This window comes from Macaca mulatta, chromosome X (genome assembly GCF_049350105.2).
Source record: "Macaca mulatta isolate MMU2019108-1 chromosome X, T2T-MMU8v2.0, whole genome shotgun sequence".
Taxonomy (NCBI): Eukaryota; Metazoa; Chordata; class Mammalia; order Primates; family Cercopithecidae; genus Macaca; species Macaca mulatta.
Window position 1 is genome coordinate 37,382,662 of NC_133426.1, and position 120,683 is coordinate 37,503,344.

The 120,683-nt window shown below is 38.9% G+C and overlaps 1 protein-coding gene across 1 annotated transcript; it reads left to right on the forward strand.

The window, feature by feature from the left end:
- Positions 1-18,945: 18,945 nt before the first annotated feature.
- On the forward strand, positions 18,946-115,607 carry LANCL3 (LanC like family member 3). The gene is made up of 5 exons (XM_015127169.3): positions 18,946-20,008; positions 93,228-93,351; positions 96,998-97,195; positions 105,111-105,318; positions 113,779-115,607. The coding sequence occupies exons 1-5, from the start codon at positions 19,436-19,438 to the stop codon at positions 113,936-113,938; spliced, it is 1,263 nt and encodes a 420-aa protein (XP_014982655.1). The 5' UTR covers positions 18,946-19,435; the 3' UTR covers positions 113,939-115,607.
- The last annotated feature ends 5,076 nt before the right edge of the window (positions 115,608-120,683 follow it).

Consider the following 120,683-nt stretch of genomic DNA (forward strand, 5'->3'; position numbering starts at 1 on the left):
GCTGTCAGTAGCCTTGAATTCCCTAGACCTCATTTATGCCATGGATACTAATGTGGCCTTTATCCATGAGACAGGAAGCTTGGGCTTGGCTTAATCAGCAGGAATTGGCCACACTCACATGCACTATGCCTTTTAACCTCTGTTGTCATCTGCCTCTGGATCCCTTAGATCCAGTTTTCTTTCCTAGGGCTTTGACTCAAAACTTGAAATTAGTTTGGGATAAAAATGTATCTCATGGGGGTGTTGCACGGACTCCTTATCATAAGCTGAATGCTAAGGTGAAACTGTGGAACTGAGTCCTCCTCCAACAAGGGAGAGAGAAAAGGATGTCCTGTGACACACCCAAACACCTGGTGGCTATAGTTATGCTTGTTAGGATTTGGGTGCATGGTGCTTGTCTTTTGTTAGCTGGCTTGTTCTTACTTTCCCAAAAGGAAATCTCTGAGTGATGAACATCCTATTGACTCCAGTCCCCTGGCAGGATTTGCAGGATAATTGCTCAGAATTAGAATACTGATCCAGATTTTTACATTATCCATCCCTCTTGTTCTTTCTGAGCTGCAGCCAGAGATTGCTGGTTGGTTCACAGGAACAAGCAGGGTTAGTCTAAAAGGCAAGTGAAAACTTAAAAGCTAGTGAGTTTAGAATTTAATGACAAATGTATGATAAGTTTTGGAACATAATTTCTCTCTCTCCAGTCCTCATGCTTGTTTAAAAAAAAGCAAATCATCATAGGACTGGTGGTTTTTAAAATAGACCTTAGTCTTATGCTTGGCCTGATTATTTGCATAAAGTGCAGCAAGAATAATTCTTTCTACATAGGCCTTTTGGATTGGCTTTGATGGAGCTCTGTTCCCCAAGGGATCTCAGATAAGACCTTTTAAAGCTGAGTCCAGCCATGGGTTTATCCTCAAATACCTGTGAGATATGGTATATAATTGTTCACAGTAGTCTCTTATAATCCTTTTTTGCCATGGCATCAGTTGTAGCACCATCTCATCGTTTTCTGATTTTATTTATTTGAATCTTGTGTCTTTTTTCACTTAGTCTAGTTAAAGGTTTGTCAATTTTCTTGATCTTTTAAAAACACCAAATCTTTTTTTATTGATATTTTCTATTGTTTTTATTCTCTATTTTATGTATTCCTGGTCTGTTATTTCCTTCTTTATGCTAACTTTGGGCTTAGTTTGTCCTTCTTTTTCTAATCCCTTTAGGTGTAGAGTGATATTGCTTATTTGAGATATTTCTTCATTTTTAATGCAGGCATGTATTGTTATCAACTTGTCTCTATTAACTCAAGTTTATCCTAAAGCTGCCTCCTTATATATTTTAAGTTCAGCCTAAAGGTTTCTCTGTACATCATAAAGTATAGCCTAAATGGAGTTGTGTACAGACCGTAGCCTACTTTTCTGCTGATCACCAAGTTTTGGCCAGTCAAACCTGGCCAACTGTTCAAATCATGTTCAAATAAGGCAAACTATGAGCTGTAACCAATCTGATTGTTTCTGTACCTCACTTTGGTTTTCTGTATGTCACTTTCCTTTCTCTGTCCATAAATCTTCTTCTACCACCTGGCTGTGCTGGAGTCTCTGAACCTACTCTGGCTTAGGAGACTGCCCAATTTGCAAATAGTTCTTTGCTCAATTAAACTCTTTTAAATTTAATTCAGCTATAGTTTTTCTTTTAGCATCTCTTAGTATTGCTTTTGCTGCATCCCGTAAGTTTTGGTATGTTGTGTTTTCATTTTTATAATATTTTGTATGAAATATCTTTTCTCCATCCTTTCACTTTCAGCCTATGTGGGTCTTTAAATATAAAGTAGGTCTCTTGTAGAAAGCATATAGTTGAATCTTATTTTGTTTAAATATTTTTATTCATTAATGTATTTTATAGTTATAGTTATTTTTATACTTTGTTACTTCTGTCTTCCAATTAAAAGTGATTTGTGCACCACCAATACAGTATTATAATATTCTGTATTTATCTATATTCACCTGTACCAGACAGCTTTATACTTTTATATGCTTTCATTTTGCTGCTTGGCATTTTTTATTTCAACTTTAATGAATCCATTTAGCATTTCTTGTAAGGCAGGTATAGTGGGGATGAACTCTCTCAGCTTTTGTTTATTTTGGAATGTCTTTAGCTCTCCTTCATTTTTGAAGAAACGTTTTGCTAAGTATAGTATTTTGGTTGGCAAGGTTTTTTGTTTTTTTTTTTCCCCATTCAGCACTTTGTACGTATATCATCCGACTCCTTCTGGTCAGCAAGGTTTCTACTGAGAAATCCTCTGAGTCTTATTGAGGTTCACTTATGTGGGACAAACCGCTTTTCTCTTGCTTTAAAAATTCTCTGTCTTTGACATTGACAATTTAATTATAATGTATCTTACATGGATTTCTTTGTATTCATCTTTTTTGGGATCCATTGGCTTCTAGAATCTAGATGTCTTTTTTCTTCCCCAGATTTGGGAAGTTTGGGGCAATTAATTTTTAAATAAATTGTTTTTTTTTCTCTTTCTCTTTCCCCTCTGCAACTTCCATAATGCATACAGTGGTCTGTTTGATAGTGCCCCATAAGACCCTTAGATATTGTTCATTCTTTTTCATTCATTTTTCTTTTTGTTCCTCTTATTGCATAATTTTAGATTACCCATTTTTGAGTGCACTGATTCTTTTTTTCTGCCTGATCAAGTCAGCTGTTGAGCCCTTCTAGTGACTTTTTTCTATCATTGTAGTTATTGCATTCTTTAGCTCCAGAAATTTCTGCTTCATTCTTTTTTTTTTTTTTTAATTCTCTCTACTTTGAAATGTCATTTTGTTCATGCATCATTTTCCTGAGCTCATTAAAAATCTTCATGACAGGTATTTTGAATTCACTTTTAGGTAATTCATATCTCTCTGTTTCTTTAAGGTCAATTTCTGGAGATTTATTTTGTTCTTTTTTTTTTTTTTTCCATTGGGCCATTTTTCCTTGTGTCTTGTACTTTTTGTGATTTTGTGTTGGTATCTGGGTATTTGAAAAATCAGCCACCTCTCCCAGTCTTTAAGGATTAGCTTTATACATGGAAAGATCTTAACTAATAAGCCTGGCTAGAGATTCTGGGGGCCTCTCAAGTCTTTTCTTTGAATGTGTCTTCTCTAGACATGTGCGCAGATTCCTAATTAGAGGGATTTGCCAGTTTCTTGTTTTGAGGAGCTTGTAATCTCTTGCTCCTTCTGTGTCTTTTTGTTTCACCATGGGTCATCTGAAGCAGAAACATGACCATACAGCCTAGCCCTTTTTCACTTTTAGTGGAACCCCAGGTATCTAAAGTATGCTGGGTTCTATCAGCTCCCCACATCAAGCTAGACAGAAACCGGTACCTCAGGCAGCCCCACAAAAAACCAGATGTTGAACACATGCTCTACTACTGTTCTATTTCTCCCTGAAGAAGAAACTGCCAACCTCTATTGACCTCTGTCTGCTGTACCATGAGTCCTGGGTAGCAGCAGCACGATGCACAGCTCTCTTTTGTTATCAGGGCCCCCCAGGTATCTAGAATGTGCCTGCTCCTGTTAGTGCTCCCAGACAGGTGGGCAAAAGTCAGTTCCTCATCCAGCCCCTGGAAAGTAAAAACATTAGAAGTACAGCCCAGTCTTTTATTTCCCTTTCCAGAAACTAGAAGCTAGAAACTAGAAGCTGGGCGTTTTCTCCCAAGCATATGGCACTCTATTGGGGGAGAGATTATAGCATGAGTGCCATGAATTTTCATATAGGCCTGGATGTGACTGGCTTTGTACTTGTCTGGCATGCAAAAGCCCCTTAACTAGTGTTTGGATTTCTCACAGAGGGAGTTAGTCCATGTTTTATTGCCAAATCTGTCTCCATGGGAGGAAAGAGGATCTAATGCTTCCCATTTTGCCATTTTATTATGTCACTCTCTGTACCTTGGGCTTTTTTAATAGGAGAGAGAAATAAACTTCTATCGTGCTTACAATTTTTTTGCATTTTTATTTTTGATGCAGCTAAATCTAATCCTAATGGATACAAAGAGATCCATGCTTTGAGTGGTAGATAATATGATACTTTAAAACTTTACAAATCTAGGAGTATATAAATCTAAGATTCAGCGCATTTTTTCTCCCAAATATGTTATATAAAAGAGGAACTTTAAAATAATAATGAGAATATATACAAATATAATTCCCAGGAAAGAAAATCCTCCTCTTTATTTTTTGTTTCACCCATAGGAAAATAATGGGCCTCATGCTGTTTTGGTTAATAGGGAAAAACAGAGGAGATGTCTGAATAGTAACCTGTTAGCTAGCCTCACACTCCACATCTCTCTTTTTTGGGTTGTGTACTTAGCCTGTATCAGAAACAAGAATCGGCTTGTATTAAATAAATGGTCTCACTTTATTTATATTTAATCATTTGGATTATATCTAATCATTTGGGAAATGAAATAAAACCATTAGAAGAGATAATAGACCTCAGTTTTAAAAATAAATATTGAGACAAAATAAATTTATTTACTCTTCCATGACATTTTTCTGGAAGCAGGAGCCTATTAGACTGTTACGATGTTCTATTCCATTGACTTATCTCCAGGTTCCCTTTTTTAAAAGACTCGATCTTTTGAATGCCTTTACAATCACCATTTACATGTACTGACCTACTTACCACTTCTGCATCACTAGTACTCTGATGTTTGAATTCAAATGTTGTATGTCTCATGCAAAACTCAAAATCTAACTGTGCAGTTTCTTGACCAAAAAAGGTGGGGGGAGTGCTGAATGTCACTATCTAAATAAAAACCAATTTTACTGAGTAGTGGTGGCCTGGAGATTGAGTTATATGGAGGTTCTAATTGTGAATTTCAAGTAAATATGAGTAAGCCACCCATTTGGATGACACACAGAAATATACTATTAATAATTTTCTGGAATATCTTAATTGAAAGAGAAAATATAATTAGAAACTGAATTCACTCATTTTCTTTTTAAACTAAGCTTGGTTTGTATACCTTCTAGCCAAAAATAAACCAAATTTCTTGTTCAGTCTTTCCAGAAGCAGCTCAAATAACTAAATATCCAAGGACACCTTGCAGAGGTTTTTTCCCCCAAAGTTGTGAGAGCTTGGTAAAGATAAACTATGGGAAACTTCTGTGGAACTTAAAAGATTGAAAACAACTAAGAGTCCCCCCTCAGATGTTGTCTGCTTATCCTCTCTTTGCAGATCTGCTTACCCACATAGCTTTCTGTCACATGCTTTTGCTTTCCTGTTTACTTTTACTGCCGCAGAACAAGATAGCCTTGAAAAGATTAACTTTATTCTGTCTCATGCATCAGCAACAGAATTTGTCAACTTGAATCTTTATTACCAGTGATCACATAAAAGCTGAAAAATACAACATGATTTCTTTTTTCACCTTAGAAGTTGAATTTGTCACCCTAAAAAAAATTGCTAGGCTTGTAAACGGAACACATTTTATTTAGGAATCATTGAGAAAGAATAAGCAAAACAAACAAACCAAAAACCTGTGAATCTTTTCTATGGAGAACCAACTTAGAAAAAGAGGAAGATGCAAGAGGTTAGGCGGCAAGCAGGCAGTGATAATCCACTTCTCAAAGCAACTCCACACAGAATAATGATGATTTTGGACAAATGCTAACATTTATTCAGAGCTAGACATCAAGTTAAACCCTTTATAGGCATTATCCTAACCATGCTTTGAGAAAGATTCCATTGTCTTTAGCAATTTAGAGATGAGAGAACCAAGGCTTAGGAAGGTTAAATAACTTTCCCGAGGTCACACAGTGAGGTTTGGTGGAGCAGGAATTTGACATCAAGTCTCATTTCAATACCTCCACTCGTTCCTTGCTTACAGGCTCATAGAATTCTCTGTTGTCAACAATCCTCTCAAATGTGACTTCAGCAAATATTTTTTCTTGCTCCCATCCATGCCTACCTAGCTTCTCTAATGGAATCACAGCAAACTACTTCAAATGGACAAAAAAACCCTGAATTATTCCAGGTCTCCTTCTTTTGCAAGTGACAGAGCCCCATTTAAGTAAAATAAGGAATGTACTGGGTTCCATAGTTGAAGAGTCTTTCAGGTAAGGCCAGATGCAGGCATTTTAATAATGTCATGGGTCACACTTTTTGTCATACTTTTTTTTCCTTTTTTTATTATAATTTTTGTTTTATTGGTTTATTATTTTATTTTTCTTTTTTATTCTAAGACATCTTGTTATAGCATGTCATACTTTTTTTTATTACTCAGTTCTGCTTTCCTGTGTGTGGTTTTATCCTCAGTGTGCTTTCTCCTTGCAGTCATAAGAGGGCCAGCAGTAGCTGTAGGTTTAATCCTACATTAGCAATCTTAGCTTTCCCAATGGTTTTAGCCAAGAAAGCTCAAGATTGTTTCTCCTTGGGCAGACCTGGGATATATGCTCCCGCTTGGGGACGTGGAATGGTGTAGCTTCTTTTAAAGCACATGTTCTAGGAATGGGGAATGGTGGTTTCTCCAAATAAACTCAAGATGTTGCTGATAGTAGAAGGCCATTAAAGCTGGGTGGTCAAGCTTCCTCATTCTGAAGTCTAGCTACATGCCTTTATCCGTACTATCCCTATATTAACCAATTTCCAAAGCTCACCTCTATCAACCGCCTTTAATTAGTTGTACTGAATTTTTAACCTTCAGGACATATTGTTAACATTTTATTGCCTTATTGTTTCTCTTTTTACATCTTGAGACTGTAAAGCCACACTCAGGTTTTAAAACTGAATTAGCTATTTTCCTTCTTCTTTATGCCTCATATCTATTCCACTGAATGTATTCTTTGGCATGGTGGATAGTACTTTTGTTGGCCCAATTGTCCAGAGAAGAAACCAGCCATAATCTTTGACTTTTATCCTCCTTTACTCCCACAGCCAGTTGCTCATAAAACCCTGTAAACCTGCTCGCTTCAGATCTCTTGACTTCTTTCAAGTCTCGCCACCCTTCCTGCTATTGCCCTAGTTCAGATTTCCTCATTTCTTGATTATTCTACTTACCACTTTGACATATTATCCTCCTTTCAAATATGTTCTCTAATTTTCAAGAAAACTGATCTTTTTAAAGCACAGATGTGATCCCATGACTCTCCTTTTAACAACCTTTCAGCGATTCCCTGTTGTATGATTTCCATGGACCTTGGTTTCCTTATTGTTAAAGGAAAGGCATAAACAGATGATCTCTTGGAGATGATCTCCAGCTCCATGATTCTGTTAATCCTTGCCATCCTAAAGCAGTTAGCTCCGTTTAATCATTTGGTAATTGGTTTGTCTACCTTTTGGATTATGGACTGAGACCCTGTGTTTTTCTGGTTATCGCCTCTTACTGTATCTCATGAGAATGCTGGGTCAAGTCCTGTTGAGCAGTCATGTCATATTGAGAACAGCTCGCTAAGCGTGACCATGGCCATTCCAGACTCAAAATCTATATGAATTATTTGGAACATATCTGCTCTTTAAATACCACCATTTGCATTCATGCAAATGTCTAAAAATTGTATATGAGAATTACTTCTACCTTATGTTGTTGACATTGGAACTTCTTACAATAAGGAGAACTGTGAATGTACAAGTGAAAAATATTAGTGTACCATAAGACAAAAAGCAGATGTGTTAATGCATTATCAACACTAGGCTATTGTTGGGTTATTTAATAGCCATTGAACTATACCACCATAGGAATTTAAAATCACTCTTTTCCTCCTATTCTTCTGAATGCTGGTGAAAACCTTAGAAATGACCACATGTAGGAAGCTGTTAAACGTTTCCAGTTAAATAATTCACTCTACCTAAAGGAACACATACATCCCCACTTGCCAATTTAATGTACCTTACACAGATGCATTACTTTACAAGGGAGGAATACCTGTTTTAGCAGTGTCCCATACAGCAATGTTTTATTATAAGTCATTCAAATCACTCATCCATACACACACATTGTAATACCCAAAGGTATAATTGACATATACTTTCTTCATATCCAGGAAGCTCGGGTGTGGGCCATTGCTCATTCTTGGCCAATGTGACCTAATCAAACTTGGCTGCCCCTCCTTCAGGTGGAGTGGCGAGGGCCAATTTGCTTGCTTATTTCAGATGGCTTTTAATTCTGGGATTACACATGTACTGGCGATCATGATTAGCCTGTAATGGCTAACGAAGTGCCCTAAATTGATAAAACTGGAAGTAGAGGGAAAAAAAGACAATAAAGAGAATCAAATCCTATGTTAGAATGCACATTTCTGTGGCTGCTTTTGGCAGAGGTGTATAATCAAGCAACTGGTCAGGAAATTATTCTAGTGGAGTAATGAGATTAAAATAAATAATGCTGCATGCAAATTAAGTATAAGACAATTAGCGGTGGGGCTTCAAAGAACCCTAATACTTCACCCTATCCTGTATTCATACCCGTTGTCATGCAACTTTGACATTCAACAAAAACACCTTATATTTCCTCATGTGATTTGCTAATAGACTAAGGCAGAAAAGAGTGTGCAGTCCTGAGACTAGACCCTCAGAAGTCTTGCATGTCTCTGCTTTTGCTTTAGCCCCTCTGCCATTGCCATGCAAGCATGCTGGGGTTAGCCAGCTAAAAGACAGCAAAACTCAGCCATGGATGGATAGAAAATTTTGACATTATGAAGAGCATCACAGACATCAATAAATATCAACTGAGCACATATCATGTGTCAGGCATTGATCTAGATGCTGAGCATACAAGAGGAAACAACACAGACAAAATTTCCTGTTCTTCTGGGGGTTAAATTTTAGTGGAGAGAGATAGATGGGAAACAAAATAAATAAGTAAAATATATAGTCGTTAGATATTAATGGTTGGTGGAAGGGTAATAACTTTAAAATAATAAGTTGGAGACAACCTCATTGAGAGAGAGGTGAAGAGGCAAGCCATGAGGTAACTTTTTGAAGAGGATTTCAAGGAGAGAAAACTGCAAAGCAAAGAGCAGAATTAGGGAAAATTTCCAATTATGTTGTAAATCTAATAAAGTAGGGATGAGTCTCCACAGAGGATACACTATAAGGAATGAACAAAGCACTATTCAGTTATCTCAAGCATTTCTAGGATGCACCCTTTGAGCAAAACTTTGGAAAATCTTTTGAAAGCATTTCTAGGATGCATTACCCACAAAATGTATTAAACCTTAATTGGTAAGGTTTGACAGTTATACAATTACTGATTTTTTTCATATTCACCCATAGAGAGTAATAATTTGCATAAGAGAAACCCTGATTTTAATACTCTCTTTTCTGGATAGTTTTGCATAATTTTTATGCGATTTCCTTGATGAACCCACTAATACTCTCTTCCATCCATAGTTTTGCATAATCTGCATAATAAGGACATACTGAAGAAGAACTGGGAACTGAGCAATTCAGCAAGATCTCAGAAACATGTGTTGGGAGCTGCCTGTCAGCAAATGCTGCTAGAAATTCTGTGACTATCAGGACAAATCTTGCAGATAATGGTAAAATAAATGGCCTTGGCAAGATTTTGTATAGACTGCATATTTCTTGTGGGGTCATCACTACTTTTAAAGAATCCAACTGGAATTGTTATTTCAGAACACATCTTTTCGGGTGCCTGCATACTTCTCTGTCTTCCAGATTTCTCTGAAATATTTATCTTCCTAACTGCTCATTGCCCTGTTGAGTGTAGACTGTTGATTAGAGGGGACTTCCATAGCATCGGATTATGGGAAGCTAGCAGGACATTCCAGTTACCTTGCTCCATAACACATTATCCTAAAACTTAGAGGCTTATAACAACTATATTTTTGTTTGTAATTTTTTGGGTCAGGAATTCTGGAAGAGTTTGGGATGGTGGTAATCTGAAGGCTTGACTGGACTTGATATATCCAAAGTGGTTCACTCACATAGCTGTCAGTTGATGCTGTCCTCGGCCTGTCAATCCAAGCACTTCCAAGTGACCTCTTCATGTTGTCTGGGCTTCCTCCCGATAAGGCAGCTTCAGGGTAGTCAGATTCTTACAAGGTAGCCCAAGGCTCCAAATGTGAGTGCTGCAACATTTAAGATGGAAGCTGCATGACTTTTTATAATTTAGCCTTGGATGCCATACCATGTTATTTCCATCACATTCTATTTGTTACAAATGAGATATCAGCCCACCCAGAGTTCAGAAGAGGTTACATGTACCTCCCTCCTGATGAGAGGAATGTCAAGGTCACATGGATTGTAGAGGAACATGTGGCCTAGGAGATATTGTTGTGGCCATATTGGAAAAATATAAGCTGCCACAGAGGGTTAGTTAGCAAAAGTAGAATGTGTGAAGGCCCTGAACTCAAGATAAAGTATAGAGGTCACCATATCTTGTAGAGAAACAGACAAGAGCAGAAACTGCAGAATGTTTACATTTTGTGCTCACAATAGGAAAAGGATCCAAGAATATAGGAGGAGTTTAGACATGTCAGGTTAAGGTTTGAAAAAAGGCCTCACTCTGTATTCTATACTTCAGGGTACCTTAAGTCTCTCATGGCACTCTCATGGTAATTCATTCATTATTTCATAAACGTTTAGTAAATATCTACTACAGGTAGTAGTGATAGTAGTAGTAGTAGTTGTAGTATAGTCAGAGAGTATTCTAGGCTCTTGCATATCAGTAAATAAATGCAAGAAAAAGCCCTACCCTCACGGAGAGTATATTCTAGTGGAGTAATGGTATTAAAATAAATAACGCTGCATGCAAATTAAGTATAGGACAATTAGAGGTGGGGTTTCAAAGAACACTAATACTTCACCCTACCCTGTATCCATACTCTTTGTCATGCAACTTTGAAGTTCAACAAAAACACCTTATATTTCCTCATGTGATTTGCCAATAGACGAAGGCAGAAAAGAGTGTGTGGTCCTGAGACTAGACCCTCAGAAGTCTTGCATGTCTCTGCTTTTGCTTTAGCCCCTCTGCCATTGCCATGCAAGCATGCTGTGTTGGTCAGCTAAAAGACAAGAGACATGGGTCGCAGCCCAGTCACCTCAGTCTCCCCAAGCATGACCCAACCGACCTCCAGACACCTGAATGAGCCCAGCCAAGATCCCAAATGCATGAACAGTAAACTTACTGTCATGTGCTATAAGATTTTGTGATTGCTGGGGGCGGAGCAAGATGGCCGAATAGGAACAGCTCCAGTCTCCAACTCCCAGTGCGAGCGACACAGAAGACCGGTGATTTCTGCATTTTCAACTGAGGTACTGGGTTCATCTCACTGGGGAGTGCCGGACGATTGGTGCTGGTCAGCTGCTGCAGCCCGACCAGCGAGAGCTGAAGCAGGGCGAGGCATTGCCTCACCTGGGAAGCCCAAGGGGGAAGGGAATCCCTTTTCCTAGCCAGGGGAACTGAGACACACAACACCTGGGAAATCAGGTAACTCCCACCCCAATACTGCGCTTTAAGCAAACAGGCACACCAGGAGATCATATCCCACACCTGGCTGGGAGGGTCCCATACCCACGGAGCCTCCCTCATTGCTAGCACAGCAGTCTGTGATCTACCAGCAAGGCAGCAGCCAGGCTGGGGGAGGGGCGCCCGCCATTGCTGAGGCTTAAGTAGGTAAACAAAGCTGCTGGGAAGCTCGAACTGGGTGGAGCTCACAGCAGCTCAAGGAAACCTGCCTGTCTCTGTAGACTCCACCTCTGGGGACAGGGCAATAACAAACGCAGCAGACGCAAACCTCTGCAGACGCAAACGACTCTGTCTGACAGCTTTGAAGAGAGCAGTGGATCTCCCAACACGGAGGTTGAGATCTGAGAAGGGACAGACTCCCTGCTCAAGTGGGTCCCTGACCCCCGAGTAGCCTAACTGGGAGACATCCCCCACTAGGGGCAGTCTGACACCCCACACCTCACAGGGTGGAGTACACCCCTGAGAGGAAGCTTCCAAAGCAAGAATCAGACAGGTACACTCGCTGTTCAGAAATATTCTATCTTCTGCAGCCTCTGCTGCTGATACCCAGGCAAACAGGGTCTGGAGTGGACCTCAAGCAATCTCCAACAGACCTACAGCTGAGGGTCCTGACTGTTAGAAGGAAAACTATCAAACAGGAAGGACACCTACACCAAAACCCCATCAGTACATCACCATCATCAAAGACCAGAGGCAGATAAAACCACAAAGATGGGGAAAAAGCAGGGCAGAAAAGCTGGAAATTCAAAAAATAAGAGCGCATCTCCCCTGGCAAAGGAGCGCAGCTCATCGCCAGCAATGGATCAAAGCTGGACGGAGAATGACTTTGACGAGATGAGAGAAGAAGGCTTCAGTCCATCAGATTTCTCAGAGCTAAAGGAGGAATTACGTACCCAGCGCAAAGAAACTAAAAATCTTGAAAAAAAAGTGGAAGAATTGATGGCTAGAGTAATTAATGCAGAGAAGGTCATAAACGAAATGAAAGAGATGAAAACCATGACATGAGAAATACGTGACAAATGCACAAGCTTCAGTAACCGACTCGATCAACTGGAAGAAAGAGTATCTGCGATTGAGGATCAAATGAATGAAATGAAGCGAGAAGAGAAACCAAAAGAAAAAAGAAGAAAAAGAAATGAACAAAGCCTGCAAGAAGTATGGGATTATGTAAAAAGACCAAATCTACGTCTGATTGGGGTGCCTGAAAGTGAGGGGGAAAATGGAACCAAGTTGGAAAACACTCTTCAGGATATCATCCAGGAGAACTTCCCCAACCTAGTAGGCCAGGCCAACATTCAAATTCAGGAAATACAGAGAACGCCACAAAGATACTCCTCGAGAAGAGCAACTCCAAGACACATAATTGCCAGATTCACCAAAGTTGAAATGAAGGAAAAAATCTTAAGGGCAGCCAGAGAGAAAGGTCGGGTTACCCACAAAGGGAAGCCCATCAGACTAACAGCAGATCTCTCGGCAGAAACTCTCCAAGCCAGAAGAGAGTGGGGGCCAATATTCAACATTCTTAAAGAAAAGAATTTTCAACCCAGAATTTCATATCCAGCCAAACTAAGTTTCATAAGTGAAGGAGAAATAAAATCCTTTACAGATAAGCAAATGCTTAGAGATTTTGTCACCACTAGGCCTGCCTTACAAGAGACCCTGAAGGAAGCACTAAACATGGAAAGGAACAACCGGTACCAGCCATTGCAAAAACATGCCAAAATGTAAAGACCATCGAGGCTAGGAAGAAACTGCATGAACTAACGAGCAAAATAACCAGTTAATATCATAATGGCAGGATCAAGTTCACACATAACAATCTTAACCTTAAATGTAAATGGACTAAATGCTCCAATTAAAAGACACAGACTGGCAAACTGGATAAAGAGTCAAGACCCATCAGTCTGCTGTATTCAGGAGACCCATCTCACATGCAGAGACATACATAGGCTCAAAATAAAGGGATGGAGGAAGATTTACCAAGCAAATGGAGAACAAAAAAAAGTGGGGGTTGCAATACTAGTCTCTGATAAAACAGACTTTAAACCATCAAAGATCAAAAGAGACAAAGAAGGCCATTACATAATGGTAAAGGGATCAATTCAACAGGAAGAGCTAACTATCCTAAATATATATGCACCCAATACAGGAGCACCCAGATTCATAAAGCAAATCCTTAGAGACTTACAAAGAGACTTAGACTCCCATACAATAATAATGGGAGACTTCAACACTCCACTGTCAACATTAGACAGATCAACGAGACAGAAAGTTAACAAGGATATCCAGGAATTGAACTCATCTCTGCAGCAAGCAGACCTAATAGACATCTATAGAACTCTCCACCCCAAATCAACAGAATATACATTCTTCTCAGCACCACATCGTACTTACTCCAAAATCGACCACATAATTGGAAGTAAAGCACTCCTCAGCAAATGTACAAGAACAGAAATTATAACAAACTGTCTCTCAGACCACAGTGCAATCAAACTAGAACTCAGGACTAAGAAACTCAATCAAAACCACTCAACTACATGGAAACTGAACAACCTGCTCCTGAATGACTACTGGGTACATAATGAAATGAAGGCAGAAATAAAGATGTTCTTTGAAACCAATGAGAACAAAGAGACAACATACCAGAATCTCTGGGACACATTTAAAGCAGTGTGTAGAGGGAAATTTATAGCACTAAATGCCCACAAGAGAAAGCAGGAAAGATCTAAAATTGACACTCTAACATCGCAATTAAAAGAACTAGAGGAGCAAGAGCAAACACATTCGAAAGCTAGCAGAAGGCAAGAAATAACTAAGATCAGAGCAGAACTGAAGGAGATAGAGACACAAAAAACTCTCCAAAAAATCAATGAATCCAGGAGTTGGTTTTTTGAAAAGATCAACAAAATTGACAGACCACTAGCAAGACTAATAAAGAAGAAAAGAGAGAAGAATCAAATCGACGCAATTAAAAATGATAAAGGGGATATCACCACCGACCCCACAGAAATACAAACTACCATCAGAGAATACTATAAACACCTCTACGCAAATAAACTGGAAAATCTAGAAGAAATGGATAATTTCCTGGACACTTACACTCTTCCAAGACTAAACCAGGAAGAAGTTGAATCCCTGAATAGACCAATAGCAGGCTCTGAAATTGAGGCAATAATTAATAGCCTACCAACCAAAAAAAGTCCAAGACCAGATGGATTCACAGCTGAATTCTACCAGAGGTACAAGGAGGAGTTGGTACCATTCCTTCTGAAACTATTCCAATCAATAGAAAAAGAGGGAATCCTCCCTAACTCATTTTATGAGGCCAACATCATCCTGATACCAAAGCCTGGCAGAGACACAACAAAAAAAGAGAATTTTAGACCAATATCCCTGATGAACATCGATGCAAAAATCCTCAATAAAATACTGGCAAACCGGATTCAGCACACATCAAAAAGCTTATCCACCATGATCAAGTGGGCTTCATCCCTGGGATGCAAGGCTGGTTCAACATTCGCAAATCAATAAACATAATCCAGCATATAAACAGAACCAAAGACAAGAACCACATGATTATCTCAATAGATGCAGAAAAGGCTTTTGACAAAATTCAACAGCCCTTCATGCTAAAAACGCTCAATAAATTTGGTATTGATGGAACGTACCTCAAAATAATAAGAGCTATTTATGACAAACCCACAGCCAATATCATACTGAATGGGCAAAAACTGGAAGCATTCCCTTTGAAAACTGGCACAAGACAGGGATGCCCTCTCTCACCACTCCTATTCAACATAGTGTTGGAAGTTCTGGCTAGGGCAATTAGGCAAGAGAAAGAAATCAAGGGTATTCAGTTAGGAAAAGAAGAAGTCAAACTGTCCCTGTTTGCAGATGACATGATTGTATATTTAGAAAACCCCATTGTCTCAGCCCAAAATCTCCTTAAGCTGATAAGCAACTTCAGCAAAGTCTCAGGATACAAAATTAATGTGCAAAAATCACAAGCATTCTTATACACCAGTAACAGACAAACAGAGAGCCAAATCTGGAATGAACTTCCATTCACAATTGCTTCAAAGAGAATAAAATACCTAGGAATCCAACTTACAAGGGATGTAAAGGACCTCTTCAAGGAGAACTACAAACCACTGCTCAGTGAAACAAAAGAGGACACAAACAAATGGAAGAACATACCATGCTCATGGATAGGAAGAATCAATATCGTGAAAATGGCCATACTGCCCAAGGTAATTTATAGATTCAATGCCATCCCCATCAAGCTACCAACGAGTTTCTTCACAGAATTGGAAAAAACTGCTTTAAAGTTCATATGGAACCAAAAAAGAGCCTGCATCTCCAAGACAATCCTAAGTCAAAAGAACAAAGCTGGAGGCATCACACTACCTGACTTCAAACTATACTACAAGGCTACAGTAACCAAAACAGCATGGTACTGGTACCAAAACAGAGATATAGACCAATGGAACAGAACAGAGTCCTCAGAAATAATACCACAGATCTACAGCCATCTGATCTTTGACAAACGTGAGAGAAACAAGAAATGGGGAAAGGATTCCCTATTTAATAAATGGTGCTGGGAAAATTGGCTAGCCATAAGTAGAAAGCTTAAACTGGATCCTTTCCTTACTCCTTATACGAAAATTAATTCAAGATGGATTAGAGACTTAAATGTGAGACCTAATACCATAAAAATCCTAGAGGAAAACCTAGGTAGTACCATTCAGGACATAGGCATGGGCAAAGACTTCATGTCTAAAACACCAAAAGCAACGGCAGCAAAAGCCAAAATTGACAAATGGGATCTCATTAAACTAAAGAGCTTCTGCACAGCTAAAGAAACTACCATCAGAGTGAACAGGCAACCTACAGAATGGGAGAAAATTTTTGCAATCTACTCATCTGACAAAGGGCTAATATCCAGAACCTACAAAGAACTCAAACAAATTTACAAGAAAAAAACAAACAACCCCATCAAAAAGTGGGCAAAGGATATGAACAGACATTTCTCAAAAGAAGACATTCATACAGCCAACAGACACATGAAAAAATGCTCATCATCACTGGCCATCAGAGAAATGCAAATCAAAACCACAATGAGATACCATCTCACACCAGTTAGAATGGCAATCATTAAAAAGTCAGGAAACAACAGGTGCTGGAGAGGATGTGGAGAAATAGGAACACTTTTACACTGTTGGTGGGATTGTAAACTAGTTCAACCATTATGGAAAACAGTATGGCGATTCCTCAAGGATCTAGAACTAGATGTGCCATATGACCCAGCCATCCCATTACTGGGTATATACCCAAAGGATTATAAATTATGCTGCTATAAAGACACATGCATACGTATGTTTATTGCAGCACTATTCACAATAGCAAAGACTTGGAATCAACCCAAATGTCCATCAGTGACAGATTGGATTAAGAAAATGTGGCACATATACACCATGGAATACTATGCAGCCATAAAAAAGGATGAGTTTGTGTCCTTTGTAGGGACATGGATGCAGCTGGAAACCATCATTCTTAGCAAACTATCACAAGAACAGAAAACCAAACACCGCATGTTCTCACTCATAGGTGGGAACTGAACAATGAGATCACTTGGACTCAGGAAGGGGAACATCACACACAGGGGCCTATCATGGGGAGGGGGGAGGGGGGAGGGATTGCATTGGGAGTTATACCTGATGCAAATGACGAGTTGATGGGTGCAGCACACCAACATGGCACAAGTATACATATGTAACAAACCTGCACGTTATGCACATGTACCCTACAACTTAAAGTATAATAATAATAAATAAATTTTAAAAAAAAGATTTTGTGATTGCTTTTTATACAGCATTTTGGGGCAATGGACAGATGACACAACTGGGAAAAAGCAGAAGAGCTCCTTTTCTCGGAGATGCGTTTACATACAGTTCTATTTTGAAGCCAGTTAGCAGATCCCTGTTGTTGCTGCCGCTACCTCTGGGATGGAGTGTTTGGAAGAATAATCAGAGTCAGAGTTAAGAGTTGCCTTTAGATTCATGACAAGGGTGAGTGGGGTGTGGAGGAATGAAGTGAAATAAGGCTTCATTTCTGCTGGTAAAGGCTTTATTTTATGTTTCCTTGTCTGAGGGGACAAAAATCACCTCTAATGCCTGTTGTGGTTGAGGGATGAGGAAGGACGTCTCAAGGAGAAACTCAACATCCCTCTTGGTTCTTTGATGCCTTTCCTTCCTTTAACATATGAAGCTCCCTGCCTAAAAGTGGACTTTTATTATTATTATTATTATTAAAAATAAATCCGTTTTGGCAGCATCAAAGGGGGACAATGGCCATACTGTCGTTGAACTATGTGGATGTGTCCCTCCTGGCAGTCATGTTGGCAAACTAAGGTTCTTTCCCAGACTACATTAAGTAAGGGTGGAGGGGCAGGGTATTTAATTTCTGCTTCCCAATCATGGTGACATTTAACACTTCTGAGGAAAAAAAAAAAAATTGCGTCCAAACTGGCCTTTCAAGTAAGTGGAATAGTTACTCTCCCCACAAAGTATCAGAAACTGTTCTATGAGCCACTTACTCCTTTGTGTCTTGCATAGTCCCTGTCAAAATACAAATACTTCTGGGAAACGTGACCTCTTTAGTCTTCAAGAGTCAACACTTTGGGAAAGGCAGAATTATTTCAAACAGCTGAGCACAAGAAAGGCCACTAGCTTTTGTAATTGTTCATTTTCTCTTTTTTCCTACTGAATTGTAAGCTCCAAGAGGTCTAGGATCATGCCCCTCTTATTCATCCATCTATTTCCAGGTTTCAGGTTTCAGGACATATAGGAGAACCTCCATAATACCCTTGGGAAGAAAGCAGAAGAGAACAAACATGGGAAAGAAGGGAGGGAAGGGGGAGATAAAAAGCCTAATTAAATTATCACAGAGCGTTTATCCTAATATTAACTAGTTAATGACTTCAAGATATGTATTGAGCTTTTACTATGCACGCATGGCAGGAGGGGAGTGCCCCTTCCTTGCCTTAACCTGGTGTGGTTCTTTGAGTTTTTACTCCTGTATACTCGAAGAAAACAATACAAAAACCAAAACTGGGAAAAAAGTTCCCGTATGGGGTATTTCACCGTTTTAATGCATTAAACATGATGTGCTCAAATACCCCAGCCTTTGGGATTGAAACATTCATAATGAGAACTCCGAAGCGACCAAGATGAAATACAAACGTCAAAGAAGGCGCCTAGTTTTGTCTTGGTACTCTTGGTACTTTTGTCTTGGTACTCTAGCCTAATTCAGTGGCTCCTCAAACTTTAATGTGCACGCGAATCACCTGGGGATCTTGCTGAATATTCAGATTTGGATTCAATAGGTCTGGAGCGAAGCCTGAGATGCTGCGTTTTTAACATGCTCCTGGGTGATGTTGATGCTTCTAACCCAAGGACCACACTTTGAGTATACAAAGGACTGGAGACTGTCACCTCTACCGCCAGGTGTGTCTATGCTGAGTCCCAGAGTCCCAGATCAGTGTCCCGCACGTCCTCGGCCTTCCGCCAGGAGGGGAGGAGCCGGGGGCGGAGCGGGAGGAGTGGCGCGGGCCCCGCGTGGGTCCTGCCAGATATCACCTCGGCCCCTTGGAGAGGCAGCCGAGCTGCGGCGGCGCAGGAGGGGGCGGGTTCGGCGAGGGCGCGGCCTCTGAGAGGGGAGCGCACGATACGCATCCCCGGGATCGCCCGGGCCACTCGGGAGCCTCGCGGCAGCCCGGCGCCCCACTTGGCCATCCGCTCCTTGCCCGCCTCCTCTTGTTACCTCCCGTCTCATCCTTCTCGCTCCTTCCCCGCCGCATACACCGCCATCCGAGTGCCTCAGAGAGCCGGAGGTGGTGTGCGGGGCTGCAGGGCACGACTTCAAGCGGTCCTCAGCTCCGCACTAGCGGGCACGGGTAACAGCATGGACACCAAGCGCTGCTTCGCCAATCGCTTCGATGACTACCAGGGCAGCCTGCTGGCGGGCCAGTGTGAGGAGGCGGTGGCGCCCTTGGTCACCGCCACCATCGAGCGCATCCTCCAGGAGCTTCCCCCACTCGGGGGCGACGCGGAGGCCCGAGGGGCGACGGCCGGGGCTAGCGGCTGCCAAGGGGGGCTTTATGGCGGCGTGGCCGGAGTGGCCTACATGCTCTACCACGTCTCGCAGAGCCCGCTCTTCTCCACCGCCCGGGAACGCTATCTGCGCTCGGCTAAGCGCCTCATCGACGCGTGCGCCCGCGCTGAGGAGTGGGGCGAGCCGGACGCCGACACCCGCGCTGCCTTCCTGCTCGGGGGCGCGGGCGTGTACGCCGTGGCCACGCTCGTGTACCACGCCCTGGGCCGGTCCGACTACGTGCAGCCGCTGGGCAAGTTCCGGGCTCTGTGTGCCGTCTGCGCGCCGGTCTCCTTCCTGGAGTGCGGCTCCGACGAGCTGTTCGTGGGCCGCGCAGGCTACCTGTGTGCCGCGCTGGTGCTCAAGCAGAAACTCGCCCAGGAGGTAAGAGGTAGCCCCGGCCGCGGGAGGGCGCTCGCCGCTTGCCCGGCCTCCCTTCCCCGGACTCCTTGGCTCCGGCAGCACTGCCCCGGGTTGCTCTCTATCTCTTTGTTACTCTTCGTGTGGTGCTAGCATTTCGTCAGTCTCTTGAGGTCTGTCTCCTGCTTTTGTCCGTCTTCTTTCCTGTCTTTTTCAGTCTCTCATTTGTTGAGATTCGGCGTCTGTGCGCTTTGTCCGTGTTTTTACGCTGAACGTGGCATCACTCCAGATGCCTGTTAGCTTTCTGGGGGATGACAGTGTGGCCCTTTCAAGTAAGATGAAAACCTCAGAAATGGAAGGGATTTCCTTTCCTTTGACTCTGCTGTCAAAAGCTGAGGCATCCTCGGATGTTAGAGTGCTAGAAAGTAATGGAACTTTTCGGGGCCGATGTGGAGGTAAGTTGCTTCTGGAGCCCTGGGTCTGTAACCAAGAATAACTACTCAGCCGTGGGTCTGATGTGTTTACTGTCTTGCTTACTATTCAGTTCAACCCATGGCTCTTATTAAATGCATATCTGATAGGAGTGTCCCCTTTAAAAATACATAAAGGTAGACGGAAATGTACCCGGAAATGTACCCCATTGTGGTTGCATGTGCATTATTTCACTTAAACATATTTGCTTAGGATGGGCAAGACCACAGCTTTCTTGACAGGCAGCTTTTCTTGATGAATAACTTTACAGTGGCTCCTAAAAGTGAATTGGTTTTCACATACGTATTTTTTCCTGGACTCACTTTGAAATCAGCATGTGGTTATTAGAAGAGAATATGCCAGTTCCTGTGGAGTAGGAAAAAGAACAAAACTCTGAAGGATCATAGTGACTAGAACTGAGAGGCACTTTCATTCATAATCCACTGGAGCCAGGTATTGTTCTAGGGAGGAAGTGACACATTTAACTTGGCTTTATTTAGGTGAGAAAGGCGTTTGAAGAAAAATTAAAGGTATATAGTGTTTTAAAAGAGTAATCAACTTAGATCACCTCTACAGAGGCGGACAGGTTTTTTTTTTAATAGCAGGTGAGGTTGATTCAAGTGAGAAAAAAGATGATTAAAGAAAGTGCACTGTGTTAGCTGGGCAGCAAAGATCTATGTTACAAAGTTGTCTTGAAATCGTTTACTCTGCTTCTGAGTCACTGTTGCTGCCAGCAGTTATTCAAATGCCCTTCCAGTTGTAGAAAACCTTTTAGCAGGCCACAGAGATATTTACATATCATTTGCATGCATTTGCATCTGCTCCCCTCACCTTGTAGTCTGGCAGCAGGCGATTTTCAAAAATTTTTTTCCAATTGTTTTCCTTAATCTTGCCTCTTCCCCTTTCCATGCCTTGAGGCCTTTTCTCCAGAATGGAGTGGGAAGAGTGTGTGACCACCAGGTCACACAGGTGGAAGCAGACCAGAAGGACTCTGCCCAAAAACTGGTGGTTTGGGCCAATCTGCAACACTGAGCCACAAAGACATTTATTAAGACCTCTCTTCTGCCCTCCTGCCAAACCAGATCTTCTTTTTTGTGCTAATCGAGTTGAGGTGCTTTGGCCCCTGCTCCCAGGAGATGGAACAAGCTTCAAGGATAAGGAAAAAAAAAAAAAAAAAAAAAACCCAGCTCTTAACCTGAGCAAACCAGTTAGTTCCAGTGCCAGCTGCAGCTGTGGCAATTCAGGACTTTCTGGCTTGAAAGGTGTAGGGCAGGGGCTAAGTACGCCAGGCTGGAAGCCCTTTGAGGGGAAAGTACAAGTTTTACACACCATCCCCAACCCGCAAGTCCTAGCCAGCACAGGACTTTGCCCTCAGTAGGTGATCCATAAACCTTGATTAAATTGAATTGCGAATTTGTGTCATTTCTTTATAAATAATCTGTCAGTATGACCTGGGTTTCTTCCCCTCCGATGTCATTTATATTCACATTCCTCTGGCAGTTCCCTCAGTTAACACTCTAATTTAGATCCTCCCCACATTACTTGGCACATCTTTGCCACCTAATAAAGAGTTGAATGAATGAATCACCATATATTGGGACTGGTGCAATATACTTTGAGCTAGAATCTCCCACTCGAGCCGTTCCATCTACCGCTAAGAAACAAATATTTCAAAAGACACTTTTCATCATGTTATTTCCCTGCTCAGCATACTGCAGTGGCTCCCTATTACTTTTTCTCCAGTGGCTTGTCATTTCACAGTTAAAGTTATGATTCTGAAAAATCCTGAGAAGGCCCCACATGATCTAGCCTCCTACACACGTACTCTACTCCTTGCTCATTCTTCTTCAACCACACTGGCCGTGTTACTGTTTTAGTTACTTTCCTGTCTCAGGCTGTTTGTTCTTACGGTTCTTTCTACTTGGAACACTCCCTCTAAGTATTTATAGCTAGATTTCTGACCTTGTATAGGTGTGTATGTGTGTATATATATACACACACACATAAAAATATTTTTTTTTTTTGAGACAGGGTCTCAGTCTGTCACCCAGGCTGCAGTGCAGTGGTGCAACCATGGCTTACTGTAGCCTCGACCTCCTGGGCTCAGGTGATCCTCCTACCTCAGCCTCCCAAGTAGGTGACACCACAGGCATGCGCCACCACACCCGGCTAATTTTTTGTATTTTTTGTAGAGACAGAGTTTTACTATATTGCCTATGCTGTTCTGGAACTCCTGGGCTCAAGTGATCTGCCCGCCTCAGTCTCTTAAAGTGCTGGGATGACAGTCATGAGCCACTGTGCCTGGCCTTGTATAGGTCTTTACTTCCTCGCTGAGGCCTTTCCTGACTACCCTATTTAAAATTGCAACCCGATCCTCAACTTATCCCCCTTTAGTGATTTGTTTTACTTAAATTGTTTATTTATGTCTTTGCCAATTAGAATGTAAGCTCCATAAGGGTAGACATTTTTGGTTTCATTGATGTTCATTGCCAAGACTGCCTGGCACATTTTTAGATACCCAGCTTTGTGTGTGTTTGCAAATATCACTCAGTTTTAGTGGTGTCCCATTTATCAATATTTTCCTTTATGATGGTAGTTTTGGTGTCATGTCTAAAGAAATCTTTTCCCATTGCCAAAGTTTCAGTAAATATTTGTTAAATGAATGAATGAATGAATTATAGTTTCTTTCCATTATTTTTCTTGGCTTAAGCTCAACCAATAAAGCAGTGCTTATTAAACTTTAATGTGCTTAGAAATCACCTGCAGATCTTATAGAGCTGCAAGTTCCTGGGTGATGCTGATATTGCGGGTCCATAGAGCATGCTTTGAATAGCAAGGCAATACTGTGCTGCATAGATTTTAGCATTATAACTGCCACCTCTATTAAGGCATACTGTAAGACATCATTCTATGAAGCTTGATAGGTTTATTTAAAACGTCTGTAGTTTAGAATGCTGATTACTATATCCTACCTTTCACTCTAAAGACCCACAAGAGGAATTGCTCTCAGATTGTAGAGACAGTAATAGTTGTGTGACTCCTGGCAATTGATTGAATTGTAAAAATCTTCAAAATATGTCATGTAACTGATTCTGTTTGTCACTTTGTGTTGGCTACTAGGGAGTGTATGGCTAGAATTGTGGTCCCTATAAGCTAGCATACAGTACCTTAGCAGATCTGTATTTATGTGTAGACGTTTCTCCTGGGTTTATCTAATTTGTTTCTTCCTTAGTTTACCCTTTTCTAGGTTCTTTTCTTTTGATTTGATTTTGTTGTTTGTATTTATGCTTACAAGGTTCAGATATAAGAAAAAAATGTATATGTATGTGGCAAGATACATACACATGTATTTTCACTTAACTTGGCCTGTATTTTCACTTAACTTGGCCTTCCTGGAATAGCTCCAAGGATTTCTTAGGCAGATATCCTTGAGCAACGGGGCATTGAAGTCTCCAGAAATCATGCCAGATAAACTTATATTGGGTCCATTCGACTTTCCACTGATTGGTGGAAATGGAGCGGACAATGGCAGAGGGATTATGGGGAGACCTGGGATCTCAGTTAAAATAATAACTCTGCCACTGAATGATCTTGGAAAAATATTTTAACATCGTTGAGCCTTAATTTCCTCACCTGTAAATTGATTAATAAGAGCTTCTTCATTGACTCGTTCTGGTTTTCATTCATTCATTCCGTGAACGTCAGGTTTCTACATGGTGTGAGGCAATTTACTAGATGCTTCGATTCAGTAGTGAACAAAAAATACAAGTCTGTTGGTGAAGAAAAAAATAACATCAGTCCTTTTAGTTAAGTGCTCTTAAGGATGTAATCAGGAACTAATTGAGGACAGGTGGGAAACGGGAGGGCTGCTGTTTGGTAGGAAAGCTTCTCTGTGGAGGCAACGTCCTGGCTTATCACTAGAGCATGGGAACCAAGTGGCTGCGCTAAGAACAGGCATTCCAGGCAGAGGGCAAGAGCCCCTAAGGTAGGAAATGACTTGGACATTTCAAAGAAATAGAAGGAGGCTAGCATGGCTGGAGGAGAGAGAGAGCAGGGCATAGAGGAGTTTGAAACCATGGAAGGAGACATGAGCAGGGTAAAATCAGATCCTGGAGACCCAAGTTAGTCAAAGTTAGGAGTCTGCATTTGTTTCGTGTTTAAAGGAGGAAATATCTTGATCTAACTTACCTTTTAGAAAGATCGCCCTGGTTTTTTGCATTAAGAGTGGATTGACAATATTAAGAATGATAACAAGGGGGACTGGTTATGGGGGGGTGTAAACCCCTTTTGTGCCAAGGACTCCTTGTCAGTCTGGTGAAACCTATAGGACCTCTTCTTAGGATAATATTTTTAAATGCATAAAAGAAAACACACAGAATTACAAAGGGAGTCAAGTATATTGCAGCCCCGTTACCAAAACATTTTTAAAATGTGTGAGCAGTAGCGTATGTGCTCCTTTACTAACACATTAAATAAGATTTTACGGCAGGTCTAATGATGATGATACTTTTGAAACAGTGATGAGAGTCAATGATATTTTGAGATACCTTCCACAGCTGCAGCGTGGCATGCATATATCTGTGATTTCTATAGGTGACAAAGTCACAAGTACAACTAGTGGTTTGTGGTTTACATTTGTAAGGAAATGCTAAGTTGTTTAAGTAAGGCGGGAAACATGTAGATGTGATTTTATTTCCCCAGCCAAAGGAGACTGGTTTGGAAGTTGCTGTGATGACCAGTCCTAGATAAAGTACCTAGCACAGTGCTTGGCACATAGTAGCTGCTAAATGGAATCAATGGTAGCCTTTTTCGCTACTACTAACAGAAAACCTAAGGTAATTCTGAATATCAGATAGAAAATGATACTCAATATGACGTACCTATCTTCCTGCTGTGATTTGAAAACAACAACAACAACAACAGCAAATTACTGCAAAGTTGTTAATTGGGTCTTTGGCTCATTTCTAAGGCAGGTGGTTGGCAGCTGTATAAGGGGCAATGCTTTTAGCTGTAAATAACAAAATGTCTAATAAAAAGTCATCTAAATAATGAGAACATTTATTATGTGGAAGTGGAAAACTAGGCCACTCCAGGATTGTTTCAGCAACTCAGGAGGGTTATCCAAATCCAAGCTCTTTCCAGCTGTTTTCTCTGCTGTTCTCAGTGTTTGAGCTGTTTCACCTTTCAATGTTGTAACATGGCTGCTGTCATTGCAAACATTGTGTTCCCCTAACTGCAGTAGTGAGGAAAGGTCTGAGGCTTTTTTTCCCCTGCATCTTTTTCTAAAGTCATGTAGAACATTCTATCCTAGAAGAATTTCCCTTCTGACTCATTGCGCAGCGCTTGGTCATTAGCCAGTTCTAGTTTCAGGGAGGCTGGGAAGGCCGGTGTTTTTATTTTTAACCTCCATCATTGACAGGTACCGACACGAAAACAGGGAGAAGGAAATGGTTGTTTGTTGGTTACCAAAGCATCTGCCCTTTGGCGTCCCTTGGCAAGGTCTGTCTTGTGACCTCCTTTATCCGTTCGCTTTTCCTCCCTTTGGTGTTTCTCTTGCCTTTTCCACGTCATCTCCATGTGTCATGACACCTGTAAGGCATCTTGTTTTTGCTGTCAGCTAGCTGCCAATTAAATAAAAGCTAAGATATTAACTGTTAATCAAAATTTAAACTAGTAAAGTTTGGGGAATATATTTTATGGCAGCAACTGCATTTTTCCTACCTTTTCTTAAAAAGTATTTCTCTCACCAAAGATATAAAACAAAATGAGTCTTTAAATTGTTTAAAATTTGTTTTAGGCCTGGCACGGTGGCTCATGCCTCTAATCCCAGCACTTTGGGAGGCCGAGGTGGGCAGATCACATGAGGTCAGGAGTTCGAGACCAGCCTGGACAACATAGTGAAACCCTGTCTCTACTAAAAATACAAAAATTAGCTGGGCATGTGGTAGGTGCCTGTAATCCTAGCTACTCAGGAGACTGAGGCAGGAGAATTGGTTGAACCTGGGAGGCGGAGGTTGCAGTGAGCCGAGACTGCACCACTATACTCCAGCCTGGGTGACAGAGTGAGACTCCATCTCCAAAAAAAAAAAAAAAAAAAATTTGTTTTAAAAGTTAACATTTAAAAAAATTTTTTAGAAGTCTATTCCATAAAATACCTGTATTTTATCCACTTATACAAATTATCATATTATACATATATTATACAACTTGCTTTCTTGCTTAATGTACATTGGACATCTTTGCATATTGTATACAGAGATGTAACATTCTTTATACTGGTTTAATAGTTATACTATAATTTAACCCTTATTGATGGACATTAGGTTGATTCCAGTTTTTTCTCCTTTTTTTGCTATCACAAATAGTGCCATAAATAATATACATGCATATACATATACAGTAGTCCTGCCGTATCTGCCAGGGATATGTTCCAAGACCGCCAGTGGATGCCTGGAACCATGGATAGTACCAAATGCTATATATACTGCTTTTCTGATCTGATACCCAAGACTCCTAGAGACACCTACTAAGTGACCAAGGGGCAGGTGGTTTACAGAGTGGATATGCTGGAAAAAGGGATGATTCATGTCCCAGGTGGGAAGGAGCAGGATGTCCCCAAATTTTATCACACTACTCAGAATGGCATGAAATTTAAAACTTATGAATTGTTTATTTCTGGAATTTTCCACATAGTATTTTTGGACCCCGGATGTCTGCTGGTAACTGAAACCACAGAAAGCAAAACCTTGGATAAAAGAGGATTGCTGTAAAATGCATATATATATATAATGTATACATGTAATATATGTGTGTGTATATATATCTTTTCATATATGTATTTTTACCAACTTTTGCAAGTATCTATGTAGGGTAAATTTTTAAAACACAATTGCTGGGTCAAAATTGACATATATTTTTTATTTGATAGAGGATTATCAAATTGCCCTCCAAAAATGTTCTACCAATTTCTATTCCCTCCACCAGCATTTGGGAGTACCTGTGTTCTCACTGGGTTTCATCAGAAGTTTTAGTATATGCCAAACTGACAAGTAGAAAATTAGGATGGAGATTTCCAGGGTAGAAACTGAGTCCCCTCATTGTTTCTTTCAACTTTTACCAAACAAAATGCGTGTGAGGAATTTCATTCAGTCTTTGGATTTGAGCGGTTCCCATTTTTTAGGCAGGTGTGTGTTGCATACGCCTAAGTAAACTCTGAAGTGTGGCTTGAAATGACGGCAGGGTTGGGCAAGCTGGATTTTTGTAGGCTGGGTCCAATTCCTAATTGGCTGATTACAGATCCACCAGGAAGCAGGCACTTCTATGGGCTACAGCTTAGACCCTTTGTTATCCATGACCCAGAACCCAGTGAGTGCTAAAATGTCGTGATGTAATAAGGATTAACAATGATTGATCACTTATTTCCACACACTATTGTAAGTTTTTTTCATGTATTATGTCACTTTTCAAAATGTACCTAAGTGTAATTTTGTTTGTTAAAATTTTTTTATTTTTAATTCCTAATCATTGTATGTATTTATGGGGTACAATGTGATGTTTTGATACATGTGTACATTGTGGAATGAGCAAATCAGGCTAATTAACATCTCCATCACCTGACATACTTATTATCATTTCTTTGTGGTAAGAACATTTAAAATCCACTTTTAGCAACTTTGAAGTATAGAATACATTATTATTAACTACAGCAGAAGATCATTGAAACTTACTCCTCCTGTGTAATTAAAACTTCATACCCTTTTACCAACTTCTCCCCTTTCCCTCCCCATCTCTCCCCACCCACCTCCAGCTTCTGGCAATTACCATTCTACTCTCACCTTCTATGAGTTTCACTTTTTGAGATTCTACATAGATGTCACTTAATACTACCAACAACCTTATAACATGGGCACCGTTATTATCTCGATCATATCCAGTAGGGAAACTGAGGCACAGAGAGGTTGAGAAACTTGTTCCAGATCACACGGCAAGTCAGTGGCAGAGATGGGGTTCCATCTTCCCCAGGCTGGTTGCCAAATCTGTGATTTCAATTGGTGATCCTCATATTTTAATGTGCATGCAAACCCCAGGGATCTTGTTAAAAATCAGCTTTTAGCTCAGTGAGTCTGGAGTGTGGCTCATGATTCTGCATCTCTACTGAGCTTCAGGTGATGCCGCTCTTGCTGGTATATGGAACAAACTTGAGCACAACACTCTGAATTACATTTTCCCCCCAATGTTATGGGGTTGCCTGTCAACAAATGTAACTGCTCCTGCAAACTTCGTGATTTTTCATCATTTTCTCTTGTACTGAGGATGACTTCTTCCATAGGTGCAAGAATACCAGCTCTCTGGTTTGTGGGTTATACTGAAGGAAAGAGTCACTTCCTGGTGCATCTCCTTGTAGGTTTAAGGGATATGTTGACATCTATTGAATGAAAGAGCAAATGCAAGGATTTCTTTTTCCTAATAGGTGTAATTTTTCACTGTATACAGCAAGTTTTTAGAATTCCTTTAAAGGCCCAAACAAACCATATCCCAGCAGTTTTAAATTATTTCATGATAATTCAAGAGACACCTTATTATGACATTCCCAAACAGAAGACATGAGCCTGATAATCATGATACCAAGCCTATTTTAGTCATTCCATTGTACCTGTTTGATGTAAAGTAGTGCTTCTCTCCAACTCTAAATTAATTTAAACTTAAAATGATCAGACATCTTCCTTTTTATTTTCTAATCACAATGATTTAACAGACCTACTCAAAATAATGTAGAAAGCTTTAGATACAGTTTATTTATATCTTTTCATCTGTTAATATACATTCCACTAAAACCCAAACTTATTATTTGTATTATAATTATTTAAAGAGAACATAGTTCATAATTTTTTGTTACAGAGTAAATGGAAAAATAAACACAGTAAAACTTGTTTTAAATGAACTTAATTATTTATTTTGCCAATAACTAAACTCACAGTGCTCTATAAGGATATTGTTTTAATGGAATTTTATTACATGTATTGGCCTTTGAATGTGAAAATGATAGATTATATTAATTTCTTACTAACTTCTTCTCTAATTACACTTTTGCTGGTTAATTTAGTAAATGATGTTTGTCGTGTGATTGGCTGCAACACAATATGCAATGGATTTCCTCCAAGTGACAGGGCAGTTCTGTAGTTTCCCCACATGGTGATGGTCTCTAGGTAAACTGGTCCAACAGTTCATGATGTGTCCAAGTCTTTTTCTTCATGATTCAACTTTACAAGTTCATCTCTGACCACCAGTCAAGTACCATGTCTTGATTAGTTTGTCTCATAAAAAAACGAGTTGTTCTTATTATACACACACACGCACACAGATATATATATATATATATATATATATATATATATATATATATATATGCATGTGTATATAAGATACACACGCACCATCACTAAATGCTTCCTAATTATTTTCTTTATGGTTTTACTTACTAGGGAAACCTACCAAGATAACAGGCCCATTATTCTTGGGGTGCTAGCCACTTGATCAAACTGAATTCTCAAGAAGTATTTGATCTTTCTTTTTGCAAGCTGAATAAAGGAGTGTTTTGTGTAAGATCAGATTTTCCTTTCTGAATAGCCTTAACCATTCAACGAACCAGAGAAATGAACGACTTTGGCCTGTTAAAGTGTGAGTATGGCTATCTGGGTCATAAAGAAGCTGTTTTTCAGATGAGAGACAAAGTCTTACAGACTTCATTGGTAAAAACATCTAAATGAGAGGTGGCAAAACAAATATTTGTCATGGCATTATGTGCTGTTAGCTGTTCCTGTGCCCATCTGCTGGCCCCATTGCTTTGCGTGGAATGGATTCCCTGTGCTCAGTGGTGTGTTGAAATCTGGTGTCTATGGCAACAAAAGCATCACCAATCTCAAAGCAAGCACTGTCGGGACCAGCTGAATCTCCCCACTCACACAACGACTTTAGGAAAGGAGACACATTCTAACAGACTTTACAGCTATCCAAGGCCAAAGAGATCCAGTGTCCAACCAGAAAGGACGTATTGTCCTTATGCATATATCATTAACATAATCTTGCTTTTTAAAATGTTTTTTTTTTCTTGTGAGGCAAAGAGAATTGCACATTTATTACAAATTGCAATTGTTGAAATAGGCTGGACTCTCAATGAAGACATTAAAGCATGATAGTTAAGAACAGTCTTTTCAGATTCAGGTAGCCTTGGGATTGTCAGACTCCATTGCAATATCTGATTGATTTTAAGCAAGTTATTTAGCATCTCTGAGGCTTAATTTCTTCACCAACAAAATGCAATTCAAGCAGCACCTACCTCATAGGTGTGCTATGACGGGCCACTGAGAATGTGTGGTAATGTGCTTGGCAGAGGATGCTCCCAAGCATAGACTAAGAATTCCCTGTGTCAGCCATGATTTTGAGTATTGGTGGGCTTCAGCATAGGGTGATGAGACAGTGTAACTGCATTTTCACTGAGATGGAGTACTCCTCCAAATGTCAGTATGTGTGGTTTTTTCTTTTCTTTTCTTTTTTTTTCCTTGAATCTATCTGACAGCTATAAACCCTCCTTCAACCTACTACTTGGTGAAGACAGTGGCTGCCAGTGTTCTGGATGTTGATTCTGAGTATTGTTGGGCTTTAGCATAGGGTGCTAAAACACTCTGCATTGATTAAATAGCATATGTATTCTTTTGGATGTTCAGCCAGTCTGTCTAATATTCCCTGTGGTGGCATTCAGAGCTGCTGTGTCCCGGATGGCAACAGCAAAGCTTTGAGATTTTCACACAGAGGTCATAAAGGGCTGGGGGGAAGCCCTCTGCTCTGCCATGCAGGAGATTAAGCTGAGCTGCTCAGGCAGATTATATGTCAAAGGAAATTGAGTGGGTGGGCATCACCCCTAAACAAGGACTTGTGTGAATTACTCTGCACTTCCTCCAGGGAAAGGGCTCTTTTCTCTTTTAAAAACTGTAGGATCTTTGCAGTGTTATAAGAATTGGCTTTCCTGTCTCTCTGATATGTGCTCCTTGGAGTAAATCACCTGATTGGCTTGAAGATACTGTAAATTGCCATACAGGTGATGTTGGAATATTTGCTTCTTACTGTTCCCCACTCCAACCTCCTATTCTGAGTGGTGGATTCAATGAGCTATTTTTTGCTCTCAAGTTCTCTTCTTTGTTTCTAGAGATAATTTGCTTCCATGGCACTAATTCAGAATTTCAGAGGAATTTCAATAGTAGTGACACTGTCAAAGTGACAACTTCAAATGAGTTTTCCTCAGCAAATGTTCCAGGTCGTGTACATTTATTAGCTTGTTTCAGAAAAGGGTTAATACAATCAAGGATTCTTTCAAGTGTTTCTTCAGCTTCTGGGCTCAGAAAGTATTTTTTTCTTGCATTAATGGACTTCTCTATTAGTATTTGAAAGCTATGTGATATAAAGCTATGTGACTCACTGTCAGTTTTACAAACTTAAATCTGCACTTCACTCTTTCATTCGTAGCTCCTATTTATATTCATTTATCACATAATGCTCTTGATATTAACAACTACACTACTCTAATAATAAAGCTATAATTATGACTTTTCCCTATCCCTAATTGGGGATAGGGGTGCCATGTGTATTGATTAGCTCTGCTTATGATCTTCAGTACCACACCAACTGGGTTCTAAGTCTTGGCTTTAATCTCCATGTGGGTCTATTTTTTTTTTTCCTGACACAAGAGTTTCTTACACTTGAACATGCATTAGAATCCCTCGAGGGTTTGTTAAAACACACATTGCTGGGCTGTACTCCCTAAGTTTCTGGAGATGGGCCTGAAAATTTTCACTTTTAACAAGTTCCCAGTGATACTGCTGCAGCTGCTGCTGGTCTGGGGAATACATTTCGAGAACAAATTTCCTGAGTAGCTAGGATTACAGGCACCTACAACCACCCTTAACCTTGGCCAAACATCTCTGAAATGTGGGAACTAGGTGAGGGCATATGGCAGCAGTACCATAAACTTATCACCCCCAGAAAATAAATCAAAGGATAAGACTTACTATGTGACAGGCACTATGATAAGCATATTTTCTTCATTTTACAGGTGAGAAAATTGTGACTTAGAGAGGTTTAGTAACTTGCCTAATATCACACAGCTAGTAAAGTAGTAGAACCCACGTTTGTCTGACCATATAACTTCTTAATTTCTATAGATTTAAGTCAGGTAAACCCTCTGCATGTTTTTCTACTAAAGCACACACTTCCAAGAGGATCTTGGGCTTGCACCACAAGATGTTTGGAAGAATAGCCTGAACTCAACTCAACACTAGAAAGGTTCAGCAATTGGAGGTTCTAGGCATCTCTGGTGGTAGTGGGAGTGTGGGTCAGGTATGAAAACAGAATTAGTTGCAAGTTTGATAAACAGTGGTTAGACTCCCAGATACTTTCCCAAATCTGAGCAACCAGATGATGGTCTTAGGCCAGGTTTCCCAAAGTTGACCTTGAGATGTGGATTCATATGGAATTGTTTATTAAGGAAGTGTTCCAAGGAGAAAGCAGTATGAGAATGGGGAAAGTAGGAAGCAGTGAATGGAAGGAAACGAAGCAAGAGTGTGATCTTAGGCTAAATTCCAGTCTCTGTCTCATCTTGTAGGGAAGCTCTGGAGTGTATATTACACTCTAGACTGGAGGTACACTCTTGTACCAGTAATGAGCTCCAGCTGGCGGTGGGGGTATGTAAATTTTCAGGTACTACCGACTCTCTTGGCATGCTGCTGAAGTTGCCCTTGTAGCCCAAAAGTAGGGCTCTGAAGAAGCCTGCAGGTGAGAGTTGTTAGAAGCAAAGTATATGGACATAGGGGGATGGCTTCAAAGAACTGATAAAGAAGCATCTGAGAAGGTTTGGTAGGGAAACCTGCAGTTCCTCCACCTGGGCCCTCCACACCTTAGTAGAAGCCTTGAGATTCACTTTTTTGACAGATTGAATTAGAGAAACTCAGCTTTGAGGCCCAAGGCACAGTCAAGGGCAGAGATGTGGTACTTCACTGAAAGCAGAATGACATGAAAGTTTACATGCTGAATTGTGGGCACCTCCCTCCTGCACACACATTTAGTTAACCTCTTCCTCAAATCCACATTCAGAACATTGGCAGCCACTGCCTCCAACAAGCAGTTGGTTGAAGGACGACATATGGTTGTCAGATACATTCATGAAGAAAGAACCACAGATACAGACATTTGGAGGATTACTCCATCCCAGTGTGAATGCAGGTACACTGTCTCATCGCACTATGCTAAAGCCAGCCAACTGGCTAGCCCTTTCCCGTACCCAGAGTTGCCAGTGAGCTTCTTAGGATGAAACTGTTAAATAGGGACTGTCATTCAAAAGACATTTGAGGAATGTGTCTGATTTAAAAGGCAGCGATGGTAACAAAATATACAAATAGGAAAGCCAATCTTGGAGGAAACAGATAATACTGCATAAGAAAATTTCCAAATGCCCAAACCTATAATTAATATTGTCAGAGAGGAAAGTAAACATGACTGAAATGAAAGTAGGATATTATTGAAAGGAATATTGAGAGAACAGAAAAGAACGCTTAGAAATAAAAAAAAAAGCAGAAATAAAAATAATTCGATGCAAAAATTAGAATATTAAGTTGAATAAATGTCCCTGAAAGTTCAACCAAAAGACAATGAGATTGATAATAAGAAAAAAGATTAGAGAAGTCCAACCTCTGTCTAATAGTCAGTCCCAATTAAAAGAGAATTAAGTGAAAGAGGAAAATTATGAGAAAAAGCAAGAATATTTTTATAAGTGAAATACATGAGTTGCCAGATTTAAGAGACCCACCAGCATATTGGATGGAAAAACAATAAAGAAGAGACTCTAAAAATTTCCAAAAAGGAAAAAACCTGGTTCCAAACAAGGATTAGCATTGGAATTGTCATAGCAACTTAGAAATTTAAAAAACAGTGAAGCAAGGTCTCCAAAATTCATAGAGAAAATTCTAAACTAGAATTCTGTAGCAGCCAAAATTATCAATCAAGTATGGAAGTAGAAAACATATCTTTAGCTATGCAAGGTCTCCAAAAAGATACCTTTTTATAGTTTGTCAAAAACTACAGAGGGAATGAACCAAAACGTTGGCAAATATGGAATCACAAAACCTGAGGCCCCAATACCAGGGGGTCACAGGGAACATCCAGGGTAGTAGTAAAAGGACAGTCCAGGATCACGGCTGGGTAGTAATACCAAGGGAAGAAAAAGGAGACAAAAGTAGTCCTAATTGCACATGATATTGCTTAATGAATATTGATTTAGCCAAATAATGTGATACTATTATTTTGGGTAGGTAAGAAAGGAGAAGTATGTATGGAGATATTATAAAAAAGCTAAAGTTTCATTTTCCATGTTAGCAGATTAATATAGAATGCCTAAATGAACACCTAAAAACATGGTTGTATAAGGATGTCATTTAAAAAATATGGAGATAAGTTTCTAGAAAAATATACAGATAAATGTGTTTTGATTTTTTGCCTCAAAGGAGTTGATATATGGGTGGGAATAGGTGGGGGCAGGAGCCTGCTATTATTTTGAAGAACTCTTGACTTTTAAAACAATGCACATATATTTCTTTGAGAAATATAAACATCAAGAAAATAGATGAGGACTCCTTAACTGACTTTACCTGTGCTTTTGGGCCATTATTTATACACACTCTGTTTTGTTCTTCACATTTACCCTCTTCCAGCTTAATGATTAAACAGCGTTGTTGGAGAACATTTATAGAATGCCATCTAATAACAGAAATGATGTGGTCATTTATGGATAAAGTTTGTCAACAAACATTTCCCCATCAAAAATATGGCTTGATATATCCGTTATATCCTTATAAGCCATACTAGATTAAGATTTAATGCTGATGTTTTATTAGTAGAATAAAGAGTTGAATACCTCTCTGTTGATTCAAATCTTCATGTGATTTTATTTACACAGTTGTGCCTTCCCTAGTAAAGTATTGAGTTAAAAATGAGGACTGGACCTATATTAAGCTTCTACCCAGCGAGAAGGGGTATGGGGATAAGGCCCAGTTAAAATAATTGAAAGTGAAAAGATAGATGATTAGAATACAATAACTGGTTCAACCACTTTATCTAAAGCAGAGCAAGAATAACAGCTTTTCGTGGCAGTGGCTCTAAGATGCTCCAAGTTTTTAAAATGCTTTCAAGTCATTGCAACCAAGATAAACTGATAATTACATAGAACATTAAGTTGCTAAGTGCTTTTTACATAAGCTGTCCTATTTAATTCTTGCGATGTCTCCTCAAGTTGGATATTATTACCACATTCATTTTCAGAATAGAAAATAGAAAACATTGCAGAGAGGTTAAGTAGCTTTCCAAATGTTATATGGTTGAGAAGTAGAATAATGATAACATTTATTGCCCAAGCAGGATACTTTTGACAGGCACCAACCAGTGGGGAGTCTAACAACAGATACAACCCAAGATTTACCTATGGGACTTATGGCTCCCAACTGATAAGAGATGGAGCCTCGTCCAGAACTCAAGTTCTTCTCCAAAGTTGTGAACTTTCTGCTGCCTTGGGCTGGTAGTACCATTAGTGTTAAACGAAATTCCACATTACCTAATTATACCAATGAATGTTGACTGGATGGCAATTGTTTTTGTTTGTTGAGAGAACTTTCATGGGAGTGGGCAGAGCTTCTAAACCAGTCTTGGGGATTCAGGACTGAATTAGTTGCTTACTGTCACTCTAGACTCACCAAAGTAGCTTGAAAACTTGTAGAGGGAAGGTGTATGGGGGGCATTCAAGTATAGGTTAGAAATCCTGAATAGAACATAATAAAAGGACTGGTAGTGCGATGCTGGAGACAAGCATGGATGGTTAAGTATGTGGAGTGAAATTAGATGGCAAGTTATGAAATAAACCACGAAGCAAAAAGTTTCTAACAAATTTGTTCCCTGAGTTTCTTCTGCTATTTTTCTCACAAGCCGTTTTTATAATTTTCTTGCTCCCTTTCCCCTGGCATTTCTGGCTTCCCTTTTGGGTGTATTGCTCACTGCACGTACAGTATCACTCTTGTTTTCATCTTACATGTTTCCTAGGGAGCCTTCAGCCGAGGCAACTCCAAGCTCTTAATTGCCAGTGCCTTTTTACTACTATAGAGCAGAATGACAGGCGCCTTCCTGGCAAACAGAATATGCTCAATACATATTTGCAGAAGGAAGGAAGGAATACAGATGACATGTTTTTAATTTTATAAAACCAAATAATGCCCTTTGAGGCTCAAGTGTAAAAATCTCAAGAAAGGACAACCTATATTTTAAAACTAGTTCTTTACATGCTCCTGCTTGAATGTGTTTTCACTTTTATGGGTCTGACAGCAGAGCCACTTAGGATTAAGTATTTGAGGGACAAGATACTTAGTTGGTCACGAATATTGTCACATTTTCACGTACAATCTGCCTTTTGACAGCCAAAAGATGGTAAAATTCTACCACTTGTACATTATAAAATGGGAAGTATGCCTAGCGTGTGACAGGTCCAAATGATCCACTTATGCGTTTATGTGCTGACAAGTAGAACTCTCTGATTGTAAATATCTTTTAGGAAACTGTAATTTTGTCCTAGCACAGTACCTGACATCTAAAAAGGCTTTTGTTTCGCTTTTTAAAAGTAATCCTCATTACTTTTATATTCACGCAGGTGATAAAATTTCATATATATTTCTGGACCCTTATCTCCTTATGTTTAAAGCTTGCATTCACTCTTGATAAATTGAACATTGGCTAGCTATGCACTTTACAGCTATTAGAATTTCTCTTTTTGTCTGTTTCTTTTGAAGGGCTTGCACTTTTCCTGTAAAGAAGAATGGAGACTAATATAGAAAATTGTCACTTTAATTTTATATTAATATGTTGTTCCCCAAATAGCTGTTAAATTCAATGTTCATGAATTATATATGTATGGAAACAAGTCAAAGCTTGTTTCCAGTAAGTTTACTTTTACCACAGCTAAGAAACGAATATCTAATCATATCCTTCTCCTATTGAATAAAGACACCTGAAGAGATCATTACATCAGAAGTTGGAAGGAAAAATGGGTCCTCAGAATTTTTCTGAAGCATACCGTGACTCAATATAACATTTCTCCATCTTAGATAGCATGAGCTTTTAATTAGCAAGGTGGCACCCTGTATGGAACAACTGTTTCTGAGTTGTGCTGTTGATAATTGAACGACAGGTAACTCCCTATCAGTATCTCCAGCGGTCAGAGAAAAATCTCCAATTCTTCCTTTTGGTGCAAGTGACTTCTGAGAGGTTCTACTAAAATTATTGTGTCAAATGGCTTTTAATATTTTGCTTTTGAGCTTAAGAGATTTTATGTTTTTCATCAGGCAAGCTGTGTTCCTATCCTGATGAACCAAATGTGAATCAAAGGCAGAACAATCTTATTGTGATTTCTGTTAGTGTCTAGTGTTTTTTAAAAGAGATTTCAGGCCAAAGGTATTACTTTCTCAGAATTTGAAGCTGTGTTCTCTGGCAGTTAGGATTCTGTGGTACTTTCAGTATGTTCACAGTGTCTTCTGATTTTTGATTGCCAGGAATTCCTTTGTCTTTTGCTTTCTTAAGTTTCACTTGGTGTGTCTTGTGTATATTTCATTTAAAATATCCTACTTGTTATATGTCGTGCTTCTTGTAGTTGTGGATTCACATCTTTAGTCACTTCTAGAAAATTCGCAACTGTTGTCCCTTCAAATATTGCCTCTTCTCCATTTAATAGCTATATTGAGATATAACTTATATATCATACAATTCACCCATTTAAAGTATACAGTTCAATGGTTTTAATATGTTCATGGGGCTGTACAAACATCACCACAGTCAATTTTAGATTTTCCTTACCTCAAAAAGAAACCTTGAGGCCATTAACAGTTACTCCTCTATTCCTCTCAACCCCATCCCACACTCCTGCTGACCTAGGTACCCCAATCTAGTTTTTTTCTCTATGGATTCGCCTATTCTAGGCACTTAATACAAATGGAATAATAAAATATATGGTCTTTGGTGACTGGCTTCTTTCACTAAGCAAAATGTCTTTAAGGTCTATGCATGTTGTAGCATGTATTAATACTCCATTCCTTTTTATTGCCAAATAATATTCCATTGTATGAATGCATCACATTTTACCCATTTGTCAGTTGATGAACATTGGAGTTATTTCCAGTTATTGACTATTATGAATAATGCTGCCATAATGCTATTTTTAATAATCCTGATCATTTGTGTATAGGTTTTTATGTGGACATAAGTTTTTATTTCTGTTGGGTATATATATAACTAGGAATGGAATTGCTGGATTATAATGTTAAATGTTAAACTGTACATTTAACATTTTCAAAAACTGTTAGAGAGTTTTCTACAGCAGTTGCACCATTTTACATCCCCACCAGCAATGCATGAAGGGTTTCAGTTTCTCCATACCCTTACCAACACTTAATTATTTGTTTAGAGACAAGGTCTGTCTCTGTCACCAAGGCTGGAGTGCAGTGGGGTGATCATAGCTTACTGCCAGTTTGAACTCCTGGGCTCAAGTGACCCTTCCATCTCAGTCTCCCTAGCAGCTGGAACTACAGGCACATGCCACCATTTTTTTTTTTTTTGGAGAGACAGAGTTCTCACTATATTGCCCAAGCTGGTCTCGAACTCCTGGGCTCAAGCCATCCTTCAGCCTCAGCCTTCCAAAGCACTGGGTGTGAGCCGCCAAGCCTGGCCACAGCACTTATTATTATCAGACATTTTAACTATAGTCATGTTCATTGGGTGTGAAGTGGTATCTGATAATCACTTTGATATGCAGTTTCCTGATGAGGAATGATATTGAGCATCTTTTCATGTGCTTATTGGCCATTTGCACATCTTTGGAGAAATGTCTACTCAGATCCTTTGTTCATTTTTAATTGAGCTATTATTATTTTTATTTAGTTGTAAGAGTTCTTTATATATTCTGGATATGAGTTCCTTATCAGAAGTATGATTTGCAAATATTTTCTGCCAACCTACAAAAGTAGGTTGTCTTTTAACTGTGTTGATGGTTTCCTCTGAAGCACGAGTTCTTAATTTTTATAAAGTCCAGTTTATAACTTTATCTTTTGTTGCTCACATTTTTTTGGTGTCATCTCTAAGAAAACTTTGTCTAAATTGAATTCATGATCTTCTCCATTGTTTATATCAATGCTTTGCTACCTTGGCTGCCCATTAGGATCACCTGGGGAGTTTAAAAAATTCCTAAGTCCAGGCTGTGCTCCAGACAAATTAAATCTGAATCTCCTGGGGCAGGTCCTAGGCATCAATAGTTTTAAAGTTCTTCAGTTAATTCCAATGTGCAACCAAGGTAGAGCACTCTGCTCTATACTCCTCTGGGATTCCAAATGAACATACATTATATCCTCCCTTTTACATGTTTCATTTACTTTATTTCTCTGTGTTGCATTCTAGATATCTTCTTTAGATTTATCTTTCAGTTTACTAGTTCTCTCTCGAGCAGTGGTGTTTCATCTGCTGTCAAGCACATTCATTGAATTTTGTATTTATCAATTTTAGTTATCTTTTCTGTAAGTTCCAGGTGATCCTTTTTCATGGTTTTATATTGCTTGCCAAGTTTTGTGATTTTTACCTGTTTTTGAAGTAGTAAATGGATTTTTTATTCTATATCTTGTAATTTCAATCTTGGAAGTCCTCAGTGGTCTAATTTTCCTGTTTGTTGTTTCTGCAGACTGTCACTCATGGTGGCTTGCTTCCTTGGGTCTTTCATCTTTCACCATGCACTCATATTTGGTTGATTTAAATGTGTGTTGCGTAAATTGAGGATGTTTCCCCACAGAGATTTGTGTTTGCTGCTTCTGGGAGCCAGAGACACTGCTAATCTGGGACCAGTCTAGCCTTCTTCCAGGTTCTCTGGCTTAATGCAGGAGATACCAACATTTGCCATCAGGGCAACCTTTCCTTGCTTACCACATATATTTTAGCTCAAGTTTTTTTGTTTTGTTTTGCTTTGTTAGGAGACCTTGAGGTTTCTCCTACTTTCTTTGAGCCTAACTATGTATTGGTAAATAAGTTTTATAAAGGATATGCAGTATCTGGTCAATTATAATAATCTGTGTTTTGTAAGATGCATTTTTATGTACCAGTAAGAAAGAGAAAAATCACTGTCAATCAAAATGACACAATACTGTCTTATCACTTAGGATTTTATACTTATTGAAGGACAAGTATAACTTATCTTTTAAAGTTATTTAGACATTGATTTTTATCATGTATCACTCATGTGTATACCTAACAGAAAAATATAAGCAAGATAAATTCGTTAAGATACTCATAAAACTTTCTTACAGTTGGACTTCTTCAGTTCTGAATCACTTCTTCCTCAGTCACTGATTTCCATGATTTTTCACAAAGTATCTTTCTTTGTACCATCGAAAGCAGCAGTGATGCAGAATTTCTTAAAAGAGTGTTCCACTTTGTCTGTGGCATTTTTTCCCCAAGTAGTTGACACCTACTTTGAAGTTTTTCATGCACATGCACAGACCACAAGAGTCACGTCCTACTGCCTCCTGACCGATAGTGATTTTGATATATATTCCAATTTCAAAGATGTTAAGATTTTTTTTTTAAAGAAGTGTATCTTGGAATTGATAAAATTATGTAGTTTTTTTATGATAGGAAAAGGGGCTTCGAAGTATCTAGACTAGCGCTACTCAAAGTATGGCTTTCAGGCCGGTGCCATTCTGCAAATTTGTTACTAGTCTAAGGATGTAAGTATAGAAAGTTGAGGTAAGCACTTAGGAACTTCATGAACAATTAGACTGAGTAATTAGACTGAGTTTTCTTTGGTAATTTCTCTGGTAATGTGTCAGTATGTTATTTTGTGAAAATACCAGTCCATAATGGATTAGACATTTAAATAAAAAACAAGACTATTTCTTCACCAATGATAGTTTGAATACTGTTGATCCCAGTGGTTCTGAAATTTTAGTGTTCATCAGAGTCACTTGACCCAGACTGATAAAACACAAGCTGTTGGGCCTTACATAGGTCTAGGGTAGGGTGGGATAATTTGCATTTCTAACAAGTTGCTAGGTGATGCCAGTGCTGCTGATCCGAGGACCATACTTTGAGAACCACTGCCCTAGACCACTATAATCCTGGCAGCAGAAATTTTGCCAATGGTTTCCAGCTTAATTTGTAGAACACAAAGTCCTGATGCTCTCTTGGAAAGTTTCAGCTTCCAGCAATCACTCTTAGTGAAGTTAGAATAACTTCTTTAAAACTCAGTTTAATCCCTTCTCCTTGGTACGCTGTTCAGAGCACCATAGCATACAGTGGCACAATCACTGTAGGCTGCAGCATATATGTGATCATGTTTGGTTAGATGTTCACAGTCTTCTTAGAAGAGCAAAACATGAATTTTATTTTTCAAGTGAATTGGTGCTATGATGGGTATAATTAAACTCCAGTTCTGAGAATTCTGTGGGCACTCTGTTGACAGCATTCTAGAAACTGGCTGCTCAAGTAGCACAAATATCCAAAGTAACCCTTTCCAGTGGTATAAACCAGGCAGCCTGCCAGACTTCTGAGATATTTGTGTTGGCTCATCAAGGTGACGGGAAGAAGTTTGTTTATAAAAGATTGGCATTGCATATCCATGACATGCTTCCCAGAAACAAATATTGTTATCATTGTCATCTTAAAGAATAAAGTAGCCCCCCCCCCTTATCCTCAGTTTCACTTTCTGTGGTTTCAGGTGCCTTTGGTCAACTACAGTCTGAAAATAGGTGAATATAGTACAATAAGATATTGAGAGAGAGAGAGGGAGACCACATTCACATAACTTTTATTACAGTTTATTATTTTAATTGTTCTATTTTATTATTGGTTATTTTTGTTAATCTCATACTTTGACAAATTTATAAATTAAACTTTATTTTAGGTAGTTATACATAGAAAAATAACAGTATACATGGGTTTCAGTAGTACTTGAGGTTTCAGGCATCCACTGGGGATCTTAGAATGTATCCCCTATGGATAAGGATGGACTAGAGTATATATCAACCTCAGAGACCTTAATAAATGACCCATTAGGGAAAAATTAATATCATTGGATGAGTCAAATATATTAATTATTGGCACCACAGGCAGAGTAACCTTCCTTCTTGCTACCATGGCAAATGCTGCTAATCTTTTCAGTGTCCACAGGCAACATCTATAGCTCCCTGAATATTAGATGATGCATGCCTTTCACTAGGATGGGAATAATTAACATCCTGGTATTGCAACCTACTATGAACCTTATTAGAATACTAATTCAGTACTTCTCAAACTTTCATGCACCCGAATCACTTGGAGAACTTGTTAGAGGGCTGGGATGGGGCCTGAGATTCTGCATTTCTTTTAAGTTCCTAGTTGGTATCTGTGTTCCTGGTCTGAGGACCAAGTGTTAAGCGACAAGATGCAAAACACTTTTGAACCCCTGCTTTTGTAAGGTCACCTGTCTGACAAACTAGCAAGTGGGACAGTTGTATAACCCTTTACTGGAAGCTTAGCCCACTCACCCAAACTGGTTATTGCCTGTGTCCTTATGCCACTCAGTAAAAACATTCAGCTGACACTAGGGATACTATTCATATTGGAAACCGCTCCTTTTATGTCTATATCCTTTAAGATCATTTTACCTTGGGCATGAAAAATGTCAAACTTATTTCCATCAGAAAATGCTGTTTGGTGGGGGAAGAGTTGTCATGAATAGCATATTGTGGTTAAATGCATAGCATAGTATCAGAGAAAAGCCCCCAAATACTAAGGAAAGATAAAAGATTCAGCCTCTGTGATATGCCACTTAATGATGTCCTCAGAAAGCCACAGCTTTCCCTTGTAAATTTCAACTTATGATCAATGATCAGTGGTGCATGGGATGAGTACTGCTTTAATAAAATGATAATTTCATTGCTTGCTTTGGTCTTGGGTGAAACTCGAGTGACAAGATATTATTAATGAGTCTGTGTGCAGTCATGGTCATTGTGGATACTTAGTATGCTTCTATTCTCTAGGAGCACATTACAGTAAACTAAAAAGAATTATTTTAAACAATGAAATCTACCCAAATCTGAGGGCAAATGCTGGATTCCTTTCCTGTATGAATGTCAGTTAGCAATGCTTTCAGCTGCAAGTGATAGAAAATATGACTTACAGTGCCTTAAAATAGGGTTATTTTTCTAATATATAAAAAAGTCTGGAAGTTGGTGGCTGCTAGCAAATGAGTTCAATGAGTTGGTGATATCAAGGCCAGTGTCTCTGGACTTCATTGCCTTTTTTGCCTTATGGTTGCAGATGATGTGTGGAAACTCCAGATACCATGTCTATGTCCAAGGCAGGAAGAAGAGTGAAGTCTGTACCAGATATGTCTGAACTTATCAGGAAAACAAAAGCTATCCAATAAATCTCCAGCAAATTTCTTTTTATATCTATTGAGCAGAACTGTTACATGGCCACGCAAGGGAACCTGGAAAGCTTGCATTTATCTGGCCTACCTTGAAAAATATTGGGGTCCTATTAGCAAGAAAGAAGGGAGAGATTGCTACTGGGTAGGCAACAAACTGGTGCCATGCCAAAAGTAACTAGAAGTAAAATTTCCCCGCATGATGTGATTAAACTTTGTTTTTAGCAGAATGCAATAATCATTTCTAGGAAAAAGAGTGAGTGTATTGGGGCAGGTTGGGAGGTTTGGTAGAGAGAAGAAGCAAAGGTCAAACAATATTTTGACATCCAAACTCCACTCCTTCCCAGTGAGATATATATATATATATATATATATATATATATATATATATATATATATATATAGTTTTGAAGTAACTATACCTGAATTCAAAAGGAAAGGCAAACAGACATCATGTTATGCATGTAAAGCAGTTTGCAAATTCAACAACAGAATTTCTAAATTCATAATTTCTAAAGTCATAATTATGGCAGCTCCCCTTATTCTGTAGTCTTATTAGAAAGTGCAAGTATTGGCCGGGCGCAGTGGCTCAAGCCTGTAATCCCAGCACTTTGGGAGGCCGAGACGGGCGGATCACGAGGTCAGGAGATCGAGACCATCCTGGCTAACACGGTGAAACCCCGTCTCTACTAAAATACAAAAAAAAAAACTAGCCGGGTGAGGTGGCGGGCGCCTGTAGTCCCAGCTACTCGGGAGGCTGAGCCAGGGGAATGGCGTGAACCCGGGAGGAGGAGCTTGCAGTGAGCTGAGATCCGGCCACTGCACTCCAGCCTGGGCGACAGAGCCAGACTCCGTCTCAAAAAAAAAAAAAAAAAAAAAAAAAAGAAAGTGCAAGTATTAAACAGCTTGTGTTGTCAGCTTAATGAATCCCTAATGATTTTGAAAGAAAACTCTGTACCATTAATTATTATTAGAATGCCTCTTGGGGCACTTCAAGATTCCATTTTTGATAAGAAGCAATCTATGAGGTATTTTCCCAAAGAATGAAGCAGCATAAAACATGAAAATCTTGGGGTGTATTTCTTTAAAAATTTTTCTTTAGACATTGATTATTTAAATAATAAATATTTCTCTAATTATGTTAGTATATATTTGTTTTTGATTTTTTAGTCAATGTTCTGCATCAACTAAAGTTAATTAGATCTGTACTGGAGTAGGATTTTATACATAGTTGAGCCTGGGTAACTGTTTTTGTCCCCTTCTTCATTTAATCTTATTAAAATAATTTAATCACTAGGAGATAACTCTTCTTTTGAAATTCAGGAAAAATACAATCTTGGTTGGAGGGGTAATTTTTTTTCTCTTAATTAAAAACAGCATGTACAGTCAAAATCAGTCTTTTCAGCTTGGTTTTGTAACATTTTGAAGGTGATTGCCTTGTTTAATCCTTTCTCTGTGCTGTTTCTGAATTAGCTCATACCTTTTTTATCTGTAGTCTAGTCACTGGATGAAAAGGAATGATTTCTGTGTTGTGTAGATTTTAGAATTTCAGGAGAAAAGTGAGATAAAAGAAAAATTTTAATTTTGTTTCACTGATCTAAAGGAAATAGAAGTGTTTTACAGATTCCTATAGGAAGTCTGGCAGGGAATGTCAATTGTGAAAAGACATAGGTGGGCTATTTTCGATAGATCTTGAATCAGGAGATTAATTCTTACTAGAGAATCACTTTCCTGCTTCCAAAAGAAAATGTGAAATAACTTGTGCCAGGATCTAAAAGATGAGCAGGGTCCTGGTGGGACAATGTGGTAGAGATATCAGAAACTAGATCTTCCAGGAGTTTTATGCATGCCTCAGAGTGAATGAGCTGAATCCACAGACTGTGGGAGATGTGAACATTGAAGTGGAGTGCTGTATTCTAACTTCCCATTGGTTCCACTGCCCCTTTGTTGACATATTTGTAACTACTACTCCCTCTTTTGTGTCTACACAGAACTTGGCACTTTGGGTCCTGAGCACTGCCAGTGCTGAGAGTTCTTTGAGAGCAGACCCAAAACCTCAAACCCGAAAGGGTAAGGAGTATATCCTGTCTTGTTTTCCACCATACTTGGTATTCAATGAACTGATGAATGAAGAACCCCACTGTGGTTCTTAGACTTGTGTTTGTATTTCATTTTAAGATCTACATTCTCATTGGCAAATCATACCTACATTCCACTGCACTTTAGTCAACTTGTATTGAGAGACCCCTTGGTATGACTTTGAAAAATTATTGGAATATCTTGAACTTTTCTTTTCAGAGCACAATGATTAGTGGGGATACCTTGTGCAGAAGAAAAGGGAAAAAAGGTGGCGGGGATAGGGAAAAAGAAAGAATTGTTGAAGTTGATAGGCATGGGCACATTCAGGTTTTAAATTAACTTTATAAGTTGCTGCCTAAGAAATATACCAAAAAAATGGGCAGCTCTGCTATTATTGGGAGATGAAAATATTATCTCACCTCTACAAAATGAGGCTGCAATATTGAAACAATGCCAGCTTCCTTGCTGGGCAGCCTGCCGACATTTCACTTAGGCACTGAGTTCTTTCTCAGCTACTTTGGCATCTGTGCCCTTCCTGCTGTTCCCCACTTTGCCAAAGGCTCAGCCTCCCTGAGCCATGTGAGAATCTGCCCTTTGTTGTACTTGAGCAGAGAATGTTCCCAACATTTCATTTGCTCTTCTCCTGGAGAGCTGGAGGGGAAGAGAGAAGCAGTGTGACAACTGTTGTACTCTCAAGCCAAAATGTCAGAGCTGTTCTGAAGCTAAGCACCCCATCTTTGAAGTCACTGGCCTCCCTCCAAGTCTTTCTGGCTTTGAAATGGTAGTCAGATCTGCATTTGTCCTGTGAGGTGCTGTAAGAGGTTCTGTAGTGGTTTTAGATTCGGAGATCTTGTTATGAGTCATCTGGAGAACTTTTTCAGAGATATTCCACCTTGGGCACATGTGTCAGTTATTACTGGTGCATAACAAACGACCTCAAAACTGAGTGGCTTAGGTTTTGTTTATTATTATTGTTCATATGTCTATAGGTCACCTGATAGTTCTGGTGAGCTGAGTCAGACTTGGCTTATTTGGGTTGGGTTTGAACACGTGTCTGCAGTTAGGTAAAAAGTCAGCTAACACTGGCTGGCCTGGCACAGGCTCACTTATAAGTTTTTCAGCTATCCAGCTATTGACTGGTGTGACAGGGGTGGCACAAAATCAAGAGCAGGAATGGAAGCATGCAAAGCCTCTTAAGACTTAAGTTTGGAAGTGTTGCACCGTCACTTCTGCTGCATTTGGTTGAACAAAGCAAGTCATGTAGCCAGTTCGAACAAAGCAAGTCATGTAGCCAGTTCAGTTGTGAAGGGTAGACAACTGGATTCCACTTTTTGATGGAAGGAGCTACAAAGTAAAATAGCAAAAGTCATTGATGCAGAGAGGGAAGGACTTTGTGGCAGCCTTTGCAATTTTTCACAGCATGTGGTTTCAGAGGCAGCATAAAATGAGAGATGCATTGAGATGTGTGGATGTGTGTTCTCGGTTTCTACATTTCTGTGAAGGGTGAAATGTGTGTGCTGGAGAAGGGGAGGGACAGATGCTGAGGAGTATATCACACCCCTCTATCCCCTTTGCCGCCATCATCTTTCATTAGGGCTGCCACAAATAATCCCAGACAGCTTTCTTCACAAGTATCATAGACCATTTATCCTTACGCCTCCAAAGGGCCAATGTTAGGTATTAAACTGCAGATTGAGGCCACAGTGGATATGGTGTTATTCAGTTATGTGCTTTTGCTATTTGCTGTTCTTTTGAAAGGCAAACAAAACAAAACAAAACTGAATAGTGATTATGCAACCGCATTGTTAAGCTAGTATATTGTTGCTTTTGATGTAGTTCCCACCTTAAGACTGAAATACAATGACTCAACTTCTGAGATTTCCTGCTTAGACCAATGCAAGTATACAGCCCACTTAACAACTGTGAAAGTCAGTGGTGCACATCTTTGGTATATTCATCTCACCCCTGACTTCATTTTAGTTATCCTACTCTTATTTTGATTTCTTATTATCCTCATGATGGCCTACAGAGCCCTAAAAGATGAGCAACAGCCCTTCCTGGCATTACTTCCCTGACGTCATGTCCTACCTATGTCCCCCAGGCTTCTACTGCTCCATACACACAGGCCTCCTTACTGTTCCTGAAACACAGGTACACTCCCCTCTTAAGGCCTTTGCATGAGCTGTGCCCTCTGCCTAGAAAACATCACCTGGCTGACAGTGCTCACCTCCTTCAGGTATTTGATACAATGACACCTTTTTGACGAGACCTACATGGAACCCTCTTATTTAATACAACACACTGCCACACTCTCACCACATCTCAGTCCTCCTTCCCTGCTCTGCATTTTCTTTTTTTCTGAACACTGATCACCTTCTAGTATACTAGACAGCTTGTTCATTTATAATATAAATTTTGTGTTGTCTGAACCTCCTCTTCCTGTGTTTTGGAGATCCCCAAGACCACCCCCCAGGATCAGTGAGTCACTGGGAGAACTCAAAGGACTCATATGGTTATAGCCACAGTTATGATTTATTACAGTGGAAGAACACAAAGCCATATCAGCAAAGAGAGAAGGTGCATGGATTGAAATACTGGGGAAACCAGCGCAGGTTTCCAAGGGTCCTCTCCCAGTGGACTCACATAGGATGCACTTAATTCCCCTACCAATGGGTTATGACAATATATATGAAGTGTTGTCTACCAGAGAATTCTATTAGAGACTCAGTATCCAGGTTTTTATTGGGGAGTGGTAACATAGGCACCCCCTGCCCAACACGTATCAAAATTCCAGAAGGAAAGTAGGTGTTCAGCATAAGTCACATTGTTTGCACAATTTAGGTGCAGTGAGCCAGTCTTACCAGTCCTGGGAATGGTCGTCCCATAATTCAAGTTCCCAAATGCCAGCCAAGGACCAACCTTGCAAGCAGGCCTTTTGAAGAATAGCATTCCCAGTGCTGCTATGTTAACACATTTCTCTACACCGTGCAGGAATATCAACTCTTTGAGGACAGAAATCTTTGTTTTGCTCTGTGATGCATCCCCTAAAACTGGTGCCTGGCACATAGTAGGTGTGCAGTAAGTATTTGTTGAATGAATAGATGGAACCCAGGCCCTTGAGTTAACTGTCTCTATAGCAGAAATAACGCACAAAGGAGGAACAAGCTCCTGATTTACCCCCACGAGGCTTTACCTGAATCAGCAGTCCCACGTACATGTACTCCTACCCAGATATCTCCCTGTCCAAGGAGCCTGAAACAAGCTCAGCTTCCACACCCTAATCTGATCCTCTGATTATTTCACATGTAAGTCTGTCTATTCAACAGTGTTTCAAACACTTATGATGGAATTATGCAGCATACAAGCTGGAAGAAAATCTTCTCCATTAAGAGCCCATTTGCTCAGATGCAACATGTTCAGAATAACCTAGTTAGTTGCTTAGCGAGGGTCTAGTTCTCTTCATCTTTTTTTTTCTCTTCACCACATTTGTTTTTTGCCATCCACAGTGCCTAGCACTGTGCTAAATTAATGCAATATTGCCTTTAAACATTTCTTTGTACTGAAAACTGGCTTGGGGAGATAATTTGACTTTACCAGTGGCTGGTTGTGACCTTTATGTCAGCGATTTCTCAGTTTCTTCTTCTAATGTTTATTTTTAAAGGCAAAAGTGCCAAGTTAAATGATTCCCCTCTCCCACAACATACATTTCCTTCTTCTCTTTCTAATTCCTGAACCATTTTTCATTGTGACTATGTAAGCTCTTCCATTTACCTATTATCAGTGACTCTTTAGGTAAAAATCTCATTTTTCATTCTCTGTGCCGTCAGTAATAGAAGGATTAAGCCAATTTCAAAGCTACTTGTGTCAGGATTTCATCCAGTCTGGAAAGTCTATCTATGTCATCACAGGTTTGCTTGTCACATTCTGAAGTTTGACAAATTGATGGAATGAATCATTTGTTGAAATTCAACAAAGAGCACCCAGCCCATGTTCTATGTCTCTGCTTAAGATTAATCTCAGCTCAATATTACCAAATTGAATTTATCAGCAGAAAAAAAAGAAATATTTTCCAAATGAATATCATAGTACCAGCTTAGAATATAAATCTTACATAACATTTGTCATCAAAATTGTTTTAATGTTATTGCAAGAATGTGTTGAAATATTCCTACCAATAGAATATGCTAGGTTGGCATCTTAATAACAACTCTAATGCTGAGTCATTTTGTATAGGGAGAATATTTTTATGAATGGAAGAGGAATTATGAATCTATTCTTAGGTCAAATAAAAAATAATTGCACATCAAAATTCCTGGGCTGATCAGATGGATTAATGTTCTGGCTGAGAAATGACAAATTCTGAGGGAGATAAACTGTCAGGGTGCATTTACCAGCAACTTTAACAAATGATTTGGTCTTGACAGAAATGTTTTAAGTACAGCTCCTAACTGTTTAAGGTATTTAGTCATTTTGACAAGACTGGGTTAGCCATTCCTGAAACTTTAAAAAATCTGACATGAAAAAAATGGAACCGTGTGCCAAGATATTACAGTACTTAGCTAGTGCTTCGGGGGCAGTGACTTTGTTACTTCCTAGAACTAGTAAAAGCCTTAAACAATTTGTTTCCCAGGTCCTTCATTATATAGATGAGAAAACCGAAGTCCAGAGAGAAGGGCATACAGTAAACTAATAGCAGAACACGGAACAGAACTCAGGTCTTTTGGCTTTTAGGTCACTGTATCATTCTAATTCAATTTTATGTTTTAAGGCAGTGGTTCTCACAATCCAGCAGGCATCAGAATCACCTGGAGGGCTTGCTAATACACAGATTGCTGGGCCCTACCTCAGAGTTTCTGTTTCCATGGGTCTGGGATAGAGCCAGAGAATTTACATTTCTATCAAGTTCCCAAGCAATGGTGATGGTGTGGCCCCAGTGATCATACTGAGAACCACTGGTCAAAGGGATAGCAGGGATAGTCGGGAAAATAAGAATAAATGTGGAATTTCCTACAGAAGGGGTAATCTTTGATTGGAGCAAGTATTTTACTAAGTATTAGTAATCAGGGAATGGAAGGGTCTGTTAGTAAGTTTACTTTTCCTATTGCCCTTGTAATTATTACTAGATAAGGTTTTTACTGTTGGCACAAATGCCTCACAAATTTCTTGCCTGACTCAGAATTATGACCCACTGGGGACAACGATTAATTGTAAATAATTCTTGAGAATCCAGATCCTCACTAAAAAATTATCAAATTGCCTTTACTCATCTTGAATATTCACATTAACATAGGAAAAAAGAGAACCAGAAATGATGACTGAAAACGAGCAAAATGGGTAATTGAGTTGACAAAGAGAATTAAACTTAAAATAAGAATTTGATTCCCTCAGATTTTGTTTGTCTGGGCCAGTTAACAAATTTATTGTCAGAAATGTGCTTTAAGTTTTCCTTGGTGCTACAGAATGGGAAGATTTCCTGATACTAAGATTAAGTCTAAAAAACAAATTCCCACTGAGAGTCTAAGCACATATTTTCATTAACATACAGTTTATTTCCACTTATTTTCTGTTTTTATCTTTTGGTCAGTATTCATTAGCTAGTTACATTCAAGTAGATGCTTTACAATATATTGAGACAAAATTTTTAGGTAAATTGGTGGTAGCAAGCTTCCTTCCTGTCTCATTTCAGCAACCTTCCACCTGCTAAAAAGAAATCCATATTTGCCTACTTAGATGCCCTCTTTATTGTACCTTTCACCCTCCTAGAGAAGGAAAAAATACTCCTTGTTGATCTGGAGGCTAAACTAAGGTTTTGGGAGAAGGGGAGAATAAAACTTAAATGGATTCTGGGGCTTGAGAAAGCACTGATGTGTAAAAGGTCCTGAAGCAGCTATGAGGGACAAAGGAGTTGGAGAATCAGGAAAGGGTATGAGGAAGTGTTATTGTGGATTAAGAATGGATTTCTATTATTGTACTTTGAAAGCCAAGTAAAGAAAGAGCTGCTTTTTAATTATCTGTAGATGCTAAAAGAGATACTGCACTGAGATTGGACCACATGGGTCCTTGAATTTAAGTTTACCCAAAGAACCTAAGACTCAATCTCTGCTCTAATAGCATTTATTTCTTAGAGGGAATCAAGGGAATCCATGGAAAATTAAGTTTCCAAGAAAACCAGAGTGGATGGGATACAAAAAAACCCACTACACATTATCTATCAAGTAACAAATATTTACAGTCACACGAAAGCTCTTGTAGTTGGTGAGATGTGAAACTTTCCCTATTGCTACAGCAGACTTAGTAAAGAGGTAGGGGCATGCAGATTGAGGGGAGAACATGAGAGTACAGGCTTCATAAAGTGGAAAATATACTGTGACTTTAAAAAATAAGGTTTTGGTAAAACCCTGAGTCAGCTTTCCATTATTGGGAAACCAAGTGGTATCAGTTATCTACTGCTGCATAACAAACCACCTAAAAACTTAGTAGTTCAAAATAATGGAAACCATTTATTTTGCTAGAAAATATGCAATTTGGGTGGGATTTGGCAGGATAGTTTGTCTCTGCTCCTTCTGTTGTTAGCCGAGGGGCTCAACTTGGGGCTAGAGGAACCATTTTCAAGATGCTCATTCACATGGGTGGCAAGTTGGTACTGGTTGTCTGCTGGGAATTCATCTGGGGTTAGACGCCTTGGTTCTTCCCTGTATTGGCCTTTCCATGAACTGATTGGGCTTTCTCATTGCATGGTTGCTGAATTAAGTGAGCATCCTAAGAGAATATAGCAAAAGTGCTTGACGTTTCATGACCTAGCCTTGGATATCATAAAATGTCAGATAATCACACAGCAATCACAGTGACCATTGTGGCTCAAGGGGAAAGAGAGTGGCAAGGTGCTATAAAAGCATGTGGATGGGCTGTTGTAGCCATTTTTGGATAATACAGTCTGCCACACAGGGGACCCTAAGGCATGTTCTATGTTTTCAATTAGTATTTACAACAGCCAAAGAGATGGCTCAGTGTTTCTCATCTTGCTCCTTTTTCTCCCTCTATCCCCATAGATAGAAGGCTTGGCCCTTACTACAAGGCCAGTCCCAGATGCAACCCTGCTTTTCCCCCCATCTTTGTTCCTGAGGCCAATTTTGGCCACTTTTAAACACTTCAGGTCACAGAGCTGAGAAGGAGACAGTCAAAAAAGAATTAAATAAGAGAAGCAGAAGTTGCAAGTATTTATCAGTGGCCTTTCTAACCAACAGTGGCCCTCTCTGACACCCTAAGAGATTCACCAAGATTAGAACTTCACCTATAGTAGCCACCACATTTATTATACTGTATATAGTCCTTATCTTAGTTTGGGTACCCCCAAAGTACATCCTGAGACAAGGATTTGGGAGTAAGTAGTTTGTTTGACAGGTCATTCCAGGAAACATAGTGAGGGAGTGGAAAATGAGGTTGGGCAGGGAGGAAAGCCAATGAAGTGTGTGATAATAAGCAGGTTACCCCCATGAACAACTAGGGCTCGAGCCCATGGAGACTCTTGATGGATGGTGTAGAACACACCCGGAGTTGTCCCTTAGAAGGAATTAGGAAAGTAGAGTATTTAATCACCAATCCCTGTCCCTGGTTGGGGGCATTCACTCTGACACTTGCAGCTTGTCCTGTACCCAGCCCAAACACGCTCATGAAGCCAAACAAAGACTTTAGGCAGAGTGAACAAATCTTTCCATTATCTTTCATATGATGCTTCTGGATAGACCAAAACAGAAAGCAGAGCACTGATTAGCCTTCTCTCCTCCTCTCCTCCAATGGGTATCCTCATACCTTGGCCATATCCTCTGCTCCATGGCTGTGGTGCGTTTTTTGATGCTCCCTCCAAGCTATAATTTGAGGTATCTTTGCTCCTTTGTCATACTCCATCCTTGCCACGAATGTAGGCGTAGCCATCCTGTCATTTTAAACAAGGAGGATAGGGCCTGTGGTCCCCTTTTGGTGTAGAAAGTGTAAAGGTTCCCTGAATGGCCAGGGTCAAGGTAGCAACCAGTAGTTATAGATAAAGGAAGCATAAGGGAAAGGAAAGGACTAATATAGACCAGTGTTTTTAAAGTGAAGCTCCCAGGCCGCCAGCATAACTGGACTGCTTGATGTAAATTTATACCAAGAAGCAACAGACTGAGGAGTTTCAGAGCATAGGCGTTGGAGCCAGAGTGCCAGAGTTTGAATCTCTGAGCTATTTACTAGTTGTGTGACCTCAGGAAATTACTTGAGCCTTCTGTGCCTCATTTTCCTTATCTGTAAAATGCACCTAGGTCATATAACTGTTTTGTGGATTAGGTGACATAGAATGTGAAATGAATGTGGTATAATGCCTGCCAATTTCTAAGTGTTCAATAATGTACCTTTTTTTTTTTTTGAGATGGAGTTTCGCTCTCGTTGCCCAGTGGTGCGATCGTACGGTGGTGCGATGTCGGCTCACTGCAAGCTCTGCCTCCCAGATTCAAGTGATTCTCCTGCCTCAGCCTCCTGAGTAGCTGGGATTACAGGCATGGGCTATGAGGTCTGGCTAATTTTTTGTGTTTTTAGTAGAGATGGGTTTCACCATGTTTGGCAGGCTGGTCTCAAACTCCTGACCTCAGGTGATCCACCCGCCTTGGCCTCCCAAAGTGCTGGGATTACAGGCGTGAGCCACAATGCCTGTCCTATTGTTTTTATTATTATTTCTAGTTCATATCCTAGACATAGTGAATCATAATCTATGAGAATGGAACCTGGAAATCTGCATTTCTAACCCCACTTCCCCATGTGATTTATATGTATCCTGAAGTTTGAACACCAGTGCTCCAAGCTGAGAGGCCAGGAGAGAGATCAGGTGATGTCAAGACAGGATTGATTAACATAGTTACATCTCATTTCCCCAGCAACTTTGGGAAATTAGGAGTTTCCTATAAATGAGTTCTCCAGATGGCTGAGACTGTTCTCTTTAAACACTCAATCTCAAAAGTTAACACTTGATGTATTATGCTTAACTGTAAATGATATATCACATGCTTACACAGAGAATTCTGGAAGGTAGTATTATAACAATATTTTTGGAGTGACTTAGTTATCATCAGACAGCCAGGCAGATAGTAAATATTTATTGACTGTTTCACTCTGTCCCCTCGTTTTGGTTGGTGCTGAAGATACAAAGATGAACAGGACCAAATCCCTGCTTTCAAGAGTTTCACTGTCTAGTAGAAGAGAGATCAGGAAATGTTGATACAGTGAGAGAAGTGATAGAATAGAAAGCTGTTTTGAGCTTTATTACAGGGAATTCCTAACAGCTATAAAAGTGGGAAGGATATGTTACCCTGATGTTGAGCCCCCTGAGTGCTTGGGCCTGCTATCTTACAGCTACTATGTCTCTCCTTTGCTGTCAATTGACACTCCCTGTTTCTATCAATTTTTCTGCCTTCAAAGGACATTCCCATCCTCATCTACTGTGCTGCTTTTATTCTGCTGTGGTCTGGAAACCAGATACCCTGAACTTGCTGAGAGGTTGCCCTCTTAGAAAGACCTTCTCTGACCTTGCTATCTAAAATAGCATCCTCCAACCCCACACACAAACTCTGCAGCTCCTTACCCTGCTTGATTTTTCTTTATGGCCTTTATTACTATTATTACTACCTGACATCATGTTGCATATGTTTGTTTATGTTCTATGGTCTACTTTCTTCACTGGAATGTAAGTGTCAAGGGGGCAGGGGCTCTGTTGTTTAGCACACCTCAGTATCGAGCACCTAGGACATGGCCTGGCTCAGGGTTGGCTTCTAATAAATATTTATTGGATGAGTTATAATAATAGCAAATAAATTTCTTTTTAATTTTTTTTTGAGGTATAGCTTGCATATAGCAAAGTGCACCCATCTTAAGTATTCAACTCAATAAATATTGGTTAAATGTGCATACTTTATAACCCACACTCAGACAAAGATATGCGGCATTTCCAGCACCTAACCAGCAGATTCCTTCAAACCTTGCCCAGACAGGACCTCCTCCAAAAGATAACTACTCTTGTGACTTCTATCATAATTGATCAGTTTTGGTGATTTTTTGAACTTCATATAAATGGAATCATGTAGTTTGTGCTCTTGTATGTTAGCCTTTTCAACATTATGTCTGTGTTGCGTGAAGCAGCAGTTCATGCCTTATTGCTTGTAATATTCATTGTATTTACTGCAGTATGTTTAGTCCGTTCTACTCACATGTGTGTTGTTTCTAGGTTTTGGTGTTTTAGAAAATGAACTTTGAGAAAGTCCATGAAAGGTGCCATGAGTAGAGGGCATGGATTCAATAGCAACTATTCTGTGTGCTTTTCCTCTTTACCCCATTTTGTTAGTCCTACATTTCTCAAACTGTCTTCCTGCTACTTCAGGGTTCTGATTTATGCTTGGACCTGGGATGTCTCTCTGGAACTAAGTCAACTTTACAAAACCCCTAGTTGGACTAGTGTTGTAGTAAACCCACATTCCTGCCAGTTCATCCCAGGACACCCAGGACACAGAAGCAGAATGCTGATTAGCTATCTCTTTGGATATCCTCTCTTTTACTTCCTCTTTTGTCCTTGGTTCTTGTTTGCTTTCTGCTAATTCCCTCCACTAACTGGGGGCGCATTTGGGCCTAATGTGTTTTATAGCCAGGATTCTCAACCATGGCTGCACATTATAATCACTTGGGGAACTTAAAAAAAATACCCATGCCTGGGCCCCACTCCAAGGCAATTAAATCAACATCTCTGGGGGTGGGACCTGGGTATTAGTATTTCTGAAAAACTGTCCAAGTGATTCTAATGGGCAGCCAAGTTTGAGCACCACTGTGGGACACATTTTGTTTTAGGAAATAGTGCAGGTGTGTAGAATCAACTCACTTCTTTCCCCCTGGCATCAGGCACAACCAATTTGTTTCCACACAACTTACCAGATGAGACTCTTGAATGTTGTCAACTTTGTAAATCTTAGGGAGTGATTTATATGAGAACTGCTTAAAAACAAGGATGTCAAAGGAAGTGGCTTTTTCTTCTACCATGGTTGTCACTCTATGGTGTGAAAAGAAGTGTTAGTTGAAATTTGGCTCATGAATTACAATTTAGATCAAACTTGAAGCTGTGGCAGGGATGTCTTGACTGCCATTGAGTGGATACTTCTGAAAGACTTGTGATTTTTAAAAAAATGTATACCACATATAAGCACAATTAGCACTACTAGGTTACAAGTATAATAAGACCAGTGTCCATTTTATAATCATCTTTTTCCTGACAACATTCAACACCATTTTGTGTACTGGAACTAACATTTACTGAGTAATTTCTGTTATTTACTATTCAGCATTTACAACTCAGTCCTCACTATTATACCAGCTGTCTTACTGAGCACTTATGTGTTATGCCCTGTTCTAAGCTCTTTAAAGGTATTCATTCATTTACTTTTCTCAGCAACCCTATGAGTTGGGTTTTTATTATTATCCCCATTTTACGGTTAAGAAACTGAGGCACAAATTGGTTAAGTACCATGCCAAGGCCTCACAAATGGTAAATTGTAGAGCTAGGATTTATGCAGTTTGGCCTCAGAGCCTGCTCCCTTATCATCTACCCTGTGCTTCTAAAATTTTAATGTGCATAGAAGTCCCCAGGGGATTTTGTTAAAGTTTGGATTCTAATCCAGTAGATCTGGGATGGGGCCTAGGAATCTGCATTTCTAACAAGCTCCCAGGTGGTGTTGATGCTACAGATCTATGGACCACATTTTGAGAGGCAAGAACATAACTTATGAGATCATTTCTATCATTGTTCCCATTTTCAGGTAAGTACTCTGAGGCTCAAAGAGGATAGTGGTATTATCAGCTTCTCATAGCACATATATAGTGAAGCTGTAATTAGAATTCCTGCAGTTGGGTCTCAAATGTGATTGCCTAACTGCTCTGCTTAGGTGCTTAGTAAATGGCTATTGAGTGATAAGTAAACTGATATTCAGTTTACTACTGGGTCCAACAGATGGCTATTAAATAGTCAAAAGTTGGAATGTAGTGAATAGAACTCAAATAATTATATACTTTTTGTCTGTTCTTTTTACACCTTGGAAATGAATCTACTATCAATTTTCATCTTTACCACATTTTCTTCTCATATCCTAAACAGGTTGTTCCACCCTTGCTGTTAGCAGGGAACACAAAGGAAACAACTTAGCAAGTTTTTGTTGAGGATATCTTTCTGCATGCCTGTTTACCATTGCCTTTGCTTTTGAAAAAATATCACAGAACTGGAATCCTGCTGATATAAATATTTCTCATTAAATAGTCTGAATAGCAATCCCAGTAGATATAGAAGCAATATTATTCACAATAATTTAAAAATAATGCCACTATTTAAGGTTTTGCAAAAATATTATTTTCTACTTTTGTACGAAAGGAAATATTTTCATCAGTAGCCTTGTCTCACACTCAGTGCAATTTTGTGGTGGATGAGTTTCAGGCTTCCATTCCCCATTGTGTCCTAATATCATAGATTTCCTCCATGAAGGGTCTCCTGAGAACAAGGCCCATCAGAGATCAAAACAAGAATCAAATTTAATGTTCTCTATAACAATTCAACCATTAATGTTCCAGGAAGAACTCTCTATCCGCTCCTACCACTCTGGATAATATTTTCCAACCAGATAATGCATATATGTGACAAAGAGCCCTTGCCTGGAAGAAAATTTATTTACTTATTAGATTATTTTAAGAGGCACTTCTTGGCTCAGAGAACCAGAGGGAACAAAATATATAATATAAAATATGTGACTCATAAAAATATGTAACTTCACGCAACCGAAATCAGGGGCAAAATGCTAGCATCTCTACATTGTAATGGGGTCCAATGTTAAAAAAGGACTCTTGGCTGGATTTTATTGACTAGCATTCTAAAGTTGTTACTTTCTTTGCAGAAATGTCAGTGAGGTACTGGCTTGTCTCATTTATCACTGATGGGAATAATAAACCTGACTAGAAGATCAGTAGCTGTATTCACTCATTCATACATTCAGTTCCTAAATAAAGATTGTTGAGCATCACTATGCTAGGAACTTCAGGTAACAAGGAGAATAGCATATGGTCTCTGCCCTCAGGGAGTTCACAAAATTGCTAGGGATATAATACAAACAGGAACAAGGTTAACAGTAGGAGATGGTATGTGACAAGGATAATACAAATGGTACACAGTTTTTTAGACTAGTGTTTTATCAGAGTGGTCCCTGGGCCAGCACATCAGTATCATCTAGGGACTTGTTTGATATTCAGATTCTTGGGCCACACCTCAGACCCACTGAATCTGAACCTCTGTGGATGGGCCCCAGGAGTCTGACTTTCAACAAGATCCTAAGGTGATCTGTATGTACATTAAAACTTTAAAAGTGTTCTTTTGAAAGATCACTTCTATCAGAAGAGAACAACACATTAAGGTCTTGTCCTTGAGAGCTTATAATTCAAAAAAATGACATTTGAATGTGAATAATCAAATGTGATAAGAAACACTCACACATGTGACTATAGGAACAAGGAAGAGAGAGAGAGAGAGAGAGAGATTGATTGATTGATTTAACCCTGTGGTAGTTGGAGAGATTGGTGAATGTTTCCTGGAGGGGGCATTGGAGGATGATGAAATGCTGTCAGTTTGAAGTGCATTTGGCTGTAACAGAAAACCTGACTGAGAGTGATTTAAAGAAGAAGGGTTTTTCTGTCTCACATAAGTAGCCTGGAGGTAGGCAGTCTCCAGCGCTGATTCAATTATTCAAGGATGCCAGGGTTCTGGGTCAGCGTCTCTTTAGACCTCTTGCTTTCTGCCTTATGATCAATCATAAGATGGCTGCTGTGGCTCTGAGAATCACATTCTCATCCAACCATATTCAAATGCAAGAAGCCAATAGGCATAGCACAAAAAATCCCTCTTCTGCATTCTTATCAAGGTGGCAACTCTTTTCTAGAGGCCTCCCAGCAAATTTCCACTATGTCTGATTTACTAGAACTAGAACATGAGACTACCAGTATACCAGGGTCTGTTCAACTTTCCATGACTTCTAGTAATCTCGGCCCAATATTCCAGGAGGATAGAGATGCTGTTAGCAGGGAGCAAGTACGTTTCAGTGGGAAAGCTTTTGGGTAAGCCACCAACAGCCTATAGCCAGGAAGACTTCAGTAGACGGAATCAGGAATAAGGGCATTCTCAAAAGAAGAAAAGGCATGAACAAAGGCATGGAGGTGAAGTGTGCATGAAGAATGATGACTAGATGAGTTTGGCTAAAGCATGTGAGTCTTGCAAAGGAATTTTTAGCTATTAAAAAAAAAAAAAACTGTGGGACCTTTTGTTCAATTGGAATCATGTGCAGAAATCCAGTTCACAGAAGAAAGCATACCTGCTTTGGGCAGAAGTAGGGTGGGATGCCTGGAGCCAGCCTGCTCTGTCTCTGACTTACTTCAGCTGAAAGGGCTTCTTGAAAGCCAAATTAAAGAACAATGCCCCAGAAACTGCTCCTTTGACCCTGCCACACCCAAGATTTTCTGGGCCCCTCTCCCTGCAGGAGGCCACAAGACTTTCATCAAGGTCACTCATTTGGCCCCAAACTGGAACTTCACAGGTATGTACGGAAATATAATAATCCAGGCTAGGGGTGCATGTGAATGCGTTTTTGTGGTGTTGCTTTTTGCAGATACCACATGGGACCCTGTGCCTCTTAATTCCATTCCTGACACTGAATTGCTAAAACAGTAGTTGAGGAGAGCATTGTGGGAAAACAACCACAGGAAGGGGAACACTATTAGTGGTGATTAGTGGCTTGCTTCTTTACCTCCTGCCCTTACAACCCTGTGTTAGTTTCCTAGTATGGTCATAACAAAGTACCACGGATCAGGTGGTTTAAACATCAGAAATGTATTATCTCACAGTTCTGAAGGCCAAATGTCAGATCAAAGTGTTGGCAGGGTTAGTCCCTCCTGAGGGCTGTAAGGGGAATCTGTTTTATGCCCCTTCCATAGCTTCTGATGGTTTGCTAGCAGTCTTTGATGTTCCTTGGCTTGTAGATCTCTGCCTTCATCTTCATATGACATACTCCCTGTGTGCCTTCACATTGTCTTCCCTGTGTGTATGACTGTCTCTGTGTTCAGATTTCCCCATTTTATAAGACACAGTCATATTAGATTAAAGCCCATCCTGATGACCTCATCTTAAGTTGATCATCTGTTTTCAAATAAAGTTATATTCACAAGTACTAGAGGTTAGGACTTCATCTCTGTTTAGAGAGACACAATTCTACCAGGGAATTGTGGAAGATGGGAATGAAGATTTATCCCATCTTCATTCAACTCCTAACGCATCCTATATTTCAAACCTCTGCTTCCCTTTTTCTGAGGCCTTCTCCTCTCACTCTTAATCCTGGTGGCTATGCTCCAGTTTTTTAACTCTTATTATGGTGGAATTGAGTGGGAAAGGTGGGTTATTTCAAGGAATGTTTCATCCTCACTATTCTGTTTGAAGAGATAATTGTGTAGAATAGTGTTTGAAAAGAAACACTGGCACTCAATTATATTAATTCAAGATTGAATTATAATTCAATCTTGTGCATGGGATCCTAAGTTTGAACAAAAAAGTGCAGAATCAAAAGACCAAATAAAATTTGTCACAATTATTACCAACATTACCATGTATAGCACTTTCACACAGATTCTCATTTGGAAGCATATTCTTTTCTACCAGCAATCAAGATCCCCTTTTCACATCTACTTTTGCTCGACAATAAATTCTCCTTGAGGATGTTTCCTGACAGGATTGTCTGCAGAAAATCCTTTACTTAGAGTTGTAACCAGAATCTTTCTAAATTTAGCAGAGTTCATGCAACACTGAGCTGAAACCCAAGTAAGGGAGATGGACAGAAACAATAAATGAGACACTGAAGAAATATAAAATGGAATTTAAAAATCATAAATTTTAGGGGGGTAAGGATACTACAAAAGTGGGGTTAAAGTTTGGTTGAACCAAGTTATTTTTAGATTATGCGGTCCTAATTTGGCAACATACTTGATTATTAAATTTGGAACTTGCCAATGAAATACTAGTTCTTAGTGACAAAATCTGCCCTTGATCAAGGAAATAAAAAGGAGAAGTTACTCTGCAGGTATCAGTCTCTCCAGTTTCTTACATTCAATTCTGTTGTCAAATGTTAAGACTGTTTCCTCTCATTCAGTGGAAATTTCCTTATTTTTCCTGGAAATGGAAAACAGCTGCACAGAGCCTTCATTCAACCCTCTGTACTCAAAGGCTCTTATTTGCATCATCAACTGTTTGCTTTTTTCTATCCCAATCTATCAGTAAACTAAGTTCACATCTCTTCTTCTTCAGAGCATTTTTCTCCCTCAGTGTGGATGCCCCATCCTCCTAAAAGCATGACACTTAGCCATTGATCATACTGTCATTCCTACATAGAAATGTCTTTCCCTCTTAATTTTTTTGCAAAAATGTACCCCATCTTCCTTCAAGACTTAGCCAGGGAGAGAGCTCTGGAGCACATTTGGGAAGGCATGAAATAGGGGAAGCCCCCAGGAAGGCAGGTAAACAAATCCTCAGGGGACACAGCCTGGTTTTCTCCTCTGTGTAGACTCCTAATGTGCCATTCCCAAGATGCTCCTCAATATTGACGAGTGGGGTTTTCTGGAACTGTACATTCCTAAGAGTCAGTTGACTTCTAGAGTGAAATACAGAATGTGGGAATCTCCAGAGAAAGAAAGCCCAAGGCAAAAGTGTAAGTAACTCTTGGAGTCTCAGACATGGAAAGACAACTGGTAACACTTGGCTGCTGGAGGATGAAAACCCTCCTAACAGCAGATATTCAGGCCTGTGATGGGATCAGTGAATTTCATCTACCTAGTTGCCATCAGGCCTGGGGAAATGGGGATAAGCTGCAGAGTCTACATGATCTTACAGAAGCTGAAGCAAGTTGCAGAGAAATTTCAAGGACTTTTAAGTCCAGTATACCCTGGATTTGGGACACTACTCCAGCACAGATTCCTCCCTGCTTCATGCAGTTTTTCATTGCTGATGGCCCCATTTCCAGAACCAGAAATTCCAACATTCCTATGGTGGTCTTATTTTCCATTGCCCCAGGAAACAGAAATGGGGACAAGACTGCAGGACTGACCATGAGACCATGGCCTGGACTGAGGAGCTCAGCTACTTTCATAAGTACCTTCAGACCAGAGATAACAGCCGTTTGGAACATATAAATGAGACCTTGTCTCTGGAACAATCATCTGGCTTTGGTTATTCATTATCATTGAACCCCACATGCCTCACTTAGAAAGGTGTCCCTTCCAAAGCTCAGAGGCCCTCACCATCGCATGCATACTCCTCTCCTAGTACACTTCTGGAGTGGCCTGAAGGGCTGGAGAAGTGGGCACTCAGCTCACATCTCAACCCAGATCTCCACAGATCACATCCTTGTTTCTGTCACATCAGTAGTCAGTAGTGCCCCCATCTCATTTACATCCAAATTAAGAACATCTTAATATGAGATTTCATCCTTTCCAGATTGACCCATCTGGATTTGGATATCTCAGTAACAAGCTACTTTGTCCTTTTTCATCACTACTTAGCTCCTCCTCAGTTTGCAATATTTGTGTGTCCCTATTATTCTTGTCCAGTTATACATGCCTTGAGGTAACGCACTGTCTTTTATTAGTTTTTCAGACTCCACACAGAGATTGACACAGTACTGGCAGAACACATAAATACCATTGCTTAATAAGAAAATTCAAGATAATTGGTTGATTCTGAAGAACATCACTTCTGGGATCTTTAGCTACAGGCATTAAGTTTAAGGAAAACTTGGTTGAAGGTCATCTTTATGGTGAAAATAAGTGCTGGTGGATCAATAGCAACCCATTACAGATATTTTCACATTCACTGAAATAAAACTTTAAAAGTGACACTCTAACTAAAGAGAATATCAATAACATTTTATCACTTTAATATTTGTTTTTTTTTTCTATTTTCCTTAGCTCACTGCTATTTCAGTGAAATGATTTGTTTTGCTTTGTTGAAGAAAATATTCATTTGTTAAAAGATAATTTTGGACTGTGTCTGGTCCTACATCCAAATATTCGGTCTTTCTGATTTTATGACATGAAATAGTTGACCCTGAACTCCAAGTGGCCCACCTTAGTTAATCACCATATTCCAGGGATGTGAAGGAACTTGGAAGCTTGAAATGGAATAAGCTGCATTGGAGCCAATTACACTCAGCCCCCTTCCCTTTAATTGTGGTATCCCCTTGGCCCTGCTTCATGGCTTTAGGCCAAATCGCCTCCTGTCAGCATCCCTCATACACCTCTCCCTGGTGACCCCTGAGGATAGTTCACAGTTCCATGGCCTGGGATGACTCTCATCTTCCTTCGTCATTCCCAAGACATTATTGCCAAACACTTTCCTCCTCTACCGTCTGTTTTACCTCCTAATCCTCGGGTCTTTTTTTTTCTAAGAGCCACCCCGGTCCCCTGAGATTGTTCCCTTCAACTTGACATTTTCCTGGAATCACAATTCTTATAGTGGTAAAAAGGTGTCAGAATTATACGTACATGAAAGGAACTCAAGTTGGAGAGAAACTTGGATACCCATAAAGGGAAGTTCCAATGCTTTCATGTCAATACTTTAGCTCATTTTACAACCCACCGCCTATATATCTTGTGCAAGTCATTTTCTTTCTTTGGAATCAATAAGGGTTCCCTGTGTCTTCTGTGGCATTTCCCAAACAGGGTTGTCATGATAATGGAGATTGTGCAAAAAGAGGGACTTACTGTCAAATGCTTTTTTGTTTTATGCAAACTCTATCCCACTCTTAGAGATTCATACTACACTGAGAAATCCTACACTGAAAAACAATTTTTTTTAACTTTCCCAAGTATTTAACCACAGGAACCTCCCCACCCTTTCCCTTCTACTAATCATCTGTTGTCATCTGGTAGCACAAAATTTGTAAATGCATGAGTAACACATGAATTGCACACTTCTTCATGTCTTTCGAGCCACCGCAAACTGAACTGAGCTTCTCTATTCAACCTGAATGTTATCTTTTTCTCTTTCACAACATGATATGTTATTGCACTGGTGTCTATTTGCTCAATTTGCTGGTGGTCCATCAGTAGGCCTTTGCTAATGCCATTTTCCTCACCTAGATGTTCTTACTTTTAGGCACAACTTATGTTCCAAATCACTTCTCCAACTGCCTATACTCTGTCTCCATTACTGCACCAGATTAAGATCTACTTTTACCTTACAACTGTACATTCCCATAAGACACGGCTATATCACATCCAACTGCACTATTTCTCCTTAGCTCCTTTTGAGGATATAAGAAATTCACCAAACACCACTTCATTGATTGATGGATTATGAGGATATTATTTCAGCTGTTCAATTGATACCTTTTCATAGGCAGTTTTTCTGCATTGAATGCAGGGTCTTTGTTGTTGTTGTTGTTGTTGTTGTTGTTTGTTTTTTGTTTTTAACTAGGTACAGTTCAGTTCTTACCTAAGAATGCAACTATCCTGCATTCACCACCATGAAAGCCCAGTGCACTTACTTCCACTTTATTTTAAGGAGAGCATTAATGTTGTGGGTTTATTTATTTACTTTTTCTAATTTAAGAGAAGTGGCCACTTTGAAATTTTATAGTGTCTCAGTGCCTGAGAAATGTTTAATTCTCCTGAACCAGCCATAACATAGGTGTAAATTGATGGTATTGTCCCTTCAGCCTTTCTGTAGTAGAAGATGCACCAAGATAATGTAGACATTATCTTTGCTGTGTCCTCAGAGTTATGTAAATAACCCTATTTCCCTTCCTAGCTGAAAAACCATCATTAGTTTGCGTTTCAGGTCATTCTCTGTCTACTGAATGAAATTCAATAGTCCTTGAAAATTCAGCCTTCCACAATCTAATCACTAGATCATTGTTTTAGAAAGTGATTCTTTTAAAAGCATTGATTTTTAAAGGCTATTAGTTTTTGTTTTTGTTTGCTTTTTAATATACTTTTAGGACTATTCAATTATTTGTTTATTGTATGATTTATTTTTATTAACTAGTATTCATTTTTAAAAGTATTGCATGTACTTGGTAAAAACAAAAATAAAAACACATCCAAGTGTACAAAAGAGTATATAAAATGAGAGATAAGAGTATATAAAATGAGAGTTAAGTCTTTCTCTCACCTCAGATTCCCAGTATCCAGTTCTCATTCCCACAAGCAACCAATTTTACATGTTTATGAATCTTTCCAGGAATATTCTAAACATATCCATGAGCATGCATATGTGAATGGAACATGCTATGCATACTGTATGTAACCTGTTTTTTTATTTGACATTATATGTTGGGTAGTTTTCTATATCAATACATATAGATCTGCCTTATTCCTTTCATGATTGAATGGTATTTCATTGTATATAGATGTACCACACTTCATTTAACTCGTACCCTAGTAACAGACATTTTGGTTGTTTCCAGTCTTGTCATTGAATATAATACTGCAGTGAGTTATACATACATCTTTGTATATCTGGGAAAAATATTTATTGGAATTAAGACACTTTCTTTTTTTTTTTTTTTTTTTTGAGACGGAGTCTCGCTCTGTCGCCCAGCCCAGGCTGGAGTGCAGTGGCGCGATCTCGGCTCACTGCAAGCTCCGCCTCCCGGGTTCACGCCATTCTCCTGCCTCAGCCTCCCGAGTAGCTGGGACTACAGGCGCCCACAACCGCGCCCGGCTAATTTTTTGTATTTTTAGTAGAGACGGGGTTTCACCGTGGTCTCGATCTCCTGACCTTGTGATCTGCCCGCCTCGGCCTCCCAAAGTGCTGGGATTACAGGTGTGAGCCACCGCGCCCGGCCATTAAGACACTTTTTTAATCAATGTTGCCAAATTGCCTTCCAAGGAGGTAGCGCCTATTGACCTCTCTCAACAGTGTATGAGAGTGCCTGTTTCCCCACAAATTGCCTGTGATATAAATTTTACTTACCCATTTCTTCCACTCTGCAAGATTAAAGATGGTAGCTCATTGTAATTTGCATTTCTCAAATTATGAATGAAGATAATCTTTGCATATGTTTTAAGTCTTTTGTATATTATTGTATGCAAATTTCTTGTTCATGTCCTTTCCCATTTTCCCCATTGAATTGTTGCTCTTTTTCTAACTACTTTGTAAAGTTTAAAATATTAATATCATGTTACATATTTTGCTAACATATATAAAATAATTCCTCTGTGTTTTGTTCTACTGTAACTTTTATGATTACTTTTTTGATGTTTAAATATTTTGTCGATCTGGAAATTAATTTATTAAATTAATGTAAAAAAACACAATTTAAATCACTATAAGTTCCACGAAAACAGAGGCCAAGATTCTTTCATTAGCCATCGTATACCTAGTGTCAGACACTTTTATTTAGTACTAATTGTGGCCAAAATATAATGGGTAGCACATTTGCGGGATTTTCTTTGCTCTTCTTATCTGCCTCCTCTAAGAAGCTTCTCTGACCTGATGTTCTGAGGAATAAGAGGTCATACCACCGTTTACTGAAACATCAGCAGTTCGTTGGCAGTGGTGGATGTGACAGTGGTGATCAGGGAGTCAACACTGACCCTGGCCTGCACTGCTTCCTCCTCAAGATGCTCAGAGCCTTGAGTAACCCCAAGAAGTGTATCGGCTCACATTCACCACTTTCATGGCACCCCCTTGTGAGATTTAGCCACTTTTCAACTGCCTGTGTATAGAGGAAAACCCACACTGTTGTATCCCGGTCAGGCTGCAGGCACTAGGGAGAAGGGGAAGTTATAAAAGACTCTTTGGAGAGCTCATTGACTATGGCAGCTACCATGCAGTACCATGTGGTGACACTCCTGGGTGGTTACAAATTGAAGCTCACCTGTATCACTAGTTTGGAATAGGACTGGATGAACTTCAAGTCCATTCAACAGGATGAGCACTGTTTTAGTTAGTTGTATTTAAATACCTAACAAGTATCCCTAAATCTCAGTGTATTACAATAACAAAAAGTTTTTATTTTTCCTCACTCATGGGGCATCTCTGTGTGGATTCAGCTTGGCCGCATGTATGTCAGTCCTGTTCTTCTTGGATTGTCAGTTACCCAAAGCATCTTCTTTTTACAGAAATTGCAGAAGTTCCAAAGGACCAGCCAAAACCATACCACCATATTGAGCTCACAAATGCCAAGTTGAAGGGACCTCCTGGTAGCTTCTGTGTACCCATAATAGAACACAACACAGGGTACTGATAAAGATAATGGACTTTAGAGCCTCACAACACTGGAATGGCAGACACTGTTATCTCTCCTCCTTCCATGGTAGTGGATCCTAGTCCCCAGAGTTGAGACTCACAATGTCAGATACTTTTCCATCCTTCCTCGCTGCTGAAGGTAGCCGTGTTACACAGTTCTAGCTAAAGAGATATCAGGAGAGCTCTTCCAGGTGTCCCTGAACTTTTTTTTTTCCTATTTGAGCAAGCTACTTTTCAGTACCTCAGTGTTCTCATCTGCAAATTTGGGCTAGGTATAATGTACAGAGGTGTTGTACTAGTCAGTTGTTGCTTTGTAACAATCCAAAATCTCAATGGTTTTCAATAACAAATAATGATTTTTTTGCCAATAGGTCTGCAGGTCATCTGGGATTGCTCTGCTTCAGGCTGTATGCTGGGTTCAACTCAATTTTATGTGTTTCAGGACAAGACAAGCTATGCAAGCCCATTTCAAGCTTCTGCTTATATCACTAACATTCCTTTGATCAAAGCAATTCACATGGCCAAGACCATTAATAGGGCACAGAAATATGCTTCAGCCACAATGGGAAACAGTGCAGTTACACGGCAAAGATGTGGACATATAATCCTATTACATTAGAATGAAGACTGAACAATATTCCATCTTCTCACTTCTCACGCTTCCTAGGTGTGTGAACATAAGCAAGCTACTAGCTTCTCAGAAACTTAGTTTCCTCATCCTCAAGATGGCAGTGGGCCCTTTTCTCTGAGTTGGTGTAAAGATAAACAGAAATCATTTGCCATAGGAGACCCTTAACAAAAGTTAGCTCTTCACTCCCACAACTGAATTCTAATTGTTTACTATCTAAGCTTCACCCAGAAGATAGGTGTGTGATTTAATATTGGCAGTCCCTGAGTTGATGAGTGAATGAGGTCACCAATATGACAGCTCCCTGAAGGAGGAAGCAAACCATTTATTCACTAAGCAAGTATTGAGCACCTGAAATCGTTATTTCAAGGTCATTGTCTTGCTTTTTCATGCTTCAATAACTGGATTCTTTTTTCTTTTTTTGGCAAATGACCCTTAACTCACTCTGACAAGATCATATGAACGCTGATATTTTAAGACTGATGTTGACTGCTTCATAGGCTCCCTCTACTGGAGTAAAATGGTATCTTTTTTTTTTCCTGAAGACTTCAAGATATTTTCCCTTTAATCAAAAGCAAATGTAGTAAACAATTTGCTGCATTGCTAGACTGCCTTTTCATACAGTGCGTCTGCTGTCATGTCCCAAATTTACCATTCACAGAGCTATAATACTGACTGGTACTTCTTTTTAAAACAGAGCTTTACAAAAGGCACTGATTTTAAAGAATGGTCCAGGAAAGTGAATTAATAATAAGCAACTTCTTCCCTGTGAGTAATGCCCTTGTTACTTCAATTCTAACCTTCTCAGTTTTAGAACTCTGTGAGTATTATGGGAAGGCTGTGTTGGGCCTATTTAGAGGTGCTTGCTAAGAGGAAACGATCCCTAGTCACCAGGTTTGCTATGTTATGTAGATAGACTATGATTTTCTGTAGAAAAAATGAGGATGGATGCAAAGCCAACACTTCTTTGCCAGGGAGAGCCATCCTTTCTTGGGACATACACATTGTCAAGGCTGTCAAAATGAGATTTCTTGTGAATCTTTTAAATAAAGCCATTATTCATTGTTTAATGTTTATGGAGTTTCTCTTTATTTCTGACTCGGCAGTATGCCATATATATCTCCTCCTTTCCCACCTCTTCATCCTTTTGGAGTCACTTTTTCTGTTTAAATTACATGGTAGGATATTTCAGCAAGATCTGAACTGATTGATTAAAAGAAGCTTCTATGTGATAGTGTAGAATAGAGGAGAATCTCACAGTAATGCCGACTCCAGGGCATGTGAGGTAGTGGTTGCACCTCCATTCCTGCCATAGCCAAAAACAGTGTTCTCCTACAGCTTTGAAACTCAAAGGATGCTCTGAATCAGCATCCCCTGGCATCACCTGGGGACTTAGAAATGCAGAATCTCAGGCCTCACAGCACACCTAACTGACTCTGCACTTTAACAAGATTGCCAGGGAATCAGCATGTACATTACAATGTGGGAAATACTGGTCTAGAGTAAGAGGAAAGCACACAGTAATGCCAACACTGAGGTATTGCCATTACTCAGTGAGAGAGTGCTAACACCTCAGAATCTGTCATAGCCAGGAACAGCCTACTCCTGTATTCCACTAAGGTCTATGACTAACACCCATGGGCCCGGGGCCAGCTCCACCCATTAGCTTTACAACAGTGGGCAGTAAGCCCACAACCTCTGCCCTGAAATAAGTCCTCAGTATCCTTGTTGACTGGTGCTTCCTGATTTTGACCTCATGGACTCTGACCTCTTGCACCTACCAATCTATGTTCCACTGACTTGGCTGATTTAGCTGACTTCCATTGTACGTTTAATTTATTAGCTGGTGATCTTTGTCAAACTCCTATGTTGTAGACCTTTCCAGCTTGAATGTAAGCAGGCTTAATGTAACCACACCTTACTGTTGAGATAGTGTTAAAAGAGGCTGTGGGTCTTTAACAGCTGAATCCTTAAATTGGTCATAACTTTTTCAATCTTAGGCAATAGAAATTCAACTTGAAATAACGTAATTTTAAAAGAGGGGGCACCAGTATGGGTCAAATATCATGTCTCTCCCAATATGATATTCTGCAAAGGACAGGACGTCACTTTTGAAATCTTCCTGCCCCAAATGCATAAGGTAACTTTAATCATGAGGAACATCATACACATCCAAATTGAGGGACATCTTATAAAATAAATTGCCTGTGCTCTTCAAAAACTTCTGTCAAGAAAGAGAAAGGCTCAGAACTATCCCACATTAATGAAGTATAAAGGGAAGTGACAATTAAATGTAATGTGTGATGCTGGATTTGTTCCTGTGACAGAAAATAAAATAGCTGTAAGAGATATTATTGGGAGTTTTGGAAAAATTTAAATATAGACTCTAGATTAGATAATAGTATTGTATAAGTATTAAATTTACTGATTTTGATAATTGCACTGTAGTTAGGTAGGAGAATGTCTGTGTTTATAAGAAATATATACTGAAGTATTTCTGGATAAAGAGGCATCATGTCTGCAACTTACTCCAAAACACCTTTCCTCCCCAAATAGAATGACTGAGCAAATGTGGCAAAATGTTAACAGAATATTACCATGGGTAAATGGTGTATAATTTTTGTACTATTCTTAAAACTCTTTGGAATTATATACAAAAATTGTAGGAATAAAAATAAATTCAAAGGCATGTTATTACTAGATACTGGGAAACCTCACAGAATAAAAAAAAAAAGAGTGACGTAAGACTCAGGGCAGCATGGAAACCTTGAAAACTGGAAGTGAAAACTTGATGTCACCGGAACAATTCTGATTTGGACAGACTTCTTTGACAGAGATAATAGAAACCTGGAACTTTAGAGCAAGGAAGGGACTTTTAAGATCCGTTTCATGAATGAGAAAACTGATATCCAGACAGCTAAAGTAATTTGCCCAAAGATAATTAATGTAGTTTCCACCTGCAGACATTTAGGATTCTTTTCCTGTTGATTTTTGAATGGATACCCAAAGTTTGTTCTCGTTCCTACACTTTTAAGTTAGAATATGAGATGAAGTAAGGACAAAATTAACTAATAATGATAAATATGCTGTGACATGAATATATATTCTATAAACAAATATCTAAACATTTCCCCACACACAATTACCATGATCTTTCCCCAGATTTTGTCCTTAAATGTGTATAATAAAATATTTAAACATTGTAAAGCATAGGTAAGCATAGTCATTTTTTTTTTTTTTTTTTTTTTTTGAGACGGAGTCATGCTCTGTCGCCCAGGCTGGAGTGCAGTGGCTGGATCTCAGCTCACTGCAAGCTCCGCCTCCCGGGTACACGCCATTCTCCTGCCTCAGCCTCCCAAGTAGCTGGGACTACAGGCGCCCGCCACTTCGCCCGGCTAGTTTTTTGTATTTTTTAGTAGAGACAGGGTTTCACCGTGTTAGCCAGGATGGTCTCGATCTCCTGACCTCATGATCCGCCCGTCTCGGCCTCCCAAAGTGCTGGGATTACAGGCTTGAGCCACCGCGCCCGGCCAGCATAGTAATTTTGTATCATTTAACACACCTATCCCTATCCCCACCTTTCCCTTCCCCTTTCCAACCTCTAGTATCCTCTGTTCTACTTTTTATTTTTATGAGATCAACTTTTTTATTATGTAATTTGAGATAGCTAGAAAGAGGATCTCGAACATTCCCAACACAAAGAAATCACAAATGTTTGAGATGATGGATGCTAATTACCCTGATCTGATCACTATATTTAAAAAATATATATATATACACACACACACACATCACTATGTACCCTATGAATATGTACAGTTATTACTTAATTTTTTTTAACTTTTAGGTTCAAGGGTACATGTGTAGGTTTGCTACAGAGGTAAATTGTGTGTCATGGGGGGTTTGGTGTACAAATTATTTCATCACCCAGGTAATAAGCAATAGTATTCGATAGGTAGGTTTTTGATCCTCACTCTCCTCCCTCCCTGCAACCCTCAAGTAGGCCCCAGTGTCTATTGTTTCTTTCTTTGCATCCATGTGTACTCAGTGTTTAACTCCCACTTATAAGTGAGAATATGCAGTATTTGATTTTCTGTTCCTGTGCTAGTTCACTTAGGATAATGAATGGAGCCTCCAGCTCCATTCATGCTGCTGAAAAGGACATGATCTCATTCTTTTCATGGCTGCATAGTATTCCATGGTGCATATGTACTACATTTCCTTTATCCAGTCTACCATTGATGGGCATTTAGTTTGATTCCATGTGTTTGCTATTGTGAATAGTGCTGTGATGAACATACATGTGCATGTGTCTTTATGATAGAATGATTTCTATTCCTTTGCATATATACCCGATAATGGACTTACTGGGTCAAATGGTGGTTCTGTTTTAAGTTCTTTGAGAAGTCACCAAACTGCTTTCCACAGTGGCTGAAGTAATTTACATTCCCACAAGTCATGTATAAGCATTCCCCTTTCTCTGCAACCTCACCAGCATCTGTTAGAAAAAACAACTTTTTAAAAAGCATAGGTAATTATCTTTCATGACAATCTTATATGTACATCAGCTAGAAATTTGAATTTCTTCATTTATCATATGGATAAGTATAGTCTGTCCTCTTCCATGACATTTTTCTCACCTCGTAGAATACATTGACTCTCAATTGAAGAATAATGCTAATCTAGACAATTCTTAGAAATGTCCCTCATGATATGGAGCGACTGTGATTGCAGGCCATTTAGAAAGTATAATATCAAGCATGGGGGGGGGGTGCCTAGAAGCCATCTAGTCCCATCTATTCCTTTTAAAGGTGAAGACTGTTTGCACTTGGTTACTTAAACACTCTCGTCGTCTCTTGCACCTGTTTCACAGTAAGGAACAGATTTTAAATGGAATATTATCTATTTGCATATATTGAAATAATAGTTATCTTTAGATCACTTCTGAAGTAGTATATTTAGAGAAAGCCAAGCATCCTCTAAGCATGCTTTCTACAGTTCTATATTACTTTTGGTTTAGAAAAGGCCTTTGTGTAGTGGTTAGACAGTCATATTCAGAGCTGAGAAACCGGCCTTGACCAATTATCTCCACAAGAGCTTTGGAAATAGAATGCAAATTCTAGCCAAAGGATCCTAGGTGGTGGAGTGCAAAATTGAATATATAATGGCATAGTGTGTGGCAAGAAGCAGTGCATTTTTGAAAAAGGAATTAAGTGTGCCTTCCATCACCTGTGTTCAGACACGATCATAAATGGCTAACAAATTTTCAGACAATATGGATTCCTGTAGTTCAGAGTGGTGACAGACACTATTGCCAACCAGAGCTCTTTCTGCCACATTGTCCTTACTAATATAACCCTACTTTTGTTTGACATAGCAATTTTTGCCAGTAATTGCTTGATTTTTTAGCTTTTCTCTCTGTCAGGTTTGCCATGTCATACAGTACTAGCTAATGACATGTCAGTGTAAATATGCTGGGGTATTCTGGGAAACCTTTTGGTTTTCTGATACAAGAGACTACATGTGCATTGCCCCTCCCTCCCATTTCTTCCCACCTTGAATATAAACATGATGTCTGGAGTTGGCAGCAGCCGTTTTGTGCCTATAGGCCACCATGATGGAAGGAAGTGCAAATTGTGTCATCCTGGCTCTAACATCCCAAGTCACTAAGCTAAGCAATATCAGCAGTCAGCCAGTTTTAGACTTTTTGTTACATGAGAAAAATGACCTGTTGTTTGATTAAGCCACTAGAAATGAGATTTTCTGTTCATTTAAGTTAAACACATTCCTGATACAAATAGAGTAGACCCTTCTGGGAATGTCTGCCTAGCTCAGAATAACCCCATTTCTCTGTGAAGTTTCATCCTACTTCTCCTCTGGGTGGATCATTGCAGCCATCTTGAATTACTTGGCCCTGCTCCTTCAACTAGAGTGGATGCCATTGTGTAAACACACCTGAATGAGGCTGAACCTGAATGAGGCTGAACGTATCAGATTCTCCCAGGAATTTAAAATTGGGTTTCAGTAACTCTATTTGATCCTGTAATGTGACTAAAACTGAGGGACATGTTAAAACTTGGAATGAGAGAGAGAGACAGAGACAGAGACAGACAGAGTGATAGTATGATGGGAGGTCACCTTCAGCCACAGAAAAGTAGTGAAAGAAGACCTGTAGAAAGTGAAAGAGCGGCAGAGACCCATGTCACCGAAAGAGAACACTGGCTACAGCCTGGAGGATTTCTGGGTCCAAGCATTGGTTCCTTCTTGGTCCTAGCTGCCCTCAGGTTTCAGGAGCTCATGCAGCTTTCTTACAGATAGGGGGACAGGCATGGTTGTGCCGTGTATAAAGGCACCTGGTCAAAAGGGCAGGGGAAGTGAAATCCAGTCATGGTGTTCTGGTCACCAAGCCCTGGCCAGGGGGTGTGTCAGCCTGGAGGTAATGTGCTCTTTTATGTAATTCGTCTTCCCAGTAGGGTGTATATTTTTTTCTATTTCCAATAGTCTTAGGAAGACCCTACTTCAGGATACCTAGTAAAGTTGGTGCCTCCTACTTACAACCAAAGGACCTTGACATTCAGATAAAATGTATTAACAGACAACTAAACTATTCGTTCTACCATATAATAGATATGCTGTTCAATACCCTGATTTATTTTTGCTTTTTTATTAAAAAATTGAAGTATAGTTTACATATAGCAAAATGTACAAATCTTAAGGGTATAACTCAGTGAATTAACTGTGCATATCATATATCTATTAACCAGATCAATACACAGAGCATTTCCATCAATCTAGAAGGTTCCTTTATCCCAATGAATATCATTCATCCTGAACACACACCCCCAAACCCCCAAACAGGTAGGTAACCACTTTTCTGACCTCTATCACCAAACTTTGATTTTGAACTTCATAGAGATGGAATCATACAGCAAATACTCTTTTGTGTCTCACCTCTTTTGTTCATTGTTTATGAGATCCAGCCATGTTGCTGCATGTATCAGTAATTGGTCCTCTTTTTTATTGTTAATTAATAGTCCATTGTATGAATATACCATCATTTATTTATTCATTCTGTTGATGTATATTTAGGAAGTTTCCAGATTTTAACTCTTATGGATAAAGCTGCTTTACACATTCTTTTTTTTTTATTGCAATGATTTTTATTTTTTATTTTTTATTATTATTATACTTTAAGTTCTAGGGTACATGTGCATAACGTGCAGGTTTGTTACATATGTATACTTGTGCCATGTTGCTGTGCTGCACCCATCAACTCGTCAGCACCCATCAACTCGTCATTTACATCAGGTATAACTCCCAATGCAATCCCTCCCCCCTCCCCCCTCCCCATGATAGGCCCCGGTGTGTGATGTCCCCCTTCCCGAGTCCAAGTGATCTCATTGTTCAGTTCCCACCTATGAGTGAGAACATGCGGTGTTTGGTTTTCTGTTCTTGTGATAGTTTGCTAAGAATGATGGTTTCCAGCTGCATCCATGTCCCTACAAAGGACACAAACTCATCCTTTTTGATGGCTGCATAGTATTCCATGGTGTATATGTGCCACATTTTCTTAATCCAGTCTGTCACTGATGGACATTTGGGTTGATTCCAAGTCTTTGCTATTGTGAATAGTGCCGCAATAAACATACGTGTGCATGTATCTTTATAGCAGCATGATTTATAATCCTTTGGGTATATCCCCAGTAATGGGATGGCTGGGTCATATGGTACATCTGGTTCTAGATCCTTGAGGAATCGCCATACTGTTTTCCATAATGGATGAACTAGTTTACAATCTCACCAACAGTGTAAAAGTGTTCCTATTTCTCCACATCCTCTCCAGCACCTGTTGTTTCCTGACTTTTTAATGATCGCCATTCTAACTGGTGTGAGATGGTATCTCATTGTGGTTTTGATTTGCATTTCTCTGATGGCCAGTGATGATGAGCATTTTTTCATGTGTCTGTTGGCTGTATGAATGTCTTCTTTTGAGAAATGTCTGTTCATATCCTTTGCCCACTTTTTGATGGGGTTGTTTGTTTGTTTCTTGTAAATTTGTTTGAGTTCTTTGTAGGTTCTGGATATTAGCCCTTTGTCAGATGAGTAGATTGCAAAAATTTTCTCCCATTCTGTAGGTTGCCTGTTCACTCTGATGGTAGTTTCTTTTGCTGTGCAGAAGCTCTTTAGTTTAATGAGACCCCATTTGTCAATTTTGGCTTTTGCTGCTGTTGCTTTTGGTGTTTTAGACATGAAGTCTTTGCCCATGCCTATGTCCTGAATGGTACTACCTAGGTTTTCCTCTAGGGTTTTTATGGTATTAGGTCTAACATTTAAGTCTCTAATCCATCTTGAATTAATTTTCGTATAAGGAGTAAGGAAAGGATCCAGTTTCAGCTTTCTACTTATGGCTAGCCAATTTTCCCAGCACCATTACACATTCTTATACAAATAGGCCTAGGCATTTATTTCCCTTGGACATTGATGCACTGTAATATATATCCATATTTTATATATATTATATATATCTCCATATATGCATACATACACACATATATACACATGTATGTGTATATATGTATATATACATATATGTATGTGTATACATACATATATGCATGTGTATACATATATGTATATATGTGTATACACGTATGCATATATGTATGTATGTATACATACATAGATGTATGTATACATAGATGTATGTATGTATACATAGATGTATGTATATAGGTATACATACATAGATGTATGTATACATAGATGTATGTATATAGGTATACATACATAGATGTATGTATACATAGATGTATGTGTGTATATATATGTGTGTGTATGTATGCATATATGGAGATATATATATAATATATATAAAATATGGATATCTATTACAGTGCATCAATGTCCAAGGGAAATAAATGCCTAGGCCCATTTGTATAAGAATGTGTACAGCAGCTTTATCCATAAGAGTTAAAATCTGGAAACTTCCTAAATATACATCAACAGAATACATATATATACACATATATATAACATACATGTGTATATGTGTGTCTGTGTATATGGATGGATGTGTGTGTGTGTGTATATATATATAAAGCATGCATGTATGTAGGTAAATTCTCTCTTGAGTTGTTCCTTCACATTGTAATTGGGAGACCATATATTTAAAGTACTGCTTCATGACCAATTACATATTTAGTGAACGTGTTCTCTTTACATATTAAACATGAGGCTACTCAGTATCATCGGGAAGCCTGCTTTGGTTTATTTAAAAAGTGATAAATGGTCAGTTGTATTTTGTGTTACAACTAATGAGGCAAACTTATAGTGAGGGTACCTGGCATTAAGCTTATAATTAAAAGTCTAGTCTGTGACTAGGAATATATCCAGCTATGCTACGTGAACCCCATGAGATTAAGCTCAGTTGCTTGTTCTAACCACCTGTGCTATTTGCAATATTAAATTATGCTGGATTTGCAATGCAAAGCCCTGTAAAGCAGTGTCTGTGTCCCAGCATCACATGTGGAGCTTTTTTAAAAAAATGAGTGTCTGATTCTTCTCTCTCCCTTCCCCCAAAGTCTTGATCTAGATTGAGATCTCTGTTTTTTTTTTTTTTTTTTTTTTTTTTTTAACTCACCATGTAATTATGTGCTATAGCAGCTGGCCATTTCTTTCATATGTCCATCCTTACAATCTTGGCGATTGCCTTCAGTTGAATTCACATTGGAGGCTATGAATGAGTTTTATCTCCTGTTAAACTTTCCCCAGGCAACATGAGATGACAGTACACAATTCACTTAATATTGATTACTTCATAAACATGCCCTCATTAAAATAATAACAAATTATGGACAGTGGCAGAATAAGACACATTTGGTGAAATAAAACATGGAGCATGATATGAATTTATTCAGACTACCCCACTAGAATGTTATATTAGTCTGTTTTCACACTGCTATAAAGAACTATTTGAGACTGTGTACTTTATAAAGAAAAGAGGTTTAATTGACTCACAGTTGCACATGGCTGGGGAGGCCTCAGGAAACTTACAATCATGGTGGAAGGGGAAGTAGGCACTTATTTACATGGCAGCAGGAGAGTGAGCACAAAGAGGGAAGTACCACACTTTTAAACCATCAGATCTGAGAACTGAGATCTGAGAACGGCGATGGGGAAGCCTGCCCCCCATGATTCAATCACCTCCCACAAGGCCCTTCCCCCGACATGTGGGGATTACAATTTGAGATGAGATTTGGGTGGGAACACAGAGCCAAACCATGTCAAGTGTAATCTCCATAGTGGCAGAGACTTTTCTCTCTGTTGCTCACTGATGTTCTCCTAGTAAGCCATAGCAGGGCTCAATAATTATCACAGAATAAATCTTCGTCTAAGACAAAGACCTTAGTTACTAACTTACAAGGTTATAAATCCTGCTTTGCCTACTATTGGTTACATATGTCAGTTGCTCCTCTGAGCCATTCCAAGGGCAGTAGGCTCCCCAGCCGCATTCATTTGACAGTGACCATTTGAAACTTGTCAAATATTAAATCTACAGAAGAGACTTTGGGGGAACTTCTTACCCTTAACAGAATAAGGGTGTCAATTTACCTTCTCTCCTCTTCAGCCATAGAGCCAGCTCCTCCTGAAGTCCTCTATTCCTTTCTCCTTCCACTAGGCATAAAACAAAAGTTGAATCTGGCCATGGTGTCACTTTTTTTTCCTGGTGGTTAGTAAGGGGATGCAGGTGGTGGCGGCAACTCCCTTTATCACACCTTCGTGCTGTGGTCACCTCAAATATCCTTTTTAGATATGCCATTTACATAGAAAATGATTCTACCTGAATTTTATAATCTAGCTCTCCTAAAGATTACTGGTTAAAATTATTAAAAGAAGCCAGAAAAAGAAAACAGAAACATTTTCCCTTTAAAATACCAGAAAATGTCAACATAACAAAACTGCTGCTTTGGACATGATCACACAGAGGATGGGTTCCCTACAGTACATAAATGAATAAGGGGAGAAGGATGGAAACATATATGTCCGTTTTATTTCATATATATGTATGCCAGAAAGGAACTGGGAAGTTACTAGGTCAGCCACCTCATTTTGCAGATGAATACAGTGAAGCCAAAGAGGTTAAATCACTCACTAAGGGCCATATTATGACAAAGCTAGAAGTTCTGAATTTTCCAACTATGGTTACCAGACCCCTCCACATACCCTGTAGCTTTAGGTTTCATGTTATACGCAGAAAAGTTACCGTTCATGGCCCAACCAGCACTATATCACACTGTTTCCCCTATATCCAAGGAATACATTTATTAAAATGTATTTTAAGGTACTAAAGAAAAAAGGAAGAAAGATCTAGGCAATTTTAAAGTATCTCTGCCTTCCCTTCTGCAATTATGACCTTCAGGGCATCCATCAATCCTACAGGCACATGTCAAAGAACACGGGAAAAGATACCTTTTCAGCTTGTTCTGTTGAAAGCATCTAGGTGAAAGAGCTATTAAGCCTTAAAATTTCACAAATTGTTCACATATTGTTCAACCAGGACCATTTTTGTGAATACCTCTCTAAGATGACAGAATAGGTAGTACATAATAGAGTCACTTGAGTGGAAAGAACTGTGGTTCCTGGAAAAGAAGATAATTGCTTCATAGCACTTATTGCTGAAGCTCCCACAGGCCTCCTCTTTGTCTTCCCAAAGTGACTTAAGGATTTGAGGATCTGCTATCATGGTGACAGATTGGAGGGTGTCCATTGCCCCTGACCTGAAGCTGGATGAGTGGAAGAAATAGGGAGGTCACCCAGGGCAATGGCAGCAAAGAGTGTTTTCTACTCTTTGTCCCTGGGCTCTAGGATAGCACTTAACGAGAAAAATCAATTGCAACCTTGTGAGTGCAGTCAGAACTGGAAACTGCATTTAAATTTGCCTACTCAGGCAGTCGGTCCCATTTTAAAGAGCTTTAGAGTCAGAGGTTTCTGTGACAACAGAGGTGGACGTGGGCAAAAATTGCTTTGCAGGGTAGTGAAGGCTAGCAGTGTTGTTAGATTGGCACTTTATGGCTGCCCAGTTTATGTGGGCTTGGCTGTAAGTAACCCAATGAACAGTGACTTTTTAAAAAGGGATTAGATTTTCTCTTATAACAAGGGTCTGGATATATGTGGTCCTGGTTGTGGTACAGATGCTCAATAATGTCCAAAAATCCCAGGATTTTTCTTTCTCCCCCGTCATTCTCAGAATGTTGACCTTTCATCCACGTGCTCATTGCTGCAGGATGCAAATTGGCCGTGTGCTACTTCAGGCCTCACATATGCATTCAAGGCAGCCAAAAAAAGGAAAGGGAGATAACAGCCATGTATGTCCATTTTATTTCCATGTATTATGAAACAAAAAGCTTTCCATGAAGCTCCTGCAGATTCCTCCATTGATCAAGTGAGGCCACATAGCCAACCCTAGCTACAAGGAATGCAGGGTACTTGGCAAGGGACAATGGGATTTACATGTTTGGCCAAGGCTAATTACTATCACTTAAGGCTAGACACAATTGCCAGCCTAATAAAACTGATATTCAGTTAGCAAGAAATAAAGGGAAAAGAGATGTCACTAACTAATAGTGTAAGCCACTATAAATTCAGAATTGGCCTTTCAAAATAAGAAGGGCATGTACTGTATATTTGACAATAAGCAACTATGCATCCCTATACTTCTATACTCTCTAGTACATTATCATGTACCAAACAGGCACTTGAACATTTTGAACCACAGTTTGAGAATACTGTAATGACATACTCATTCAACAGTGACTTAGAGAAAGGTATAATGTGAAATAGTCAACAAAGCATTCAGTCTTAATGTCGTTGTTCACTTTGGGTATATCAGGAGATTGACAACTGCAGATGATTCAAGTAACTGATGCCAGGAGGCTACAAAGAGTTCTAGTCCTTTAAGCTTTCTATTAGGAAGAAAGTACATAAGAAAATAGGCATATTGATAAAATGCCTAGAATAGGACAAGTTGAACCTGTGTTCTAGTTTTACCACAAATGACTTTTTGCTTTTTCTCTAAGAAATTAAACTGCTGAAACATACTATCATGTTCACATTACAGAATTACAGCCCAAGTATGTATACAGTATATAGATTTATAAATGTCATAAAGACTTGAATCATAAAATGCTCTATGTGAAAGACACATTAAAGACCACCTCAGCCTGACTTTTTATTTTTCCAGATGAGGAATTGAGGTCCAGAGAAGTTGCATGATTTGTCTAAAGTTATATAGTTAGTTAGTATCTAGAAACCAGATAAACCTGAGAGATATTTTGAAAGAGCAAAGGAATGTCATTTTGGGAAAAGTGGGACAGTGAAGGCTGCAAGTGTGGTGATGAGAAAAGTAAATACACAGACATGAAGGGTCATACATTGCTAGTTTATGAATTATAAGTTAGAACAATTTAGGAATACAGGCTGACGTAAGCTGGTCCTTGGATGGAAGATGAGGTATAAGAAGTAGGCAATAGCACGATTATTTTATGAGAAATATGCTGATCTCAAACCTCCAAGGCCTGGAGTTCAGTCACTATTGAACTTCAGATGTCCCTTTTCACTATCACTTGCAGGCATTGTGCATGTGCTTTATGCTAGGAACTGTGCTAAGCATCTTATATGAAATCCTTACAGCAATCCAGTGATGTAGATATTATCATGACTTTTTACAAGTGAGAAGAATGAGGCTAAGAAAGAATAAGTAACTCACAAATTCACACTGCTAGAAACTGGTAAAGCTAAGTTTGGAATCCAGGTGTATCTGACCCCCAAGTCCCTGTTTATCACCATGCTATTCTCCTTTTTATGTTCAAAAACCAGATTCCCCCAATGCTTTGGAGAACCATAGAGCTTGGAACCTAGAGGCATCTTAGATGTCACCTAGTACAGTGCTACTCAAGAGGTGCTTTTCTGGCCAGGAGCATCACCATCACCCAAGATCTTGTTAGAAATGCAAGACCTCAGGCCCCGCTCCACAGCTACTGAGTCGGAATCCCTGAGGGTGAGGCCTGGGAAGCTGTGTTTTAGCAAGATCACTAGATGATTTTTAGGAACACTAACATTTGAGAAGCTGTGACCTAGTGAATAGATACTAGTCCAGCCCCTTTATTTTACAGATGAAGAGATGGAGGTCTGATGACTTAAGCATGGGTATGGTGCCAGTGGAGCCTCAAGCCCTGATCTCCTGATTCCTAGTCCAGTGCACTGTCTGCTGTGTTCTGTGGTTTCCTCATTAGCCTCTCACAATGTGCATTGGTGCCTGTGTTGGAAACACTGTATGGCATTTAGTGGACTTCTGGCCTGACCCAGCATGTTCATTCATGTGCACATCAGGTTTCTCCTTCCATTCCTCCATGACTCAGACCAAAGGAATTTCTCGATACTCGGGAGGTCTTTTCCATATTTTCCCTGTAGCTCTCCTCTTCTTCATTATCATAATCATAGTATTATTACTTTGCTTTTTAAAACTACTTTTGCATTAACTCAGTATTTCATGTCAGTAGTTCTCAACCTTGACACTCTTTGTAATAACCTGGAGAGTTTAAAAAAGATACTCATCCCTGGGTCCCACGCCCAGAGTCTGATGTAATCAGTGTGGGGTGTGGACAGGGCGTTGGGATTTTTAAGAGCTCGCCAGGTGATTGCAGTATGCAGTCAAACGTTGGGAACTGCTTTTTCATAAGTCTCATTATTACCTGAGGAGATAGGTGGGACACACATAATCCTGTTTTTGTAGATAAGGAAGCTTGTGCTCTGAGACATTTAGTGTCTTAGAGGAAAGAGAATGAAATCATCTAGTGACACTTGGTGCAGACTGGGTTACCAGCTACTTCTAATAAATCTTTAAAGCCAGCAGTCAGGCTGTAAGAATGGGGAAAAACCTGTTTTTCTTTTCTGGTTTCTAGTGTTTTCTCGGTTTAGGTTTCTTCACATGAGAAGGGAAAAGAAACAACTGTAAAGTGGTACCTGGGACCAAATGTTTATAACTGAAATTCCATGCTGAATCCCTTTAATGACGGGAGGATAATCATCAACTAGAGCAACCTGCCTCCTATTCCTCATAGCCCAGCATAATAATGGTCAGGGAGCATCAGGAAAACCAGATGGAAGGGACTTGCTCATTCTGCACCAGCACACATGCCCCATTTAGAGACCAATTAAGAAAATAACAAACCTGGCCACACTGGCTAAAAGAGCTCCTCAGTGGAGCATGCAAATATGGACATGCCTATCTTACATGCAGAATATTGGAAGAGAATTTATCTTTGTTGCTGTGTCCCTTTTCTGGGTAATCTAATCATTTAAATGATAATATGCAACACTTTTGCTTAATGCTTCCTCTCGCTGCCTTGAATATCATTGGGAACTTCTATTGTTCCTTTAGTCTAACGTCTCACCATTTCCAAAAGAAATCCTCTGCTGCAACCAGCCTCTCTATTTTCATAATCCTTTGCTACTTCAAGTGTGGTTGATGAACCAGCAGTGTCAGCCTCAGCATCACCACTGTTGTAACAAGGAGCTTGTTAGTAGCAGAATCCTGGCCCCACCCTAGACCTACTGAATTAGAATCTTTGTTTTTTATCAAAAGCCCCAAGTAATATGTGTGCACCTTGAGGGTTTTGAAGCATTGCCCCAATACACAGGACTCCCCCCATCATCCAATAGGTTAAAAATCCTCTCTTCCCCATGCTTTCATTTACCCACTTCCTACTTGTCCTTCAAAAGCTCAGCTCATACTCCTCTTCCTCTGTGAGGCCCTCAATATTTACTCCATTCACGTTACTCCTTTAGTGTACTACTTTTAGGATTTAAATGAATGCTGAATATTTCATTATTTACATGTTTTGCATGTCTACTTAGTCTCATTATTAAGATCCCATGTTTCTCCAACTTAGCATAGGCTTTGCACATAATACTTATGAATTACTCAGTTTGTCAAGATCAGTTTCCTACTTGAAAGTTTTTCTTTAGCCCTATTTTGTCTCTTTAAGCTTGCTCAACACCTTCTCTGCTCATGATGTTCTCTGGAGGTCACTATGCACTATAAGAGTGCTCATGATGTTCTGCCTCAAAGAAGCTCCTCCAAATTTCTGTCTTCTCAATACCTTAAGTAAATCTTTATCTGCTACAGAGATTTCCTGAAAGGCCTGGCTCTTTCTTGTAACCTAGTGGGTTCCAAGTGAACTACAACCCCAAAGAGATATAGGAAGTAAAAATTTAACCACTTGTGAATATTGACTTTGTATAAACAATTTCTCTAACTTTTTAATTTGAAATGATTTGGACTGGACATTTTAAAAAGTAAATTTGATTTTGGGGATGAGATGTTTTTCTACTCTGTTCTGGTGCGCATAGGAAACTCAGGATCATCTTCTGCTGTTTCATGTGGGACAGGCCACGTGGTAGTATCTCTTTTGCTGGTCCCAGACCCTGAAGCAAGAGACACACCTCTGAGGCTGCCATCTTCCTGAGTTCCAGGCAAAAGGGAGGCACACATCCTAACGAACTGTAGATTCCCAAACCTGTCTGGAGGCCTGTTGTAAGGCTCCTAAGGCTTGGCATGATGGGGTGGAGGTAGGAAAGCAGGACACCACACTCACACTGACTTTCAACTTCTGATTTCTTTTCCATGTCAACTCATCCCACCTTGAACAGCTTGTATCTCCATCCTGAGTTTACTCAGAACTATCCTTCAAATCTATTGTTTTATAGTATCAATTTTAAGTATTAAAAATACCCAGGAGGCCGAGTGTGGTGACTCACACCTGTAATCCTAGCACTTTGGGAGACTGAGGCGGGCAGATCACGAGGTCAGGAGATCGGGACCATCCTGGCTAACACGGTGAAACCCCGTCTCTACCAAAAATACAAAAAATTAGCCGGGCATGGTGGCGGACGCCTGTAGTCCCAGCTACTTGGGAGGCTGAGGCAGGAGAATGGCATGAACCCGGGAGGCAGAGCTTGCAGTGAGCCGAGAGCATGCCGCTGCACTCCAGCCTGGACAACAGAGCAAGACTCCATCTTAAAAAAAAAAAAAATCCAGGATCTAACAACCCACATTTTTCTTTATTGTCCATGGGTATCAAAAGTCATTTGTCTCATTCCAGTAGCTCTAACTTTAAAAAAAGACATATAAAAAAGTCATTTTGATGTTTATTAGATAGTCAGATGGCTTCTTTCTTTCTCTAGGCAGAAGCCTATGCTACCAACAGGACGATGAGGCAAAGGATTGGGTGAAATAAATTGCTGGGCGAAAACATTAAGTTAATAGCAGATTCTTACTCTGTTACATATGTGTTTGCTGTGATATCAGAGTGACTCTGCATTCTATGCAGATGGGCACTCAGGGCATTTTGGACTATTACATGATAATGTTGGTAGTGCTTGAGCAAGGCCTAGGGTGGGAAGTCTAGCACCTCCTTACAGTTGTTTCAGAGTCTGTGAGGATTGCCTGTCAGGTAAGACTTAGAACTGTACTTCGACACTAATAATTCATTGTCACCTTAAGACGCATATTCCGTATATTGTAAAAATGTTTCCTTGGGCTCTATCCACTTCCAAAAACGTGTTTGGGGTGGTTTACAACAAAAATTCACCAATACAGTGAAACCATTAACCATTCAACATGGTTTAAGGTTTAAGAGGTAAAATGTTTATAGCAAAACCCCTAGGGTAAAGGAAGTTTCTGCATTAAGCACAGGAATTAACTCTGTCTCTTGGCCCTCAAGACTAAGACAAACTCTCATTTCACTTTGTTAGGTGGGCTATGAGGGTAGCTTATCACTTGGGCCTTCGTATAGAGGCGTTAGAAAACTGTGAACAATATCTTCAATAGCAGTTTTACAAAAGCTTGTCTTTTAAAAAAAAATCAACCTTTCCTTTATATAGAAACCAAAGCCATGATAGTCATAGTTACAAAAAATAATCTGTGGAAAGTCAGATTTATATATTCCAGATACATAGTGTTGTCAGGACCTAACCTAACATTGGGAAATTTAAAGAATTTATAGCTAATGTTTCTTAAGCCAGTGCTTCTCAAAATACCATCTGGTGATCTTTTTAAAATTCAGTTTCTTGGCTAGCCATATGCAGAAAACTGAAACTGGACCCCTTCCTTACACCTTATACAAAAATTAACTCAAGATGGATTAGACTTAAATGTAAAACCCCAAACCATAAAAACCCTAGAAGAAAACCTAGGCAATACCATTCAGAACATAGGCATGGACAAAGACTTCATGACGAAAACACCAAAAGCAATTGCAACAAATGCCAAAATTGACAAATGGGATCTACTTGAACTAAAGAGCTTCTGCATAGCAAAAGAAACTATCATCAGAGTGAACAGGCGACGTACAGAATGGGAGAAAATTTTTACAATATACTCATCTGACAAAGGTCTAATATCCAGAATTTACAAGGAACTTAAACAAATTTACAAGAAAAAAACAACCCTACAAAAAGTGGGCAAAAGATATGAACAGACACTTCTCAAAAGAAGACATTTACATGGCCAAAAACCATGAAAAAAATCTCAGCATCACTGATCATTAGAGAAATGCAAATCAAAACCACAATGAGACACCTTCTCATGCCAGTCAGAATGGCAATTATTAAAAAGTCAAGAAACAATAGATGCTGGTGAGGCTGTGGAGAAATAGGAACACTTTTACGCTGTTGGTGGGAGTCTAAATTAGTTCAACCATTGTGTAAGATAGTATGGTGATTCCTCAAGAATCTAGAACCAGAAATACCATTTGACCCAGTAATCCCATTACTGGGTATATACCCAAAGGAATATAAATTATTCTACTATAAAGACACATGCACATGTATGTTTATTGCAGTACTGTTTACAATAGCAAAGTCATGGAAACAACCCAAATGCCCATCAATGGTAGACTGGATAAAGAAAATGTGGCACATATATACCACGGAGTACCATGCAGCCATAAAAAAGAATGAGATCATGTCCTTTGCAGGGACATAGATGAAGCTGGAAGCCATCGTTCTCAGTAAACTAACACAGGAAAGAAAACCAAACACTGCATGTTCTCACTCATAAGTGGGAGTTGAACAATGAGAACACATGGACACAGGGAGGGGAACAACACACACCAGGTCTTGTTGGGGGATGGGGGGCACGGGGAGGGAACTTAGAGGACAGGTCAATAGGTACAGCAAACCACCATGACACACGTATACCTATGTAACAAACCTGCACATTCTGCACATGTATCCCAGAACTTAAAGTAAAATAAAACAATAAAAAATAAATTAAAACAAATAAAATTCAGTTTCTAATTCACTGGGTCTGGTCTGGGGCCTGGGAATTTGAATTTCTATCAGGATACCTTTACTGCTGGTCCATGGACCACACTTTGAGGAGCAGATATCTCTTAGAGATATCAGAGGTCTCAAATGGGCTACTGACAGAAGTTTGAGGACAGATAATTTAAGACTGGACAGATATTCTGAGTCCTCCATGACTCAGACCAAAGGAATTTCTTTATACCTGGGAGTTCTTTTGCTAGTTTTCCCTTTAGCCCTCCTCTTCATCATCATTATTATTATATTGTATTACATTATATTATTATTACTTTGATTTTAAAAACTATTTTTGTATTCACTTAGTATTTTATGGCAGTAGTTCGTAACCTTGACCACTCTTTGTAATCCACTGGGGAGCTTAAAAAAGATCCCAGCCAGGAGCGGTGGCTCACGCCTGAAATCCCAGCACTTTGGGAGGCCGAGGTGGGCGGGTCGCCCGAGGTCAGGAGTTTGAGACCAGCCCGGCCAACCATGGTGAAACCCCATCTCTACTAAAAATACAAAAAATTAGCCGGGTGTGGTGGTGGGCACCTGTAATTCCAGTGACTCAGGAGGCTGAGGCAGAATTGCTTGAATCCAGGAGGCAGAGGTTGCAGTGAGCCAAGATCGTGCCACTGCACTCCAGCCTGGGTGACTGAGTGAAACTCTGTCTCAGGGAAAAAAAAAAAAAAAAAAAAAAAATCCCAATGCTGGGTCCCATGCCCAGAGAGTCTTCGCATGTACCTTATCATGCACCCTAGATGCAGATATCTTTGTTATTTTGACTGAAAGGATCTAGTATGGTAGGTAGGAAAGCTGATTGTTTATGTGAGGGATGAAGTGACAAATGAAAGGTTTGGCTTTATATTCATGTCTATTCTAATTAGGCTCTTTTTGCAAGAAACTGAGACTCTCAAATGATTAAAGGGAAAGGGAAGGAGTATGGGGGTGGGTATAGTATGGAAAATTGGCAGGAAGCCCTAAAGGGAGTAGCCCTAAACTGTTAGGAAGAGGGAGCTATTTTTCTCTACTTTCCTCTAACTTTCTCTCTTGGTATCATTGTTTCTCTTAGCATATCTGCTCCAGTCTCCTTTCATTCTCACTGCTGGGTGGTTTATTCTGTTTTTCTCCTTCACAGCCCCTGCTTACTCCCTGTTGACCTCAGTTTATGCATGGGCCCATTCCTGACCTGTCTTCAGCAGCAGCTGGGAATACTGACAGCTTCATTTTTTTTTTTTTTTGAACATGCATTTCAAATTGTTGAGAGGAGGAATTTGATTGGCATAGTATGCCTTAGGACACTGGCACACCCAAGATTTAGTTGCTATTCGCGTATTCAATCAATGCTGATGGGGAAGGGGCAGGAGGTGTTTGATGCCTAGAAAAAGAAATATAGCTAGCAATGACTGCCACTTCAGAGGCGCTGTAGGTAGGACTCTTGCCTTGGGAAAGAGTCAATGGTGGTTTGGTCTCTTTATTCACTTTTTAAAAAAGAAAGTCATCTCTCCTCTGCATGGAGGTAGTTCAGTCATAACATGACTTTCAGGCAGGGCCAAGAAATATAGTATGAACTTTATTGCCCTCTTGTCTCTTCATACTCAGAGGCCAAACCAATAGGAATATTTCACAAGGTCAGTAAAGTGAATCAGTTAAACTAAAGAAAATAATTTAAACCAAACCACCTCAGATTTGCTTTGTATTTTTGAGATATCTTCATTTATTTTAATTCAATGTAAAAAGAAAAGAACGTATTCCATCCAAAATATCAACAAATGCCTTGATCTTAGGGGCTACAACTACAGGACAGGGAATAATTTGGGTTTGTTTTGGTGAAGGCCTGATGGCCAGGGAGTCCCTCTCTGCCATTCCTAGTCATTTTTGTTCCCCCACTGGAAATGCTGCTCCCTCATTCCCAGGATCTCAGAGTGTCTCAAAAGCACATAGGCCATCTTCTTGGAGGCAGTGGGTGTGCTCATGCATGTGCTCCTGTGTACTAGAGACTGGAGGGATCTTTGAGAAAGCAGACACACAGGAGAAGAAGCTCAAGCCCTTACCCCAGAATCTCAACTCCCTTCTTCTTTCTGTACTATTTGTTCAGGGGCGAAAAATACTCTTCCTCAGTGTTCCCCACACACAGGCTTTTAATGGGCTGTGTTTCTAGTTTTTATTTGCTGATCAATAAGCTGAAGGGTAGGTCTTGTCTGTTCCCAGAGATAAAGAACTGCATGCATAACTGGTCTCTATCCAGCTGAACAAGCGCTGGTTTCTCTTTGTTTTTCACAGTGTTTCTGAGAGATAAGAGGAAACCACCCAGACATGATGCATGACCATCGGAGGTTTTGAAATAATATTTTATAAACTCTTTCCCTATTCTAAGCTGTGGATTCAGGATAGAAAGAAAGGGGGATGGCACCACATATAGCATAAGTTGATTTTTTTCTGGGTTAAAAATAAGCAGGCAAACACACACGTACACAGACATGCACACACACACATAACATATGAATAAATGTTCAACTGGGGAAATAATAAGCCAATTTTCAGTTATAGGCATGAAAGTCAAATAGGAAAAATTTTAGTAATGCAAATGAATACATCCCTGCAAATTCAGTGACTGCTTCCTACCACAAAAACTGCCTCTGTCATATGGATTCAAAATCAATATTGAGCAGAGCCAGAATATATTCCCAGAAGACTATGGGATTCAATCAGGATAGAGTCCTATTAAGTGCATGCCCTTCAGGGGTTTTAGCAGGTTTCTGAGAAAGAGGGGTTGATTTGAGACAAATGATGATGCAAGATTTTAAGTAGTTAAGATCAGTTGGCACTGATAAAGGCACAAAGAGTAAATGTTTTCAACAGCAAATGAAAATTCTGGTAGCAATTTGAATGGGTGTGTGTATTCAATCATTTAGGAGAAAGTTGCTATTAAGCTAAGGAAAGAAGACTTGGAGCTGATATGATAGGACAGTGGGGATGCCGCATAGGAAGATAGTGTCTTCGGGAATGTTAGGAGGAGTAAACTTAAGAGACAGAGAGAGTGGTTCATAAAAGGGAAATTTAAGTTGAAAGCCATGACATCATTATTTCAGCAAACAGGAAAAAAAAAAAAAAAAGAGGAGAAAGTTTCTTTCTATCTCTAGGCTCATGAGCTTTAGTTGCTCTATTGTAGACTCTTGTCTATATCTCATCTCCAGTGCTGGATGGTAACTTCCCTGTAGGGAAAAAATATGTCTTATGGTTTCTTGAATTTCTCCACAACACCTATTGTGGTACCTTACTGGAATAGTAGCTCAGTAAATGTTAATTGGCAGAATTAATAAATGGTGCCCTCATGAAGTAATTATTTTTCCAAATTAAATGCTAGATTTTGGGAAACCAAAACCAGATTATATTTTTTCCTTCTAATACCAGGTAAATCAGAGGAGCAATTTATGAATTAAATCATTAGAAACTTATTTCAAAAGGAATTGGCTGGTCTAATGCTGGATATTGGATAGGAAAATTAAACGTGCCAGTTTTAGGAGAGAGGCCAAAATCCAACGGACTTTTTATTGATCCCAGATTCATTCAATCAGACTAAACTTAGATGTTTTTTAGTTTTGGTTAATCTGACCAGTACCTTTCCTGTGCAGGTCTACCTTTTGGGAAGATTGGCTTCATGAGAGCACAGGTCCTATCTATCTTGCTCACTGTCATATCTCCAGCATCCAGAACAATCTTGCCTGGAATGTAGTAGGCGCTTAAGGAACAATCGCAGAGGGGAGGAAAAGAGAGAAGGAGGGAGGAAGGGAATAAAGAGCAAAGGGAGGGAGGGCTCTGAATCTCATACCAGTTAACCTGTCACTTATTTACTCACTCATCAGCTGTGAAGGACCCCCCTCAAATTCTGTGTTAGGCACCACGGATACCAAAATTAGGAGGTGCCACAGTGTTTGCTCTCAAAAAACCGATAGTCTAGTGAGAGAGAAAGAGAGAGATCTAACACAACAGAGAGAGATCTAACACAACAGAGAGAGATCTAACACAACAGTGCTGTGCACCAGAGCAAATGTCACTGTCATAAAGGGAGTGTGCCAAAGGGAACATCTAATTTGTCCCAGGAAGGGCAGGATACAAAACACATGGCTAACCTGAGCAGAATCTTAATAAATGCAATGATGCTTTGAAGGCTTGAGAACCTTTTAATGTCTATAATCCTAAAACCTACTGGACAGATTGAATAAAACATGGAAGACTACAAGTCATTACATTTTAGCCATTCTCTATTCAGAGTCATTTTGATGTTAGAAGTTATTTTGTGTTGACACTATTGGACTTTGGTTTCATTGAGGTAGTACAAATGCCTAGAGTGAGTCCGTCATACTGCAGCTTATCACAGAATCATGGCTTTATAAGTACAGTCTTTATAAGCACAGTCTAAATAACACAAATTGAAGATCCATTGTTTGGGCCAGACCTACATCGTACACCAGGAGTAACAGCTTTATTAAGCATAATCAGTTAGGACTATTTGTTCTTTTCTGAGCAAATCCTTGTTCCTGTGACAAGGATTAATGATATAACAACCATAAGGTAGTCTTTGTATTTTATAGCAACCTATAGCAATAAAGTTGTGTGTTTTCCACCGAAATAGCAAGTTTTCTAAAGAGGGCAGATTTGACGACTTGACAACAAAGGAAGAATCAGTGGTAAAAAAAAAAGAATAAATTGTGGTTGACTAAGTTTATTTACATATAGTACAGGATTCTGTGGATATGATGCTAGGCTTCTTGAGCAAAAAATTCAGTGTCTAAGGAAAAAGGAGATCCTGCTTTGACTTCTATTTCTGGATTTCCTTATTCAGGTGCTGACTCCAGCACAGATCAAGTCAATTTGCCAGGCAATTCTGGACTCTGGGAAGCAGTATGCCATAAAGAAGAGGAAACCATTCCCCCTGATGTATTCTTACTATGGAACTGAATACTTGGGTAAGTAAAGGTGTTGGCATGGGCCTTTAGGATGGAGAAAGTCTCTAATATTAATACGGAATAAAGGCTGGAAGATTTTGTTTGGCCATAGGTCATTACGATTCATTTAATAAGAAATATTTTAAAATGTTCTTCAAAAACCTATACTGATAGATAACACAAATCACAAGTTAATATTTATTTTCATAGTCTACCTGACAGAAATGTAGCTATTTCAACAATTACGTTCACTCAAGACTAATATCTTTATTTTAGATTGTAAGCTCATTGGCCTAATTTTGCTGAAACATTGTGAAAACTTTTCACACACGATTGAAAGTAGTGCCTCTGAATAGAAAAGTAGGATTCAGCCACTAACATTTTAAAGTTTTTAATAGTAGTGGATTTATAACAGACTACTGCATTGTAATGGCTAATGGTGAGCTCTGGGCCATGCAAAAAAAAAAAGAAATTAGTTATTCCTCTTTTAAGTCCTTCAGTGCCTCACCATTACTATTGAGCAAGATTTGCAAGGCCCTTTATGGACCACCTGCCTCTTTCTCTAGACTCAAGCTTTATCTTTACCCTCCAGGTTCTGTCCAGCATAGTCTCCCACATGCAGTGTTCTCTTTCTACCTTTGTCCATGTTCCTTTTGCCTAGAATGCCCTACTTCCCCCAACCCCTTTATCTAATCTGTAATAATTATACCCAGATTTCTAGACTCTGCTCAAACATCATTAATCTGCTGAAAAGTGTTCTGTGCTTTTGGAAGAAGGGTTGTTGAATCCTCTCTGGAGAAATATTTACAAGTTTCAGGTTTTCTCCCAAAGCAAAACTGGGTAACATGCTGTCATCCTGCGCATACTTCTGTTGGAGCCCTTATTACACTGTAATTAGTGGCTTACCTGCCTAACTGCCTAAGCAGGCTTTGTGCACCTTCAGGATGGGAACTTTCTCTCATTTATCTTCGTGATTCCTAGACCTCACTACAGAGCTTGCACATAATTAGGGAACCCAAATGAATGAACGAATAGCTAATAAACAACTTCAATGAGTTTTCTCAAAGAAATTTTATATTTCTGTTTAAGTCTCCCCAAAATCAAGCCCCGAGACAAGGATTTGGGTGTAAAAGGTTTATTTGAAAGGTAATTTCAGAAAGTGTTGATAGAGGAGCAGAGAAATGAGACAAGAAAGAGAAAGAAGCTAATTGAGTGTGTAATAATGAGCAACTGTGGACAACTGAGGCTCAGTTTCCCTAGGGAATCTTAAAGACTTTATAGAACACGTCTCAGAATTGTTTCACCCAAGGGGTGAAGAAGCTGGGGTATTCTTCCACCAACTCTCTGCTTTATTGATTGGCTTCTCCTAGAGGTGTTAATTCCCTAGCAATTCTGTCCTGCCCCTTTGGGCAGGGCATGCTCCTGTGGCCAAAGAAAGCCTCAGGCAAAATGATAGATGCTTGAGATATGAAGCAGGAACAAAGAGGCATCTGAATGGTGAGTGTAGATGAGGTGATGAGCCAGGGCACTGACAGTTTCTGCTATAGTCCCCTAATCTATTCCATTCATTTTTCTGGTTTTATTTTTTTGAGACAAGGTCTCCCTCTGTCACCCAGGTTGGAGTGCAGTGGTGTGATCATAGCTCACTGCAACCTCGACCTCCTGGGCTCAGGTGATCCCCCTGCCTCAGCCTTCCAAGTAACTAGGACTACAGGCTTGCTTCACTATGCCTGGTCAAATTTTTATCCTTAAATTTTTTTTTATAGAGTCAGGGTCTTGTTATGTTGCCCAGGCTGGCCTTGAATTCTTGGCTCAAGTGATCCTCCCACCTCAGCCTCCCAATATTTTTCAGGTTTTCTTTAGAGAAATTAACATTCTGGCTTTTTACATATATAGCTTAAACTAGATTTGTATCTAGTGCATAAATATTTTCCTGAAAAGCAATCTTTTTTTCCCCAACAATTTCAAATCCAGCAAAATAAAGATATTTTCAAATTTCATGATCAAATTTTAAGAGCAATAGAAATTTTGACTGAATACAAACTGTAAAACTGTTTCCGGGGAGTCAAGAGTTCTGAGTATGGCAAAGTAAAAGGTGCCTGAATGCAAAAACAAAGCTTTAAAATTATAGAGTTGAGTTTAAAGAGCAAGCCATCAGAATATATTGACCCTAGTACCACCCACTAATCAGGATTCTACTAACTGGGAATGAGTGAAAAATCCTAGAGGGACTGGACTTTTACCTTTGTTAAGCTAACTTCTTTTCCAAAGGCATGTTCAGGACTTTGCTAGTTCAATACCCATTGCCAGTTCAGAATTATCTTAGGAATTCTCAAGACTTTGCTCAGATGACACTCTCTGTATGGAACCTTTAGCATCCCCTCCACCCCTGAGGCCAAGTTAAGCTCTCCTCCATTCCTTCTATTAGTCCTTGTGGTAGTCATGGTTCTCTAGACAAACAGAATATGATTTATTATATAACTAAATGATTTATTATAAGGAATTGGCTCACATGATTATGGAGGCTGAGAAAGCCAGATCCAGGAAAGCCAATAATGTATATAAGTTCCAGTTTGAGTCCAAATCTGAAGGCAGGAGAAGGCCAATTCCCAGTTCAAAGACAGTCAGGCAGGACAAACTAATTTTTTCTTACTCAGACTCTTTGTTCTATTCAGGCCTTCAGTGAATTGGATGAGGTCCACCCACATTGGAGAGGGTAATGTGCTTCACTCAGCAAACAGGTTCAAATGTTATTTTTATCCAGAAACACCCTCACAGACACACCCAGAAGTGATGTTTAACCAAATATCTGGACACTCCATGGCCGAGTCAAGTTGACACACAGAATTAACCATCATACCCCTGGTACCCATCTCTCACAGAGCACTTATCACCTCATGTTCTAATTATTTATTTACAAATCTGGCCATCTCACTGGAATGGATGGAAAGGTCTTCAAGGGTGTCAACCAAATCATGTTTATCTGTATAACCAGGGTTAGACAGTGCCTAATATGCAAGTGCTAAATGTAAAGGATTAAGTAAATGAATATCAATAACTAGTGTTAAGATTACAAATGAGGGATTTAGTCTGTTTTGTGCAGTGATCTATCCTCTGTACCTAGAACAGTATCTTGTACAGAGTAGATGCTTAATACTTGTGTGTTGAATGAATGAATAAAAGAATAAATGTTTAGGATACCTAGACCAAATTATTTTCAAGCATTTTAGGAGCATTTTCATGAAAGCTACTGATATTTCAATTACAAAGTTTGAAAAGATCTCTTTTCTAAAACAGATATTGGTCAGAAAACTTTCTGTAAAGGGCTAGAGAGAGTAAATATTTTTGTCTTTCTGGGCCATATGGTCTCTGTCACAAATACAATGCTGCTGTTGTAGCCAGAAAGCAGCTATAGAAAATATGCAAATGAATGAGCATGGCTATTCTTTAATAAAACTTTATTTAGAAAAACTGGCAGTGAGCCATATTTGGCCTGCAAGCTATAGTTTGCTAGAAGCCTAGTTCTTAGGCAACTTAGTTATCACATTGCTATATGAGCTTTCAAGTAATATTGGCATTATCGTTTTTTATCCTGTCGATCTTTTCACTAAATCAAACTAGCTGTCCTCCCAATTGTGTGAATTTTATGCCTTGTTTGTTCATACAGGGGCAGCTCATGGATTGTCGTCTATTCTTCAGATGCTTCTTTCTTACCATGAGCATCTCAAGCCCTCAGATCGGGAGCTGGTATGGCAGAGCGTGGACTTTCTCATGGAACAGGAACAAAATTGCAACTGGCCACCTGAGCTCGGCGAGACCATCGAGAGAGAGAATGAGCTGGTGCACTGGTGCCATGGCGCTCCAGGTCTCACACACTCTGTTATCTAAAAACATTGCCTTTCATCTAGGTTAGCCACAGGGAGGTTCCTTTTCTGAGAACTGAGGATATCTCATCTTATGTCATTACTATGTGAGATAAAAGGGTCGAGATGAAATTTTTCAAAGCCAAATGTCCTGATCAGTAAAACAACTTCTGAGAATGGTCCTCTACATTTTAAAAATATGATCTATATCTATTTGTTTATAAAGTTAAACTAACATTGTCCAATAGAAGTATAATATGAGCCACATATGTAATTTACATTTTTAGTAACCTCATTAAAAAAGTAAAATCAGGTAAATTAATTTTAATAGTATATATTATAGTTCCCAATGTACCCCTAATATTGTCATTTCCATGTATATACAATTTAAAAATTGAGATACTTCACATTTTAAAAAATATTCAGTCCTTGAAATCCAGCATATACTTTATACTTATATCAAATGTCAATTTAGACTAGCCACATTTCAAGTGCTCAGTAGCTACATTGGATAGTGCAGATCTGGAACCTGGCAATTCAAAATGTGGCCCCTGGAACCAGTAGCACGGACAACTGAGAACTTGATAGAAATCCAGAATCTCAGGCCCCACCCTAGACCCACTGAATCAAAATCTACATTTTAACAGTATCCTTAGGCAAATCACGTGCACTTTAAAGGTTGGGATGCACTATTCTACAACTCTTCTTCAAATAAGAATTTCCATCAGTACCAAACAAGATGTCTAGAAACATGAATAGCCATCCCCAGTAAACTCTGTGGAATTGAGGCTAGAAATTTAGCAAACCCTATCTTTTCCCACTTTTAAGAAATTCCGTCACACTGCTAATTAAGCCTTCAGAGAATGGGTAATTTGAAAAAAAGTTAGATTCAAATAAATAAGTCAATATTGGTTAGATGGCCAGGGGAGAGATTTAAAATACCAAAATAATACAAAATTCTTAGATTCTGAGTCGATTTAATTTTCAAGGCCATGCTTCAATCCCACAAGCACAGTTTTAAAATATATTTGATTTCTCTTTACTTTTTCACCTGAGTTTCATTACCTTTTCCTCCCATTAATTAACGGTCTTTAATCCAACTATAATTTCATTTTGGAGGGTACAGTTTGAGTTGATGAATTATAATCCCTGAAAGTATAGTATTGAGTTGATGAATAATGTAAGTCGCAGTGTATTGGTCATATTTTTTCTGCCTGCTACATTTACCTATCGAAGGAAGTTCAAAATGTGTGCTTGTACCAGTATCCATGCATCATGTGTTATGTCTAGGCTAACTTTTGCCAGTTATGATTTGAGCCCATTTCTTTTTAATTTGACCTTTTTGGGGGAAAAAACAAGTTATTTACCATGCTGGAAATGATATTCCTTCTTGTTATGCTCAATTCTTCCATTTCTTATTTATTTTAATTATTCTCAGTGATGGTCTCTGGATATCCTCCAAGCATCCCAGCAAGGATCCTTGAATTTTGGAGACATCCCAATTTAAACACAGAGTATCTTAAAAGGATTCAATGTGCTAGTAAAAGTCCTGAAAAAAGTGGGAAGATAATCTACTAAAATGAATGACTGGGTCAGTTAATTGATGTGGGTGTCTTGCAGGGCAATTATTCCATCCTTTATGTACACTAAATACCATCTGTCTTTGTAAATCATTTATCATAACAGTGCAGCATAGGATTCATCACTTTGGAGACTATCTCCTCCTTTATCATTCATGTTCAGTATCTAGAGAAGATTAAACATAAGTTTTAAAGAAAAATCATTCAGTCCACGTATTCACTGGACTACCAAAACGAAACCAATTCAAAAATGAATAGAAAACGAAGTGGGGCCCATTATTTCTACCAACCCCTACCCCCACCTCAAGGGTATTGATCTTTCTTTGAAGAGGTGCTCTAAAAACAGCATCAAGATTGATTATAAGTCTAATAAGTGCAGTCCAAAGACCACCAAGATTTTGTAGAAGTTGGCAACAGTAAACTCTCCAAAAATGCTATGCAGGAAACGAACTATAAAATAATTTTCATTTATTTAAGGAAAACATTTTTGAGAGTAGATTTATGAACAGTGCAGATGGTTTGAGGCAGCAGACTAATTCTGTGATTAAAAGCCTGCCAGAAATAATCCACAACGTGGAGCTTCATTAATGATACCTTATCTGTTCCTATAATTGTTACCTATTGATGCTCCTTCAACCCACCTCCACAGGTGACAAGCCTAGTTATCATTTATGCAGTGTAGAAATAGTTCTTGACTCTAAGTTAATAACTCCAGCTTCTAATTTCAGCTCCAACACTAACCAGTTTACTGATCTTAAGAAAGGGTCACTTTGTTTCTTTTGTGCCTTTGTCTCTTTATCTGTGAAATGAGCACTTTGAGACTGAGTAGCAGAACTCAATCTTTTGATCACCACAGACCCCCTTTTATACTTTGGTCCCTTGCCATTCCTGAGGGTTGTGCCCCAAGAGCTTTGTGAACAAGATGTTTTTAAATACCTTGTGTGGCATATAGCTTTTTTTCTCAATAAGTCCTGTAAAGTATTACAGGAAGATTTATGTGACCCCTTCATAACCTTAACAATTCCGAAATACAGGACCAAAGTCATTTACAAAATCATTAAAACAAATGCTGTGGCTAAAATAAACTCAACTGCATTAGGTTACATCACTGCTGTGGTAACACTGACAGTGCATTTCCTTGACGCTGCATGAAGTACAGGTGTGGGTATTTTTTTAAAAAACTCATTTTGTAAAGGCTCTTGGGTAGGTGACTTTGAATAAAGAACAACAAGGCTTTTGCAGTACAGATATCATTGGTCATTAAGCTCTGTAGTGCACGCTGTACAATACATGCCTCAGCAAAATTACACAACCCAGAATGGACCTGAGTGGTGATTCTCCAGTGTGTTGAAGGTATACGTGCCAAGTCTGGCTGTCACAAGGTCCTATTAGATCCCATATTTTCAAAAGTTTAGTCTCTTAAAACATATTTATTAAGTAATAATTAATTCCTTTTCCCAGTTGCATTTGGCAAAGTCATACATCATTGCTGACTCAGGCTTCTTATCAATGCACAATAATTAGTGTTCCTATGATGAAATGATGTGGTTCCTGATTCCTATCAAAAGCAAAGAAACCCACCATTGCCTTTTTTTTTTTTTTTTTAAATTAAGTAGCCTTATTGTGGCTTCCATTATGCTGGGTTAGGAACCAACAGGTTTACTAAATTTTAGTTTAGAAGTTTTGCAAGGTCACTTCCATGTAACATTCTGTGATCCAGGATGCAGGAAGAGGCTCTTTCACCCTGGCCAGAACCACAGGATCAATACCTTTTAAGCTGTCTGGGGCTCATAGCCTGGTATAGCAATTAGATCATCTCACCCTTCTTCCTTCTACATCTCTCATCCATACCCCAGTATCAGCCTGTGCTGGGTTGAGAAATGGGGCACTTTATGGTCAACAGACATGCATGAGGTTCATGGCATTTGCCAGACACCATGCCACACACTGGTGTGAAAAAAGTGAACAAGATACAGTTTCTGCTCTTGAGTAGTTTGCACTGTATTAGGGGAGGCAGCCATGGAAATAGATAATTTTAATTGGGTTTTGTGTAAGTGCTAAAGTTTGTATAGGATCAATGAAAGCTCAGAGGGGTTCCTCATGCTGCCTCCAGGTCCGGGGAAGGCTTCCTGGAGGTTGTGATGCCTAAGGTAAATTAGCCAGATCAAGAAAGGTACAAAGTTTGTTCCAAGAAAAGTGAACCACATTGGTAGTAAGAAGCATGAAAGCACTCTAGGTGGTTTGGTTCTACTGAAGTGAAAAGTTTCAAGAAGGGAATGGAGGAGAAGAGGTGGGAAAATAGAAAAGGAGCTCAGTCACAAAGGGCTTTCTGTGTCATGCTAAGACATCTGGGTAATAGGAAGTTATTTAGTAGTTTAAGCAGGAGAATGTCATGGTCAGATTATGGTCCTAGAAAGGTCACTCACTCTGCCACAGAATGAATTTAAGGCATGGCAGACCTGGGGACAGGAGGCTAAAGCAATCATCTAGGAAGGACACCTAGAGCCTGAGGGAGGCCAACAAGAGCAGGGCCTTCCCACCCACCTTCCTTTGATTGGCTGTAATGCCCTCCTTCTTCACCAAGCTCTTTCCTCAGGGTCTAAAATTAGAGCTTGGTATCAAGAGGAACCTGTAAGGGAGCAGGGAAGCAGAATAGACCAAAGAGGAGCATGTCTTACCTGGAGACTAGCTTCACCCTGAGTCTGAGGAGAAGCTAAGAAACACAGATTATATCAAGAAGCTGGGTCTCCCTTGAGGCAAGGAAGCCGATATTTTGTATCCCTGTGTCATCCCTGTGAGGGGTGGCTGCATAGCATAGCCTCTCATTTTTCTGAGGGCAAATCTCTCAAGAAGATGCAGCAGTGAGCTTTGTTAGTTGCCGACTTTCACAGGAACTGGGAAATGAGGCACTTGCTGGTAACATAAAGCTGATCCATGCAGGTCATCAACAGCATGCAGTACACCTTGCTAATTCCTTATCAACCCCCAATAATCAGGTTAGATGGTGTCACCCCTCTAATAGTCATTTCCTTCTACCAAGTGTGTGCTAGGGGCCGTCCTGTGTGCTTCCATGAGACTTCTATTTCCCCTCATGTAGTCTAATTAATACTTCCAGTTAAGCTGAAAATAGAGACTTTTTAAGAGCTTAGCACCTACTACTGTGCCTGGCATATAGTAGATGCCCAATTAATATAGAAACATTTACCAAGTTCTGCAAAATTTCTCTTTCATTGGCTTTTGGTTTTTTTAAAGAAGCTTTTTTGTTTCTTTTTTTTATTGAGGTGAAATTTACATAATATACAATTAACACTTTATTATATTTTGTTTTCTCAACTTTTATTTTGATTCAGAGGGTACATGTGCTGGTTTGTTACATGGGTAAATTGCATGTCACTAGGGTTTGGTGTACAAAGGATTTTGTCATGCAGGTAGTGAGCATAGTACCAAACAGGTAGTTTTTCAACCCTCACCCTCTTCCTACCCTCCCTCCTCAAGTAGGCCCTGGTGTCTATTGTTCCTATCTTTGTGTCCATGTGTTCTCATCACTTAACTCCCTCTTATAAGTGAGAACATGTGGTACTTGGTTTTCTGTTCCTGCATTCATTTCCTAAGGACAATGGCCTCCAGCGCCATCCATGTTCCCGACATGATCTCTTTTTTTATGGCTGCATAGTATTCCGTGGTGTATATGTGCCACATTTTATTTATCCAGTCCACCATTGATGGGCACCTAGGTTGACTCCATGTGTTTGCTACTGTGAATAGTGCTGTGATGAACGTACAGGTCATTGGCTTCATTTTTGTCTTTCTGCTAACAACCAGCTCACAGCTACCCTGTTACCTTCTTTAGGTCTCTCCTGACACCACTAAAATTGGCACATTTTGTCCATAATAATCACATTGTCATACAAAAATAAAAGCCAACCAATCCACAACAAAAACACTTCCACTGGTTCCCTGATGACCACAGAGTACAGTCCAAGCTATCTAATTAGATTTGTAAAACCATCCATAATCAGAACCCAGTCTAGTCTTGTTCCCCACTGGTCTGTTGGTTAGAACATTGCCCCACTAGCCTTCATGTGGCTTGTCCTTCCTGGCTCCATATCTTTGCCCTTGCTAATCTTGGTGCTAGATAGAATGCCCTCCCTACTTCATCTTGGGCCTGGAATTTTGTATGTATCCTTCAAAGTTCTGAAAAAGTGCTCCTTCCATTTAAGGCCCCATCTAACTATCTCTGTAGGGAACTTCCACCTTTCTTTTTTTTGTTGTTGTTGAGATGGAGTCTCGCTCTCTCGCCCAGGCTGGAGTGCAGTGGCGCGATCTCGGCTCACTGCAAGCTCCACCTCCTGGGTTCACGCCATTTTCCTGCCTCAGCCTCCTGAGTATCTGGAACTACATGCGCCCGCCACCATGCCCGGCTAATTTTTTGTAGTTTTTAGTAGAGACGGAGTTTCACCGTGTTAGCCAGGATGGTCTCAATCTCCTGACCTCGTGATCCACCCGCCTCAGCCTCCCAAAGTGCTGGGATTACAGGCATGAGCCACCGCACCCGGCCTGGGACTTCCACCTTTCGGATTCCACTAGTATTATTGAGAGAACCATTTATTTTATGTTCCAGCAGCATCATGAACTATATATCCTATTATGTATCAGTCATATGCATATATTTTTATCTCCCTTTTTGGAGAGTGCCTTCCTGAAGGGTAGGAGTCATGTTTAGCATTTATTTAATATCACCCAGGGCTGGAACTGAGTATATAATTTGGGAGGCCCATAGCAAAATGAAAATGCAAGTTCTTTTTAGAAAAATTATTAAGAATTTCAAGGTGGTAATAGCAGAGCATTAAACTCAACATGGGACCCTTTTAAGGAGTATGGGCTGTAGGCCTGCACAGGTGGCATGCCCATGATGCCAGCCTTGCCTAGAGCTGTGCATACAGTACATAATCAATGACTACTGTCAAATGAGTGGACGCAATGAATGAATGAATGTATGATTAAATAAGTTCAGTTCTTTCAATATCATCCTTTAGTTTGTACAAGATACTTTGTTCCTAAAACTGAAGTAGGAGAATGCTGTAGGTAAACATTGTCAGTAGTTGACTGGAAAGCACTGACTGAGCAAAGAGCTTGTTGCTATGTAAGTATTAATCACAGGGTATATTAAAGGATAAACTTAAAAAGAGTATGAAATCATGACCCTCATACAAATATAAAAAGAATATCTATGAACCATTTTACTGAGCTCATTATTTAATGAGGGAACCAGAAAGGTGTTACAACTGTTTCAAAGGATAATCCAGAGTAGACATATTTATATAGGCCATTAGGAATGCTGAAATAAGTTTGCTTAATAAATGCAAAACTGGCTTCTTCCACAGAGGCAGAGGGAAGTCAACCTCTACCAGACAGAATGTGAGCTTCTAGGGACAAAAAATATTTACATTACTATCAGTTTTCTACAAGACAATTTCTATCTCTACAGAGTTGTAAAATAGCCTATAGGGTCAAAGCAATGAAAGGCAATGATAACTCTGATTGATGAGGTAGTCAAGATACCAGCTATATTTCAGTCTTTCGCACTTTTTGTATAGGAGAAAGGTAGGCTATGCAGGAGAGAATGTGATCTTGTGATACCAACCTCCTCACTGAATATGAACACCTAGAACTTGGGGAAAATCATTTCTATTAATAGCTGTTGCTTCTCTTGTTTCTCTTGTAATTGATACTACTTTTGTTGAAGAGCTTTGAAGGAACAGTTCTTTCCTTGGAACAATCAGGGTGGGAAGGACTCACTTCACAGCTAAAGTAGTAGTCTTCGCAAGGTCCTTCTGGAGCATTGTTTTTCTTGGAAAGACTCCCAGTTTTGCTCTTAAGAAAATGTGTATAGTTATAAACATTACAAATTTTAAACTACAAATTCATTACAAATATTTAGCCATTTCAAATAACCAAATATACATAATGCTTACTAGAGTATGTGTCATTAAATATGAACCCATTCATAAATTAAATTTAAGATTTTATCAATCTATGTACGTCAATAAAAACGTTGCTCTTTCTCCCGGGGCCAACCCTGCAATACAATTAAAACAAATTAAAATCTCACCAGGAAAATAAGATTCTCTTATAGAACATTCTAGCACCTTCCTACTCAAAGTGTGGTCTTTAGAAGAATGCTTGTTAGAAATGCAGTGTCTCAGGCCCCACATCAGAACTACAATATTAGAATCTGTGTTTTACCAGTACTCATGAGCTTTTTATAGTTCTAGAAGTTCTGCTCCAAAGTATTAAGTCCTGAAAGTCACCTCTAATGTCTTTGATGTTTTCACAGGAATTGCCTATCTGTTTGCCAAAGCTTATCTAGTTTCCAAGAAACCGCAGTACCTGGACACATGTATTCGGTGTGGGGAACTCACTTGGCAGAAAGGCCTGCTAAAGAAGGGGCCTGGGATTTGCCATGGAGTAGCCGGCAGTGCCTATGTCTTCCTGCTGCTGTACCGGCTCACGGGAAACTCTAAATATATCTACCGAGCTCAAAGGTCAGCTGTTCTTTATGGGTCTCTTTTTTTCAAAATTTTAATCTAATTATTTTTCTGAATTAGTAATACAGTCACATGGTTTGAAAAGTGTAAAAATAAATACATCAACTGTGCCTTGTAGCCATGCAGTTGACTTACCCTAGAGACAGTTTTTTTGGTTATCTTCCCAAAGATATTCTGTGTACATGGTGTATAAGTAAATGTCTTAATCCATTTGAGTTGCTATAAAGGAATACTTGAGGGTGGGTAGTTTATCAAGAAAAAAGTTTCCTTTGGCTCATGATTCTGCAGACCGTACAAGAAGCATCACTAGCATCTGCTTCTGGTGAAAGCTTCAGGAAGCTTCTACTCATGGCAGAAGGGGAAGGAAAACAGGTATCACATGGGGAGAGAAGAAGGGAGAGAGGAGGAACGTGTCAGGCTCTTTTTAACAATCATCTCTGGGAACAAATAGAGTGAGAGCTCACTCATTACCAGGAGGATGGCATCAATCTGTTCATGAGCAATCTGCCTCTATGACCCAACCGTCTCTCACTAGGTCCCACCTCCAATACTGGGGATCAAATTTCAACATGAGATTTGAAGGGTCAAATATCTAAACTAAAATGTATATATGTGTGTGTGTGTGTGTGTGTGTGTGTGTATTATGGGGATATTTAGGTTATTTCCAATATTGTGTACTACAAATAATGCTATGATGACTAATCTTGTGCATATATCATTTGCACATGTATAGGTATATCTGAAAGATAAATTTCTAGAAATGAAATTGCTGGGCTATATATATATATATATATATATATATATATATATATATATATGATTTGTAATTTTGACAGACAATATAAAATTTTCCTCTATAGTTTATTCCCTGTAAACTTGATAAAGATGGAACATCTGCTATATACCAGACAACATTGCTTTTAATAGATATTAACTCTGACTGGTAAGCTGGGTAAACTGGGTCAGGAGGACCATAAATGAACTATAAATAATCTGATGAAAAGCACAAGTAGGGGCTTCCCTGAATGCAGAGTGGCATGAAAGTGGCATTCACTTTGAAGGGACTTAGAAGCCGTCCATAGCCATGAATGGTTACAAAAGATATTGTTTTCTTGTGTGACACTTAGGTCTTCTAAGCCAGAGTGGTCTCTCATGCCCACCCATGTAGTCTGGTTCCCATGAATCTGAGCTGTCACTTGGCAGAGGTGGGAGGGGGTGCTAGAGTAGCCCCTGTACCATTGTGAAGATTCCCACTGAAAGTGTACAACTGATGATTATCAAATTGATTGTGTGACATTTAACAAATCACTTATTAAAATGAGCTAAGTGACTGTTAAGTGACCTTTAACAGGTCACGCAACCTTTAACAAGTCACTTAGCTCATTTTAACAAGTGATTCTCAGTTTCTTCTTTCATAAAATATGGAAAATAGTGCCTACCTCATAGGAATGTATGGTAGTTTAAACAAGTTAATATATGAAAAATCATTTAGAAATAATGCTTGGCGCATAGTAACTGCAATGTAAATGTTCATTGTTATTAGTATAAATTTGAGTTTTATAATTCCAGACTTTTCTTTATGCATAAATGTATGTTCACATAAATGTATATGTGTACATATATATTTTAATGAGCTCCTACTACTATATATGTATAATAGTTCTATATGTACTGTTTGTAGCTTATAATTTTATTTATTTATTTTTTTGAGAAAGGGTCTCACTGTATCACCTAGGCTGGAGTGCAGTGGTGTGATTTATGGCTCACTGTAGCCTGCAACTCATGGGCACAGCTCAGCCTCCTGAGTAGGTAGGGCCATAGGTTCATGCCACCATATGTGGCTGATATGGGTTGGATATGTTTCCCTACCAAATCTCATGTCGAATTATAATCCCCAGTGTTGGAGGTGGGGCCAGATAGGAGGTGATTGGACCCTGGGGACAGAGTTCTCATGAATGGTTTGGCACCATCCCCTCTTGGTACTATATAGTGATAGAGTTCTTAAGAGATCTGGTTGTTTAAAAGTGTGTAGCACTTCCCCCTCCCCTCTTGCTCCTGCTCTGGCCATGTAAGATGTGTCTGTTTCTCCTTCACTTCCTACCATGATTGGAAGCTTCTGCGGCCTCCCCAGAAGCAGAAGCTGCTGTGATTCCTGTACAGCCTGCAGAACTATGAGCCAATTAAACCTCTTTTCTTTGTAAATTACCCAATCTCAGGTATTTCTTTATAGCAGTGCAAGAATGGATTGAAACAACAACTACCAATTTTTTTTTATGTAGAGAGAATCTCGCTATGTTGCCCAGGCTGGCCTTGAACACCTGGTCTTAAGCTATCCTCCTGCATCAGCCTTCCAAAGTGCTGGGATTACAGGTGTGAGCCCACCACCTCTCCGCTATATTTGCAGCTTATAATTTTAAATGAACAATTTTTAAGGGACGCTCTTTATTTCATTTTGTATGAATCTATCTCATTTTTTAAAAAATGGCTATGTAGTTGTTCACTATGCGTGTACCATAATTAACCAATCCTTAAATAATGGATACTTGACATTTGTGTAATCTTTACTAATACAAACAAAATTTCCCCAAATATCCAATATATACATTTCTGTGCACTTATGAAAGCACTTGTCAGAGAAATTTTAGAATTGAAGTCATTAGGTCCATAGGTATTTCTTGGTCTATAAATAGCCTGTCTTCATCCTTTGCCCATTTTTTTTCCTGTTGTGATGCTTCTATTCAGGATTGTAACTCTTTGTCAATGCATGCTGTAAATATTTTCCTGCTTTGCCATTTCTCTTTTAATTTTGTTCGGAGCCTTTGTCATACCAAAGTTTTAAGTGTTTTTCTTGTAAAAGTTTTCAATCTTTTCTTTAAAATTTCTAGATTTTGTGTTATGCTTTAAAAGGCCCTTTCCCACTTCAGGATTAGAAAACTATTAATTTACATGGGCTTGTAATAATTTTATGATTTTATTTTGACATTAAAATTTTTTGATTCTGCTAGAAATTACTTTTTAAATGGTCTCGGATAGGTATCTATTTTTGTTTATTAAAAAAATTCTAATAGCATCTGTTGACCAGTTACCCTCATGATTTGAAATTCCAATTTTTTTATAAACAGTTTATATAAATATATGAGTTCCATAGTTTCCCCATATTCTACCTATCATTCTCTCATTTATTCTTTTAATTGTATTTTAGAGTCAATTCGTCATATTTTTAAAAAATCTTACAGAAATTTGATTGGAATTTCATCGAATTTATAGATTACTTAATGAGAATCAACATCTTTAGAATATTGAATTTGTCCATCCAGAAACATGGTATACCTTTCCATTTATTTAAGTTTAAACAAATGTCATTGGTAAAGTTTTGATCTTGTGAAGAAGGTCTTGTATGTTTTTTGTTAATTTTATTCCTGGGTATTTTATATTTCCAGGTTTGTTGTGAGTGGACTCTTTTCCTTCATTATATTTTCATATCATTTATTACTGGTATTTATGAAAGCTTTTAAAACATACACATCACTGAAGTTTATCAATTTTAATACGTAATTTTTCATATAAATATAGACTGTATCTTATAAGTATTTTACTTTTCATAACTATCATAATAATATATCTAGCTGCCTTAATGAACTCCATTACTATTTCTATTAGTTTTTTTATTGATTATATTGGGTTTTCTGAATAGATACACACATATCTGCAAATAACTATCATTCTGTTACTTCCTTTCTCATGTGCATGGTATTTTTTTCCCACTACATGATTCTTCTCTATAACAATGCAATCCTATAACAATGTTCAATAATAAGAGTGATAGTAAACACCCTTGCTTTTATGCTGATTTTACTAGGAATGCTTCTATGTTTTTACCATGGTCTTTTATATTCACTTCTTATAATGTTTATCATGTTAGATTATAACACTTCTCTGTCCAGTGTAATCCAATGGCTTCCTATATGATTCAGAGTAAAAGCCAGTCTTTCCTATGAATGAAAGGTCCTACATGATCTAGCCTCCCATTACCTCTCTAATCTCATTGCCTACTCTTCTTCCTCCTGGTTCTCTCTACCACTGTGGCTTCCTTGTAATCCCATTAGGATGCCAGGCACACTCCACCTCAAGGCCTTGGAAGTTTTGGTTCCCTCCACCTGTAATGTTCACTTTCTACATATATCTCCTAGCTCCCCCATTTCATTCAGACTTTCACTCAAAAGTCACGTTCTCAGAAAGGCCTTTCCAGATCAACTTATCTAATATTTAATGTTTAGAAAACATAAACTATTTTTCATGATATTTATATGAATGCACTGAAGGGCAAATACTAACTTATGTAAGTCTTCGATTTGAAGCTCTATTGTTTAGGAAATCTGTAATATAATTGATTCCTGGTTTCTTAATCTCCTTAGGTGCACAAACATAGAAAAAGAAAGTAATTTTGGATATTATCTAGGGTAGTGGGATTTCACCTTTGGGCTAAATTTCATCAGAAATGAATGAAATTCATTTATTACCTGTAAAGTGTATTAAAAGGGATCCGAACAACCCCTCTATTTTCTTTTTTGTAATTTTTAATATTTTATTTTTAAAAAATTTGTCTAAATGTATGGAATTCAGTGTAATTTTGTTATTTGGATAGATTGCATAGTGGTGAAGTCAGGACTTTAGGGTATCCGCCACTCAAATAATGAACTTTGTACCCATTAAGTATTTTCTGGCAGGCCAGTCCTAGCTTACAGAGTCTTGGATATAAGATTTAGGGTCCAGGTCTCTTTAGACAACTTACATTTCTCACTAACATGTAGAAGACTGGAAATGTGGAGGTAATATCTGAGTATTCTTTGGGCATTGTGTGAACAAAAGTTCTCTGAAACGTAATGTGTAGGAAAGAGACTATTCCAGTGAACAGTTTGCAAACAGGATACACAGCCTGTGGTGTAAAATGAAGCAGCCTCTCAGGGCTGAGTTTTATAGCAAAGTTGCCTGCCCAGGGTCAGGTCCTTTTATGCAAATAAAGGATTGAAACTCAGTTCTGATTGGTCAGTGCAGCTGAGCCCTGATTGGCCATGGCAGGTGACTCTGATTGTTTGGCTTAGGTGTGTTCTGATTAGTTACTTTCCAAGCTGAAAACCAGAAGTCTCTGTCACCTGTTTCTTCCAAATGGCGGGTGGAGGGCTGGCATATCTTGGCACTCACAACAGGAACTGGTTTGGAGAAAGAAAGGTCCTGTGATGCTTTTACAATGTCTTTCTCAGAACACAGAGTACATGATCACTCCCTCACCCAGCCATAGCTGCCTGGTCCTGTTTTAACTTGGAGCACCTGAGTTTGCCAAGGGGAGCCCACTTTGTCTGTTGGCTAGGGGCATACTTTAACAATTGCATGTTAAAAAATGTGTACCTCCCTAAAATGAATATTACTTGGTTGTCACCTATTATTTTTTAACATACAGTTGGATTTTATGGCTGCAGAAAAATATTTGACAACTTCTTAATTTTCTTTTATGCTTATTTAATCACTCGGGTTTTCTACCTCTTCTTTTTGGTAGTGCATATATTTCCATAAAACCATCTAGTTCTTATGAATTTTCAAATATTTGACATAGAGTTCTGATCGTATAGTTCCATAATATTTTTAATCTCCTATCTCTGTGGCTATGTGCCCTTGGTGATTTCTAATGCTTTTCCTTCCTGGTCAGCTGCACCAGTGTTTTTTCTATCTTGTTAATCCTCTCAAGGAACTGGCTTCTGGTTTTGCTTATTAACTTTTTTTTGTTTTTCTCTTTTGTTTTCCACTTTTACCTCCTTTCATTTTGTTGTGTTCTAGAGTTTATACATGCTTAATTAGAAAGCATTCCATCATTTTATTAATAATAATGGTAACTCACAGATCTATGAATTTTCTTCTACATTCAGTTTTGGTCATAATCAATGGGTTTTGATATGAAATGTTTCATATTTTATTGTGTCTTCTATTCTTTTTAGTTCTGTAATTAGCACGCTGACTTCCATTTTGACTGAGAAAATTTTAGAAAAAAATTTGTTTAATTTTGCACCACTGGATCGATTTTTGAAATATTTTTCACAAATAATAACACACAATACAGGTCAGAATACAATGAAACTGCTACTCTCAGACATTGCCGGTACTATTTTAAGTTGCTATGTATCATTTAGAAATTATTTTGAAAAGCATAGAAAATATTTAGCATATTTTAAGTGAAAAAATACGGGATACCAAATCATATATACTTTAATAACATGTAATAATGCAACAAACAAATGAGTGCATGGGGGAAAGGTCAGAAGAAGAGCCAGCAACATTGTGGGTTTCTTTTATACTATGATTTTACAAATCGTCTTTTACATTTGTGTTTTATAAATCTCCTTTTATTATATGTTTATGTAAAAAGTAATATTTTCTATTTATTGAATGCTTGCTATATTCTCAGAGCCTGGTATATGATATATCCTTTATCTTTACATATAACACTATCCAGTTCTGCAACTTCACCATTTTAAAGTCAATTTGAGAAATTTGCCAAAGCCCTTGCTCTTTCTACTATACCAGGGGTTCTTAATCTAGGATTTGTGAGTTTGCTTGACAAAGAGATTGTATCTCAAACTTAAAGGTAACATTTCCTAATTTTCTGAATGTAGGTAATAAGTCACAGAAGTATTAGTAGCTGTGACTTTGCAAACAATAGAATTCATAGATATTCTCATGTCATATTACCCTTGTTGCAGATATTGTAAAATATGTTATATTCACATCACTAGCTAGAAATGCTAGCAGTTATTAAATCCACTGTTGTACCTTGGCATTTAATGTGTTAGCAAATAATACATATGTTATTATATCACAAATTTGGCTTTAAAATTTTTTGTTGTGTTTTAATATAATTATTTTCCTTTGGAATACTGTGTGGTTTATTTTATATACTTGAAAACTTTTTTCCTGAGGAGCCCAACTGAAGCTATATCATGATGCTGGCTATATTATTAGAAATTTAGAAGTAACTCTTGTGATGCATTAATATTCTACTGTTTAAAATTTTAAATTCCATTTTAAAATTTTTGCATATTCAGAAAAACAGTTCTAGAAAAATTGTACCAAACAGAATTACAATCTGTTTCCTGCTGATATATATATATGTGTGTGTGTGTGTGTGTATATATATATATATATATATATATATATATACACTTTTTTTTTGAGACGGAGTCTCACTCAGTTGCCCAGGCTGGAGTGCAGTGGCACGATCTCAGCTCACTGCAAGCTCCGTCTCCCAGGTTCACGCCATTCTCCCGCCTCAGCCTCCCGAGTAGCTGGGACTACAGGCGCCCACCACTATGCCCGGCTAATTCTTTTGTATTTTCAGTAGTGACGGGGTTAGCCAGGATGGTCTTGATCTCCTGACATCATGATCTGCCCGTCTTGGCCTCCCAAAGTGCTGGGATTACAGGCGTGAGCCACCGCACCCGGCCTCCTGCTGATTTATTTTAAGCTGCCGTATGTAATTCCAAAAGCCCTAAAAAAATCAAATAAATAATTACCCTTTGTAAGACCCCCTATGTAGTAGCAGTAACCTAAATTTATGACAGTATCAGTGCTTGAGTCTTACCAAGCTGTGAACTCCAGCCTCTGGATTGGTGATTATTTGTGTTCTTGATGGGAATGAGTAGAGCAAGTCAGTAAAAAAAGATGATGTAGGTAATGGCACTTTGGAAGCTGTAAACTGCTATAAAAATGTTACTTGTTAAAAATCATCTGAATAATATTTGTGGCAAATATGGGTAAAAGAAAAAAGGTCCTCCATAGGGAATTTAGAGGCCTGTGATTTAATGTAAGGTGGATGTCTCAAAAATAATCTCTCTTGTAGCTGCGTTTGCTATTTGATGTTATCATTGTGAAGCTGCTGCCTTTTCCTATTCATCTTATTCCCTTGTTTGCTCACAGCACAGATTGTATAAAATCTTGCCCATTTATTTTCACAGTCTCTGCTTTTTTGTCACATATAAATGAAAACCCAGCTCAGAAGTAATATGCCTGCAGAAACACAGCATATTTACTTTTTTAAAGGAACAGTCACGTATCACTTTGCTTCTTTTCAAGATAAATAAAAGTAGAGCAATTTATCTGTCTTTTTTTACTTTAATTACTGGATGACAGAAAGAATGAAATCCTTGAAAATTCCAAACTGCTTTGCTTTGCAAACTCTAAGAATAGTTGGATTTGCTTGCCAGCATAATTTGTTGTGAAACATACACAGTTATATAATGGATCTTCTTCTTTTTTTTTTAACAGAGAAAATGTGTTTCTTAAAATACTTAATTATATAATTCTGGAAATAAAATTATGCTAAAACTTTAATAGAAGAGGAAGAAGCAACCCAAGGTCCATAATATGGAAACACTCATGTAAACTGTTCATATTTTCTTCTTCTCTTAGGTTCGCTCAATTCTTATTTACTGAGGAATTCAAGGCCGGTTCTCGGGTCCTTGAAAGTATATACAGCTTGTATGAAGGCTTCTCCGGGACAGTGTGCTTTCTGATTGACCTGCTGCAGCCCAATCAGGCTGAATTCCCTCTCTTCAGCGTCTTTGTTTAGAAGGCTCCATCTTCCACTGTGGCCCTGCAGAGATCCCCTGAGCCAAGCCAAGGCAGTTTCCACATAAGCCACATTCAATGGTATCGCGACCATGAGCCTTAACATTGCCACCAGAAGGAAGGAATCAGGCAGGTGAAGGCAACATGATGCCAGATTTGAGAAAGGATCTGCAAAATAAAGATACCACAACTCATCTCAAAACTGCAGAGATTTAATGTTTCAGGGAATAGATGTGAAACAAGGGATCATAGGAAAAGGGGAAAGAGAAATGATCTGTTTTTCAGTTATGACATAGAAAACCAAACTGCAAGTGTGGACTATGACAAAAAAATATGCTAATACCTTTGCAATCTCAATGAGAATTTGACCGTTTGCGTGTGCCCTCTACCCTTAAATTCAGAAATAAAGACAATCAAAAATTAAAATAATTGCCCAGCTGAAAACTGCTATGAGGGATGAATTGTCAGGTTGCTGAAGTATAAAAATAAACTCTTGGTTGTCCTGTGCTTATATTTATTGAAATTTATGTTTTTTACTGAGTAAAGATATTTGCATATGAATCTCCATTTTTTTTTCATTACCCTGGGCAATTTAAAGAAATCATATCATAGCTTAGTTCAGATACTAAAATTTGAAGTTTTCTTAGACCTTAGAACATCTCTTTTCCTGGTTCCTTTTTCTCCTCAAAGCTCAATTAGAATAGCAAAATTTATAAGCTAGTAAACTTATACTATAGCAAGTGTTGCTATCAAGTGTTTTTCTCCATAGGAAGTGTGAACTGTGTATTGTCTATTGTTAGTAATTTTTAAAATGCCTTTATGTACATAATCTTGATGGAGCTATTAGCTGAACTATAAAATATACTCTTGGTAAAAATCACTAATTTCAAAGATCAGGGTAACCACTACAAAGATGTGTCATTTCTGCCTTTGTTTGGGACAGGGAGACAGGCTGGGGAAGTTACCAGTGATTGTGGAAATAATTTTGCTCCATTTTATACTATTACATGAAGAGATGAGTGAATTCTGTGGTTGGTTACCTTACCTTCCAAGACACAGGGTCCACTAGAAATTGGCTGTAATACTCATTGAGCCAAGTTGTCATATTAAATTCAACCCTGCTGTAAACACATAGAAGTTGTGAAATTGCTTCAAGTAAACAGTGGTTTGCAGAACACTATAGGAGCATCTGTCACTTCAATATGCAGAGCATGAGTTGACCCTTTTCCTAGAATTTGGTCAGTGGCAATTGCATATATCAGATTGAGTAGGAAATTGTGTACTTTATAAGACATTTAAATAGGCATTAAATATTTGGATATATTATGTGTATGTGTGTATGTATGTGTGTATTCCATATGTATTCCCATGTAAATCCAAATACTTATTCTTTATTTCAGTAATTCTTAACTCGAATCATAGACTTTGGAATGAGTTAGGGAATGCTCTGTTGCCTACAAAGCAAACCTACAAGTGTGTTGGTGTATGTATGTGTATGGACCAGTTTGTTCGTGTGTGCTCATTTTGCAGGGATAAGGGTCTCTAGCATTCATAACATTCTCAAAGAATCTGACCAAAGAAAGCAACAACTATCTTTGTGTATTTTATGACTGTGTATGTTTGCACTCATTGCAATAAAGTAGGACAAAATGATTTTGAAATGCATACAACTTTTAAGTTTCCTGTTTCGTTTTTACATCCTCAGATACAACTGTATCAAATTGGCCTCAGTTGTTCATCAGTGAAAATGCTCAGTTTGGGGTGATACCACGTAAATAGCAGCTTTCAGATGACTCTAGATTGGGTCCAGAAGTTCTTTCATATAGGCTGAATATAATAACCATCCTATATACAGAGCTTTATGGAACACATGCAGTTTTTATCGTCCAAGAACCCCTCAAGATGTGTTTGGTAAATGCTCCAAAGTCTCACAGCTAGAAAAGGACAAAACAAGGATTCAGACCCAGGGTTTCACTTTCTAAGTTTATTTATTCAGTATTCTAGACTAGAATCTGGGGATACAATAGTGAACAAAATAACCTTTCCCTCAAAGCTACCTTCTGTTTCCATTTGCTGTTCTTTCACAATTCATCCTTGAGACCTGAAACCTAAAGCATTCAGAACTGATACTCTAGCTCATTATCATATCAGTTCCATTTCTAGTAACTTCAGAAAAACAAGACCACTTCCGGGCCTATCTGCCCTTTTAAGGTCTGATAGGTCTGATGATGATGTGCTAACCATTATGAAAGACAACCCCTTCTGTGTGTCAAATCTAAGCAAGGACCATGTTTGAGTATTGTCTTTATGAAATGACATCTCGGCAAATTAGAAACAACAATAGGCTTGTTTAGCACTTAAACATGTTGATGAAGCTTTTCATTTTCCTGAAAGAACTGTAGATTTTGGAAGGTCCTCTTCTATATTATTTTTCGAAGAAGGGGAAAAAAGATCCTTACATTTTGCTGTAGGAAAGTGTGGCATGTTCCTTCTTATTTAATTATCCAACTTGCCCCCCTTCTCTGTGGTAGCATTTTTAATGTAGTACTTAAGCCTGTTGTCTCTTAAAGGCTACAGGGGCATTTTCACCACCACTAGTATAACTTTAATATTATTTACTATACATAGCGTGAGCAATTATAAACCCTGAAGGTAATAGTGGAAATGTTTGAGGATACATTGAAAGAGTCTCTCAGTAATGGGGAGACTGCATTCTACTTTGATAGCAGGACATTTTGGAAACCATTACAACTCTGTGTATTTTGTTTCATTAATGTAATTACATACCATCTCTTCCACACACACCCCAAAATATTATATATTTTTATCTTGCCCAAACCTGTTTCAGTCATCAGTTTGTAGTTTTTCACTTCCACTTGTAACTTGATAACTGAGTAGAACAGGGGTTTGCTAGAGTACATTTCCCTGTGCTTCTTTAGGTAGTTGACTATGCTATTAAGATAACAGTATTTACTTACCGATAACTCGAGAAACAGTCGTTTTCTTGGTCTGTGCTAAATTGCATCTCTTCCAGTGGCAGCTTATTTCTTTAACTTTTTTGACATATTAAGATTTTAATCATGGTAATACTGAAATTGTTTCAAATTTGAAAGAGCAAATCTCAGTAATTTCAATGAAACAAATGTGTTTGTAATTTCTAGCCATGTTAAATGAACACACAATTAAAAGGAAAAACATTAGTAGTGCAAAGAGCCCTGTTCTGGAAATCTCAAAGTCTTGCTCTGCCACTTTTAGGGGCCACTATAGTAATAATAATAATCACCCTATTTACTTCACAGGATTGTTATAAAAGTTGTCAATGATAAAATGAATATAAGTGAGTCTTCTAATGTGCAGATGCTTTATATATTTAAAAGGGATGTTATATTTTACCCACTATATACATAGAAAAATCATGCCCAGTTATGACTTCCAATAAGCATTTCCACCAAATAGAATCTCTATATGTGGATGCAGTGCTTGAGGTCTGGGTCACTAGATGGATAAAAACCAAGTGTACATTTTTAAATATTCTACCACCAGTCCTGAGCACAGCATTTTGCCTCAGAAGGTTCTGATTCAACAAGACTTACTACATGGGAATAGACTGATTTAGCTCAGAAGCTCCTTTTAATGCAAATATTTATTTTGCTTGCTGAGAACAAAAGATTACAGTGCCAATAACTCAAGAAAAGGAGCAGGCAAGCCAGGTCTGTAGAGAGAAAATGAACTGGAAAATAAAGTAATTCTGGGGTGAGTTTGATCTGCACTTTAATTCAAGTCTCAGAACCATGTGACATATAGTGATCAAAATATACTCTCAATTGCATATTAGGCATTCCTTTGGGGACCTGGGCTATTTATTCAGCACTGTCCCAAATTAATAGCTAAATGAGCCTCAAATTTGCCGAGCCCACATAATATTGGTATAAATTTGGCAAGGAAAGCAAATGAGAAGGCAGGCAAAGGGGTGGGTGAGGGGAAGCTTGCTGAAGCTCAGTATCTCAGAGTGAGTTGTGGATGCATGTTTAACACTGTAAAGAACCAGTCCATTTTTACCCATGAGTTTCATTGCTTTCTGGGACCTCTAACCCAGCACCACCCCTGATTCACCAACGTCTCCTTCTTATCCTCTTTAAATATTATAGTTCATTGTGATATGTTTTTTCCTGTATCTGCTCTATCATGTGACCTCCTTTCGCCTGGGAGGGCAGGTTTTCTCCTTATCTTTTCCATCCATGTCTGTTCTTAGCTAAGAGTTCCAGCCTCAATACGGCTGGATTACCCTTTGGACAGAAGGGCGGACAACCTCAAGGTCAGCAGCAACAGAAGTTGGGTCTAGTAGTCAGATCACAAGTGAGTGTGGCTATTCATGAGAATAGGGTGGTGGTGGCATTTATCCTGCTTCCCCTCCATAAATAAACCTGGCAATTTTATTTTTAATGTTACAAAAAGGTTGATGCTACATTAAATGTTTGACCCTCATCCATTATCATAAATCTCATACTGGAGGTGCAATCTCTCGTCTTGTTTCTTTAATTGAAAGTACGAATGAATCAAGGCCTGGTGGATGATGCCTTTAGAGTTTTTTGTTTTATTTTATTTTGTTTTTGTTTTCTTGAATCATTGAACCTTGTCATTTTTATCTAGACTCTTCCACAAATGGCAAAGTCACTTATCTGCAGAATTCCCAGAATCTTCTTTTGCCTTTGTGCACCTATTAATTACCCCTTCTGAACTCAATTTGAAAAAATTACTTAAAATAACCAAATCACCCATATTTTTGTTCTTTTGGGGTTTGGTGAGTTATGTGGATTAAAAGAACAGACTATCCTCTCTTCTTTTTCTCTTTCTTCTCCCTGTCCAATACTCAGGAAGAAGAGGGAGAAGGGGGTAAAGATGCATGAGGCTTAACTACCCAGGGTTATGAAAAGAGTTTGCAAAGACTTTCTGTTTGCTTCCCTTTTGGGTTTTCTTAGTCCTTGTAGGAAAAAGTTTATCCCTCTGTGTGCGAGCGTGTGTGTGTGTGTGTGTGTGTGTGTGTGTGTGTGTAAGTAGTCGAGCAAAAAAGAATGAGACGGACTTAAGGAGAGTCAATATCGCATATGAATCAAAAGCTGACATTTAGCTATTAGCTAGATCTCAGTAAAAGGATATGTTCAAGCTAAGTTGATTACGTTTATTAAACTTATTTATTAAGCTTGACTAAGCTTATTAAAACTTCTGCTAGGTTGAAGCCATTAGTAACCATCTGTAGAAGACAACAGCCATGAGTTTCACAAATACAGCAGCAGTGTCTGCTAGAATCGTGATGTGAGCCATGAATGCAAACCACATATGCAATTTTCAAATTTTCTAGTAGCTATATCAAAACGGTAAAAAGAAAAAGATGAAATTAATTTTAATAATGTATTCAACTTAGCCTTATATATCCAAAATGATAGCATTTCAATATACAATCAATATAAAAACATGAATGAGATATTTTACATTTTTGTACTGAGTCTTCAAACTCCAGTGTGTATTTTATACTTCCTATACATCTCCAGTCTCGATGTAGCCACATTTCAAGTGTATAAGAGCGCATGTGAGTTGGCTATTGTATTGGACAGTGCAGGGCCTGCATCCCATTCCTGGTTCCTAGTATTGATAAAGTCTTTCTACCTTCCTTTGTTGTTATGGGAGAAAATGGAAACAGAACCTGCCTATTACATGAGTGCTGCACTATTTCCCCAAATGCAGCCCAGCAGTACCAAGAGCTGCCCTGTGGAAAAATGTATTCTGTGATTAAATAAGTTAGGAAAGTTTGATTATTTTACCCCCTTTTGAAGATTATATGATACATTAACATTTTAAAGATTGAGAAAACTCTCCTGGGTAAAGAAACCTGTTTGACGTTGTTTAGTTGTTGAGTTCTGTGTCTATAAGAATCATAGAAATTGCCACAAGTGTCTCTCCATAAGAAAAACTTTGTGTTTTCCTCTCTTTTTCCACTCCTTTTGGAAGTGAATACAAGGATAAATTTCTATTTATCATTGTATTCAGAATCACCTGAGAACAATATCTCTTTTGTTCTAGAACAACCACCTCCTAAATTGAAACCAACAGATGGCTTTAAAGTCTTGCGCTTGGACATAGATCTTCAGAAAGTACCAAAGTATATACCTTCCTCTTATTCTTTCAGAAATGGTGAACACTCTAAAAAGATGTGGGGGTGTGGTGGGGGACATCTGAATGTGTATATGTGTAAACACCAAATACATACAGTTTCTTAAGTAGAGCAATGCAATTCTTGCTGATGTTTTATTTTTATATTTTGCGTGTGGTGTTAATGTACATGCTTTAATGTGTACTGTTCTAGTAATATGTATGAAGTAGCTGTGACATAGCAGTCAGTTTTAAAGATACAGACTATAATTGACTACTGTCAATCTTTAACAAGTGATCTTTTTGCAACTTGGTTTTAGTGGGGTCTCTGATGTTGTCCCCATAAATTTCGTTTTAAAATCTATGCTTAAGTGGCAGTTACCAATATAATTAATTCTGCTGCTGAATTTGGTTCATGTTGAATGTGGTAACCCTTCTATGTGGATATATTCGAACATGTGGATTGATTTAGATAATCAGTTTTGTCTTTGTGTTTTAGGACTTTGCTATTTCAATATTAAAGATGTCTTTTGAATACTGTAGCAGCAGTGGAATCCCTATGTTCTTGAAAATGCCAAAGGTAACATGAGTTGCATATA

Bases quoted from the DNA above. Each gene is read 5' to 3' on its own strand.
- LANCL3 (XM_015127169.3), top strand. From the start codon at position 19,436: ATGGACACCAAGCGCTGCTTCGCCAATCGCTTCGATGACTACCAGGGC. The intron at 20,009-93,227 runs GTAAGAGGTAGC...TTCCTTATTCAG, and splicing joins AGCAGAAACTCGCCCAGGAG to GTGCTGACTCCAGCACAGAT. The intron at 97,196-105,110 runs GTCTCACACACT...ATGTTTTCACAG, and splicing joins CTGGTGCCATGGCGCTCCAG to GAATTGCCTATCTGTTTGCC.